The 144,179-nt window shown below is 32.1% G+C and overlaps 2 protein-coding genes across 2 annotated transcripts; one reads left to right on the plus strand and one right to left on the minus strand.

Annotated features, from left to right (window-relative positions):
- Positions 1 to 24,053: 24,053 nt before the first annotated feature.
- Positions 24,054 to 30,986, plus strand: LOC143062550 (uncharacterized). The gene is made up of 2 exons (XM_076234214.1): positions 24,054 to 24,221; positions 28,641 to 30,986. Exons 1-2 carry the CDS (start codon positions 24,157 to 24,159, stop codon positions 30,682 to 30,684), a joined length of 2,109 nt encoding a protein of 702 aa, XP_076090329.1. The 5' UTR covers positions 24,054 to 24,156; the 3' UTR covers positions 30,685 to 30,986.
- Positions 30,987 to 47,524: 16,538 nt separating this feature from the next.
- LOC143064487 (uncharacterized) lies at positions 47,525 to 70,500 on the minus strand. Its single transcript, XM_076237343.1, has 4 exons — positions 70,339 to 70,500; positions 68,009 to 68,210; positions 57,646 to 58,033; positions 47,525 to 48,303 (listed from the first exon to the last, which is right to left on the minus strand). The coding sequence occupies exons 2-4, from the start codon at positions 68,099 to 68,101 to the stop codon at positions 48,251 to 48,253; spliced, it is 534 nt and encodes a 177-aa protein (XP_076093458.1). The 5' UTR covers positions 68,102 to 68,210; positions 70,339 to 70,500; the 3' UTR covers positions 47,525 to 48,250.
- Between the last annotated feature and the right edge of the window lie 73,679 nt (positions 70,501 to 144,179).

Here is a 144,179-nt window from a genome sequence, read left to right on the forward strand (position 1 = left end):
TCCTAAATTGTTCATTTTATTAAATCCGTTAAAATGTCACACTCGCCGTTTTCTGACGTTTTGGCGTATTTGTTAAGTGTCTTATGAAAAGTAATAGGCAGGTGCAGTCTTTTCTACGATGTGAAATTTTATTCAAACGTGAACACTTTTTTTTAAGTGTATGACAAAAAATTGTGTCGAAGTTTTAAAAGAAAATATTGAAAAAAAAACAAACGCGATCTTATTGTTTTTGTCTAGTCAAAATGTCAAAAAACGCCGTTTTTTACATTTTTGTTACAAGTATGATAAGTCATATTATACAGTTTCGGAGGGGGATGATTTGAAATTATAATAGCACAAAAAAATACTATATAACATTAAAATCTACTGTTCAGGGATTTTTTTGAACCCATTTTCGATCACATGTCGGAAGTATTAACGACACAGTCAGCGACTACTTTTGTCTAGTCATAATGTCACACCATGCTTTTTTACTTGTTTTGACGTTACGTTCTGTAAAACTTGACATGTAGTGCCTAACGTCGCAAATTACGGAAGCCTTTACGTGCCATGCTAATTAACTTTTTCCAATTTGATATAACAGATTATGAATTTGATATAATAAATTAGCAATTTGATATAACAGATTATCAATTTGGTATAACAAATTATGAATTCGAAATAACAGATTATCAATTTGATATAACAAATTATCAATTAGAAATAACAAATTGTCAATTTGATATAATTATATATATATATATTATTGTGAAACTACCCCTTTACAACGGGGGCAAGCGCCAGCAGGGTACTGACACCTGCGTCATCAAACATGCACATCATAGTATTTACAAACAAAATTGTATGATTGTAGTAAAAATGATATAAGATAATTGCAAAAGACTTTATAAGTCTTATAAATACATTAACGCTAAAATATCATAATAAATTGGTTATTTCGTAAAAGTACATTACAGTGACAATTTCATATGCATAAATACTTTAAAATCTTTCATCCATAAAAGATTAAAAATTAAAACTAAAAACGTTCACACACAGTTCAAGATATTATACATTGGAAATCTTATCAATTTGAAAAGAACGTTCATTCATTACGTCTACAAGGTATTTTTTAACGATCTTATCTAAACTATTACCTAAGTCTGGAGAATACAAGTAGCCCAGATCACCTATCATGAACTGTATTTGTGATAAGGGTGGCAACTCTGAAAGACAGATATCCATTTTTAAATTCTCGAAACATGCTTGTATGTTAGTACTTGTTCTTTTTCTGATAGCCGAGAAAGAGAATACAAGTAGCCCAGATCACCTATCATGAACTGTATTTGTGATAAGGGTGGCAACTCTGAAAGACAGATATCCATTTTTAAATTCTCGAAACATGCTTGTATGTTAGTACTTGTTCTTTTTCTGATAGCCGAGAAAAAAGGACAATCTAACATAACGTGAAAGATATTCTCAATCGCATTTGAGGAACATAACTGACACTCATTATTTGTTGTCAGATTCATTCGTTGAAGCGTTGCATTTATAGGCAGACAATTTCTTCTTACCAAAACTTTTAGCCTTGTTGAGCGGAAGTCGTCAACATTTGATAGATACGGCTGCTTACGACTAACAACCACAAAGGATTGGTACAAGTTCAGGCTACTCTTTCCTAAAATATTACATAGTTGAGTATTGGTCGTTTCGTTACCATAAAATTTATTAAAGATGTTAACGTTTATGTTTCCATTTGCATAATGGTCAAGACCCGCAGTCTGTAAAATAGTTTCGATATTTTCGATATATTTCCATTCATTACATTTAACAGGTATAATTTCATCTAGGATAATTTTAGACAGTCGATTATTGGGCAGGTTTTTTAATCTAGCGTAGTATGCAATTCTTTGTCTATCCATAAATCTGTTTATTGACTCCCACACAAATTCAGCTAGGAGCGCACATTTAGGAATATTCATTTTTGTGTTTAAGATTATTTTCCCCACTTTATATTGAAAGCTTTCTAGTAATTCTTTACATTTCTGGGATGACGGGAACCATACTGAACATCCATACGTCAGTGATGGTCGAATAGCCGACATCCACAGAGAATGTCCAAAATTTATACGGTTAAAATCCCCATGTTCACCTAAAATACGAATTGCATGATTTATTTTCCGTTGAAAATTTTCTTTCAGGTACTGTTCTATATGGTATGTAGATTTAAGGGATCTTGAAAAATATACGCCTAAATATTTGTATTCATTTAATTCTTCAATGAGATCGTTCCCCAGATACCATTTTTTATCTGAGTCTTTCTTTTTACCTGTAACCAGAACCTTCGACTTGGATGAATTAAACTTTAAGCTCCATTTTGAGACAAATCTATGCGCTATGTTTAAGAGAATTTGTAGCTCTTCTTCAGTGTTTCCTAATAAAACAATGTCATCAGCGAAAAGAAGGCAGTTTATTAATTCAGAAGCGATGTTAATACCTAAATTTGCCCCCTTCAGCATATCGCACAGGTCAGTCATTAAGACGGAAAAAAGTGTAGGAGATAGAACGCATCCTTGTTTAAGACCAAATTCTTGATCGAACCATTCAGACTCGTAATTACCAAAAAGGACTTTATTGCTAACATTCTTATATAATGCCCGGAGGATCTTCCAGCATTTACTCTGGATACCCTTTTTCCATAGGAGATAGAACAGTCCATCCCGCCAAACTTTATCGAAAGCCGATGAAAGATCAAGGAAGGCAAGAAAAGTCTTTTCCTTCCTTGACTTTTTCATCGAACAAATTCCGTGAAGTGTAAATATGTGATCCTCCACCCTCCTATCCTTTCGGAAAGCACCTTGGGTTTCCCCAAGTATCCCTTTATCTTCAATATAGCCCATAATATTACATTCAATTAGCTTACAGTATACCTTATATACATTTGATGTTAGAGTTTCACCTCTGTAGTTACTGAGAGAGTGCGTAGACCCACCTTTGTGTATGGGTATAATGATTCCTTTATGCCATTCATCTGGGATTATTTCTAGGTCTGTAATTTTTGTAAAAATATGCACAAGGGAGTTCAACAGGATGTCCCCACCATATTTAAGGAATTCGTTAGGAATGCCATCAGTACCACAGGCTTTTCCAGATTTGAGACTTTTCAAAGTCTGTGAAATTTTATTTTCGTCGAAAGTAACCGATAGGGGAGAATCTGATATTAATATATTTTCGTCAATATTTGTAATAAGGTTTTTAACATCTTTTTCAAGTTCATCATTTTCATTTTGAAAGGAACCTATGGAGCTAAAATGCTATAACAAATTATGAATTTCTCTACCAATAGTATGATTTAATTATAATAATGAGATTGATTGAAACATTGCGTAACCCAAATTGGCGCATTTATTTGTGTACTGATTCATTGTTTATCTGACGTCCAGCGACAAATATGTTATTGAATGCTTATTCAAAACTTTCTTAACAGGTTTAATATTTCTGAAACCCTCTTCCTCTCCTTTTATCTATTATTTGAGGCAGTTTGGGGGACTAGTTTGAACGTTCTCTATTCAGTACATGGGACCTTGTGTCTTAGAACGAACAATTATAATAGAAAAAGGATCAATTTATATTGCACATTTTCAAATCAGAAAGAATGGATAGTGTGTTTCTAGGGACATAGGAACATGCAAGGATAAAAAATGCTTCCCCTTCCTCAAAATCCTGGCATGCTTCTTTATCAATTTCGATGGGCACATACAAGGATTTATGAAACATCCTTAAGTTCATCCTTGCATTTTTTTTTATATATTTGTTTCAACATTTATTTTGTTTGCACACTTTTTATTAAAAACAAAGACTCATGCGCGAAATCTAGAAGAGAAAACTCATGCACAATCAGTGCAAAAGGGATCTGATATATCAAATTTATAGATTTTTATTTCAAATTATCATAATTTGTTATATCAAATTGATAATCTGTTATATTACAATTTATTTGTTATATCAAATTGAAAAAAATGCATTGCCCTCAAAGACTTCTGTAGCAAATATTTAATCATGCAAAACCATAACTTTTTTTATATATTTTTTTTTGATACAATATCTTTTAAAACAGATTCTTATCGAATCTAATTAAAATTAATATCTATATCTGTTTCGGCGGAGGACATTTTAACGCATTGGTAGGACATTTTAGAGAAAAAAATCTAACGTTTTAGCGCCAAAGTAAAGCCCATTTTAGCCCAAGATTTTAACCCATTCGAGCGAAAATGGAAATTATCAATGCCCATTTTAGAGTAATGCCATGTTATGATTAATGATTAATGATCAATATTTTTTTTTAAATAGAAGCAAGACAGCACAATTTAAAAAATATCATGTCCATTAAAATATAACACTAAAATTTTAAAATCATATTTTAAAAGTCCGTTCTAGCCTTGAACCCCCTGTACAATACTGATCATAAAGTTGCAGTAGGAACTGATTTTTCTCTTTATCTTGTCTAGATTGTGGTGCACATTCGTCTATACATTGTATTTTTATATACGTTGTTGTTTGCAATTTGATGATAGTATCAAGACAAACGTAAATAGCTGAGTGACAACTATAGAACTACTTTTATTTCCATGATGAACCAAAGTGAACATATATATATATATACATACAACTTTAATATGAAGCCAACATAAATTAATGCTCGTGGTTTTAATATTATTCAACTAGGAAAGTTTTCGCTAAAATGGGCTATCGAAAATACAGCTGAACGGATTAATCCTGCGCTAAAATGGGCTCTAATTCTAATGTCTGCGCTAAAACGCCCCCTTGTAGTTTTTGTTGATGAAATTGGCAAATTTGATTAAAATAATTTTATTGTGGTTAATTTTGCATTTGCTTTCAACTGTTGATTCTTTATCATTTAATACTTGCAATGAAACAAACGATTCAACTAATAAATTTTTATTCGGAAATTATCAAAAGCGGACAAAAGAATAAGCCCTTGACACCATTTGCGAGTATGATGGTCTTGTGAAACAATGATAGTCCGTCGGAAGGGGTCGATAAATGACTGTACTTAAAAATATGTGCCGCTTTTTGCATTTCGGTTCTATATGTAGCAAGTCAATCAAACCGCTTATATAAATTATGCTGTATGATTGAGCTGCACGAAATGAAAAAAAGTACGACGTTATTTATACAATGCATGAAAAATAACGTCAAACTAACGTTACCAAAACTAACACCAACACCGTACGCGACGCCCTTACACTTGTAGAACATCTTCTGGATTTGCAGAAAGTAGCATTTGCAATAATAAAACATTAAGTGAAGAATTTGAAAATGCTATGAACATTTGAGCAACTAAAGATAGGGAAGCAAAAGGCACAGGTGTTCTACGAGCTATGATTACTGCTTATGATCTGTACAACACTCGACTGAATGAAGCAAGATATATTCAATCTTAATTAATTAAAAAAAGAGAATACAATCAAGAACAGAAAGCATGGGGCAGGTGTACTTGCTGATCAACAGAGATCATTTTAAATGTAGCTATACGTTTGATAAACATAATCTATGATGTCTTTTTTACATTAGTACATAATTTGCAAACGAAAATTGTGTTTAACATCAGGCAGATCAATCACGGGATACAAATAAACTTATCAAATATACCAGGATTGAAATTTTATATTTGCGCCAGACTCGCGTTTCGTCTACAAGACTCATTAGTGACGCTCGAATATTTGAAAAAAAAAGCCAAATTAAGAACGTAGGTGAAGAGCATTTAGGATTTATGAACTAATATACATTATTTAGGTATAATAAACACTTTAAAAATGTTGAAAAATGAAAATCTGTAATACAAAAGCTTTTTTTAATGTCATGAACATCTATCTCAGGATTTCTGTTTTTTGTATTATATTTGCACATAATTTTACATGCACACATTTACCCCTAAAAGTTATTCTATTCAATCATGACGGAACATGTTGATATCTTAAGTACTGAACTATATACCTTGCCAACAGAGCACAACATTGACGAAAAGTTGCTGACGATTCCAAAGTTAGGTTTCTTTAGATTCTAAAAAGATAACAGGCTCAATCATATCCCGTTGAAGACTGAATAAGTAAATACTCATCTGCATCTTTATATGGTATATTCATCGTTGTTGAAATCTAATATTTTTCCAGGATATATTTCTGCTTACAACAAATTTAACGGACAGATGTATATGGTAATAAGTCCAATAAACCACATAATTACCTTGTTAACATACCAAGCATACAACGAACTTTAGTGTCAATGTTACAAGTTATAAAACGAACGTACAGAAAACGGGCCCATAACATTTTTTTCAACACATGTGCTTTTATAAAACTACATTAATAATCATCAAAATATACCTTCTTCATTTCTCATATATGGAGCATGTCTTTGATCAGCCAGAAAGGAAACAAAAAACACCCCAAGAAGAAAGAAAAGGAACGATTAGCAGTCTCGTGGAGACATTCAAGTCCCCCGGAAGCTTCTGGAATTTAGGGTTTAAAACCCCAAAATATCAACTGAAAATCTTGTGAATATTAAGGTGTAGTCAAAAGCATTTTTGTGCAAGAAAAATTCAGATAATTTTGTGAAAAACAAATTTTCCTCAACGAAACTGTAAAAAACAAGGAGATTCCAGAGGGGTAAAATTTTTCGTCTATTTATTCCTTTCTCGACAGTTAAATTTTCAATATATAAAAGGCTCGGCGAGCCTCGCGTTTTAAATTTGAAAATTTAACGCTCTCGAGTGGATAAATATATATATCTACTGAGACCAGTATGATAAAAATCACATCATTATAAATTGTTTGGAGATTAATTTAAACAATATATCCAGTTAAAGTTGGTTCCCAGGTTAGAGCAAGGTTAGTGCCTTTAAATTAGTTTAACCACGCCAAATTCTGTATGTACATGTCCAAATTCAGGGTCATGTCATTCAATGTACTGATTGTAGTTTGTTGTTGTATATCATATTTGTTTTTCTTTCATTATTTTATACATAATCACGGCCATTAGTTTTTCTCGTTTGAATTGTTGAACATTTGATATTTCGGGACCTTTTCAAATTTTTGTAGCTAACTTAGCGGGTATTAGTTTTACTTATCGTCGAAGGCCGTACGGTGACTATTGTTGTTAATTTCTATATCATTTGGGCTCTTGTAAAGATTTGTTTCGTTGGCAATCGTTACCACAACTACTGATGGCCAGCGGAAAACAACTTAATCAACTAAATCGAAAAAAAATAACAAATGGATATATAGGTGATGGGTCACCCTTGCATTTGGCGATATTAAGCAAACATTGTGTAATTTATGACACATTATTATGCATGATTCTAAGTTTTCTGCCATATTTTTCAGTGAATAAACTAAAAAATGTGTCTTGTTTTATTTCAAAATTCATAGTGTAACAAGTCAGCCTATCTCACCAGTGACTTTTAAGAAAAATCAAGACTCTCGTTTTTTTTGGTTGCAAAGCTGTCAATACTTTTGTCAGTATCAATAGGGCGTCTCCTTGTATGCATAAGTATACATAGCCCCGAAAGTCGTTCTGTTGTCATCGCAGAGCGATTATATATTTTCACCCGGAGCATGACACTGAAACTGCGTTCATTGATTGCAGTGGTCACTGTCATTGTCAAATGAATAAACAAAAAAGTGTAAATGTTTGCAATTGAATACAGGTCAACATTGTACAAATTAAAACTTCTGTAAGTGTACCAGGGATTTGTCCCTTTGCTATAGACCATCTTGCTTTCCACCTTTCAACCTCGATGTTAAAAGTATCATGATCATGGAAGGTCATCAGCAAATGTATGAAAAGTACGGCCAACAACCTAAAAAGAGTAACTTTCCAATTTTGACGGAATCAAATATTGCACTACAAACCTGTTTTCATTTTTTATTAATCTCTTAAGTTTCTGAAGTAGATGGGTAATAAACGAAATGAATAACGCTCATTTTTAATAATCATTTGGTCCGGCAGCTGGAACATTTATTCGATGCTGTTGTCTTGTTGCCCCTAGTGGCATCGAATGTACTAAATCAACACTATTAGCAAAAGTAACGGCACTGTTGATCAGATTTGCGTTTTTTTGCAACATTTCTACAACAACTTTGTTTTCTTCAACAGCTTGAATAAAGTCAAAGTCTTTAGTTTGCAAGATCGCATAATGAGGAGCCAAAGGTTGTAAAATAGCCTCAGCGATATAAGACCAACAAGGAAATCAAATTTAGTTATTGAACATCGCATATTGCTCGAGATCCTCAAGAGAATCACAAACCACAAAGTATGCATGAATAAAGGTGAACAAAGAATCAGACCTACTAGTACCCTGTCTTGAATAAGGTCTTCAACTTCCTTCGTCAACCTATTTCCCCATAACCTTATTTGGGGCAGTACCAAAACATTTTTTGAATGATGTCAAACGCTTCGCTGAATAATTAAAAACGAACGTGATCGCCTGCACGGTGTCCATAAGATTTCGAATGAGTGCTTCCTCACAAACATATGCCCTATGGCCAAAACAAGATTGTGTGCTTTATAGTGCGCATATGAAGCAAGCGACACTCTAGTCTGGACGCCACGATGAACTCCTGACATATTTACAGCACTATCGTATCCTTGTGCTCTCATGTTTGCCATGATAATGCCATATTTCTGAAATATATACTAAAACGCTTCTCCTGTAGTTGTTTTACCTTCCGCAAAACCTAAGATATCTTCGTGATTGAGTTTGTACATCCTATCATTAAATCTAACACAAAATAAAATTTTGTTTTGGTGGAGCAGTCTCGTGCCTCGTCCACGAGAAATGTAACGCATCGGGCAGATCTATATTTGGCTCTTGGATAGCAATATGCTAAATGGTTATTACATATATGTTAAACATATAGATATTCGCAAGTGTCAGTGAGTTTCTCCTTGAAGCACTCAGTAGTGATGCTGCAGACTTTTGGTTCAGGTAATTTGTTCCAGTCTGTTATAGTTTGGCAAAAAAAAAAGAAAATTTGAAACTGACTTTGCTGCATCGAATTTGTCGGTATGCTTGTTCGTGGCTAGCTAGACCTGGCGATTGATTTGCTTTTAATTAGCACGTCAGTATGTGGTATGGCAATTTCGTTGTTTGTAATTCTATGGAACATTTTTAATCGGCTTTTGAGTCTTCTTTCTTGTAGTGTTGTCCAGTGAAGTGTGCTTAGTTCATGCATCATTGTAAATATAATGGAATTTCATGAGACTGTCATCAAAGTGAGAGGTTTAGCGCTTTAAAACCAGGTTTAATCCACCATTTTCTACATTTGAAAATGCCTGTACCAAGTCAGGAATATGGCAGTTCTTGTCCATTCGTTTTTTATGTGTTTGGTCATTTGATTTTGTTGATGTGTATTAAAATAGTATTGGAACTTATGCAGTGCTCCGAGGAACACCTGATGTAACTGTCTGAGGAATGGTTTTCTAGTATAACTGTTTGTGTACGATTAGAAAGGAAATATTTTATCCAGTTTGTAGCTTGTTCAGATACACAAAAAAAAAGTTTATATAGTAAACGGTTGTGTGGTACTTTATCAAAGGCTTTTGCGAAATCCATGATTAGATCGGTTTGTATATACTTTTTTTATTTTTTTTATTTGATGACAGCTGGTGAATTAGTGAATTGATCTGGGATTTGCAAAATCTATTCACCCTGAAGCCGTGTTGCAAGACATGAAGTATGTTGTTTGATTCAAAGTGCTGCTTGCAAGTATGTGCTCTAATAATTTACAGGAAATACATGTTAATTAATTTGGTCTATAGTTTAATACCAGGATGATGTGTGTCTCCTTTTTGAAAACAGGTGTTACGTTTGCATGATTCCAATCAAGAGGTACTTTTCCTGTTTATATTGATTTTGTAAAAATTAGAATGAGTATGTCCGTGTGTTATATTTCCTATTTTGCAAATTCGGAATTTCAAAATATATCTATCCGAATTTGCAAAATAGGAAATATAACATATGTGTTAATGTTGTCTTATAGGACTATTCCAATTATATTATCTGGTCCGGTTGCTTTTTTAGGATTTATATTTTACTTGATTTATAGATGCCTTTTCTGTTGATTTCTATGTTGGCCATTATTGGATGTGTTGATGGACCTTTGTCAGGAATTACTGTATTAGTCGGAGCTGTTAAAGCCTTTTAACTTAGTTGGTATATGGTTTTGGATACTTTCTGTTGTTTTTGATTTGAAGTATTAATTCCACATATTGTCTATATCAAATTTAATTGGTGTTCTTTCCTATGTGGGTATGTTTCTTTCAAATTTTTTCCTAGTCTGTTTTCTTGTAAAGTAAATGAATACATTGTGTGGTGACTGTTTGGCTTTCGAATGGGAAAGGTTAATTTCACTGAAAATAATGTCATAGTCTCCTAGTGGTGGTAATGTTTCTACTCTGTTTACTAGGGATGAATTTGACATGCATAGTAGATCAAGTGTGCGGTCATTTCTTGTTGGTTTGTCCACTACCTGTGTGAGATAGTGATCTTGTAACATATCTAATAGGTGTTGATGAAGAGTGCATATGTTAATGTTTTCTTTTAGCACTATTCAAGTTGTGTTATTTGGTCCTGTTGACGTTTTTGGATTTATATTTTTAATTAATTTATAGATGTCTTCTCTATTGATGTCTATGTTGTCCATTATTGGATGTGTTGATGGACCTTTGTCAGGAATTACTGTATTAGTCTTAGATGTAAAAGCCGAATTAAATTGTTCGTTTAATAGAATTGCTTTTTTTCAAGGGATCTGTGTGTAGTAAACCTTCACTCCTAAGAGGTGCAATACCGGTATTTTTGTTGTCTTGGCCTTTACATATATTAAACGAGTGTATCATGTTGTTTGTTGAATCTCTGATTTTCAGGTTCTTGAAATTCAATGTCAAAAATCATGTTTTCGATATATTTTCAATAGTCATATCTCATTTATTTCTGTAATTGTGTTTTAATTTGTTTGATTTTTTAAGGTGTTTACCGCCATGTTTTTTCTTTTTACATAATTTGTTTTTCTAATTATTATTTTTTCAAATGGTTTTATAACGCTAAACCTGTCATTTGTATTACAGTCCTATTAAGTTCCATTATATTGACAACAATGTGTGAACAAAACAAACAGGCATCATAGGTAAAATAATGTCAAAAATAGTGACACAGCAGTCAAACTGGGTTATAATCTGAAGTAGCAAAAATTAAAGACAAAAATATAAAAAATAAAAATGTACCATAGCACATTAACACAATGTCGAGAAGAATTCTGATCCAATATATTTTGCTTCATTTACCAGAACATCGTAAACATATTAGCAATCTTTGACTAATCATTTATAATGTAAACGCTGTGACAAAAATAATTTTACTCTCAAAAACTACCTGTGCTTATTTAAAAAGGTTTGATGGGATCCATAAGTCTGCGTTTTTTTGTACACCACACACTGCTCTATAATTTCTAACTACAAGTAGTTAATTTTGCTGACAAAATTTCTCTGAGCACTAGTTACTTCTCCAGTTTTTCTTAGAAATTATCTTATTATATCTGTTGTACCTCATGATTTTCTTAAATCAAGCTTGTCAATCTCATGAATCATGAATGGAGCAGGATTTTGTAACATTCTTATCTTTTTCTGTGGTATGTGTTTATTTACAATATATTGAAAAGATGAGATTAAAATTCTTTATATGGTGTATTGACATCATTGTCCTCAAGCATTTTCTTATTAAATTTATTTTGTTCAAGATCTCTAAACCAATTTTTATGATTAAAGTGATTTAAGTTTTTAAAATTTCTGTAAGATCTAAATTGAAGTTAAATTGCTTAAAAACAGTAATGATATTATATATTGTCACTTGTGTACATCACTAACTGCATTATTTAAGTTAACTATATTTTGTGTGTTATGTTTTAAGTAAAGTATTATATAACTATTATACATTATTTAATGGTGTTTAGTCATGTTGCGTGACACAGTTGTCAACTTAAATGTCTTAGTCACATGTGCCGCAGACTGTCTCCAATGGTTGTTAGTAAATCATAGTTCAGTCACCTAGAATTACCATATTATCATATTAACGCACTGATATTATCTCATACAGACATACGGATGTACAAAATAGTTTTTAACCACATGATATGTTATCGTGTGTGCTTAATGAAGACCTACAATCAGCCATTTTTGTATCATTTATAACCACACAAAGATTTGATCGGTTAAAACTTGGGGAGAAACCATATAACTTCATGGCTGGGTTATGGTTTTTTGTTTTAGTCAAAACATTTAACAGTCAGTGTTTCTGTCAATCTCAGCTCGCAAAATCATTTCTCATGTATCCGACTGGACTTCCACCTTGGACTGATCTAGATACCTTCCATTGATGATAGTGATCCATTTAAAAATGCCGATATGGAAAGATATTAACGAATGTGTTTCTAGGCTATGACCAGTAAATCAACCATACGTTCACTCAAATCATCTTTCATCGCACATAATTCATTTCCGATACTACTGATCCTTGAACAAGAGCATATACATTTGGTTTTGTATTTTTTTCTTGTTTGGGGTAGTTGAAATACATAATTTCATCTTAACGTACGGAAATATTTACACCAAGTGTTGTGGTTTGGTCGAAGGAGAGAGAACTAATTGCCTTTATTTTGTCTATTTTGGTGGGTCCCATACCGTACATGAATATTCAACTAAAAGTCTTTCTATTGTTGAATATGCTGCAGCTTTGACAATGTAGGCTAAGATCAACAGTGGTTCAAGAGCTGTGCCTTGAGGTATACCAGAGAGCACTGGTACCTGTTCAAAGACAGCTCCTTCTAGGATAACGCTTTGTGTTCTGTTTTGTAGGAAGGGTCTGATCCACTTTTGTTTGTTTTCGGGTTTAATCAGTAATACTCAAGTTTATGTAGTAATTTTTGAACTCCTTACACATTTTTTTTTGTATATCCGCTATGATTGTATAAGGACTTTTCAATTAATAGTGGAAACTAATAAGGTTTTCTTTTGTGAATTCGGGCTTGAATTAGTCGTTAAGGATGTTCGCTTTGCTCTTGTAATCGCTTTGGAGAAATTCAATCTTGTTCTTCAATGGTGCTACTCCTGTCAATTATCATCCATTACTTTTAATCTAAAAACTAAAAATTCTTAGAGTTGTCCTAAAACTGACTTCTTCAAGGTATTCATTTTTGACTTGTCTGATTTCCAATTGAACTTCCTGTCTTAGTCTCTTGTATTTGTCTTGGTCACTTTTCTTTTTGGTTTTCCTAGATTTATTATGTGCTTTATGTTTTTTGTTGATCATATTTCTTACTGTTGTGTTCATACATTAGTGAGTGTGTCTACTTTGAGTAATTTTTGTTGGTACTTGCTTCCCAATGGGTTTTTTTGATTTCTGATTTGAAACTTTGCCACAAGATTTCTACAGTTCAGCCGCTGGTGTTTTTAAAGGTTGTCTTGGGGGTTATAGGTCTTCCTTTATCATATACTTTTTCCAAAAGAATATCTTCCTTCTTAATGATTTTGGTTTTAAGGGTTTACTTGCCATATAAATAAGGACGATGCCATGGTCGCTGTTTCTCATTGATGTTAAAGGTTTACATCTAAGTTTGAAAGTTGGATGGGAGTCAAACATTAAATACAAAGTGTTTTCTTTGCGTGTTTGGAAGGCTACAATTTGTTCTTATCAATTATCAGATAATGTCTCTAAACCAGCTTGACTGGTTCTTTTGGGGAACTTTATTAGCTCACCTGGCCCGAAGGGCCAAGTGAGCTTTTCTCATCACTTGGCGTCCGTCGTCTGTCGTCCGTCGTCGTCGTTTACTTTTTACATTTTGAACTTCTTCTAGAGAACCACTGAATGGAATGAAATCAAACATGGCATGAATGTTCCTTATGAGGTGCTGACCAAGTGTTGTTACTTTGTAGCCGATCCATCATCCAAGATAGCCGCCAGCGGGGGACTTAGTTTAACATAGGACCCTATGGGAAATGCATACAAATGACTTCTTCTAGAGAACCACTGAATGGAATGAAACCAAACATGGCATGAATGTTCCTTCTGGGTTGCTGACCAAGTGTTGTTACTTTGTAGCCGATCCATCATCCAAGATGGCCGCCAGCGGGGGACTTAGTTTAACATAAGACCCTATGGGAAATGCATACAAACGACTTCTTCTAGAGAACCACTGAATGGAATGAAACCAAACATGGCATGAATGTTCCTTATGAGGTGCTGACCAAGTGTTTTACTTTGTAGCCGATCCATCATCCAAGATGGCCGCCAGCGGGGGACTTAGTTTAACATAGGACCCTATGGGAAATGCATACAAATGACTTCTTCTAGAGAACCACTGAATGGAATGAAACCAATCATGGCATGAATGTTCCTTATGGGTTGCTGGCCAAGTGTTGTTACTTTGTAGCCGATCCATCATCCAAGATGGCCGCCAGCGGGGGACTTAGTTTAACATAGCACCCTATGGGAAATGCATACAAATGACTTCTTCTAGAGAACCACTGAATGGAATGAAACCAAACATGGCATGAATGGTCTTTATGGGTTGCTGACCAAGTGTAATTACTTTGTAGCTGATCCATTATCCAAGATGGCCGCCAGCGGGGGACTTAGTTTAACATAGGACCCTATGGGAAATGCATACAAATGACTTCTTCTAGAGAACCACTGAATGGAATGAAACCAAACATGGCATGAATGTTCCTTATGGGTTGCTGACCAAGTGTTTTTACTTTGTAGCCGATCCATTATCCAAGATGGCCGCCAGCGGGGGACTTAGTTTAACATAGGACCCTATGGGAAATGCATACAAATGACTTCTTCTAGAGAACCACAAAATGGAATGAAACCAAACATGGCATGAATGTTCCTTATGGGTTGCTGACTAAGTATTTTTACTTTGTAGCCGATCCATTATCCAAGATGGCCGCCAGCGGGGGACTTAGTTTAACATAGGACCCTATGGGAAATGCATACAAATGACTTCTTCTAGAGAACCACTGAATGGAATGAAACCAAACATGGCAAGAATGTTCCTTATGGGTTGCTGACCAAGTGTTGTTACTTTGTCGCCGATCCATCATCCAAGATGGCCGCCAGCGGGGGACTTAGTTTAACATAGGACCCTATGGGAAATGCATACAAATGACTTCTTCTAGAGAACCACAGAATGGAATGAAACCAAACATGGCATGAATGTTCCTTATGGGTTGCTGACTAAGTATTTTTACTTTGTAGCCGATCCATTATCCAAGATGGCCGCCAGCGGGGGACTTAGTTTAACATAGGACCCTATGGGAAATGCATACAAATGACTTCTTCTAGAGAACCACTGAATGGAATGAAACCAAACATGGCAAGAATGTTCCTTATGGGTTGCTGACCAAGTGTTGTTACTTTGTAGCCGATCCATCATCCAAGATTGGCCGCCAGCGGGGGACTTAGTTTAACATAAGACCCTATGGGATATGCATACAAATGACTTCTTCTAGAGAACCACAGAATGGAATGAAACCAAACATGGCATGCATGTTCTTTATGAGGTGTTGACCAAGTGTTGTTACCTTGTAGCCGATCCATCACCCAAGATGGCCGCCAGCGGGGAACTTAGTTTAACATAGAGCTCTATGGGAAATGCATACAAATGACTTCTTCTAGAGAACCACTGAATGGAATGAAACCAAACATGGCATGATTGTTCCTTATGGGTTGCTGACCAAGTGTTGTTACTTTGTAGCCGATCCATCATCCAAGATGGCTGCCAGCGGGGGACTTAGTTTAACATAGGACCCTATGGGAAATGCATACAAATGACTTCTTCTAGAGAACCACTGAATGGAATGAAATCAAACATGGCATGAATGTTCCTTATGAGGTGCTGACCAAGTGTTGTTACTTTGTAGCCAATCCATCATCCAAGATGGCCGCCAGCGGGGGGACTTAGTTTAACATAGAACCCTAAGGGAAATGCATACAAATGACTTCTTCTAGAGAACCACTGAATGGAATGAAACCAAATATGGCATGAATGTTCCTTATGAGGTGCTGACCAAGTGTTGTTACTTTGTAGCCGATCCAGCATCCAAGATGGCCGCCAGCGGGGGATTTAGTTTAACATAGGACCCTATGGGATATGCATACAAATGACTTCTTCTAGAGAACCACAGAATGGAATGAAACCAAACATGGCATGCAAGTTCCTTATGAGGTGATGACCAAGTGTTGTTACTTTGTAGCCAATCCATCATCCAAGATGGCCGCCAGCGGGGGGACTTAGTTTAACATAGAACCCTAAGGGAAATGCATACAAATGACTTCTTCTAGAGAACCACTGAATGGAATGAAACCAAATATGGCATGAATGTTCCTTATGAGGTGCTGACCAAGTGTTGTTACTTTGTAGCCGATCCAGCATCCAAGATGGCCGCCAGCGGGGGATTTAGTTTAACATAGGACCTTACGGGAAATTCATACAAATGACTTCTCTAGAGAACCACTGAATGGAATGAAATCAAACATAGCATGAGTAGTCCTTTCCTTAAGAGGTGCTGGCCAAGTGTTGTTACTTTATAGCCAAATTTTATGTTTTTATATTATTTCAAAACCCAAAGTAGAGTCAGGTGAGCGATACAGGCTCTTGAGAGCCTCTAGTTTAGGTAGGTGTCATTTGTGTTAATTGGAGGCGTTAAAATGCACCAATAAACATTTGTTTTTATGCCCCACCTACGATAGTAGAGGGGCATTATGTTTTCTGGTCTGTGCGTCCGTTCGTTCGTCCGTCTGTCCCGCTTCAGGTTAAAGTTTTTGGTCAAGGTAGTTTTTGATGAAGTTGAAGTCCAATCAACTTGAAACTTAGTATACATGTGCCCTATGATATGATCTTTCTAATTTAAATGCCAAATTATAGTTTTGACCCCAATTTTATGGTTCACTGAACATAGAAAATGATAGTACAAATTTCAGGTTAAAGTTTTTGGTCAAGGTAGTTTTTGATAAAGTAGAAGTCCAATCAACTTGAAACTTAGTATACATGTTCCCTTTGATTAGATCATTCTAATTTTAATGCCAAATTAGAGAATTTATTCCAATTTCACGGTCCACTAAACATAGAAAATGATAGTGCGAGTGGGGCATCCGTGTACTGTGGACACATTCTTGTTTCCTTCTAAAGTGATTTTACAAGTTTATAATTCTATCTCTGTGTTTCTTATTATGCTCTTTAATTGTAATGATTGTTTGGCTGCTATCATTACTCCTCTGTGTAGGTCTTTAGGGCTGTCTATACTTTCATATTCTAAGTACACATTTCACTTGATATTATGTTTGAATCTAGCCATGTTTCAGTGTCTACTTTTATGTCTGGATCAGATGACTCTTGCCTCGAGAAGTTAACCCTTTTTCTTAGAAATTGATGTTCAGCAGTCTTATTTGTTTCCTAGGGAATATATTCGTTTTAGCTAGTTTAGGAGTTGATGTCATGATTGGTATATCTGTATTGAATGATGATGTGTTGAAAGATGGTATGGATGAATCAGATATACTGTCTAGCAATAATGGTTTGGTAGATATGTAAAGGGAGGCATGTTTGCTGTCATCACTACTTGGTATGAAGTATACTTTTGTCGAAGAGTTGTTGTGTTTTGAGCAATATGGGCATGTCCATGAGTCTTCGCCCTTGCCTAAATTGCTGAATTCTGTTGTAGACATACCAATGCAATTTATGTGTGCCCATTTGTCCCAGTCGTCATATGCTATAGATTCTAATTTATATTTTTGCTTAACAAATTGTGCATGGAAATCTTGGTCGTCTTGGTCCTTGGTTTGTTTCTATGGCACTTAGTAGGAGTAGAAAGAGTCTTTATGAACTCCTATCTCTGGCAATCGAGTATTTTGACAGAGTCCATTTGATGTGTTGTTTAACTGTTCTTTTTGAGCTGTTGATGTAATCGGGTTACTTAGACCTTCAGTTCAGTATAGATTAACTGCTCCAATGGTGTTGTGTGAGTAAATAGAATCGTGATGAGTATGTTGGTATTTATTGCTAGGATTCACTTTTATCTGAAGTCCCATGTAAGCCGTTATTGTCCAGATAATATGTAAGTATTTAGATTGTATAGTAGAGAATGTTTTTGTTATGAGATTTTGTACTACTGGTACTTACTAGACGAAGGAAGCTCCAGACCGAGTCTTCGTATTCAAGATCCACTTCTGGGTTTGAGTGTTGATGCTTGGTAGTGATATACATTGTAAATTCACCTTGAATTTTACTACTCGTCTTGACTATTCACTGGCACCTCTGTTTTCTAAAGAGGATGAAGATGTTGGGTAGAATAGTGTGCTCAGTTCTTCTTGTTCAACTCTGATTTGTAATAATTCAGAATTCAGGTGTATGTGGAAACATTCAATGTCTAGTAGAATGGTTTTGATGTTAGCTAGACTTAGCAGACTTCCCGTCTATATATCGTTCATTTTGTTAATTGAAAGGTTTACTGATTTGCTCTTTTGGTTTGTAGTTCTATAGTGAATTTTTGTTTTGATATTTGATAGACATAGGAAGATGTGGTGTGAGTGCCATTAGACAAATCTCAACCTGATAACAATTTATAAAAGTAAACCATTATAGGTCAATGTACGGACTTCAACACGGAGCATTGGCTCACACCGAACAACAAGCTACAAAGGGCCCCAAAATTACTAGTGTAAAGCCATTCAAACGGGAAACCAATGGTCTAATCTATATGAAAAACGAGAAACACGTATGAATTACATAAACAAACGACAATTACTGTACATTAAATTCCTGACTTAGAACAGGTGCAAACATTTGCAGCTGGATTAAACGTTTAAATGGTACCAAAACCTTCTCCCTTTTTCTGAAACAATAGTATAACATCACAACATAGAAAAACACACAATAAGTATCAATTGGAAGGCTTAACTCAATCTAAAAACGTAAATTAAGACATTAAGAACGAATAAATTTGATCTGCGATACCTGAATGCAAATACATAGTTAATAAAATATTAGGGACAAACATTCCAGGTCAAAAAGCAATCAAACCAGTCCAAATAAAGCCATGGCAAGACACCACCCCTTAGAAAATAATCACTTTTGAAAAAAACGGTTTTCGTAATATATACAGGTAAATGAAAAATAACTTTGTCGTTTTAGGTATACCAATTCTGTGTATATAAAATTATCAAAAGTGTTAGGAATACCAAGAAAGTTTTGTCATAAATACATAATTTAACACTAGATACATAGGGTGAATATCAACAATAAAACTATACAATTAGAGCTAGCTAGATAAAACTTTCCTGTAGAGATTTCAAGAGAATAATCTTGATGTTCATACAAATATAGTACAAAATATGAAAATTAGTAGATATTCCAAATAATCAAAGCTGTTATATAGACAATATCCATATTAATATAAAATAACAAAAACGCATTACAATTAGTATCAACAGGTCAAATTAACAAGAGAGTACGATTTGAGAGTACTCGCAGTTACTGAAAGCTAGTTAAAAGCCAAAAACAATTAATAATAAAAAATCATGCATGCATCAGAGACTTAAGTCAACTAAAACACATCCCAGGGATTTAGTATTTTAACGTCATGAACAGCCAGAAAAGACATGACCTTTGCAATGTCAAAAATATATGTATCGACAGGTAGTAGGATACTGAGGAGCGACTTCTTAAGAGATAAAAATTAACGTGTGTGTGTCTCTATACATCCCGCCTCAAAAGAAGATACAATTTAGTTATGTTTTAATTTGCTAATGACAAAATCGATATCAGTGCCAATGTAAACTATATTCAGAGATCTAATAACAATATTGTTACGATAACCCTTACTTATAGGTTTGTTTAAAGGTTCGATGAGTTAACACGGATCACATAGTGATTTCCGCGCTTTAAGTACAATATTACCGTAAAATTTTGGATGTGAAATACCATTTTTAATAAGGTATAGCCATATTTACTAATCAAATCTTTGTATCTATGCAAGAATTTAGTAAAATTTTTAAGTAATTTATGGTATTGAAATCCCAGACACAATAATTTCCCAGTAATGCATTGATTACGTTTGTTAAAATCTATGACATCAGGACACACATGGGCAACAATAGGAAATGACAAATCGTCTCTTTTGTTGTAAATTTTAGTATGTAGTTTCCTGTTAGAAATTGAAATGTCTAAATCTAGAAAAGGGCAACTGCTGCTGTTTATGTTAGATTTAGATAAAGTAAGTTCTTTTGTGGATCATCCAGATAACGGTAGGTATTGTTGAATGTATCAACCAAATATAACAATGATGGGTAGTTATAACTGAGTTTGGTCATAAACTGAGATTCATAGCAATATAGAAATAAATCTGCTATTAAAGGGGCACAGTTAATGCCCATAGGAATACCTACTACCTGACGATACACTTTATCGCCGAAACGTACATAAATGTTATCTAGCAGAAAATTTAAAGCTTCAATCATATCCTCACATTTCCAGTAATTGTATCTAGCATACTCTCCTTTTTCGTTAAGAAAAAAGCTTTAAACGATTTACAGCAAATAAAATTACAATTAGATTTTTCGAAAGACCATTTTATCAAATACAAAAACTTTTTCTTTACAAGATTGTTAGGAAGTGTAGTGTACAAAGTAGAAAAATCATAACTGTCAACAGAATCATCTAAATCCTGTTTGGTAAGTTGCATGTACCGGACCAGAGGTAAATTATAACGTATTAATGTCTTTTGATGGGTTTTTCAATTCTATTCCTGATAAGATCTGCTAGAACTTCGGTTATGGCCCCTGATTTGCACAAGGTTTGAAGTGTGAATTCTTTTTCTATGCCCAGACACAACAGTATTGTGCATTTAGGACCTTATTCATAAGCATTAGATTTAAAACGTTTGGCCTCACTATCGCTCGGGCAAAAATTATCACGCATATAATGTCTACCCATATTAAAACTACAATTAAGTATAGCTTGAATCAATTATTACAATAATTATTATTACCCGAAACTAAAGAAAATGCTTTTATTAACCGAAAATGGGCTTCTTGACGATTATGCATTTCATGAAAAGGAATCTGTTAATACATTCGGCCAAACATTTTAATTCTAATGCTTATGAATAAGAATAAGGTCCTAAATGCACAATACTGTTGTGTCTGTGCCCCATTTGAAGGCTAATGCATCAGAACTCTAAAATCAAACAAAGAATGGGTTAACTAAGGAACCCCAAAATAATGACACTTCGAAAACAAATGAGAATAGACAAATACAAAGACAGACACAAGTATAAAAGAGGGACGAAAGATACCAAAGGGACAGCCAAACTCATAAATATAAAACAAACTGACAACGCCCCATCAAAATTAAGGCCAATCAAAACCCATAAAAAACCTCTGCAGCGGATGTTCTGATGACGATATAACTTTTGGCACACCATATTGAAAATATGTTTATCCTAAACAAAAATAACTTTGAAAAGGCATTTGTAAAACTTATTACTGAAAAAAACTTACGCTACACAAAAAGCATAAACATTGAAACGGAAACAGTCAGAAACCGAAATATTTCATGCAATAGAAAAATTAAGCGCAATAAAAGTTAAGAATTAAAACTGCATCTCAGCAATTAAAAGGCTAGAAATAAACAACTATAGGTCACCGTACGGCCTTCAACAATGAACAAAGACCATACTGGATAGTCGGCTATAAACGGTTAAGTTCAGTATTGTTCCTGCTGATTATGCCTTCTTATCGCCAATCCATTTCTACAGCTATGCTGAGAAATATATGCATACCTGCCAACTTTTCAAAATGCCCATAGGAGTTTCTCATGTAAGATGACTCTAATAGTCCTACAAAACCATCTAGGGGGCCTTCAAATGTATTTTAATGTTATTTTTTTTTTGGTTCTTCATAATCTATCAAACCTATAGTCATTGTAAAATTTATTGTTTTGTTTAAATTGTGGACAAAATTACTCTTTCAAAATTTCCATTTGGGAGCCTCCATGGTGGAAATCCCCCGCAAATAGTGACAGTTGGCAGGTATGTATATGGTTTCGAGTCGTTGTAATTGTTTATTCAGTATTGAAAACCAGGAATATAAGCTTTATCGGCTGTGGCAAAGTCATTTGATTGTGAACTATAGAATGCTCGGTGAGGGGTACTTGTTAAATAACAAAATGTATTTACAAATAGACAACTTTCGAGTTCGATGCATTTTCGTCAAAACCTTTGGTTTTAGTGAACGTCACTCGTGCGTTTAGGTGCGTCGTCACTCCCGTTTCCATGTTGAGCGAGTGGTTGAAAAACTATAAAAGCTATATTGCACGAATTTTTCGGCAAATTAAATTCTCATAATTGACAATCTGCACAGCTGTCATTAGGGAATTGTGATTAAGTACCTACTGAACAAACTTTATTTCTAGTTTATCCTGCACAATGACGATCACTAAGACGCTTGATAAACGTTTATAGTGCAGGGATACAGGCGAGCCCCTTTATCTCAAACTCCGAAACAGTGGTGACGTTGCTTCCCTAAACTAACAACCACTGTATGCTAATTTCTTTCTAAGCTTCTATTTTGGGAATTAGGGGTAGCTTTCTTGCTGAAGTCGAATATAACTGTGAACACTGTCTCTGTTGTAAAGAAATGAATGAATATTATTTGTTTTTGTAGCCAGTTTGAAAATAGTTCAAATCCTAAGCTATATTCTTATTTATTAATCCCGAACTGAACCATTTCGGAAAACAAATATGGTTTGGTTAATATTCAATATATGCTTGATCTAAATTTATTTATACCCAGACAACAAACTCTTATTAGGCATTTAGAGTAGAAACAGTTTGAAACCTAAATTAAAATGTATACTTTAAGTTAAATCAGTTTTACTTCCATGCATGGTTAAAACAAATCTCACTTTTTTTCCTTTTATAACTTGTCATTTTGTAAATTAGCCAAAATACAATGAAGTTGTAAATTGGTTATTTTTTTATGGTACCGACAGAGTAAAGCAGAAATGACAGTGTCAATTGAGTATAGCTCAATTCCAGTACGCAATTTAAAAATCATGGTTTTTACAACCGCATGTCCGTTGAATACAGATAATAATTTTAAGAAAACAAATCATTCGTTCCTTTGTTGTCCTTTTTTTTTCTTGCCCTTATAAAAACAAAAGTTTTAGTATCGTCTAATTTGTAATAACGTCGTCATATTTTGTCGCCATAAACGCTCTAAGCCTTTGCCAACTAGACCCTCTAAATTCGCAGATCGACTCGACTCTTTGTTTAAAAAAAGTTGACAGTATTCCCAGATACTTACACTGATTACTCTGATTATTTTTTTCTTCTTTTTATTTCAATTTGTATTTTAATAACGATAAAAACATGCGTTGTTCCAATATTTTACCGATTACATAATATTTTCATTAAAATAGAAACAATTTAAAAAAAAATCCTAATTATGACATAAACGGACTTATCCTTTTTTAATTTTTCTAAAATAGTTCAGTTTCAAAATCTTAAAAACGCCTAACCATTGACGGTATTTATTTTTTCGGTTAAACTCTAATGTCGAATATTTACACTGCTTGTTGCTTTGTATTTCAGAATAAATTAATTAACATATGCGACTTTATTTTTTAAAATAAAATAAACTACTAATGTAAAATATCAATCAGTCTCTACTTTCGATTAACACTTATCTCTATATTTATTATTATTATTATTTAATTAATTACCTTTTACGCAGGTAGCCACAAAAAGACAAATGTATACCGAAAAGACAATAAGCAATTCCAGTATTACGAAAGACTACAACAGCAATTAATATATGCATGAAACCCTGAGGATTAAATATGTTATCCCCGATAGGCATTCTAATTATAAGCCTATTGATTTCCCCCATTTAAATATAAAATATATAAATATACAGTGTACAAACACAGCAATTTCACTCCATGGTTTCAACGTAAATAAATATGAACTGATACACACTGAAAGAAGAAGTATTTTTATGGAAAGCTCCTACAAGAAACATTATCTGCAGAATTGAAGAAAATGGTTTTAAAGAAATCTAAAAATGGAATAAATTCAGGGAATACTCATAGAACATGCAACACGAAGTAAGAACTTTATTGTAAAACTATGCATTTAAATATCGATAAATGCATTATGATATGTTGTTCGGCAAAACCAATCATAGGCGCATTCAATTATAATTCTTCTTTGAAAAAATATGGAATTTACTTCAAGCACTTCAAATAAATTAGGTCACTAGTACTATGAAATTAATGTAATACATTATACATGTATTTTTTTCCTTCCACAAATAATGCTATAGCAGTAAACATTCGTTATCACTATCTTGTTTTTTAGAAAGGATTTGTATAATATTCTTTAATGGGAACGATTTCACAAAATATAAACACATTTTGTGAAGAGAGAAAGACTGGCAGATAGAATATTTGAGGAAACAGCTGTCAGAATAAAAAAAAAGAGAGTTTTTGCGTTTTCTTGCTGCATGTCATCTGTAACATTTTTAGACTCCGGAGCTTACTTAAATGCTGAATGTGAAAGCTGAATATTCATTTTTTTAACATTTCCATTGCAAGCACACTACTTGATAATAGAATGTGCAGTTCATTGAAAGGTGGGCGATCGCAGAAAATCTAGAGCGCCATGTGTATCTTGATTAAACCTGATAAAAGTTTAAATGGGTTTCTACTTACACCTATTTAATAACCTCTCATATATTGACACACACACAAAAAGGGATAATTACATAGAATTATGTTATACCAAATATACTGACGGGCGTAAAAAAATTCAACACTTGACTTATTACAAAAAAAACCAAAACATATTTAACATCAATTTCTTTCATCATTCCATCGCCTTAGTTAAGAATGTTATTTTAAGATAAATCGACTACATCACGTTGAATGTTCAAATCAAATAATATCAAATGAAAACCATTTCCCACTTATTAATGTGTGTATACCTTCGAAGGCCAACAGAAGGACAGAGAAATCGACACGTGTTTTAAATTCCGTTTTGTTCCTGCTGAATATGCCTCTTTATCGCCCATCCAGTCTGTTTTGGGAATTGTGCTTTTTTATACTAGTAAACCTTTAAATGGATTTTTGCAGTGCATTATGTTAAATTGCGGTATTTGTGAACCAGTTTTGTCGTCTTCTGTCACATCTGTCTCTTGGTAAGACGTTGGTGTTGCAGTTGTACATGCTAATGTCGTTACGTTATTCAATTCTATTGACGTCGGGTTGAACTAGGATTGGTGGTGAAATAGAAATCCCGTCTGCCTATATCGATATTGTAAAAAGGGAAATTTATTATATGAATTTGTGTAGCAACAGCACATTGACTTATTCTTGCAACATTCGTATGACCTAATTCAGATTTTAAGTGTGCAGTAACGACTACATATGGAAACTCAAGTGTTTTTTTTTTATTATTAATATAGCTTTTGTATGGATTGATAGTTTACAAAGAAAACCAAACATGTATGGGTTTCAAATACAGGGTAAATAAATTCGTGCAATGTCCATTTGTTTCAGATAATTTAGACATAGATTTTTTCTGGTAAAAAGGATGTATGGTAAACATGAGAAGTAATTATATTAAGATTAATCATGAAATGGTAAAAAGAAAATTAATAAAATGCGTGTTGTGTCACACATTATTTTGGTACTAAATTTTATATTTCAAACTGTCTAACTATATTGATTTCTATTATGTACATTTCGTTTACAGCATGCATATTTAATGTATTCAATACTAAGAATGATCTAGAAAGTCGCTATGAATTTGCATGTCCGAAATATTTGTTTACATCTGAAACGTAAGATTATAAATTTCTATTTGTCAATAACCTTTTAAACTCTAAGCTAATCCAAACATCTTACAAGTTCGTTGTGCAACTTTTATACTGTCATATCAAATACACACATAATTTAATTCACCGATAGATTGATCACCTATCGTAACTCTCTTTGAAAAACGTAATCAATCTGTTATCTAATTTCTGTTGACAAAATGACCATTACAAACTGTGTTTTATACTGCACTCGTTCTATTTGAGCAGTCAAAATGCGTTGACCGTATATTTCTATGTCATATACAGTCACTGACCTGATATCACTTTTCCTCATGAATATTTAAATAGAAATTGTCGAAATTATGTTTAATTATTCATACGACCTCTTCAACCTGTTCTTGTTTTCAATGTAAACAACGACGCGTTTAACGACTCAAACTTGTTTCTTTTGCAATTTTCGGGAAAACATATTTCACTTTTTAATATTTTTTTGTTTGCAACCTATAAATCATTATGTTTTATGTTTATTGTTGATATTTTAGTCTGCAACGAATTCGTTCACCATTGATTGCGGTAATGATGTACATTTCATCGTGTTTTATATTTCTCCGTCTGTGTGATATGAGGCCTTTTTAAAGGGGAATTTTCCCAATATTTAAATAAAAAAAAAAAAAATAACATTAACACAATAAACAACAATTGAAAATGTTTTTTTTTAGATTGCAGTATAAAGACAATAATAGTGCATTGACTTGACATATAAACGATATAAGGATTCGGCCCGAAACGGGGAAAATGCTCGGCACAGACTCGCATTTCCCCGTTTCTAAGCCTCATCCTTATATCGTTGATATGTCAAGTCAATGCACGGCACAGCCTCGCATTTCCCCGTTTCTAAGCCTCATCCTTATATCGTTGATATGTCAAGTCAATGCACTATTATTGTCTATGTAATAGCAACTTTATTTGGTATTTAAAGAAAGATAAATTTGTATATAGGGACTCCGTTTGGATATGCCAACGAGAGCACATGAACTGCGTTCGGATTTTCCATCGCATTCATATACATTGTTTTTGGTTTAAATTAACTAAGTTGTAACACCTATACTTTATATTTGGACTTCATTAAATGAATTTGGACTTGACCAACTTGTTTATGTTTACTGTATTGAACTGCCGACTTGTGTGTGAATAAAGAGCTAGTACCCCGCATTGTGAATCGTTCCCAAAGACGGAATCCCACTCGAAGCCGTTCTGGCAATGTTTATAAGGAAAGTACAAAATCTTTCTTCATAGTTGTATTATTAGAGTCAATCAGTATACTAACCTTGACTGAGTGTTTAAATACATTAGATTTAATCCATAATGAATACACCACAAATCCAATATTTATATATAAATAATGTTAAAGTAGGTTAGGTTTAAAGTATTTTGAAAGTAGTTTTGTTGTCACTTAGATTAAATCATGTGTTCTCGTTGTTCAACTTGTCGTTAAACTAACCATAATTATTTTTGATCAACTTTAACGAGTCGTTTTTACGAGTGGTAAAACATTGACCATGACGTTATGGATGCATTTTCCCTTTTTTTTTAAACACATCATTTTGCAGATAATTTTATGAAGATTTATGACAAAGCAATTTAAGTTTCAGTTGGATAAACAGTTGCATATATAGTCGAAATATCACGGAAGTTCGAGACCGGGTGATATTTTTTAATAAACGAGTTAGATACCTCGTGTTATATTAAAGTATGTGGGTAAATGAGACAAGTGCTTGTGTGTCGAAGCATGAACATAAATAATTTACAGAGACAGAAGTTAAAGATTTCAAAAAAAATCCTATATTTTTTTTTAATTGATGTAAAAACTAATGAAATAAGAGGAATTACCACTTAAGTAGACATCAAACGTAATTAAAATCCGGCCCTAAATTAAGCCTTATGTCATATTTAGGTCTTTGTATAACTGCTTCTTTCTCTCCCATCTATGAGTAAACAAAAAAAAATAAATAAAAAAATCAAGATTTAAATTCAAATCACCAAAACATACACGCTCAGAGAAATCAAGATAGCGAATTCGTGTATGCCCACGAATGAACATAAAAAATTACAAATTTTTATTTGACAATTATCGAAGTAGTGTCTCTGATACAGACCCATAATAATTATTTTGTTGATGCTGTGTTTAATTACAATTTATTTGGTCAAAGTATAGTTTTCAATTTTGTATTTTTCGAGGATCTGTGTGTATAACAGCGGAGCTCCTGTACTACAATGTAAAACTTATAACTAATATTATAAAATAAACGCATTATCACATATCGATATATAGAAAGGGTTCTTAATTTAATTTTGGAATTTTTGTTTCCAGATATCATCGCAAATACAATCGTAATTCAAGCTTGCAATGGAGTTCACCGGACCCCCAAAAGCTCATGTAGTATACTAGAAGACCTCGATATCGTTGCAAATGTGCCATACTCTCTGAATAAAAAAGGAAGATGGAACCTAGTCGACAAGGTGGAGGGATTCATTTCGGCTGACAAGTCTATTGACGAATATCAATCACTTAGAATAATAAGTTCATATGACACGTGTAAGTCAAATCGCACTAAATTCCTCTGTAAATCAAAACCAAAGGAAAAACTGAAAACAACTTATAGTAGAAAGGAAAGATTGATAGATGCTAGGTCTAGTATTACCGAAGAATCAAAAAGATCTTTAACGACAATATGTATCATAGTCATAAATTTATAGGATTAGTGGACGAAACCAATCGCCTAAAATTGAAAAGATTTAATAAACTTAATCAGATCAGACACGATACAAAACTGCACACTCCTGTTGTTCCTAAAATTTATAGATCAGGTAAAAAACATCCCCATAATAATTATACACACTTCAGTTATTATATTGATGCATGTACAATAACAGAAGACAGTGCAGTGGAATTGTCTCCATACACACATACAAGTTCTGTTCATAAACAGTCTTCTTTTATTTTGTGCTATGAAGTAGCTTCTCCCAAGTCTTATAAGTTTAACAAAGACAATAAGAAAAAGAAGGAAATTATAAGAAGCGATCAGAAATCCTTGTTATTAACAAAGGACATTAGTTCTCTTGGCAGGTCAGATCATTCAGGTTTCACAACGGTAATAGATCAACTGACCAGATTGGATCATGTTTTCGTTTTGATACCTAAACAAGAAACACATCCTGTCAATTTAAGAATGCTATTTGGTAGCAATTATATTGAATGTCCTTGCAAACCACGCGCGTTTATAATAAATGTAACACAAAGGCTAGAAAAACATTTGAGGTTATCCGATTGGTGGCGAGATAATGATGTGCAGAAATGGGAAATGTGCTCATGTCTAACATTTTTTAAAGATAAATCTGAAGGATTTCAAACGGAATACCATGACAGATACAAAGTTTGTCTAAATATGGTATCGAAAAATAATGTTGGTAAAATTCTGACATTATTTGACAATTGCCAAGAGAGTATTTCAGAGATAGTGCAAAGAGCAATTAATTATATAGACATGTTATCAGGATCTGATTTTATTGAGAAAGAACACGATTTAAAACAAATATCGAAGGATCAAAACTTCAAAATTCTAAATATGTTTTTAAAAGTTGACGTTAAAACACACTCGATTTCTGCTCAGTCTCTCCTTATGGATATATTTCAATCAACTGTTCCTAAAACTGGAATCATGTTGAATAAAAGTTTCACACTAAGTGACGAATGTGAAATTTGTTTCGATTTAATATCGAAAGAACGAAACCCTGTTACAATGCTTGAGGCATGTAAACATATTTATTGTAACGACTGCTGGACTGAGTATATCAAACATCGAATGCAATTGGCCTCCGTAAACATATCCTGTCCAGGTCATGGATGTCAAGAAATAGTTCCTGATTCAGTCCTCTTGATATTTTCTAACATAACCGACGTCATTTTCCTCAAACGAAGACGACACGAGCTATCTCTGACCTCAAGTGGTCAGACAAAGTGGTGTCCAAACAGAAAATGTAATCAGGTCATCACAGTGGAAAACACAGATGAAGCAACAAGTATTGCATGTCAGTGCGGAATTAAGATTTGTTTCAAATGTTTTAAAAATGCTCATTGGCCGTTGTCTTGCGAGTATTTGCCCTTTTACCAAAAGCGTCTTAAACAAGGACTGTGTTCTAATATTAGCGTACCACAAGTAACAGAGAAAAATGAAAACCAAAAACGGAATTGTCCGGAATGCAATATTTTAATTGAAAAGCAAGGATTTGGAATTTATATGACATGTATTTGTGGAACCGTGTTTTGCTGGGGCTGCTCAAGAACATACCCAAATCACACTTTTTCCAAACATTGTACTGAAAACCCAAAGAATGACACCGGTAATTCAAAATTCTATTCTAAATATGTCGTATTTAATCAAAACCGCTCTCTGAACAAGGAAAACTTTTCATATTTGAAAATGGCACTGTCTCATCGTAGCGTTTCAAAGGATCGTCAAAATCAATTGAAAATCAAATCCAATGTTCGACAAATTCTGAACCAAAGTAAAAATATACCACAGAAAAGATGCTCTTTATACTTGAATATGATACCACGATTCGAAGTATCAGATGACCAAACTATTTCTTCTCGAAAGCAAAAAGTAGAAGAAAAAATTGCTGGTGCATTGTGGGAATTGTTCAATGTGTTTACAGATTTCCACCACATTGCTGAATATAGTTTTATTTGACTCGAAGAGTTGAGTCGGTGCTCCTTACATAAACCTATTCTTCACGTACCTACGCACATTAATCAGCTGAGTTTGTTTGCTGAAAACATAGCTCTCCTGGTTCGAACGTCTGATGATTTAAGCGACTATCGTTTATTAATAGAGTCATTACTGACGCTTGAAAAACAATGTCAGAATGAAATGAGACAATTTATACAGGTTATAAATAAACTTAAATAGTTTAAAAATTGCTTGGTTACTTGTGATTCCTGTCAAACACACCCGACATTTCCTAGAAAAGCGTTCACTGAATGTTCTAACTTTTTTGTGGGATATCTTAAAATTATCTTTTTATTTCTACAATTTGTTTTATTAAACCGTGTGCACACCTTTTATTTTTATCTTGAAGAACAAAACGAGTTTAAAATATGAAGGCTCTGTCCATAGGTTATAGTTAACAATCAATTGCAAATTGAATCTTGATTGCGCATGCATTCTTTGATTGCTTGTTTGTAATGTGTTATTTAAGATGTAAAATATTATAATTGATTTAAGTGATTTTTATTCGTTAAGTAAACATTCTTGGTAAAAAGGACCATTCTAATGCACATGTTTGACAATCAGAGATAAACATTGCAGTGTCGGATTATAACTGTTTTACACTATGTGACACCGCTTTAAAATTAACCAAAACAACACCAAATCTGAATTAAGAAACTGAATGGGTCTATCAATGCCCATGCTACGTCAATCTTTAAAGACCCAAATGTTGCAAAACACTTATCCTACCTTCATGACAAATATGCTGTTGTCCGCGCAGATAAAGCCCCAAACAACATCGTGTTTGTGTGTAAAACTTATAACATTAACTGCTTGCTTGATAAACGAATTAGGTATTGACATTTCACTTAGAAACTCAACATATACCCTCACGACACTTACCAAGAGGAAATCCTGGATAATCATAGGCATGTTCAATGTTTCTTTGGAATTTCAATCAAAGATGAAGAACTGGATCTGCCATCACTATATTGGATACCTAAACTACATAAGTGTCCCTACAAACAACGGTGCTCCACGAAACCTTTTTCTAAATTATTAACATATATTTTATCAACAATCAAAGACGGGCTTCATAGTTATTGTAAACTGCCTATTCTAGAGGTGGCGCGAATCAGATGTGGATACTTAAAATTCCAAAGATCTTTTAGAGTACATACTATCTAACTCTCTTTCATCTTGTAATAGCATTAAAACATTTGACTTTTCTACACTTTACACAAGTATTCCACATTCCAAACTAATAGACAAATTGAAAGAGTTGGTATTGCTTTGTTTCATAAAAAAGAATGCCTAACGTAGATACAAGTATCTTGTCTTAGGGAGGAATAAATCCTACTTTGTAAAAAATCACTCTGATTCAAAAACAAAAAAATCTCTGAAACTGACATTATCAAGATGCTTGATGTCTTGATTGACAACATATTTGTTACGTTTGGAGGACGTGTTTTTCAAAAAACTGTCGGCATTCCAATGGGAACAAATTGTGTCCCTCTTCTTGCCGACTCGTTTCTTTATTATTATGAGGCCTACTTCACACAGGAAATTCGTAGGAAGAAGATAAGAAGTTAGCTATATCCTTTAACTCTTGTTCCTTTTGTTTTCTAGTCTCTGGTGTTAGCTTTTGATTTGTTAAGTTGAGATTATCCTGGTAAGCGTATGCCCACGTCTCCGACCTTACCTGATATCAAGTTACTAGATTTTTATATGTTGCATTTTTTAAATTTAAATGCTTTATTTTCTTATCATGTTTTGCTTTTGTTTGTAGTTCTTCGTTCGCAGAGGTACAATTAGTGCGTATATGCCTGTTTCCGCGCCCGATTCATATCCAGTTTCCTTTTCGTTCCTAACTCGCTTATTATAAGCTGCCCCTTTTTAAAGATTTATTTTTTATCTGTATTTATTTTCTTGTCTCTTGTGTAAGTACCGGTTTCGATGAGTTAAAATAACCCCGTCAGTGCATCTGTATCAGTTTCTGTTCATTATAGCTTTTTATGCTTCGCATCTTTTTAATGCTATCTTTTCTTTTTCTTCTATGATGTAAGTTCTTGGTTCGTAGGGGCGAAATTATACTCATAGCCCGCATGTACCTGTTTCCGTGCTCGAATGATACCCTGTTACGTATTTAATTAAAGAGAGTAACTCATAACTGGATAAAACCAATTTTCAATAAGGCTCTCTACATATATGTTAACAATATGAATAAAACATAAGTAATCTACTATTACACACATGTATACAATAGAAGTATATAAAGTTATATAACAACAACAAGAAAAACACCTATGGTATACATTGTGGCTTAACTTGTAAATTTCACACTTTTAAAAATATAATGACTTGTCAGAGTATTTGAATGGAGATATTCTTTTTGATTTTTTAATTTCACTGGACAGTGAATCTGGATCACTAAAAAAAACTTGATTTGTATAATTCTGTATTTGATTTAGGGACAATGAAATTATCTGATGATGAAAGTCGAGTATTGTACGATTGTTTTAAAAGGGTACAATGTATAAAATCAAATAAAGAATAAATAAGCAGCGAATGAGTATAGGGTATCAATCGGGCACGTAAAACCTATAACTAGTAGCAGATTCAAGAAAAGCTTTAAAAGTGGACAACAAAAGATGTTTTTTCACTAAATAATTCAAAATTTGGTGACTATGTGGAACGCATCTATCCCATCGAGCTAGAGATAAAGCATACTACAGGTACAGTTGAGTCGGCATCATATCTTGACTTACACCTAGAAATTGACAATGAGGGTCGGTTGAAAACAAAACTTTACGACAAAAGAGATGATTTCAGCTTTCCAATTATGAACTTTCCATTTCTTAGTAGCAACTTTTCAGCAGCACCTGCATACGGGGTATATATCTCCCAATTGATACGATATTCCCGTGCTTGCATTTCCTATCATGATTTTCTTGATAGAGGGTTGCTGCTCACAAAGAAGCTATTAAACCAAGATTCCAAATGGTGAAGTTGAAATCATCCCTTTATAAATTTTACGGACGTCATCACGAGTTGGTTGACCGTTATGGAATAACCGTTTCACAAATGATATCGGATATGTTCCTTACATCGTAACTACAATCCCCTTCCCTTTCATGAATGTGACCTACCGAAATAGACTATTTACCGGATTTGTTATCACATAAGCAGCACGACGGGTGCCACATGTGGAGCAGGATCTGCTTACCCTTCCGGAGCACCTGAGATCACTCCTAGTTTTTTGGTGGGGTTCGTGTTGTTTATTCTTTAGTTTTCTATGTTGTGTCATGTGTGCTGTTGTTTGTTTGTCTTTTTCATTTTAAGCCGTGGCGTTGTCAGTTTGTTTTAGATTTATGAGTTTGAATGTCCCTTTGGTATCTTTCGTCCCTCTTTTAAAAGTATGAATGGAACAAGTAGCAAAAATATAACTGATTATCAGTCGAGCGCCGAGACGACGGACATACGCAGGAAAACTCCACGAGTCAAGAACTAACCGCGAAGACATTCACTGGAAATGTGAACCAGTCTTATCAGCAAGAAGGGGTTAATGGCAGCGGAAGTAAATCTAATTGTGATCAATTAATTTTTATTCATTTACCTTGAAGGAATTGACTGTCCCCTTCTCAAGGAAACAGTTATTATATATATATATAGTGAATATCTTTATCAGTTATTGTAAAATTTCCATTCAAAATACATGAATGACAATTCTTAAAAATCCTTTATGCTTTCTATTTGTTTGGCAAGGTATATAAGTAATGTTTTGAAAAACCAAACTCGCATGTTTGTCTATCACAATCTTGATTATTTTATTTTAAGTTACTCCCCTTTGACCTATAATAGTCTTTGTTAAGCTTCTGCATAAAGAAATACATACACCAAATGAGGAATATGACAGTTTTTCCCTTTTGTTTGATCTAATTGAGTTTTTTTATTTTGACATTTCTTAAAGGAATTACAGTTTTTGGATTTCCCTTGACAATTTCACCTCACCAAACCCACTAGAAAAAGAGCATATATGAGAAAAGAAAGCATTGAAAAGATGCAACGTCTAAAAATCAAATATCGTACAACTAAGTAGCGTATATGTAACAAGGAATCAGTAGTGTACGGCGGGGAGAACATACGTCATAACAGGGATATTTCAACTTCACGAACCTGGAATTAGAGACAAAAAAAAAAGAAAGCATTTAAAAGGGGACAATGTATGAAATCGAATAAAGAATAAATAAGCAGCGAATGAGTACAGGGTATTCATTGGGCACGTAGAACCCATAGCTAGTAGCAGATTCAAGAAAAGCTTTAAAAGGGGACAACATTAAAAGTGAGTATGAATGGCAAAAGTTTCAAATAAATTACAGGTTATTAGTCGACCGCCGAGACGACGGACATACGCAGGAAAACTCCACGAGCCAAGAACTAACCGCGAAGACATTTACTGGAAATGTGAACCAGTGTTATCAGCAAGAAGGGGTTAATGACAGCGGAAATAAATCTAATTGTTATTAATTGACTTTTATTCATCTATCTTGAAGGAATTGACTTCCCCCTTCTCAAGCAAACAAGTTATTAGTGAATATATTTTATAGTTAATGTAAAATTTCCATCCAAAATACATGTATGGTAATTCTTAAAAATCCCTAATGCTTTTCGTTTTTTGGCAGGGTATATAAGTAATGTTTTGAAAAACCAAACACACATGTTTGTCTATTACAATCTTATTTTTTTTTTATTTTAAGTTACTTCCCTTTGACCAATGATTGTCGCGCGTTTTAAAGCTTCTGCATAAAGAAATACATACACCAAATCAGGAATATGACAGTGTTTTCCTTTCGTTTGATGTGAATGAGCTTTTTATTTTGACATTTCTTGAGGGAATTACAGTTTATGGATTTTCCTTGAAAATCTGTATTTTAGTTAAAAATAATTCACACCTAACAAAACAACCAATTCAATCGATTATTTATACCAACAATGATTTTTTCAGGCATTGACAAGAACTGGTTTTACCTGACATTGGATGATTGGGGAGATTCATTATCTACAAGAAGTTTTTATTTAACAAATCTATCCTTTTTTTTATCCCTTTTCTAGTTCTAATGTCAGTTTGGACAAATTATTACCAGTATAAAAAAACCATATTACCGTGAAAATTGAATTTTGGAGTAGGCCTAAAGTGAAGGTAGGGTTAGTAGAGAACATACCACACAGCCCTTTGTTTTGACCTTCGAATAAAACAGAAGTGTTTATCAACTTTCCATTCTAGAGTTTAAAAAAAAAACTAAACTACATATAAATATAATAAAAAGTAAAATAAAAAAAATACTAAACTCCGAGTAAAATTCTATCGGAAAGTCCCTAATCACATGGCAAAATCAATGACAAAACCCCATCAAACGAATGGACAACAACTATCATATTCATGACTTGGTACAGGCATTTTCAAATGTAGAAAACGGTGGATTGAACATGGTTTTTATAGCGCTAAACCTCTTACTTGTACGACAGTCTCACAGTTTTAGCAGCAAAGAGCGTTCCTACAGTAAATTGCATTCTTTATATAAACAGACATGCAACCTAAAGCAGTATATTTTCAAATATTAACAGCAGAAAATGAATGATGCCTAAAACTTATAAATCATTTGAAATATACGGACAAAGTCAGTGACCAAAATAAATAACTGACTTTTATAGGTAAACGAAAATCAGAACACATTAAAATAGTAACAAGGCCTTCGACGAGCACGTGAATGCCGACAGACCTAAATTTCGATTAAATTGTAGAAAAAATATTTTTGAACCCGAAAATGAACTCTTGCAGAACATTGCTTCGATTTGAGATTTTTTAGGACGAAATAATACCGAATTTGAAAATGTTGATGGTTAATTAAAGAAACTTCATAGTCAGATTGAAACGCTATATAAGAACCAGGCATTATACAATATTCACGGTAAAGTAAGATCTGCTTACCCTTCCGGAGCATCTTATATCCTCCACAGTTTTTGGTGGGGTGCGTGTAGCTTTCAATTTTATGGTCATTTTTATAAATTTTCTGTTTACAAAACTTTGAATTTTTCGAAAGACTAAGTTTTTTTTATCCCAGGAACAGATTACTTTAGCTGTATTTGGCACAACTGTTTGGAAATTTTGGGTCCTCAATGTTCTTTGTACTTGTTTGGCTGTCTTGAGTCTTATGTACACGAAACGCGCGCCTGGCGTATTATAATCCTGGTACCTTTGATAACTAGCTTACTCTTTCATTTTCTATGTTGTGTTTGTGTACTATGTTTAATCTGTATGAATTTTTCTTTTTTTAGCCATTGCGTTGTTTTCTTTCGATTTATTAGCTTGAATGTCCCTCTGGTATCTTTTTTTCCCCTTATTTTATCAAGGGAGCTTCGGATGGAAAGACGGACAGGAAACCCCTTCCACTTTGTTTAGATAATAAAAACCATTTCAAACGGACATGACGACTTTTCTAACACGTCTATTATCAGTGCCATTCATACAATAAAGTAGTGGTGTTTAAGATTTCAGTAAACGTAACCTATGATAGCTTTAAGGTGGTACCCGACACCTTCACTAAAATTAATTTGGCTCGTTTAATTTACATAAAAAGTATTTACTTCGACCCTTTGACAAAAATATAAAAATATAAATAAATTTGAACCAACCATTTTATCTAAAAATTAAACTGGTTATATAGCAGTTTGACGAACACTTATTTTTATCATTGAGAAGCTTAATATTTACTTCACTACGCAACATAATTAAAACGTTGAGCTGATTTTACAGAGATATCTCCCTGTAGTGTTAGGTACCACCTTAACAGGTATTATCGCACCGCGGGTAAATTATCAAGCTGTGATTGGTTTAACGCAGTCACGTGGTGACCCCCTATGAGACCGTACGGGTTAAGTAAATTTCATAGGGTGTTCATGACGCGTTAATTGTGACATCATATACTGATGCTGTTGTGTTTCATTGTTTCTTTTTTTTCAACAAAACGCATAAGAAAAGTCCAGAGTGCGATAAACTCGGTATACGGTTAACTACTGGCCCCCTTCGAACCATAGAGGGTAAATAAAATCCATATGGAATTCGGCCTCCGGCCTCACCCCCTATGGATTTTACTTACCCTCTATGGATCCATAAGGGGTCAGTAGCGAACCATATAACTTATAATGTATTAATTGTGATGTTCAAAAATTAATAGAAATGAGAAATCAATTGGCATTTTCTCAAGCTACAGGTAGGGAAAAAATGACACATTTGTTATGAATTATACAGAAAAAAACAGCATTATGTGATTAGAAACTAAACTAAATGATAGAATTGAAAAATATAATACCAGAAAATAGCTTTTAGAAAATGCTTTCAGAATATCTAAAAAAAGATAGGGTCACCGTACGTTTTTACGGCTAAAATATAGAATAGCAAAATTTATGTAGATTCCTTCAGAAAATGCACTATATAGAGTTATCTCCCCTTAAAATTGCAATTCAAAAATAAGCGTCGATAATAAAAAGTTAATATTTTATGAGTTAAAATCTTTTAAATTTAATTATTTTGTTCTTTTGAATTAACATTCCCATTAGTTATTTGCATTCTTCATCTATGTTTTGCTAGATTGAAATTCTGGACATAAGGTTCTTTGTTATTTACAATCCAAGATGGCGAAAGACACACATAAAGGCGTATTAAATTATAAGCCTGGTACCTTTGATAACTTTATCCCTTAAGCTTTATTTGGCAAAACCTTTAGGAATTTCTGTTCCTAAATGGTCTTATATTTAGCACTTTATTTTTCCCTTCAAGCGACTTTTGTATAGACGAAGCGCGTCTGGCGTATAGAATTAAAAGCTTGGTATCTTTGATGCGTCTTTTTTTGAATAATTAATGGATTTTGTTACGAATTACATAAACTTCTATTAATATCTTTCATAAATTAAATACTTAGTTGGGAAATAGCGTTGTACATGTAGAAACAATATTACAAACGGGTTATCACATCCTTGTTCTCATGATTATGTTTTCGAAAGAGCCGTCAAATTAAGATGCGAGCCATGTAAATTTATTTAGACACTAAATTTGAACTTTTGACTTTTTGTAAGATATTTTTTTGTACTGCCTGTCGATCTCATCCAACAAGCCCCTTCAAATTTATTTTATCAATGTGTTCCTATGTTGTTCTGCTATGCTTCTATCACATGGAATGGTAGAGAATTGAACACTCGCAAACATATATAACTTGGACACATTTTATACGTATCAGTTCTTAATCAGGGACTGTAATTTAATGGTTTTCTTTTGTTTCTATCTGTCATTTCTTATGTTATTTTTTTTTTTTTATCTTTTGAATTGTTTTACATTCTCATGTCGGGGCTTATAACTTATTATATGATATGCAATTTTAAACACGAAATTATTTATATGAGCAAGGTAAGAAAGCAATGTAGTCTGCATTATAAAAAATGCAGACAGAACAATCTTGCAAAGTGTCAGTTAGATAACTTTGATAAAGCTGTGGTGCCAGTTCTTCTTTATGCCTCAGAAATTTTGGGTTTTGGAAATTTTGATTTATTGGAACGTATTCACCATAGATTCTGTAATATGATTCTACATCTAAAACAAAGCACAAATTTCATTGTTTATGCTTAGCCTAGCAGATATCCAAAGGCAAAAGTTAGTATGATAAATTTTTTGGGCAGATAATTAAATGATAAAGAAAGTAAAATATCTTATTTGCTATGTACACTTTTAAAATATGAAAATAGATATGAAAACAAGGGGCTTGTTTATATAAAAATAATATTCTAGACAGGTGTGGAATGTCAAACATATTGAATATGCAATTTGCTGATATATGCGTATCAAAAAGTGTTTAACAAAAATTGCAAGACAAATAAAATCAGTCATGTTTGTCAGATATAGATGCTTCACCAAAAGCATTTTTAGTCAGAAATCAAGTTTGGGAAATGTCAAATAACCATTTGAATACATTATGCAAAATTAGATGTGGCAGTCACCGATTGCCGGTTGAGACGGGAAGATGGCAGGGTTTTGCAAGATACAATAGAGTATGCCATCTTTACGACTCAACTGGCATTGGTGACGAATACCACTACATTATAGTCAAATAGTGACTTTAATTGTTACTTAAATCCACGTTATTTGATTAGTGGTAGATAATTGCCTTATTGGCAATTACATTGAAATTGCATATTTTTACATTATAAAGTACAAAACCTTAGGATCCTGATTTGTTATGACGACCAGAGAAGTTTAATTTTAGCCTCATAAACGATGTGTTATTTTCAAATGTATATTTGAGCGTCTTTAAATTTTATATCTATATTAGCGCAAGTCTCAATTATTGGTCATTAAAACGAATTTGCAGTCTAATGGTACTGAAAAAGTCTGCATATGAGGCAGAAGAAGCCTTTCTGTTGTTTCTTGAATTTCTAGTTCTGGGGGATGTATTAAAGAACCTGATCAGAAAAGTTTGGATTGTAAATGTAAAGAACATAATTAATATATCTAAATGTGAAGTTAAATGATCTGTCTTCTTTGTTTTTCTTGTTTTTGACAAGTGTATGAAAAAATTCCGACTCATATGAAAATAAGAAGCGGTCGACAAGGAGAGGCGCTCAGTAGGTTTCAATAAAAATGCCGATAAGTTTTTGAAAAATCTACCTCTGAATTCAAAACAAATATATTTTCTATAAGAATGTTCATCATACTGATCACTTATTCCTCTGTGTAACATATACTACTTATTTGTTCACTATTAACAAAATATGCCGTATGGTATCATAAAGATATAAATTCATAGCGTATGTTACCATTTGTATGTTGAAAAGCATGGTGGATTATTTGTTTAGACGATTTTTCAATTTCTTATTGGGAGCGGTGTTATACAGGTTTGATAAAACTAATATGTGATGGTGTTATGTCGTAAAACATATTTTTACTCTGTTAATAATTGATCATGATAGCGGGTTTTTTTTTTGGTCAATGTTATTCTCTTTTTCTTCAGGGTAATCCTCATATCAAAATGACGGCAAGCCAAACAATTATTCATATCCTTTTCTTTCACTCTACTTTGTAACTGGTATTGCTTTGGCTCCGCCCAACGGTGTACACAAAAATGTATCACTTGGAGATTGTCTGTTTGCAAGTATTTTCGGTGACGTCTAATATTGATTCGTTTGAAAAGTAAACTTACAGCAAGATTCCATACATGCTAATTGGTCCAAACTTCAACTCTTATTATTGGTCTGCAACTTCGCAATGCTTTGGCATTCCAAATATTAATATATATTCCTGCGACAATAATGACTTATGTGGTGAAAAAAACATCACTTCTAGCGTATTAAAATTAAAATAATGATGGGATTCCCTTTGGTGAGTTTTGTTTTGCAAATATACAATGGTTAACATCAGAATGATGATTTAAATTCTGTGATTTTTTTCTTATTCATTTGTATGTAATGCACACAAGATAACGTTTTTATCAATCATAATTGTATATTTCTGCACTGTTTGCAATCTGTTTAAAGGCACTACAGTTACTTGATTTCAACAACTTCCATCATTCTTTGGTGCGTTACTACAAAGTGTAGTGTCAGTGTAAAGTGTTCGGTAATTGCAAATTCAAACAGTTTAATATTTACTTTATGTAGTCTTTATTGTTATTGAATTGATTGAGATAAATAGGGTATGGTTTTTAAAGAAAACTACTTAAACATCATCACATATTGAAAAATCTAGATTTAAATGTCTTACTTATTTAATCAAACATCCTGTAATTGATTAGGATCAAGTGTTGATCTGTTGACCTATTTATTCCAATTTTCTTGGTTTATCGTGTTGGTGAATGCTTGTCACATTGCCGTGTACCCATATAATTTCTTTCACAATTCAAGATGCGACTTACATAAAAGTACTTTTTTTCACCAAAAACAGTTTCGAAACAGTATATGATTATGAGAGAACACATATATTTTGTTTTATTTGTGTTGGCTTACAGTTTAATTCAGATCATGTTCATAGTGCTAGTAACTTTCAAGTTAATACATTTTAAAAGTACATAATGAATTTAATTTCCGATGTTTTAAATGCCCTTTTGCCTTCGTTTAACCTTTTACCAATCTAATTAAAAACCGATCTCTCATCGCTTCCGTTTTCTAATATGTCGCGTGGGAGATCTAACGAAACCCGCTTTGAGGTCACATGTTAGTAAACTAGAAGTTATGAATTTATAATGATATGCAAATCAGTTGACGACCTATCAATAAGCCAATCAAAAAAGTTTATGAATTTTTTTGACTGACAATTTCTTCGTAAATAAAATGAGTTACATTCCTTTACCTCACGAAAAACTTTCAAGATTGTGGAAGACTCATTTTCATTGGTCGAACAAGACACACCTACATGTGACCCCAAAGCTGGTTTCGTTAGATCTCCCACGCGACATATCAGAAAAAGGGAGCGATGAGAGATTGGTTTTTAATTAAATTGACCTTTTACCTGCATCATATATGACATTTGTTGGTAATCAACGAGTACCATTCCCAGTTTACTCGAGATGTTTTCCTATAAACAGAGTTTTAGCCTACCACCTTTTGTGTACTAGTATTTGATTTGATATTAGTTTTGTTCCGCAGAATTATAAGTCAAAACGTTGCTTTCTCATTCGTGCAAATTAATATGGATTCTATCTTCTATTACTTTGTGAATTAGTGATTAAGCGATTGCATATATTTAGATGAATAGAAATTTATGAAGGGGGCACGAAATCTATTTATTTTCATTTGAGATTCGAAAAAAACAGTGCTACACATCAATAATTTATATTTGCATGTGTCTTTTGATTTTCCTCATGTATCAATTTAAATATTTATAAGGTAAAACCTAAGATTAAGCTGTTTATTTTCATGGAGTTAAGGTTAAAGATGTTTTCTCAAATAAGGATTCATTATTTACTTGTATTTCAATAATTTTCTTTAATGATTCATTTGAAATTTTTCTTTTAAACGATTAGAATGATAAAAAGCTGTGTAATTATCAAACAACTTGATACCGGTACATATATGAGGTTAAAGCATGTTATGTTTGGAAACATACTTGTAATTCTGAGAGTCATTACACTTATTACTTTTCATTACTACCATGTCAAAAAACTCAATGCACGCCTTCTGTTTTAATAAAATGCTTATTCCTAAATTTGAATTTCACGTTTCATATGGCTTGCATTCATGGTATATTGTCAGTGAAACTACTGAGCATCGGGTAAGGCATTTTACAAATAAACATAGAACAAAACCGCTGAATGGAAACAGTCAATCCTTGGATGTTTTTACATTTTAAGAATTCTTCAATGGATAATTGTAACAAAAGCTAATTTGATAATCAATACATTTCGTGAAATCATTACATGTTATAAGGACATGTCTTTCGTTTTTATCCCACGCTGAGATTTTCGTAGAGTTCAATTATAATATACATTTTTTCATAGTATAATGATTCATATTATAACAAATATATATACAGGGCACCAATATCGTTTTCTAAAAATCTTTTAGGTTTAAAATGACACATTCGAAAATTATTGAAAAAAAAGATGAATTACTATTTCACATCACCGTGAACACATCAAAAATCATTGACAAATTGGAATACATTTTTAATTTTTCCAGAAAAACATGATTTTCCATATGAAAAGAATAGTTAGTTATTATGGTTTTTTCATTGTGCATTTTATATAAATATATATTTAGCTTCGATGATAAACCTCCGACACCGTTATGTAGTATCGCAAAGTTTGGATTTATATATTGTATTAAACGATGATGAAAATGGTGTTATCAAACATTCATTTTCATTGCAAGAGAAACTCCCTAAACAGAACCAATCCAACAAAACCTATACCAACTTTACCATTATTGTAAGTGTTTTTTTTTTTATATGTTTCTATATTTCTTAAAAACTGTTATATATTATGACTGTCGTGGTTATGATTTATAATTTTAAGTGGGAATCAATAAAAAATCTGGTTTGTATGATGACTTTATTAACAGCCATTGTGTTGATGCCACTGCTGGTGGAGGTTTCTCTGCGAGGGTATCACCAATCTAGTACTCAGCACTTCTGTGTTGACATGTACTATCCCTGATATGGTCAGTATTAAAAACTGTTTAAAAACTTTAAATTTTCGAAACACTACAGGATTAACTATCACAGGAATACATAACCTTAGATTAGTTGGCAAAATATTTTAGAAGGGGGACGAAAGATACCAGAAGGACAGTCAAACTCATAATTTGAAAATATACTGACAACGCCAAGGCTAAAAATGAAAAAGACAAACAATAGTACACATAACACAACATATTAAACTAAAGAATAAGAAACACGAACCCCACCACTTCTTGCGTACAAAATTACAAAATAGTTTAATCATTTCTCCGCAATGTTCGGTTGATTTCAGAAGTTTTATAACACACATAGCTAGATAATACAATTACTTGTCTAATTACTACTACAATTAAATATAAAATAGTATTATAATTTTCACTGTTATTAGTATAAGTTAGATAAGTCATACAAATCTAATCTTGAATTTCATCCAAATTCTTTTTTAAGTTTTGGAACACGTTTTAGAAATTTAAATGGGACGTCACTTTGGGCGTTGCATTGACTATGGCTAACAGGGCTATGATTTTGTTATGCATTCGTTTTTAGTCTATAACTAGTCACCATTTTAGTTTAATCATGAATATCTATTATACAGTCATTTTATAATTTTCACTGTTAGCAAAACTATGTATTATTCTTGATAATAATGATGTTTTTGTCCCAGCCAGATTGATGTTTTTGTCCCAGGCGGATAACCCTGGTTTCAAAAATTTTTGGAACTTTTGGTCCTCGGCGATCTTCAACTTTGTAGTTGTTATGGCTTTCAAACTTTTAACATCTGAGCATAGTTTTGTGTAAAACGTAGCGCGCGTCTGGCGTATAAAATATTTTTTAACCTGTTACCTTTTGATGGCTATATTATTCGTTTGTTTGTCCTATATTTTCTCCCATTTATCTGTTTATTTATTGTAACCCTGTTGTATAATTCTGTCATTTTAATGTTATAATTAATTAAAGCCGGAGGTTTGGCATGCCACAAAACCATGTTCAGCCCACCATTTTTTTCATAAAATGCCCTGTACCAAGTCAGGAAAATGGCCATTGTTACATTATAGTTCGTTTCTGTGTGTGTTACATCTCTGTTGTGTCGTAGATCTCTTATATTTAAGTTGTTACCCAAATTTGGTTTTTTTCTATCGATTTATGTATTTTGAACAGAGGTATGTTACTGTTGCCTTTATTTATCATTTCAGAAGCAAGTTAATATTGTATATCATTGTCACTATTTCTTTTTTAAATTGGATATTTTTAACAACCTCGATTAGTATGATTATCGTACATACGAGGTTAATTTTTGGATTCACTTTCAACAGGTACGCTAGCGACAGTAAAATCCAGAAAACTAATAAATATAAAGGGTTAAAGCTGAGGGTATAAATAGAACAGACAAGAACGTCCGATATGAACATTGCCTGAAAGAGTTGCAATTTTAACTGAAATACAATTAAAATAGTTTAATGAACTGAAAATTTAAAGATGTAAGGAAATCATTTGAATCTTGCCGAAACTATACTTCATGATCAGTGGAAACCGAAAAGAGTTAATAACAAAAATTGTTATAGAAAAAATTAATGCATTGTACGATAATCATGAGTTAACCTTTGGTTTCTGGAACAAGCTTTATCACCTTAAGCTAGAGACATATTTCCTCAAATTGATTGTTATAAATCATGTTAGTACCGAAGTACTGACTATTGAGCTGTAATACTTTCGGCACTGATAGTCCACCAGTAGCGATATTTACCCTGTACTGTTATAAATGGAAATAACACTTTTAAATTCCATTCGTCCGAATAAAGGAAATAATAGAATACCGCATGGCAAATGTCATAAATCGATTAAGCGAAAACAAATCCGGGACATACACCAATACCGAGGCAAACACATTAACTATAAGTAAACAAAGGAATAACAGAACTCAGAACAAACACTGCTACAAACACCAACATACTACACAAGTGCATAGAAACGGACTATTTGATAACAAATGACATATATCTGACTTGGTAAAGGACATTTTAAGAAAATGTGTGGGTTGAACCTGGTTTAATGGCTAGTCAAACCTCCCTCTTATATGGCAATGTTAAAAATACCACTAAAATGACAACATTACGTTACAGTCAATGAGTCATATAGTACAAATAAAAGCAAGAACACTCAGGACAGAGAAATACATAATATAACAGTACACTACAATATGCAAACCATTGAATGATTAAGGACAAATTTTGATTTATTTACGACAGTACATCAGTACACTACAATATAATTAAGAAGTCCGTATAATGTGAAAATGCACGAGTATGTATCAACTAGAATATGTACTCCATACGATGGGGCAGAGGGTATGTTCCTGTTGAGAAATAGGAAATTGATAGTCGGGAAGTTAAAATCGTCCCGTTTGTCATGATTAATGACTTTCAAACAGCGGTATACTATTGTTGCTTTTATTTTTTATATTTTTTAGAGTGAAGTCGACCATCTGTGTCAATGTTGAGGAATGGATAAATATATGAAGCAGTCCTTCAGTAGTAGCCTTAATTTCAAGTTTACTGGGATATATGAGATGTAAGTACTGACTGAAATTAGGGTTGTTCAGTGATAGGACATCATTAATATATCTGAAAGTAAAATTAAAAAATTTCGCAAGGCACTTTTTCTTTTTGTCTTTTTGCAGGTTCTGAATGAATTCTGCTTCATACTAGAACAAAACCAAATCGTCAGTAGGGTTGCACAATTAGTACAAATAGGAATACCGTCTGTCTGTTTAAATATCAATCTCAACAAATATGGTGCCGAACAAAAAGCCTAGCATCTTGATAATATCATCTTCAGTATATATTCTGATAGAATCAGCATGCACGCATTTCAACTGTATCGTCAAATGTAAGAAGACCGCAAGCGATAGGAATTATGGTGTCACTGCTGGTGGAGTTTTTATTCCCCGATGGTATCAGCAGCCCAGTTGTCAGCACCTCTGAGTTGACATGAGTTATCGTTGATAGGGTCATAGTTATAAATAAACTGTTTACAAAACTTTGCTTTTTTGAAAAACTAAGGCTTTTTACCCCAGGAATAGATTACCTGAGCAGGATTTGGCAAAACTTTTAGGAATGTTTGGTCCTCAATGCTCTTCAACTTCGTACTTTATTAAGCATTTTATTTTTTTTATTCGAATGTCACTGATTAGTCTTTTGTAGACGAAACGCGCGTCTGGCGTAAATACAAAATTTCAATCCTGGTATCTATGATGAGTTCATTTATCGTTTTCAGTTTTTTGTATCAATTTAAATATATGTGTTATCACTGCATATGCATTTGAATCTCTGACGATGTCACTTACTGTGGATTTGAGTTTCATGAATTCAGAATACAGGCTTATTCGAGTTCAACATTCAGGCACGACATGTAAACTGTTGATCTTACAGAAGTGTACCCAGTCAAAAAAAGTGCTACATGAAGGTAACTTGGAATTATTATAAAGCAAAAAATATAATACTTGACGCAAGTAATCTGGAGGAAACAACAACAAAAACCCTAATAGCTGATCGACATAAACCGATTTAATTACAGGGATCACATGGCTTTTAAATACACAGTTAATGCAAGTTAATTCAATTAATTTTATTTGTATTGAATGACAAGAAATAAGTGTAAGAACATTGATAAAAGGCTCACTTGTTTAAGATAAATATAAATAAGTATTGCCTTCTGTATTTATTTTTGTTGTATATCAGTACATTTTGTTCAGCGACATTCGCAAATTATCTTAACTAGTAGTCAGTAATAAGTCAAAATGGCGATATTTACAGGAGATGAATTTAATATTTACATATGCCAAGGGTTGTCTGAAGATTCTAAACTCTAAGGCTGAAAAAAGTTAAACATGTTTTTCTCTCATGAAATCAAAGACTACTGGCATTCAAACGTTCCAAATAAATGCACGACCGGCTTATGTTCAAGCAAATTTTAGTTTCTGTCAGACAATTATTGTCAAATATCAAACATTCATTTTTCAGTTTGTGATCTTCTTATCTTCCAGACAAAACTTTTACATTTGTCAGACTAGATGTTAGACAGAAATTTCAAACTCAAGAAGACTGGCATTTAAAGTGTAGACGCCAAACAACTCTTAAATACTTGCATTATTTGTATGATATGTAGTTAATAAAAAATGTTAAAGGAAAATAGGGAATAAATGTAATTTATTATTATAAATATGTCATTTTAGCTGAAATGGGTAAAAATCGTAACAAGAATGTTTCTTTATAAAGAATTGTATTAATTCAGGTCTGTTTGATCACTATCCTGAATCATGTCTATTCTTTATCATCCTCGGAGTGCATGGAATCGGTAGTGTTGTCTCTTATCCATCATCAAATCTGTAAAATAAATATCAAAATGAATTAAACTTACTGTTACATTAAAATAAGAATAACCGTAAACATTTTGAAAATTCAATTTAGATATAATGTAGTCTAGCAGATCTAAATTTGAAATGGATGAATAGAAAAGAAAACCAAGGACATGAAATATCAAATACAAAGTATTTGTAAAGACAATATGTCATCTCAGGACATCACAAACTCAGCATATTAGTAATAACTGATTTGAGCCCTCATAGATATTGCATTAATTTGAATAATTATAGAGCAAGCTTTGTGTTTCTTTAATTGTTAAGAAACACAGCTGCTATCATTCTTTAGAGTAGATACGATTCGACAATCTAAAGAAAATTTCCCGTTAGTACATTTTATTATTTTAAACAAACGTGTTTTATAGTCTCTCATAAATCTTTATAAAGTGGCGCTAGCTGTTAACTTATGTTTACTATACTGTATATGTTATATATATATTCACTAATATTCAAACGAAGCAAGGATGCCTTCTATTATATTATCTATTACAAACAAAATTTGAAAGCAAAGCTTCATTTTGAAAAAAAAAAAAAAAACTTATATGTTTCCAATTAATCGCATAGGAAAGACTCTTGTTCTGTTACCTTGATCTTATATACCCAGTAAAGGATACTCCCTAACTTGGGTTTTCCATGCATCCTGTCTGTATTACTAATTAATTACTTAGTGTTATTTCCCCAGGAGGAAAATTCCAGTTAAGTTACCGTTACTTAACACGAAAAGCGATACATCCAATAATTGGTCTCATTCTAATACGGTAATAATAATTAACGTTTGTCTAACTTTACTTCAGAGGTTTCGTATGGCAACATTTAATTTCTTAATTAATAGACCATTTGCAGAATACCTATGGGAAATTGTGCAAAATACCTGCTCCTAAAATAGCATGCCGACATCTCCTCTATAAACGTTAGTTCTGTAGTAAATACAGAAAACATTAAGTAAACATATGTCAACACGGAAAGGAAATGAATTTACATGAAATTACAATTAAAAAAATAATATTGATGATCAAGACTATTTAAATTTTAAATTGTCTTGTTTCATTGGATAATAAATCAACAGGAGGCAGTCTTGTGTGAAAATGTTAAGTATCCTAAGATAACAAACCATCCCGTATGTAGCGAGTACCATGAACGGAGTTACATCGATTTCCCACGGACAGTATGTTCAATTTTCAAAATAGAATATAAAAGCATTCAAAGGGTAAACACGCAATGGTTTCTTTATGTAATGTAATGGAAGGAAATGCATTTTTTTTCGATCGACAGGAATCCATTTTTATCCTTAATTATGTCACCCGATCGACAATGTCGGGTGACATATTGCTTTTCCTCTGTTTCTTTTTCCCTAATTTTATTATTTTTCTTCCACCTAATTTTGTCCGCCCGCTTTCTGGGAACCAAAGGAACCAATCTAAATGATAGTTCACTATAACAAGGAACCCTGAATTTCGAGTTGCAGTGCAACTTTGGAACTAAAAAATGGCTGCCGTTACCATGGAAACAGAACAAATGTGAAAAAATCCATTTTTTTTGGTTTTAATTAATTATTTGGATATTCTTAAACTCAGAATCATTATATTTTGATACAATGTAGGTGCCCACTATATACTGGTTTTGGAGGATTTTGGCAATCATTGGAACTACTATGTTGCCATAAAAACTACACCAAAAATTTCAAAAATATTAAAATGCTCCAAATTTAACGAAACTTTACAGTAACGATGAGCAACATTGGTAGATGTGGAATTTGGCGTTAGAATTTCAAAAATGTCTGCCGTTACCATGGAAACAATGCAAAACAGGTCAAAATGGTTCAAAAACCTTAAAGTGGCATTTACTTTCTTAAAATGGTAGGTCAAATTCATTGAAACTTTGATGTTATGGTCCCTCCCATGTACCAATGTGGTATATGCCATTAGCTTTTGGGAATAGTCTCTGTTGCCATAGGAACCATCAAAAATTTCTAAAATTTCTAAATGCTCAAAATTTTATGAAACTTTATATGATTGTAGACTGGCAAGTCTCGATGAGACTTTTGACGATGGAATTTCCAAAAAGGCCACCGTTGTCATGGAAACTGCAAAAATGTCAAAAATTTTCAAAATGCTTTGAACTTAATGAAACTTGATATTATTGTTAACTGGCATGTATAGATGAGACTTATGACTTTGAAAATTTCAAAATGGCTGCCGTTGCCATGGAAACGACAGAAATGAAGTTTGTTTTAAAATGTTCTAAATGAACTAAAAATTTTACAGAAAGATGTATAGCCATGTATATTTGTGCATTCAATTTTAAACATTTTTTTAAATTGCTGCCGCTTAGTGGCAATAATGGGAAGGGTGACATCCGCTATTGCTTGCAATGGCAATTCTAGTTTTAGTTTATTCTTCTTCAAGTAGTTCAGAAGACAAAAAAGAGGGACGAAAGATACCGTCAAACTCATAAATCGAAAATAAACTGACAACGCCATGGCTAAAAATGAAAAGGACAAACAGACAAACAATTGCACACATGACACGACATAGAAAACTAAAGAATAAACAACACGAACCCCACCAAAACCTAGGTGATCTCAGGTGCTCCGGAAGGGTGAGCAGATATTCAATTCTCTATTATATAAACCCCATAAAGAATCTCATATCTGTAAGTTTCTAGAGAAATAGTCCTGCAAATACTTTCCTGTACTATTCGTATGATACTATGATAATGAAATTAGATGTAGTGATCTAAAAATGGGGTCTTCTTCTTTTTATATAAGTTGGATCGTAATTTCATACAATGTACTGTGGTCTAAAAACCACGACAAATGACGAACCAAAAACTACATTCCCTTGTTTCTCCTAAGAGTATCGGTATGAAAAATTGTGATAACGTCAGTGATTTTTTACGGTGCAATGTTAACTAATATATTCTCAATGAAATCAAGAAATTTATGAATTATTTTTTTCGATGAAAAGATGTCAATTTCAGAAAGCATTTCTATATATCTTACAAAATTTAAAAAAAAAGATTTTTTGCATCTTATTTGATTTGAGGTGAGCTAATTTCATTTTAAAAGATTTTGGTAAAGTTTGAAAGCAGTTCATTAGCTGTTGTGTGAAATTTTTTACTTGTTCTCCTTCGAAACAATAATGGAACGAAATATGGACTCTACGTCAATACAACAATATAGCAAAAACAAACCACACAAAAATAAATCTTAAAGTCAACAAACAGTCTTCAACAAACAAACAATTGTCTATACAGTATGCCAAGGAGAGGTGTGAATAAATTTAACCGATACTTTTAACAGAAAATTCCTTAAATGTATGTTTCAGTGATATACAATAATCGACCTTTCTAACTAATGTACAATACCGTGTATTAAATGTATTTACTTGTTTGCAATTATGAATTAGCATTTCAAAGTCTTTCATGTCGCTAATAAGCAACTTAAGTGTTCAGTTGTTTATCCTTATTAAGTAATGAAATACGATTGATGGCTACAATTGGAGAATAAAAGATTAACTTTGGATAAGCTACTCCTTCGATGGACACAAAAGGAAAAAAGACTGTCAAACAAGACAGAATGAATTGACGAACGTTGTGAACTCTTTCTCAGGATCTAAACTTGAATGTCACGTTAATAAACATTTCAATGAGTTAAATCGTTAAATATATTGGGCGTGAACATCGGCTGTTGATGTAGCGTAATCTTAATGTTGATTTCTGATTCCCGGAAAACTGTTCGGAATGTATAATCACTCTTGCATTGTAAAGAGATAACTCGAAGATCAAACAGTGATTGTCATCAAACGATCCCAGAGAGGTGTCGACTTGTTTAATGCAAATGGTATATACTTATTGTAGAGTCGTGGGAGAACAGGAATTACAATCACAATAAAATGTTCATGTATAGGTGCAAATATCAATTTTCTTTGATTTACTTTACATCTGTAAAACACGGAATTTTATTTAATATTGCTTGTTTTTACAAGTCATTTAAATCATTTGACTTTTTATTATGAGTTTAGCCACACCTGAGATCAATATTTCAAACAGCAGCAACACTACTGATTAACAATAAAACGAAATAAAACGGACAATAAATTGAACAAACAACCAAAGGAGTAATATGATTATTAAAATGCAATTGCGTGTTTCAATATTGTTCAGTGCGCGATTTATAAAAAAACAAATGTGAATAATTATTTAACTACATCACTTTTCTGTTACTGATATTAAAATTTAAATACATTTTGTATAAACTCCGATACAAAAGTAAAATTTACGCTGGAAAATTCTTGCGTTTTAGTAAGTACACGGTCTACTTATTTGTTTTCTCTATTTTAGATTCTTTGAAGTTGACTCCGTTTCCATACTTGAAACTCAATATACTTTTGTGGTCGATTTCTAACGACGAAAACTAGTTTTATCAATTTTTGACCCACAATGAATGTCACTTAATCTATTTCCTTTCTTCATTTTAGAAATTATATTATTCATTTTGATAAAAGTTGATATTTTAGTTGATCTCATAAATAATTAAAAAGTTTGATATGATTGCCAATGAACCGCTAACAATCTGTGTCCAAATAACGTCGAGTAACTATGGACCACCAAGCGGACTTCAATAAGGAGCGAAACCCATACCGTATGGTCGTCTATGAAAGACACCGACATGCCAAAATGTGAAACAAGTTTAATACTTTGATCTTGAAGACTATCGGTACTTTTTCTTGGGTAAGAATATCCATCGTCTTTTTTTTTTTTTTTGTCATTATATGGACAAAATATATATAAAAAAAAGGTATATACAAAATGTATGTGTGTGTGTGTTTGTGGTCTTAATGTCTTTACAGATCAATATAACTTGAACATTGTTTTTATCCAGCGTCACTTCATTTATATAGTTACTGTATGGTAACGTGTTTGAATTGCGTTTGTTATATATCATATAATATGCGTGTTCAAAGATCTGAGGCTGGTCTTTGTTCAGCAGATCCCCTTTCTATGCATTCTGAACTGAATGAGAGGAAATTCCTATTGACGAACACGATAAGAAAAAGATCAATTATACTGATGCGAACTATTATTTTTGAGGATAACGTGATCATTAAATTGTTAAAATATCTGGTTAATTAAGAAATTTAACAAGAACTTTTATGGTAGGAAGGAAATGAGCTTCAACGTATAGAGTTGACATGAAACTATGAGCACACAGTTCTTCCTTTCTAAAGTAAGGCTCCTTTCAATGATTTTGATAATTATCAATTTTCAGTAATTTGCTATATATATATATATATATATATAGAAAAAAATCGACAAACAAATTTAACTGACTAAAGTGCATAGGGAACTTGAGTGTGCATAGTAACATTACAATATATATAACATGTGGTGTGAGTGCCGATTAGACAACTGTCCATCCACGTCACAATGTGTTAAAGTACAGCCTTTAACACGGAGCTTTGACTCGTACATATCAGCAAGCTATAAAATCACATAAATAACTAGTGTAAAACCATTTATACAGGAAAAGCAACGGTCTACTCTATATAAAATAAATATGGTAATAATACAGGAAACACCTAAAATTTCTCTTTTGTTCCTTTTGTTTTTTTGTGTGTGAAATGATAGCATTAAACGCTACTTGTAGCCTTGTTTTTTTTTAGTTGATATGATTTTTAATGATACCATTACCAGTAGTTAGAAACTTATAGCTTGATAGCGTCTGTGCAGAGAACGTACCGCACATTTAAGAAATAATTGATGCAAGCTATACGTTATTGTAGTTTTAACATTGGTAGACATTATATTCGTTATTATGTTTGCCCGAGCGATAGTGAAGGCTAAAATAACACGAATATAATGCCTACCCATGTTAAAACTACAATAAAGTAAACAGCTGGCACTGTGATTTTTCAGAGGCAGGAGTTTTTGAACAGCCAGCACGAACGGTTGTCGTATCTAGGTCAAATATTTCAATTTCGGAATGCAACACATTTACAGTCGTAATAAATGAATAAGTAACATCATGTGCATCATTTAAGAGTTTGAAGTGTTTTAAGTTAATGAAATAAATTAAATGCATGCCAATTTGATAAAAATAAATTATTCTGCAGTAGTCGATATACGCATGTGCCAAAAAAAATATTGGATTTAGAGCATAGGTTTATTCAAAAAGCGAAAGAAGCACGTCATATTAGAATCTCTCATAAAGAACTTTATTAATTTACGCATCTTTTCTTTGAATTAGCCCAACAATTATGAACTGTTAAGCTGTGAAAATTTTACGGAATAAAATAACTTTCAAAATCAAAGGAACAATATTCTAATGAAATTCAAAACCTTTCAAAATAAATTATACGCCTATTTCTCATCAGTTCAAATCTATTTTATAACTAATCGTTGCTTAACTACTTTATTTTTTTCATTTATTCATAATAATTCTTCCCACTACTTGAACTGAAACATAACAGGTACGTTCATTCAAATGTTCTCTTGCGTCTTGTTATTAAAGAAGGAATTATTAGAAAATAATGTTTTTCGTAGTCAGCTTAGCTTGACAAATAGTTTCATACTTTTGTGGTAAAGATATATAATTCCATATCATTAGCTGCCTTTAGACTTAACAGTGGGATTCAACTTCACTTATCCAATTATATAAAATTATCTGACGCCATTTGAGAAAACTGCGAAAATCTGAATGGTTGAAATTTTCCTCTTCATTGTCTGTCACTTTGTAATATTTCGCGTCACAAAGTGCGGACGGAAAACGACAACGGCGTTAATTTTCCTCTCAGATCGAACCTCCCTGAAGACACTGGTGTCATACAAACGTCCATAATGCGCTTTACATTGACAAAGTTTCTTTAATCAGTAGTAATATCCATTTGTGAAGGGTTTAATTTGTATTGCAACAAATGGAGAAAGCCATTAATTCCTAATAGGAGATGATAGAAACTGTCTTTAACAAAAATATCGACATCAGTTGGAGATATGACTCTTACTCTATTTGTGGATTTACAGGTCGATCTTAAAGCTTCTCACGACGACATCTTTATTTTATTCTTCGTCACTGTAGATTACGATCCCATCCTTCAAGACGTAATCTTTATTTTATTCAAAGTCTGTTGTAGAGCAAAGGTTGTGTCTTTAGACAAATCTATTTTTTACTTCTTGGCTATTTGTTGATTAAATGTGGTTATATCACTTTCACAAATAGATCTTTATATTATTGTTCTTGATTAAAACGGAATGAAACGTAGGTATTGCGATAGACAGTTTCATCTTGAGGTCATTTTTCATTTGTGTATCTCATACTTAATATCTTTCTGTCATTGTGATGTTGATAACGATATTGGACCCATGTGAATGGATGTAAAGCTTTTAGCATTTGTCACTTTTAACGTTGATAAGAATCAGTTATTTCTATAAACCAGGTTGATAAATCGTAAATAAAAGATAACCACGATTTATTATGTAACAATTATAATAGATCATTTCATACGAGGAAACTGGTCTTTTTCAAAAATCGTCGCCAAAATAAGTACATGTCTGTTTAGTTCACACATCATTGTAAATATAACGGAATTTGATGAGACTGTCTTCAAAGTAAGAGGTTTAGCGCTATAAAACCAGGTTTAATCCACCATTTTCTACATTTGAAAATGCCTGTACCAAGTCAGGAATATGACAGTTCTTGTCCATTCGTTTTTGATGTGTTTTGTTATTTGATTTTTTGCCCTGTGGTTATGGACTTTCTGACTAGATTTTCCTCTAAGTTCAGTATTTTTGTGATTTACTTTTTGCTTATCTTTGACCTGGAGTAATCAGCAAATTGCATTTAAAATTGGGAAGGTACGTATGACTATAAATTCATTTATCTGTTTCTGCTAGAAGACATCAGTACAAATTAAAACAATAACTAACAGAGATTCTCAGATATTGTCACAGGCATCACCAAAGGGATTTGTAAGAGAAATTGATGAACAAAATGAACAAAGCAAAACGTATCAAAACAAAAGTACGTGAAGACCTTTGCATTTTAAATATGCATAGCTCTATTAGCTTGAATTACTCTCACGCATAAACATATGGAAACATATTGTACATTCCTTAGTTATGCACTATTCTGTTTATTCCTTTTTGCATGTCAGACTTACACTCACAAGTCGCACCGACGTAAGACTTTAATCATACATAAGTTGGAAATCACTAATTTTGCATTTAACCTGTTTGGTAGGATATCGGCGAATTCGGCAATAAATAGATCCAAAATTTGACAATACTTAAACGCATTGTGCAGTATTAAACTTGCAGAGAGGTTATAATTTTGTACCATGTAGAACAGCAATAAAAGGTGTGTTCCGAATGGCTTTTCTTGTGAGTCAGCGTTGTGTAGCAAACTCCCTCTCGAGACTTTTTTGTTAATTCTAACGTTTCTTATGGACTTATACCCAAATGTCCTTTTATTTTTTTGAAAATGTCCGTTGATTCTTTAATCTTTTATAAGCATTTTAGTCATTTTATATTAATGTATTTAAAAGGTATAAAATAAAACTTTTGTTATTTTTAAATTTACAATAAAAAAGGTAAAACTATCATGCTGTACATGACATTCATGGTTTACATCCCATGCAACGCCGGTCTTTGCTAATATATCTCTACAAACGAATGTATTTGCCACATATGAATTGAAATAAACACTAGATATAAATTTAATGCATCCGTAGCCCTTATCTGGATATACCTTGATTTAGAACGTCCAAACTAAAAAATGGGAAGCCAATGATGTATAAATACTGGAAACCTCAGGAGCTATATGACAAAAAGAACTTATTTGTTTTCTCGTTTGAATTGTTTTACATTGTCTTATCGGGGCCTTTTATAGCTGACTATGCGGTATGGGCTTTGCTCATTGTTGAAGGCCGTACGGTGACCTATAGTTGTTAATGTCTGTGTCATTTTGGTCTTTTGTGGATAGTTGTCTCATTGGCAATCATACCACATCTTCTTTTTTATATTGTATACGGGAATTGGATCCTATAAATTTATCTGTATCAAAATACCTTTCAAAAGAGTGGCAAAAGATACGAGAGGAACATTTAAACTCACAGATAAAAATGAAATGACAACGCAATGGCTAAAAAAGAAAAAGACAAACATAAAAAACAATACATGTAGTACACAAGGCACACACAAGAAATCTAATTAAGACCAAGCAATACAAACCCAACCAAAAACTGGGGGTGATCTCAGGTGCTCCGGAACGGTAAACAGATTGCAACTTATTACTATTTTATGTATTACTTACCTCTAGCTTTAGCATTAGACATCTTCATTGAGTGGCCTATTACTCTTCTTATAAGTGATTCATATCGTGGATCTGGTAAAGTAAGTAGAGAAATCATTCTTTTGTCTCGGGACTGCAGGGAACTTGAAGGGATATCCCCAATGCTTTCTTCGTTGAAAAGATCGCTATCACCAGAACTAATGTATTCACCTTTTGGAATTCTTTTACCACGCAGGGCAAAATAAGGACTTTGTCGTAACTGCCTTGGGAAAAGTGAAGTACGACCTTTATACGGTACCGACAGAAGTGAATTTTGACTTTCAATGTCATTTAAAGTCCTGTAATTAGTCCGTTTAGATCTCCCGTCGGCTATAATATCAAGATCATCTATTCTACCACTATCTTCTCCCTGTAAATAAATAAATGGATAACTTATGATTCAGAAGGCTTAGCGTTAATTTAACTAATGTCTAACGAAAAGATTACTTACTCTTGCGAGAAGTGAATTAACAGAATTCAAAAGTAGAGCAACAATATTTGCATACTGGAATAGGGTTGCTTATAAGGAAAGACGGATTGCCTCCCTTCTTTCAAATGTTGTACAAAACTAATACAGTTTACGCCCTCTACTTTTCTCCTTAAAAACTTGGAACCATCAGCATGACATTTGATTTGCAAAATGATTCGTTGTTGCATATCTGGTTTAATTTCCGTTCTCTCTATAACAGAACGTTCCGACACAACAGTGGTTATATATAGTCAACTTGATTATCTAGTCTACATCTTAAATTTTAATACTCAAAAATCAAATTGAAAAATTGGACAAAACTGTAAAAAGAAAAGCATGGCTTTAAGTATTACAGCATACAGCAAGAAAAACATGCTTCCTCATGTGTTCCCAGATGGGGAAACGGCAAATGTGAGAAATACTGGCTTTTTTATGTTTTCCAAACTGGAATAGATTTATGTATTCCAATATTGAGTAAATATACAATGCAATTATTTTACGATGCATCAATCGTTGCGCAAAACCCCTAAAAGATGTCATGAAAGAAAGTTTTGTTGAGGACATTTCAATATGAATGCACAAAACATGGTCCATTTTAATAGAAGGATGAATAATTATCAAATGCTCCCTATATATATGTGATTACATGATATATATACTGTTATTTCTCATTATTTTCTATTACATAAAAGCGACCTAAACGATTTAAAATAAATATATTTACTCCCTCTATCTATCTATATTTCTATTTTGATACTTTTTATATAAAAATATCAATACAAAAAGAATAGTTTAATAAATTGATATAAACTTTTCTTGTTTTATAAAGAGTTTCGAGTGTAAAAATTAAACTGTTATATTTTAAAAAGAGTTCATGGTATTTGATAAATTCTAGTAATTTCGAAATTGAAGTGGAGTCTAAACATTATCCATTTAGATCTATTCAGATATTCAGATATATTGGTATCATAAACTTAGACTACCACTTTAAGTTAGAAATAACCCAATACCTACTAAATTAAAGGGAAATTATCAACTTATTTAAGCATTAACAAATCAAACATACTTCAGAAGCTTCAAACATATTCTGGATTAAACTATAAAAATGTCAATGAAATCTATTTATTTTAGATATTTTTGTAAAACCCAGTCAGCTAATGTGCATTTTCATACGAGTACTTTACAATTTTAGCGTTAATAAAACACCACTCTTTTCACAAATATACACTCATTTTTACATCAGCATGTATTATGATGAGCAATGTTTAAATACGGAACAAAAGCAATATTACATCCTTGCTTTCATATTATTAACAGAATAAAGGAAGAACAATGCAATTGTGTGTTGAAAACAGGATTTTAAAGAAAACGGTAAATTAGTAGGCAGCACAAAAGTACCCTTACACCCACTTAATCGAGGTAATCACATACAATTGAAGTATTCATCAAAATTAATTTTACACTTTTAGAAAAAAGAATAAGAACAGAGAACAGCAGACAGAAAAGTGATATTGCACGGTTATATCAGTTGATATACTTCTTTTAGTTCGCTATATCTTCGTAACTATCGCATACAAAGGACATTATTGTATTTAGTATTATTTATACATATATTACACTCCTCTACTTTTCATTTCGAGTGTTTCTGGTTCAGATAAAACATAAATATGCATTGAACATGGAAGATGCATCCGATTTTTGTTGATTTTACATTGATGAATACTTTGTAGATACAAGTAATACTTCTGGTAAGCTGTGAGACTATCATCCAAATGGTATTAAAAATGTGGGTTAGATTCAATTTTCACATTCAAGTACTATTTATATATGTAAGAACGAGTTTTCCCAACCAAACGAGGGTAAAATTATATACACACAAACAGTATAAAGTAAACACACAGATATTATTTTAATGCTTATATTCTGCCATTATTTGATTATTGTTGCAATATATGGGGAAGCTGTTGTGAAAGTGGAATAAATAAACTTAATAAGTTATTAAAGAAATCTGCTAGGGTTATAGTAGAAGCTGACATAATGACATCATCCAGTTTATTGTTTAATAGTTTACGCTGGTTAAATGTGGAAAACGCATTCAATACCAAAAGGCAATACTTGTATTTAAATCATTAAATGGTATGGTTCCTAACTATTTACAAGAAAATTTTCATTTTACTGATAATCAAAATTATAACTTACGTTCAGCTAATGAAAAACTATTAAATCTTCCAAAACCAAAAACAAATTTTTTAAAGAAAACATTAACATATTCAGGTTCTCAAATATGGAACAGTTTACCAAATGAAATAAAAATGAGTAATACACTTGTATCTTTTAAAACAAAATGTTACAAATTTTTCATCAATTGTGCAAATTAATATGCTTTTTCATTATTATTTAAATACAATTGTATATTGTGTATAATATAACTTTATAATACTCTATGTACTTATAAATATGTTATTATTATTTTGAGGACTCTCAGGAAGATTAGTTTTAACTAATGGGATCATCCTCTTGAAATAAAGATTATTTATTTATTTATTTTATTTATTATGCAAAACATGTTTAACCGCGTCTTATTCATCTTGGAAAACATAACGTCGAGAATAAAACGGAAACCACTGGCACAATATAACAAATAAAGACATCTAGAAGTCAATACGTGCTAAACAAAAGAATAAAGTATTTGAATTCATTATACAGAATCCCTATATGCACTTGTCAAACCCTAAAGCAAGGCAAAATCATCAAACACAATCAAGAATACTGTGATTTTATAGACTGGTCAAATTATAAACTGCTCCGAGTCTAGATATGTTGATACGTTTAACAAACATATTCAAAACATATTTTTTGAGAAAAAGGAATATAAAATCTTTATTCCTGTAATTGGGGGCTCGTCAAAATGACTAAATCTCCTAACATTAAGATGACCACTGGTCTATCGATGCATGCATCCTAACGAGTGGATTACATGTCACGAGCAAACGCCATATTGAATATTACCCCAAGCTTAATTCAGAAAATACAAATGAAAATAAAAATTAGATTTCAAAAATGAACATGTCTGTTTAAGTGTTTCATGAGTGTTTCTCGTTTCTGGTTTTTATAAAGATTACACCGTTATGTTTTTCCCGTTTGAATGGTTTTACACTAGTAATTTTTGGGGCCCTTTATACCGTTATGTTTTTCCCGTTTGAATGGTTTTACACTAGTAATTTTTGGGGCCCTTTATACCATTATGTTTTTCACGTTTGAATGGTTTTACACTAGTAATTTTTGGGGCCCTTTATAGCTTGCTGTTCGGTGTGAGCTAAGGCTCCGTGTTGAAGGCCGTATCTTGACCTATAACGGTGTACTTTTGTAGATTGTTACTTGGATGGAGTCTCATTGGCACCCATACCACATCCTCCTTTATCTATAAGAAAACTGATATAAACCAGTCCAAATCCAAAAACAAATCATGATAGCTTCGTAAACACACCAGTGTATCTTTCCATGGAGTTGTATTTATGAAGTAAGTAGGGAGTATATTTTTCTGGATTTTTAAGTCACCGTTTCAGGTCACTAGTTTTACTCAGTTTATTCATTCGCTTCTTAACATTAAGTAACAATTACAATATAATGGAATTATACTGCCTCGTATTCAAACACATTAACGCGTCAATGCATGGTCACATATACATTCACTATTTTCAATACATATTTCATTTTGATTTTCGAATTAGTTTACTATAATCCACTCAAGTAAATTTTTACGTTTTAAATTCGTTGACGTAAGTCTCTTGTGGTTGATGCACATATGTACAAGGAAACAAGACATAGAAAATCGAACGAAATAGAATGTTATTCACTGCAGTGATTTTATTATTTGTTTTTATTCTTCGTCATCTAAGGCACATTGAATTCCAATTAAAATGTCTGTAAAACATTTTTTCTAGCAAGCTGGCTAATATGAAGAGTTTAGTAAGATTAGACAAAAAAGGATTTCTTTAAATGAATCAGAAATAACGCACTTCAAAGTAAAAATAATTAAGTTTTCGACCACAATACATTATTATGTCCATTAACTAAAATTTGAAAATAGAAACTTCTTAGAAATATAGTCATGCTTTAAGTTGTATAAAATAAGGAAAAATTATATAAAAAGCCAATAAAGGACTTAAAGACATGTTTTTGTGGTCTTTGCACCGGATTTCCCTCTAAGAAACAAAACAAACTAAGCAAGAGCACGTAGCATGACGATTAATGACTCATCTACGGTAGATCTATATCGGCGAGCATCTACAGACATGAAATTTTCTTATTTTTTCCCATTTTTCAAACGTAATTTCTAAACAAGACCCGTCATTCTACTCCCAAAATATATCTTAATGAATTAGGACAAAAACTATTATGTTTTCCAATAATAGTCACGTATAAATAACAGTAACTGTCGTTTTTCACGGAAACCTGGTCATCGACCACAATATCAATTAGGGTACATAGCTAAAAATTAAAGTAATTTGACATTTCCGGGATATTTTAGTCATTTTTGTTGATTCTTCAGTTAGATAATCCGAACTAAGCAACAGTAGAGTCATCTATAGAAAAGATTATCTTTAAAAAAAAGCAACAGTAGGGTCATCTATAGAAAAGATTATCTTAAAAAAAACACACATTACAGAAGACGACAGACTATCGAATTCATGTTATGTCAGACGCTCACATGACCTTAGAAGGCTAAGAAAAAAAGTGATACATAATGGTTGGTTGATGTTAAATAAAGTATTATGGAAATGCATTTGCAGTTAAAACAAGTTTGAAAATACCAAGAGTTTAAATCAGCAAATCCATAAAAGACACACAATTTCGTATGTCACAACAAAAGAAAAGAACAATAGACTGATTTATGAAATGCTGCTTTTCAGTAATAACTATGAGTTGAAGAGTACATCACGAAGAAGAAAAAAATCGAAATAAGTACAGCTAACGTTATGAGAGACACAGAAAATAGTGATTAAATATTTAGTCATGACAGAAAAAGAACATTTAAATATTCATATATTTGAAATACTATTTCAGCAACAGTAATTTATTATAAATATTCTTCTACAAAACACATCATTGTCCATATCATGGAATTGTATGCAACTATCATATAAGTGAGAGGTTTAGCTAGATATAAAACTAGGTTTAATCTTCCATGTTTTACTTAAGAAAATGCTTGACCAAGTCATGCATAGGACAGTTGTTCATCCGTTTTGTGTATTTGAGCTTTTGATTTTGCATTTGAAAAGGAATTTTCCGTTTTGAATTTTCCTCAGAGTTCAGTATTTTTGTGATTCCCCCCCCCCCCTCCCCAATTGATCACAATGCAATAGCATTGTCACATGTATATTAAAATACTTATCTTTTCCTCTGCTACTCGTTATTGCATAATTCAGAACGCAACAAGACACTTATTTGCCGTGCTGTCAAAATAAACAATTTGACTTCCTTTTTTTGGTTGATAACTAAATTATTTGTGTATTTAGAGTGGTCTTTTTAATTCTATTTCAGTTTTCCCTTAGCCTGCATGTTATTAACCAGAAAAGATATTTTAAAGTTAAACGCATAACAACCAGTGATGATTGTGAACTATTTCGAAGCCTCTCAAACGAAGTCTTTCAAAGAAATTTCCATAACTACATACCCCTATGGACTCACTCCTACATATTTATAATTTTTTTCTTAAAAATGTCAAAATAAAACGTAGGATTATATAGGTACGGGGATCTCAAACATTTTCAAAACATGTGTACATTCTAAAATTCCGGGGTGTTGGGATCACCATTTGGGCTCATCGTATATCATTCAACTCATCATCTTGGTTGACGACAATAATATATAGTTTTTGCTGTGAGATCTCAAACTAACTAAAGATAACTTTAACATTTTAAATGGCAGTGCTTAGATACAATCCATGTAACCATTCAATCCATAAAATGTTTAGACGTTTAATTTTAGGTATGCCTGCATGACCAAAACGAAGTCCAACCAGAGTCTCCTCAAATCGACACCAACTATGAATAGTTCATAGATTTAAACAAATTTATGTTTTTTTTTTGTGATAGTTTTTCGCTATACTATTTATTGTAAATAAATTCACGAAAAATCCTCTTAGTGCTAATTGGATAAAATTTTAAAAATAGAAAAGCAAAATAGAAAAATAAACTTTTATTCCTTTATCACATTCACACTACTTCAGCACTGACACAATCTAAATAACATTTATTTAGTTATTGAATTGTGGATAAGAAACCATTATGATTAGTCGATTGACGACAACCGTCCTAGGTTGATCCGAAATCCTACTTAAGTTCCAATTAAAAAAGTTTCACTTTCAATTGGATTTATAACGGAAAAATCGAAAAAAAAAAAAAAAAATACTTTGGTTCTCTAGAAGGGCGTTTCAAGATTTACTTTTGGGACGCTTACACTGGAAAGTCTGCGAGCGAAGGACGTATAACTAGTTGAACACTTTATGACCTATATGCTAAGACTCTATATACATGGACAGTATATCTGAACAAGAATATGAATATAACCAAACAAAAAATCGTCGTTCAGTAACCTTCTGTCATTTTCATATACGTTTTAGCTAATGAAATAATATTCCGTGTACTTTTACTCAATATCTTTCTTTAATTAAAAAAAATGATGAATAACGTAAAATATGACGGGACATTGGGTATATAATATTTAGCATTTGATAAAACTTCTGAAAGAATTTGGTGTGGTATAACACAATGAAATAATTATAGAGTTGAATTAGTAGCTTTATGAGACAAATGTCTTATATGAATAATTTATGATATCAATACAATGTAGATTCGTTTATATCTAAGTCTCTCTATTATAGATGCATATTGATTCAAAGAATCGTAACAGGTCAACAGTAATATCATAGCGTCTTTAAACTGTCGTGAATGCCGTACAATTTACCTATTTACAACAACAAGCGTCTTTAAACTGTCGAGAATGCCGTACCATTTACCTATTTACAACACGATCATGCATATTTAGGACGAAAACACGTTTTCTGTAAAGCAATTGAAATAGTCAGAAAATTTGGTCGACCTGAAAAAGGGCAAGAAATCATCAATTGTCGTTAGTTTTTGCACTGACATACTATGAAGCGTTTAACTTCGATAAAGAATCCCCATTTTGATTGGACGTGGCTGCGTATTTGCAAATCCCACACAACCAAAAGAAGACCATAATTCTATAATCCACTAAAACATTGTGTTCCTTCAAAATCACAAAGCCTTATAATTAAGTGTCTGTTGGGTTCATTTCAGCTTACTTTTTAATCGTCTTGTTGTAGATGCCGTAGATGTTATACAGGTCAGCGTACGGTCTTCAACAGTAAGCAATACCAATACCTTTTATTATACTTTACGTTAAAATGTCATATTTTGATTGACTTATACGAGGGTGTCAATTAACTCTATCACATGGCTGAGCGGGTGGCATTTTTTTTAATGTTGCCCACTTGTCATTCATAAGGACTTATCACGATCTTTTCAAGAAATGATATCAGGATATGGTGTTTTAGTTGTTAGTTGCTATAGTCAGATGAGAAGCCATCACTCAACAAGGTTCAATTTTAGAAAAAAAAACATGTCCACGGGTCTGCGTATCAGTCCTCTCCGCTTGCCTAAGGCGATGACGTAGACTTTTTTACGAACAAATGCTAACTTGAAACACTATTCTGTGATTCAACTATCTTGTTTACATAAACTAAATTATCCTAAATGAAAGGCCAGGCTTACTGCTTCGAAAATGATTGGACGTTATCCTCTTATCCTCAGCCTTGTTACATTTGGATACTTATGAGTTAAATTGCTGCTATTATTTTTTTTTGTCAAAATGATGCGGATGCTTGAGCATCCAACCATGCATGCAAGCTACTCCACTGGTCTGATAGTGTGATAATTTTCTTTCTAAATCTGAGTATTTGTCTTTATAATTACACATTGCTAAGTGGTGGCGATGCTTTTACAATTTTCTGTATAAAACATGAAATTCGAGTGTTGGCGTTAGTTACCGACTGCATATCATAAATAGAGAATATATATAGCTTTTCAATATCACACCCTAATCAACCCGAGGCACCATTATAATCCCCAAAACTCTCAGGTTTCTAGGGATTACATTGTTAAGAGGGTTGATTTGGTGATATTAAAAAAGGCAACATCATAAACATTCAATTATATACTTCAAACAGATTGGTTTTTTTTCTGTTGAATTTGATATCGATATCACAACAGAAGGCTTAAACAGAACGAATCAATGCCATTTATTGTATTACACATAAAATTAACTACTTCTCAGTATATAATCAAGGTTTTAGCCATCATTTACTATCCAACTTATCATTGGGTTTTACTATAATAGTATGTAGCAATTTGTCAAGTAGATAAATTAGAGTTGTCTATATAAAAAGTAAAATCACTAAAATACTGAACTTGGAGGAAAATTCAAAACGGGGAGTCCCTAATCAAATGGCAAAATCAAAAAGCTCAAACACATCAAACTGGCGAATGGACAACAACTGTCACACCAGGATATATATATATATATATATATACATGTAATTGTATGAAGATTTTTTATATTACATATATGTGCAACGACAACAGTCGTGATCACAAACATATTTATTATGTTTTAATTATTGCTAAAAAATAAACTGAAAATTGCTCGTATTGCATCATTTGTTCTTCTTGTATAGGTTCATCATACGTTTTACTTTTTGTTCTTTTTAGTTTTATCTGTTCTTCAATGTTTGAATTGGGTTTTGGATTTCAAATATTTTGGCTTCGATACACACTTAAGGGATAATAAATGGTGAAGTGAAATTGGTACCATGTATGTTACACATCACAAAGAAATTAGATCTGACTACTGGGGAGATAACATTTCTAATTATCGTTAATTTACAGTCCTCTTTACTTTTGAACTATTAAATTTAAAGTAATATATCTTTTAATTTCAAAAATGCTAAAAAATGCTACATTAATTTCGGTGCTTTGTGTATTTAATTATTGTTATGATACTTGTTTTGTGCCTAATACCGATCTATTGAGTTAAGTTAATTGCAACTGATTTTTACAGTCTGTAATTTTGTTGTGTTGTTTCACCACTGTCCCAGGCAAGGGGAGGATTAACACATTATGTATGTGTCTGTCCAAAATTAGGACCCTTTATTTCAGTGGTTGCCGTTGTTTCGAGTCTGTCATATTTGTTTATTTTGTAAATTGTTTTGTTACAAATTAGACCATTAGTTTTCTAATTTGAATACTTTCGCATTTTTCATGTCGGGACTGTCTATAACGAACTATGCGGTAAGTATTTTTTTCTCTCAATATTAAAAGCCGAACGGTTGCCCATAATTGCTTATATTCAATTCATTTGGAACTCTGGTGGATAGCTGTCTTGTTGACAAACATGCTTATTTTTATATAGACAAAGCTGAAATTTTGAGGAAAAACACAGTAAGAGTGAAATGTAAAAGCCCATATGAAATTTTGCACATTTTACCTAGGTATATAACTTGATACAATTAGTCCAAAAAGTCTACCTGTTTTTTATATCATGACTATTAATAAAAGCTTTAGAAGTACATTCGTAAAGTCTTCCGGTTGTTAAATCATTTGAGTTCACAGTGGAATCTGAAAAAAAAACTTTTACATAGAAACAAAAATGACATATTTTCTTTAAGTATCTGTTATTATACTCCCTTAATTGTGTATCAATTATTTGTATGTATCATAATCTTATTAATCTAAATTGTGTGAATATATGTACTATACATATATAAATTATATAAGTATTACGTGTACTTACCTGATCGGATGAAAACAGATCTTTTGATGATACTTGACAAACAAGAACTATGATGAATGTCAATAGTAAAGTACACGTGTCCTTTATTTGCATTATAATTCCACAGGCAGAACAAATATACAACAGAATCAACCAAAATACGATGACGTTTGTTACACACACCAACAATTTATTCTGCTAAGCTTTCTTCTCATAAATAACACTGTTAAGAAAGAAAAAAATGATTAAATTCAGTATGAAAATGGGGAAAGTGTCCAAGAGACAACACCACTACCTAAGAGCAGAAAACAGACGAAGGCCACCAATGACAACACATACTTTGAAAATTAAATTAAAGCATTACAAAATATCATGCTTTTTTCATTTTAGATGAAGTTAAATAATTTCAATTCTATATATACTCTACATATAAATAATTGAAGGACTTTTGCCTAAACATTTTTTTCATCAAGTTATTTTCAAAATTACTTGTATTTTGTCGACTTTTAAATGGCTGTAACATGTTTCCTTTACTGAAGGTAAATCGTATAAAATTTCCAAGAGAATTTGTAACACAACTGCGAAATGCTTGATCTTTTTTTTTGCACTCTAAATTAAAAATTTCATGGCGTTTTATAACTTATTTAATATGTCTCATGGGAATACCGAAAGAGTACACATATTAAAAAATAACACCAACTTATTGAAGTATTAAATAAGTGAATGTTCATCAACCGATCACAATATACCCCAGAGTAGTGCGCGTATGCTCAATATTGTAGAAAGTTTAATTTTGTTGTTGGTTTCTCTCACAATATATCTGTTTCCTATATTGATCATCTATTTATATATCATGTATGCTTATGATTGATTACGATTTAGTTTATAAATTTTCACTCAGATATGATTTAAAAAGATAGACATATTATATATTGAATTCCAAATATGGAAGATAGTATGAAATTTAATAGTTGCCATGAATATTTCCAATAATTTAAAAATGAATATCTATCACATCCTTGAAATATTAAACCCCGCTCTTATCATTGAATTGAAGGGGTTTATATAGTACTAGATGCTCGTACATATGGTGAATGTTTATTAAAAAAGACCAACAGTTTAACTTTTCTACATCATTTTTTTGTCTCTGGTTTGAATGGAAAGTCGTATTGCCAATAGCTTTAGATACAGTGTTCTCTTTTGCCTGGGAGTTCGTTAAGCCTACAGCTTTAGATTAACTGGTATCCCATTTCTAAAGTATGATTTTGCACCTGTCTTTTTTGTCTTTAATTTGTCCCGTTTATGAATCATTGTTTTCTGATCTTTTTGGATTAGAACCGACTATCGGTGGATGATACACATGGTTTATGTTGAAACGTTTAGATAAAGGACTGTAATATTTGAAAAGTAAAAATGAAGATAAAGTATTTCATATCTCCAAAAAAACATCCAATTCGCCAAATAGAAATTGTGTTGTAGCTCAATAGATTGGTAGTTTGTGTCTTAAGTCTTTTTTTTAAGGTGGTTGTTTTACCCCATTCCATGGAGACATTGTCACAATCATTTCATTCATTAGAATAAGCTCTAAATACAATTCCAATAAAACAAATTTTATACAGAACGCATTCATTACAAAAAGAAGAAAAAAAAGAGAATTTAAGGAAAAGAAATATATGATAATGCAAGCTACATCTTAATGATCTTTGAATTATTAATAAGAAATTTAAAAAGTTTTACCAGAACAGTCGATAATTTGGTAAAAGTATTTTATAGTATTAATATCAAATTCAAATCCTTCCATGAAAAAGAGTATATCGGAAACCCTACAATTTACAATCTATTGATAATTAAGTCTATAATTATAAAACACATTTAACTATTGTTCTTCATAACAAGAAACTTGTTATAATAGTTATTTGTCCACTTAGTACAATCTGTATAACTGAAAAAAAAAAATCCTACTTTTCCTACAGCCGCCTTACCTTTCTGAAACGAGATCCAGATACAAACTCAAACTATGTAATTTTCGAAAGATCAAACCACAACTTTCGACTGTTCTATAACCTAATTTAGTATGGGAAATATTATTACAAAGTAAATGTGAATTTATAATACCCACTTTATAAATTTAGAAAAAGTTTAGAAGTACTCCTCTTAAAAAAGTTTGGAAAGACAGAACCAAAATACAAGAAATGGCAATTACTTTTTATTTTCAACTCTAAAATGATGATGTACACAAATTCTATAATTTATATAATTTGAAGTGGACAAAGTGATTAAGAAAAAAGTATATATCTAAAATGTTATTTTTTTTTAGTTGTAATAATAAATATAAAATTAGAAGAATTTACCCGTTCACAGTTATCAAAATTCCATTATTGTCCTTCGAAATATTCCTATCCTCTTCTAACTCCAAAAAGTTTCTTAAATAAATTTTCAAATAATGATTATAACATATTATAGAGCCTTCATTAACAATTCGCCAACCTGTCGTGGGTTGAAAGACAAATATTGCTTTCCAATGTACTCGTTTTACAACCCGAAAACCCGATATGATTGGATAGTAATATAAGTCATAAATATTCATGATATAGGCTATCAGTGACATCAATCACCACAAATCATCGTCATGTCGATGCTTGTGAAACTGATTGATTTTTTTCTTATTCCAGTAAATGGTCTGATGTCGGAATTGGGAGTTGACAATCCTGTCGCTATCAAATCTATTCAAGTGTTTCAAATATAAATGCAGTTTTCACGAGATAATTCAATTATGCATAATAATGTAAAATTACCCAGTTATTAACTATCTTTAATACGTCTATTTATAACAATATTCTATGTATCATTATATATAATTCGCTAAACATCTTTATGAGAAACTTGTGCATGGGGGTTTGAGAGGGCGATGAAAATTTAAAAATTAAAATCGACTGAGGTCAATGACAAGAATCTTATTTCTATATCAATATCATGTATTTCATTTAAATTCATTTTTTTAGATCACATTTGTTTATTGAAATATGCATTGTATCAGCTTACTTTTGAAACACAGTACACCATTATTGAATAATTACTTAAATTTCAATGTTGCAATGAGACAGTATCTAAAAGACCTTCTAAGATTAGGTCATTTATTACTATTAAAGAAATGTATTTTTCACTTGATTTTTGATACAGGAAAAATATAACAGATCATATAACGCAAGTGTTTTACTTGGTGTAAATGTATAGATACAATTTCTGCATATTAAGGTCTGTTTTTCACTTTCTAAATACCGTTTGTAAATTAGTAAACTTACCAAAGTGTTCAATTGATAACTTCTCAATAGATGTTCTACCATACACACTTTTCAACTAATATAACTTTGAAAATGTTTGTACCATTAAGTCTAATAAGTAGTTTAAAATCGCTTTTTTCCTATTTCAAGTTTTACACTAAAAGATTAAAGCAACCGTGTTTTATTTCTGTTATTCTAGTCACGCTAAAATATGTTGCATACTATAGAATGATAGAAGAATGGCACATTCCTACTTGTATCTGACACCCATAACTAGGGTTTCTTAAAGCACACTTTAAGTAAACTCCTTTAGTTCTATGATTTATTAAACAGCTCGAACATACCTTATTATATATACAATGTACCTGTATTTTTTACAGAACACCATAAACAGTAAAGGGACACATTTTTATTAGAATGCAACTAATGTCAAATTCAAGCCATTTCCTTCCTTTTAAGATTATTCTAGTTTATTTCCGCATGATTTTATTTCTTTAAAAATTAACCAAGTATATTGATTACTTAGAAAAACAAAAACGGTTGTATGTGTTTCAATTTAAAATACACTTATGAATGTAAAGGTAAATTATAAGCTTTCGAACAAGTTGAAAATGGAAATTCTTTTTTATAAATATATTCTAAAATTTCACAGTCAAATGACACATACCACAAATAATTTCAAACATGCTCATTATTCCAAGACGTTAACACGACTCTCATTAGGAGCCGGATGCATGCGACTTTGAATGTGACCTCGGTAGGAATTGCGCATGTGCTCCGCTTTTGTTGACTGATTTATATATATATGGAAGAGAAAGGTTAAAATAAAAATGTTTATACGGTGCAGTTGTTTACATAGGCTAGATATTGACAATAAGGAAACAACATAAAGTAAATATAAAAATGTATGTATTCAATACTGACCTTGTAAAGTGATAGGTTTGACTGATAAACGAATAAGGAAAAAAGAAAGGAGCATAATTTCATGGCATTGTTAAAAGAGAAAAAGTATTGGTAATGTAAAAGGAGATTTTTTTTATGTAAATTAAGGACTTTTACTCTGACAATATGTTATGGAGCTGTTAAACTATATTGACACTCGGACTTTGTCATCAGTAAATATAAACTAAACAGGTCGTTATATAACGTATTGATCTAGCGAAGAGTTAATGACTGCTGAATATATTATTTATAAAACAAAACTTCCATATTTTATGCAGTCTTATTTATATAAGAAAAAAATACTTCTACAGGCACTCAAAGTACTTTAATTTGAGACCATAAATGTGTATTTTACCATTTGATTTGACAGCTTATTTCGAAATACATAAAAAAGAAACAAGGAAATTAGTATTTAGATAAGTGCTCTATATTAAACTTCAAAGTTTTAGGATTTTCCTTGAATATAACAAACAAGACTTGCCGTGTAAGTAGATGTCAGTTATAAATCTTGTGCTTATTTCTAAGCCCGTCAAAGGAAAACTTATGCATGCTAGAGGGCAGTTATGGTGTCATTGTCCATTTCATATGTCATTTAGACAAGACAATGGGAAATGAAAAGGTTTCTTATAAAAGCTGCTAAACTTAGAAGACAAATCTGGCATAGAACTGATAATTGTTATGCGTGTGTGTTAGTGAACGCAGGTCTATCTTAACGTCGAAGTTTGTAATAATCTTTAATGTATTTCTATTCTTGATAACAGATTCACAAAGAGTTAAAAAAAAAAGATATCAAAACATTTCTCCAAGATGAAATAGAATTTATACTAAAAGAATTGTGGATAAGGCATTTAAAGAAACCTAATGATCTCAAGTTAGATTCTTAAAATACAACTTTAATACATGTTGTTGCTGTAGTAAACTGATACTGAGTTATTCGAAAAAAATGTTCCTTATCAGCTACTGCGACGATTTATTTTTTCAAAAAGTTGTTCAACTTTGCAGATTTTTTCTTGGTTAAATATTATTAATTTCGATTATAATTTGTGTAAGTTAGCAAAAGTATTTTACAATAACTTCGTGTTCACATAGCAATTCAGGAGTATAGAAGACAAGACATTGATAGAGGATCTCTCATGCTAACTATACCAATCGAGATGAGCTTTAAAAATATAAAGAAATAAGGTTAACAATATAGTCCCGTTTGTACTGACTTCTCATTATAAATTTGACCAGTTTTCACACTTTCACCACGAATGTTGGAAAGAAATAAACAAAAGTAACATCTTAAACTAACTAAGGTCTTCCCCGATCCAGCCGTATTGGTTTTTCGTTAAAACAAAATCCCTAAAGACGTACTGGTGAGAGCTTATTTATCCTCTGAATCAGACTCTTGCAAAGGTAGTGGACCAGAAGATGTTAAACAAAAATTAAAGTCTTACGAAAAAAAGTTATCGCTAGTTGTGTTTAAGCTTTTGATTTGGTCATTTGATAAGAAATTTTAATTTCGTTTTGAATTTTCCTTGGGTTCGGTATATTCGTTATTATACTTTATAAAAAGGAGATGTGATAAACAGTATGTTGTTGAGCCAAAACAGACATTTCACAAACGTATAAATGGATATAGTAAAGATTTTAGATGTAAGCCTCTCTCTTTTTTCTATTTCGCTGACATTTGAGATCCAATGAACACAATAACGCAGATATCAATCGCCTGACTATTATTATCATTCACCTCAACAGTTTGGTAAAGGGACCAGAGAATCACAATATTCGATAGAACTATCTTTGTCATCACATTGGATCAATGAAAAAGTATAGTACAAAGATAACGCGCGTCTGGTTTATTAAATAATAAGCCTGGAACCTTAGATAACTAATTACACCACAGGGTAATTAGTTATAACTTAGATAACTAATTACACCACTGTTGATGCACGTTTCGTACACCAAGGGTATCAACATCCCAGTAGTCAGCTCATCAGTGTTGACATGAATATCAATTGTATGGTCATTTTTATAAATTTACTGTTTACAAATGTATGAATTATTCGAAATACTTAAGATTTTCTTATTCCAGGTAGATTACTTAAGCTGTATTAGGCACAACGTGGAATTTTGGGTCCTCAATGCTCTACAACTTTGTACTTGTTTGTCTTTCTTAACTTTTTTGATCTGAGTGTCACGGATGAATCTTATAAAGACGAAACGCGCGTTTAGCGTATTAAATTATAAACCTTGTACAATTTACACCTGAGGTTTGATGCCACTGTTGGTAGACGTTTCGTCCACCGATGGTACCAACAGCCCGGTAGTAGCACTTCGATGTTGACATGAATATCAATTATATGGTTATTTTTATAAATTTATTGTTTGCAAAAGTATGAATTATTCGGAATACTAAGGATTTTCTTATCCAAGGCATAGATTACCGTAGCCGTTTATGGCACATCTTTGTTATTATTTTGTCTTTCTTAATTATTTTGATCTGAGCGTCATTGATGAGTCTTATGAAGACGAAACGCGCGTCTGGCGTATTAAATTATAAGCCTAGTACCTTTGATAACTAATTATAAATTTTTTGAAATATTTCCACCTCAGGAAATACACCTTATTTCTATTTGGAAATCAGTCCCACTTGACCCAATAATCTGTCCCGCTTGAACTTATGACATCAACCAACAATCACTTTTCTGTTGTGGCGTCATTTATTTTCTATTATGACGTCAAATTTTATGAGAACCTTTGTGATGTCCAGTAATGACAACCAAATAGCAATAAAAGAGTGACGAAAGATACCAAAGGGACAGTCAAACTCAGAAATCTAAAACAAACTGACAACGCCATGGCTAAAAATTAAAAAGACAAACAGACAAACAATAGTACACATGCCACAACATAGAAAACTAAAGAATAAACAACACGAACCCCACCAAAAACTAGGGGTGATCTCAGGTGCTCCGGAAGGGTAAGCAGATCCTTCTCCACATGTGGCACCCGTCGTGTTGCTTATGTGATAACACATCCGGTAAATAGTCTAATTCGGTAGGTCACATTCATGAAAGGGAAGGGGATTGTAGTTACGATGTAAGGAACATATCCGATATCATAAGGTGTAAAGATTACCTTAGCTGTATTTGGCAAAACTTTAGGAATTTTTGGTCCTCAATGGTCGTCATTTTTGTACTTAATTTGGCTTTGATTTTAACATTTTTTTATTTGAGCGTCACTGGTGAGTGTTTTCTAGACGAAACGCGGGTCTAACGTAAGTACAAAATATCAATCCTAGTATCTATGAAGAGTTTATTTGACACCTTTCCGTTTCAATTTTCATTGTATCCTTTTTAAATATATATGTACGTTAGATGGAAATAGAAAAAAATTATGACCGGAAAATCTGACCCTTTTCGACTATTGAGTACAAATTTGATATCTTTCACCTCTCTTTTATGATACGTGTAAAAAATCATTTTTGCAAATGATAATGAAAACATTCAGATGAACTGATGAAGGTATTGAAATGGTCAATATTGATAACCCTATGCAAAACTTGTCGATTTTCAGTTCATTGCAATGACTCTTTATAATTCCTGTAAGAATGTAAACATTGAATCTTGTAAATATGTGTTTTTATCATATTTCAGTAATCTACAATCGACATTTTTTCCGAGACATTTCCGTTTCCAAATTAACACAGTTTTGTGCATGTCAGAAACTTATATGCATACTTGAGAATCGACAGATGAATATTTCTGGGAACAAAATATACTGTTTGAAATAAAGAGTGACAAAGTATATATAGCAAATTCAATAACCTGTCAATCATCTCCCTTCTAGTTTCGACTGTTATAGACGTCTAAAAAGTTTTCGTCTCTAATGGTTAAATTTGTCCTAGAATAGTTAACATTGACATTTCTATCTGATTCTGACACTTTTTTCCCAAGTTGTTATATATGCCAAGGTGTTAATTTGTATATATATTATTATGTAATTTTACAGGCACTTGTCTCTGAAAAATAATCTAAATATACCTTTACTTGTTAATTTATTTTATATATATATTTCGTTTTGAGACAAGTGAGTGTTCTCAATATTCAGAATTGGGACTTTTGACGTCAACTTAAAGACAGTTGTATATGACGAAAGACGTATGCATAGATCTTTTAAAATATTATAATATCTGAAGGCGTCTGATAAATATTACTTGTTGTCATAATTCATTATACTTTTCATGTGTTTACAGTTTACAGTTCATTTTGAACTGTTATTTTTTTGTCATAGATATTTTGCAATATCCCTTCTATCCATTATATTGTTGTTTATTTCTTTATATTATATTAAACTTAATGAAAGAAATGCATATTACACAATACCCAAAAACTAACGGCAAAAAGGTTTGTAATGTTTAGAAAATCTGTCAGATCCAGTTAAGAATTCAAGGTTTTAAAATATTTATGATTAAAATCTAAAATGTTCTTCTATTATGTAATGATCGTTAGCATGATATCATTTTGATATAAAACAATCCAAGCGACACGTATATGTTTGTCAAAATTGATAAAGCCGAAAGTTGATTTGTTGGTGACTGTTATCAAAACTGAATATCCAAAAAGACTTGTTCTTAATGTTTAATAAGGTCAAATCAAACCATGGGATAAATTTGATATACATAGCTTTTTTGTTCTTTATACGAAAGCTGTCTATTCTACTTATAGTTTAATCCAAAGTTGATGTAAGTATCACTTTACCATTGAAACAAATACTATCATGCGATACATTATTCATGTGTTGACGTTCTACAATTAATTATCTTTTTAAATTCTATTCTAACTTAGTTCAAAACTTATATGTTCACATCGTTTTTTTTTATATAAATAAGGCCGTTAGTTTTCTCGTTTGAATTGTTTTACATTGTCATATCGGGGCCTTTTATAGCTGACTATGGAGTATGGGCTTTGCTCATTGTTGAAGGCCGCACGGTGACCTATAGTTGTTAATGTCTGTGTCATTTTGATCTCTTGTGGACAGTAGTCTCATTGGCAATCATACCACATCTTCTTTTTTATATATATTAAAAGCTATCTACAATTACCTCTTTTACCGGTGTTCATTCTCAGTATAAGTTGTATGGCATGCACTATGAAAGGATATTAATATGAAATGATATTAATGGGGATATTTACATTATTTAGTGCATTTTTAAAATACTTTTTGAGTCCATTTTCTCCCATACGAAGAGTCAGCATTAACAGTTAACCATTAACAGTTTCTAATGTGTACCTTACAGTAAGTCAAATAAAAACATTAAATATTTTAAAGCTTTATTTTTGTAAATCACACTTTTGAAAACAATAACTAAATACTCTGTCCATGCGTTTGTCAGGTATTTCACATCCAATTTTTTATGGAAATATTCATTATAAAGCACAAAGGTGTCAGTATTCACCTCAAAAACTAACAAAACCTTTGAATAGACTTATTAAGAAGGGATATAGTTACGATACTGTTGTCAGGTCATTAAAGATTGCATATTTTGGCGTTAATATTGATTCACTTATAGGGTTTTTGCATCGGAACTAAACACATTTATTCAAAAACCAGTTGTTGGCATGACACGGGTTATGTTCTTCTCATATATGTTATGATGGTATGATACTAAACCCCTAACGGGAAGGATTGTGCCTGATGTTCATATGATGAAATTATAATCTTTCAGTCAGTTTAATTGAAGTCTGGAGCTGGCATGTCAGTTAACTGCTAGAAGTCTGTTGTTATTTATGTATTATTGTCATTTTGTTTATTTTCTTTGGTTACATCTTCTGACATCAGACTCGGACTTCTCTTGGACTGAATTTAAATGTGCGTATTGTTATGCGTTTACTTTTCTACATTGGCTAGAGGTATAGGGGGAGGGTTGAGATCTCACAAACATGTTTAACCCCGCCGCATTTTTGCGCCTGTCCCAAGTCAGGAGCCTCTGGCCTTTGTTAGTCTTGTATTATTTTAATTTTAGTCTCTTGTGTACAATTTGGAAATTAGTATGTCGTTCATTATCACTGCACTAGTATATATTTGTGTAGGGGCCAGCTGAAGGACGCTTCCGGGTGCGGGAATTTCTCGCTACATTGAAGACCTGTTGGTGACCTTCTGCTGTTGTTTTTTTCTATGGTCGGGTTGTTGTCTCTTTGGCACATTCCCCATTTCCATTCTCAATTTTATGTTTGTTGGTATACACGCGGTATCTTTACGGGTGGCATGTTTTCATTAAAAAAGGGGATGTAATACAATACCCTGAGTTTCTAGAAATATTACAGTTATGTCTAACATAAAAGTTACTCGAATACCTCGTATCATTAATCAAGCTTAGACATATACCTACGATGAGGGACAATTAACATGTTAGATAACGAGAGAAATTGACTATCCAACACGAAAACTTACAAATAACTGACAATCAAACGACTGGATTTTGAGAAAACTACGATCTTTATTTGCAATTACATAGGTCATTTGTTTACCAATACTACTAGTGTAGAAATAACCTATAAATGTACTATAAACATATAATTTAATAAGTTTTATAATTCTGTTGTTTGATGGTGCCAATTGATACAGAGACAATACTCGTTTAAATAAGACCAATTAATGATTAATCTATCGTTTATATCAGGAAATTCAATTAAACAGGTTTAAAATCTGCTCTGTATAGTACGTTGACGTATTTCCTTACTAATCTCTATGGATGATCTCCACTTATGCAAACAAAACGCGTGAATCAAAAAGTGGGACATAAATAGCAATTTCCGCTTCCATTTTGAGGCTTTTTAAATAAATAAAACAACTCAACGTCTTGTAAAATGTGAACAATAAACTAATTATATAATATTGTTAATTTCCATAACACGAGAGTCTAGAATGACAATCACCGAAAACGCTCGTGACCAAACGTTTGAATAGAATAACCTCTAAGATTAAAATCCAGCATGAACGAAGAACATGCTACATTGAGGGTGATAACCTTTGGGACTGTAGGAAGCAATCTAGCTAAACAGTAAATGATAACATCTTGGACTTGTCTCCAAGGACCAACACTCTGGGACTATTGTTCATCAGGACCAAAGCTCTGACTACATGTAGGATGGTACCATCATGGACTGTAGTCAACATGGACCGAAGCTCTAGCTACATGGCGGTAGGTTTCTTCTAATAATGTAGGCCTTCAGGACTGAAACACTGGCTTCATGGATGATGGCAACAGTCAGGTCAAAAGCACTGGCAACATGGCGAACGGTAAAATCTGTAGCTGTATTCCAGCAGACTAATTATTGGCTAAAAGACGGATGGTAATCTCCGGAACTGTAAATTTCCATGACTGAATCACTGACTCAACAGTAGATGGTTACCTACGGATCTGGCGTCTACCGGAGAGGAATCACTGATTCAATGCGGGAAGTAACCTCTGGAACTGTAGGACACAATCACATAAACAGTGGTACATTGGAGATATCCTCTTGGATAGTTGTTAATAGGATCTAAGCTATGGCTACATAGCGGGTTGTACCCTCTGGTATTGTAGTCTAGCAAGTCCGAATCGCTAGATTATATTATCACAATTCAAAGTTAACTGAAATTGTATGATCACAATTGTTTCAAACAGATAATCAAATAATCACAATAAAAAATTATGTATTTTATATAAAATTACATTTTAAAAATGCTGGATACTCATCACATAAAAAAACCGAATACTTATTTTATCGTAATAACAAAAAAAAAAAAACAACAACAACAACAACAAAAAAAAAAAAAAAAAAAACCGAATACCTATTCTATCACAATTAAAAAACATACTTATTCTATCACAATAAAAAAAAAACCCGGATACTTGTTCTATCATAATTAAACCTAAATGATAATATATCATAACTATTAAAACTAAAGGATGATTGAAACTAATGTACAACTATATTTCTCTAACTCTTTGGCAATTAAACCCTGTCTTGACCTATTGTTTAAAACAAATAAATCAGCGTAATTGCCAATGAATTGGCTAAGTTAAAATGCCATCATCTACATGTATCAGACGATTTAAAAAAAATAATTCTGGAATTTGATGCGACTGTCATACAAGTGAGAGGTTTAGCGCTGTAAAACCAGGTTCAATCCACCATTTTCTACATAAGAAAATGCTTTAACCAAGTTAGGAATATAACAGTTGTTGTCAATTCGTTTGATGTTTTTTTATCTCTTGATTTTGCCATTCGATTAGGGACTTTCCATCTTGACTTTTCTCCGGAGTCCATTATTTTTGTGATTTTTTTTTTCTCTTACTGTATAACCTATAGGTTACATAATAAATGTTATATCCTTTTTAAGTCTCTGCAATAATCTAAACTTGTGCTAACAGGTGTAAACAAAATTGATATATTATATTGTATGACGTAAATTTCCAAATTGTGGATAGCACTCCTTTTATCAACAATAAAAAAATATTTGATAATCATTAGGGAAACAGATCATAACATATTTAATCATGGCATATTGGATTTGTCTAATCTTTATAGTAAAATTATCGAATTTAAAACTAGTTTAATTTTCGAATTTAAAACAAGTTTAATTTTCGAATTTAAAACAAGTTTAATTTTCGAATTTAAAACAAGTTAAATTTTCCGATTGTATAAATTTGACAATTCAGTGTTAGAAATCTATATTAAAGCAATTGAAACCAACGGACACGTCAACTAATAGCTAATTATATCATAATGCTTAATAATAAACGGATACAAATCATTCAAACTTTCAATTAATATACTATCACAATAAAAACTATCAGATGATTACAAAATGTCAAACATATACTCAAAAATCCTTAAGAATAAAGGCAACAGTAGTATACCACTGTTCAAAATTCATTAATCGATAGAGAAAAAACAAATCCGGGTTACAAACTAAAACTGAGGGAAACGTATCAAATATAAGAGAACTACGACACAATAGAGACACAACACCGAAATGTAAAACACACAGAAACGACTTATAATGTAACAATGGCCATTTTCCTGACTTGGTACAGGCATTTTATGTAAAAATGGTTGGTTGAACCTGGTTTTGTGGCATGCTAAACCTTCCGCTTTAATGGCATTGTTAATTATAGCATTAAAATGACAATATTACGCGAAAGGGCTACAATAAATAAATTAGAGAAAATATAAGACAGAGAAACAAACGAAAAATAGCCATCAAAAGGTAACAGGTTAAAAAATATTTTTAAACGCCAGACGCTCGCTACATCCACACAAAACAAACTAGGCTCAGATAATAAAAAGTTTGAAAGCCGTAACAACTACAAAGTTAAAGATCGCCGAGGATCAAAAGTTTCAAAAAGTTGTGATGCCAGGGTTACCCGCCTGGGACAAAAAACATCATTATTATCAAGAAAATACATAGTTTTGCAAACTGTAAATTTTATAAAATGACTATATAATAGATATACATGATTAAACTGAAGTGGTGACTAGCTAAAGAATAAAAACGAATACATGACAATCACAGCCGTGTTAGCCATAGTCATTGCAACGCCCACAGTGACGTGACGTAGTTTTGCAAACTGTAAATTTTATAAAATGACTATATAATAGATATACATGATTAAACTGAAGTGGTGACTAGCTAAAGAATAAAAACGAATACATGACAATCACAGCCGTGTTAGCCATAGTCATTGCAACGCCCACAGTGACGTGACGTCACATTTAAATTTCTAAAACATGTTCCGAAAATCAAGAAAGAATTTGGATGAAATTCAAGATTAGATTTGTATGACTTATATCATCTAACTTATATTAATAACAGTGAAAGTTATAATACTAATTAATATTTAATTGTAGTAAGTAGTAATTAGATAATTAATTGTATTCTCTAGCTTTGTCGGTGTTTCTTCTGATCAAACTGTCTATCAAATATATCATGTAAATTTCGTTGATCCAAAATTAAATCTACCAAATGAACTGGATGAGTAGTTATCCCCAACACAACACACGAGTACAATAGGAAAAATTACGATTTACAACTACAAACGTTAAGACATTTGACAAAATCCGATGACAACAACAAACACAACATCAAAACCCAATAAATTAATTTGGAATAATTTGGGATGAAAAAGTACCATGCCACGTCTTAAAGCAATACGAATTCACACTCAGCAAAACAGTCACATTCGGGAATAAGTCACGTTCGGTAATAAAATGATCAGACGACGTAATGACAAACCACAATCTAACACGTGGCAAACATGTCCATAGTTAGTTTGGACAAAGATACATCGTATGGATCAACCTAAGAATCCTATATCTTTCATCTTTTCTCTGTGTTCTTTTCTTCAAAAGAATGACTGATACATATGATGTTTAAAGCCAGTCAAAATAAGAAAGAAATAGTCGTGGTTATTGATTAAAACAGTCGACTGTCAACTTTAAACAAATCAAATTACTAATGTTATCCTGACCAAGAAATGCAGTGTTTACTAACCCGTTTCGTCTTTTGTTTGACATTCTTGACATCATGATATATAATGGGAAAACTACGAAAATGTAATTTATATGTCTGCAAAACAAATAATTCTGTGGAACTTATAGTTTACACAGTAAATGTAATATCCTTTTAAAGTCTTAAACATACCGATAAGTCTCTGACATTGTCACGGAGTCACACCAAAAGACGTTGGCATAAGTAAAATTCATAAAGATTCATGCTTTTCGTTATTGACGCGATTAGATTTATGTGAACTAGCACAGACTGTAAATGTTTCTCACTAATGAAAGCGATAGTCCTGTTATAATAATCCCGTGGTATGTATATATGCATAACAAGGACAAGGGTAAGTTCAATTAAATGATGGACATCCTGAAAATATGTTTTGTCCATCAATTTGATTAAATTGAGTGTAAAATTTGAACACAATGAACCTTCGACTGACCATCGTTTTATTTTAAGTAATATCTTATAATTACCATTTTGCAGCACGGTGTTTTAATGTTTCCGATCACTGTATATTGCTGTTTTCTACATCAAAGATTAGTTTTTGAGTAGATGGTATTTTTGTACATCTTTGTAAACTTTGGTTACGAAATGATTTAACATCTGTCATTCTCAAACTTCATAAAGATGAACCTCTAACAGTCTACAGTCAAGATAAACAAATATTATGTAAGTAACGCTTCTCATAATTTTAGAAAGTGTATACTTTTATATTTTGTACATTGTTATTTAAGAATTGAATGCTTATTTTTGTAACTTCATTGGGGTGTAAAAGCGTTGACCGAAGTACATTTTGTACTAAAAATGTGCGCACGTTCAACGCTTTTACAACCCTACTAAGTTACAAAAAGAAGCATTCAATACTTATAATTACATTTTATTAGCAATGATCCTGAAAACACGAATTTTATTATTGTTTTCTTTAATTCACCTGTGCACTTTATTGTGGGACCACGTGTTATCATGAATGAAAAGTTTTATTGAGCAATGCAATTGCTTACGGAATAACACGTGGTGTGCAGTTAGCCAATCAGAATAAAGTATCATAATGAAACATACATTTAATGTAATTGTTCTGCATTAATCGTACATAAAAATAATCAGGTCATTCTTGTATTTTAGCGATATAATAAATCCGCATATGATTAAAATAAAGCTTAATGCATTGAATGTTTGGAATAAATTCTTCAATTTCGTGATTTTGCAGCAAATTTACAAAATGCATTCTATAATCAAATCACAAGCAAAGGCTATTTTAAAGCATCTATATTGTAATTCACAATTATTCGATTTAGCAAACATTTTTTAAAATTTCAAGCGTTATTTTAAAAGTTATAAATTTCAGAAAACACCTCTAATTGTTTTGTTTTTTGTAAGTTAAAACATTATGCAATTTTAATGAACTTGAAATAATTATCTGGTGTTTCGTTGTTAAAAACAGAAACACCTGTGTCTTAAATTCAAAATGAAAAAAGTATGTCCAATCTTGATTAACTTATTTATTGTTCAGTCATAAACCTCATATACACTGTTCAAAATATCATACATGCAACTATCAGCTTTCAATTGACCGTCCTAATGACAAACTTAGTCTATTAAATACTGTTTTCTTCTTACTTATAATGGCATTTCCACAGTATGAAACAATCATAGCTATGGAGACCTAATGACAACATTTCATCAAGATTCCGAATGCTATATCTCTAGGGAGAGTAAGACGATATTACAGTGTAAGCTCCTTATTTCCTCTTGAAGGAAAACAAGTTTAGTTCCACCCTAGTAAAAACAAGTGTGGGATCAAAATCTATTTGTTAAATATTTTAAATTACGGATTCTCTTGTTTTCCCTACGTCATCATTGTGATTGTGCATATCTTTTACATAAAACAAATATTGAATACTTGTTAGAAGTATATCATTTTAAATGCACGTTTGTTTATAATATTATATGAATTGCTGTGTTTATTTTTACATGTTGTATACGAACGGTTACAATAACATACTTCAAATTTTTGGGTTTTAGTGGGGAAACGCATTTCGAACGTAGGAACTTTATTATATCCATGTGGTATTCAGTGTCAGGAGAAACCGAAAAAATAGTCAAGGAAACAATGCTGATAATTTAGTAACTCAGTGAAGTGCCAACTTTGGCCATGTCCATATGTGCTTGGTTAGTATAAACCATGGTGTTTCTGATACGGTATATAAGTAAAATGTACAGGAAATTAACAGGAAATAACAATATCAATAAAAGATCATGACAGCATAGTAGTGCTTTTTCCTGGGCTTGCGATTCCCTCGCGATAAAACGTCTTAATACATTAACCCTGTGTTTGTTTAACCACATCAACTATTCCAGGACAATTAGGTACGATAAATGCAGTTTCCAGTGCACAAGTTTCATAAGTGGCACTCAATCAAAAATGTTTGAAGTAAAACTCAAAAGTCAAGTTGAAGAGCATTGAGAATAATCTGAATTGATAAATCAAACATAACCTTTTAAGAACATTTCCCATCTCTTAGTATCCCAAAAGTACATAGAATGATTTAAGGGACTCTCATCTATACTATCAAACGAGAAGACCTCAAGTTGTGTGTCGCCTCTCCTCCTTCCACAATAAATTTATCATTATGCCTTTGTGTGCTTTAGGTAAAAATGAGAATGGAAATGGGGAATGTGCCAAAGAGACAACAACCCGACCATAGAGCAGACAACAGCAGAAGGTCTCCAGCAGGTCTTCAATGCAACGAGAAATTCTCGCACCCTGAGGTGTCCTTCAGCTGGCCCCTAAACAAATATATACTGGTTTAGTGATAATGAACACCATACTAAACTCCAAATTGTACACAAGAAACTAAAAGTTGAAATGATACAAGACTAACAAAAGCCAGAGGCTCCTGACTTGGGACAGGCGCAAAAATGCGGCGGGGTTAAACATGTTTGTGAGATCTCAACCCTCCCCCTATACCTCTAGCCAATGCAGAAAAGTAAATAGTCGTATTTGTCATCCTCGCTTATGATCATTCCGTTTGTGTTATTTTAGGAAAAAAACGATAATAAAGGCGTCCGGATATTGTTTCCGTCATCGGTTGAACTTTAAAGTAATAAACTAGACTTCCGTTTAGGACGGTTTAAAATTAAACATTGTTTTCAAAGATCTTTCATTGGTGCTTGTGGGACAGGACATGATTTTTTTTTGGCCTTATCTGTTTACTATGAACATACATATACTATAAATAAAGTGTACATTGTATTTGCTATTTACTATCAATTCCAAGTTTACCATCAACGGCGGTCATATATTACATGCTTAACTTTTACGTTCTTTTTGGCTACTTATTATATATTTATTTGATCCAACTTATTGTGTACTATACATACATTACCTTTTTTCTCTCTTTTGGGGCTTTTTGTTTGTTATCTATAACAACCACACTTGCATTAAAATGCATAAGATATTCATTAAAAAAATATTATAGATGCTTTATCTACATATTCTTTAAGAACTTAAATAGTTCTCATTAATCATTTTTTTTGTCTCATTGTTTGTATTATAGTGAACATTTTTGAATGTTGTAATGTTTATGCCCTATGGGCTCATAATTGGAAAATAAAATATCTTCTTCTTCTCCTTGTATTATATAGAGATTATGATATATATGCGTGTTCACAGTATATGGAAAACTAATAGAAAATAATAAAAAAAAATAATAACTAATTTGGAAAAAAGGGAGAGGGCTAAAATAAATTGCTCTGCCACCAAGTACCTTTGACTTTTGATACATTTCCTGAAAATCTCCAGTCATAAAATCTTTTACTAAAATTCACCCTACAACAGTTTACATACTTCAAACAAAGCTCTAAATGCCCGCGATTTCGCGGATGTGTTCTAGTATTGATTAATTTAATTATTTAAATACGACATTCCAGAATCTGAGTATCCTAATATTATATTCATTTTAAGAGGTTGCTGCTTAAAAGATTTTTTAAACCAAGGATACATAATGGTAACATTGAAACCATCATTTGATTGAACTTTATGTGATATCTGTGTCGCAAACGCTCTTTTTCTCGATGAAACTATCCACCGATGTATCTTTTCATCCCATCGAACTTAAATAAATGACACGACATAAACTTTTAAATCTACTTCATTTCTTGACTTAAATATAAAAAATGACAATGATCGTCCGTTGAAAACTAAAGAACACATCCAGAGTGAGACCCTCCGACTTCTGGGTGGCAACATTAAAGTTATACCTGCATCTGAAGTATATGGTTCTAAGAATACGATTCCTATTATGATTTTTTTATAGAGGTTTTATGCTTACAAAAACAGCTGAACCAAGGCTTCAGAGTTGAAGTCAAATCTTCGAAAGTTTAACAGACGCTATTTTTTTTTGCTTAATCATTATGTAATATCAGAGTCACATATGACCTTTTGATTTTCTTTCATTGCTTTTCGTCTTAGTATTGTGTTTTGATTTTTTACAAATGTCCATACGAGAAGGAATTTTGATTGTTCACTTGATACCTTATTTCCTTTTTGTGAATAAGTTAATAATTATGTGAAATAGTAAAACTTTCAGTCATATCTGAAAAGAACTTTATGCTTCATGGTAGTTTAAATGCAAAAGTGTCCGGTAACTTGTGCCATGATTGGTGAAATGTAAAAGATACAACGTAGTAAAGTTGACAGTAAATGTTAAAGTAATCGTTGAATTAAAAAAGCATTTGTTTTATTTATAGCAGCCTGTCTTATCATTTTCCTTTCAATTGTTCAAATAAGTGTTGCAGAAAGACAAGGTGAAAATGACTTTATCAATAAAGTGACAATAAAATAATACAGTAATGTATAAGCTCAGAACAATATGTATTGTTTATAGTTTGAATGAAAAGTAAAAACACAAAAATACCGAACTCCGAGGAAAATTCAAAAGGAAAATCCAAAATCAAAAGGCAAAATCAAAAGTCCAAACACATCAAACGAATGGATAACAACTGTCATATTCCTGACTTGGTACAGGCATTTTCTAATGTAGAAAATGGTGGATTGAACCTGGTTTTATAGCTAGCTAAACCTCTCACTTGTATGACAGTCGCATCAAATTCCATTACATTGTCAACGATGTATGAACAAAACAAACATACTCAAAGAGTAAAAATGTCAAAAATAGGGGTACAGCAGTCATTATTGTGTTATCATCTTAATATCACTATAAAAACAACAAATGTAACGAAGAATCACAAAAAGGCATACATCAAAATTAACATACTCATTTTGCTTTTCTTGTACCACTTAATTTATGTATATAAAGTCTACCCGTCAAGGAAAGAAGGTTTTCATTGCTGGTGTAAAAATGCGCGTTTGAAATTCGTACAGGTAGACATAAAAATAATTTTGTCGTTAAAAGTATGAACAAAACAAACATACTTGCATCACTATAAAAACAACAAATGTAACGAAGAATCACAAAAAGGCATACATCAAGTTTAACATACTCATTTTGCTTTTCTTGTACCACTTAATTTATGTATATAAAGTCTACCCGTAAAGGAAAGAAGGTTTTCATTGCTGGTGTAAAAATGCGCGTTTGAAATTCGTACAGGTAGACATAAAAATAATTTTGTCGTTAAAAGTTTGAACAAAACAAACATACTTGCATCACTATAAAAACAACAAATGTAACGAAGAAGCACAAAAAGGCATACATCAAATTTAATATACTCATTTTGCTTTTCTTATACCACTTAATTTATCTATATAAAGTCTACCCGGAAAGAATAGAAGGTTTTCATTGCTGGTGTAAAATTGCGCGTTTGAAATTCGCACAGGTAGACATAAAAATAAATTTGTCGTTCAAATTATGAAGGTATACATACATGCATAGTCAAGTTGATATAACAAACAACAGACTCAACAGTAAATGTAATAAAAATAAATAAATAAGGTGTGGTTCAAAGTATGATGGGATACATACGTACAGTATCACGTCAAATGTATAAAATAAAAAACAGACTTAACAGAAGTTTAAAGTATTTTAATGAATAATTTTATCATTCATAGTATGTAAAAATCCATAAGTAAGAGTAATTTAAGTAAATGAAATAATTTTGTCGTTCAAAGCATGATGTTTTTATATAACCACAGAGTCAATTCAAAAGAATATCTCAAAAAAGTACAAGCAATATTAATAAAGACTAATAAAATAACACTATAACGCGTTATTAAGATGATAACCAACGTCAGTACGCAAAATCTATACTTCAAGACCATCTTGTATTATTTGTGAAGTTGATACGGAATATTTATCAACAAGTTCTGGGTATCTTCCGATGAACTTTTTTAGAAAAAGGACGAGACGTTCTTTGACATACCCCTGGTTCATCAACTTTCTGCTCAGACACTGGTGACGTTGTACAAAGTCTGAATAGGAGCTGCAAGCTCTTGAATACCTAATAAGTTGGGAAATGTATATTCCATATGCAGGTGAAGTTGGTATATTACTACTAAGGTGGGGGAAATTGATAATTTCAAAATTAAAATCGTCTCGTTTGTCATAGATTCTGGTACTGAGATGACTGTGTATGTCAAATTCGAGGTATAAGTCTAAAAATGAGGCGGAGGAAGCCGTGTCTGTGGTCTCTTTAATTTCTAGTCCTGGTGGGTATATTAATGGAACCCAATCAGAAAAGTTCGGATTGTTAATGGAAAGAACATCATCAATATATCTGAAAGTGAAATTAAATAACCTGGCTTCTTTGATCTTCTTGTTTTTAACAAGTGTCTGAAGGAACTCCGATTCATATGAAAATAAGAAGAGATCGGCAAGGAGAGGCGCACAATTCGTTCCCATAGGAATGCCGACAATTTGTTGAAAAAGTCTACCTCCAAATTCAACAAATATATTGTCAATAAGAAACTCTAGCATACTGATCACTTGTTCCTCTGTGTAGTATGTTTTACCCTTTTGTTCCTTATTAACAAAATATGCCTTATGGTATCCCAACGTGATAAATTTATAGCGTATGCTACCATTTTTATGATGAAAAGCATTGTGGATAATTTCTTTTAGACGATTTTTCAATTTCACATGGGGAATGGTTGTATACAAGGTTGAAAAATCAAAAGTTTTAATAGAACTAATTTCAGAAAAAGATCGAGATTTAAAATTCTCCAGAAGTTCTTTAGAGTTTTTAAGAATCCACATATGATTAATACCACTGCGTGAGTAAACAGTTTCACAGTATATCTGAAGTCCCTCTTTAACTGCTGACAGAATTTTAGTCAATCTAATGGACAATTCTTTAGTAGAACAAGCAGATGAGCCAGCAATGTATCGTTGTTTGTACGGAATTTTGTGAAGTTTAGGTATCCAATACAAACAAGGTAAGTCCTCCGATTTGTTGTTCAATGTAATGTTCATAGAAGCCGTGAAGGACTTATGATTCGCTAAAATCTCATCCTTGTCAAATGATATGTTTTTGTATGTGGGATTACCTGAGTGCTCATTTATTCCTAATTCTTTTATAAGACATTCGTAGTAATGTGATTTACATACAAAGACAATATTATTTGAAGCTTTGTCCGCAGGAACAACAACATACTTATCCTGAAGAGATGATAGACATTTTACAGCCTCTTTGTCACTAAAAATGGACTTGGGTCGATCATTCACACAGTTCTTCAACTTATGAATGCGACGTTTTATCAGAGACCTGATTGTTTTGACCCATTCTGACAATGTGTCCAGTTGAACTTCTTCTCGTTTAGCCCATGCTCTGGCATATTTCTCAATGGAATCCATAATTATTTTGAAGTTATGGTTCCAATTGATGTGTTGGGGTTCTCTAAACTTGGGACCACGAGAAATCACCTTTCGGAGATTTTCATGTTGAATTATGTTTAGATCCCCAGTAATAACATGGCCAGAGGGACTGTAATTGTAAGGCGAATGGGAACAGTCACATGTCAGAGGGTTTTTTAGGTATTGTTCTAAATCAAGGTTCTGTAATGCTTGTTTATAGTTAAATATTTTGGGTGCAATGGTTTTGGTGTAACTGTAGGATACAATAGGAACAGACTGATTTTGAAAATAAATAGGAATTTTTGATGTTACCTCCTTGTGATGTAGAACGTTGCTGATGTTGATTGCATCAATTCCTCTATTGGTAAAGTGAACAGGGAGGAATTTCCTCTTTTCCTCATGTAAAGGTTCCGATCTTACTGGTTTAAAGAGACGGAAAAGAGCTACATCACAAATTATACTGACAAGTCTGTATATTGGAGAAAATGTATTGGTGCCTCCTTTGTCAAGTGCATAATCTCTCAAACATTTTAGAAAATTAACCGGCAGTGAAAAAAGAATAGTTCTAATGTAATGTAACCCTAACGGATGATGTAGATGAGAAAGAAGGTCATCAAAGCTTCCAGAGGCCGATCTCGATTTGGAAGACTTTTTTACATTAGGCCGGTTGTAACGTTTTTGTCCATGACTACGTTGGTTTCGTAAAGTAGAATTAAATAAACTCATTACATTAACATCACTGCAGGCTGGACTTGACAAATTTCCTACTCCTTTAACATTGTCATTGCAACCATATGGCATTGCAGTACCTAGTTCCCTTATCCAGAAATTTTCTCTATCTTTTCGGAAGGGAGTACTAAGTACTGGACTATTTGTGTGGTGATAAATTTTCTCTATGATGCGTACTTTCATAGATAACGAAGGATCATGGTCCGGTTGATTAAAATGGTTATAAAGAACCCTGAATTGGGGATCTTTATTATCAGACCGGTGTTGATTCATCCTTTTACGTAAAGTTTGTCGAGTTTCTCCAACATAGAGTAGTCCACACAAAGTACATTCGATTCCGTACACTACATTGTCCGTGGAACAGTCCAGAGGTTCGAAAGATTTAGTATAATAAGTTTTTCCTGTTAAGTTACTGGTGAAATCAGGAGTCGTGATTAACATATCACATGTCTTACATGTGCTCCTTTTTCCTTTTTTGTGTCTACAAGAAGAAATGCTAGGTGTTGATTCACTTGTAGCAGGCGTATTCAAACAGTCGAAAATATTAACGGAACATGGCTTTAATTTATGAAAAGTATCTGAATTTTTAAAGTAGTAATTACCTTCTGGCTGAACGTATGTCAAATCAGGGGTATCCCGGAGGATATTCCGTGGAACACACAAATCAAATGCTACAGTGTTCCGTGCAGCAAAAGAGGACCTTGGTAACCCGGGCGACGTCCCAGCCGGTTTGTTCTTAGTATTTTTTGTATTCATCATGCATAAAGCTACCAAGTTAATAATGCCCTCGGGGAATAATCCACCAGCAGTAAAGTTTCTTCTAGGAAGAAACTTGACATCGACTTGGTTGTAGTAAAAAGTAAAAACACAAAAATACCGAACTCCGAGGAAAATTCAAAAGGAAAATCCAAAATCAAAAGGCAAAATCAAAAGTCCAAACACATCAAACGAATGGATAACAACTGTCATATTCCTGACTTGGTACAGGCATTTTCTAATGTAGAAAATGGTGGATTGAACCTGGTTTTATAGCTAGCTAAACCTCTCACTTGTATGACAGTCGCATCAAATTCCATTACATTGTCAACGATGTATGAACAAAACAAACATACTCAAAGAGTAAAAATGTCAAAAATAGGGGTACAGCAGTCATTATTGTGTTATCATCTTAATATCACTATAAAAACAACAAATGTAACGAAGAATCACAAAAAGGCATACATCAAAATTAACATACTCATTTTGCTTTTCTTGTACCACTTAATTTATGTATATAAAGTCTACCCGTCAAGGAAAGAAGGTTTTCATTGCTGGTGTAAAAATGCGCGTTTGAAATTCGTACAGGTAGACATAAAAATAATTTTGTCGTTAAAAGTATGAACAAAACAAACATACTTGCATCACTATAAAAACAACAAATGTAACGAAGAATCACAAAAAGGCATACATCAAGTTTAACATACTCATTTTGCTTTTCTTGTACCACTTAATTTATGTATATAAAGTCTACCCGTAAAGGAAAGAAGGTTTTCATTGCTGGTGTAAAAATGCGCGTTTGAAATTCGTACAGGTAGACATAAAAATAATTTTGTCGTTAAAAGTTTGAACAAAACAAACATACTTGCATCACTATAAAAACAACAAATGTAACGAAGAAGCACAAAAAGGCATACATCAAATTTAATATACTCATTTTGCTTTTCTTATACCACTTAATTTATCTATATAAAGTCTACCCGGAAAGAATAGAAGGTTTTCATTGCTGGTGTAAAATTGCGCGTTTGAAATTCGCACAGGTAGACATAAAAATAAATTTGTCGTTCAAATTATGAAGGTATACATACATGCATAGTCAAGTTGATATAACAAACAACAGACTCAACAGTAAATGTAATAAAAATAAATAAATAAGGTGTGGTTCAAAGTATGATGGGATACATACGTACAGTATCACGTCAAATGTATAAAATAAAAAACAGACTTAACAGAAGTTTAAAGTATTTTAATGAATAATTTTATCATTCATAGTATGTAAAAATCCATAAGTAAGAGTAATTTAAGTAAATGAAATAATTTTGTCGTTCAAAGCATGATGTTTTTATATAACCACAGAGTCAATTCAAAAGAATATCTCAAAAAAGTACAAGCAATATTAATAAAGACTAATAAAATAACACTATAACGCGTTATTAAGATGATAACCAACGTCAGTACGCAAAATCTATACTTCAAGACCATCTTGTATTATTTGTGAAGTTGATACGGAATATTTATCAACAAGTTCTGGGTATCTTCCGATGAACTTTTTTAGAAAAAGGACGAGACGTTCTTTGACATACCCCTGGTTCATCAACTTTCTGCTCAGACACTGGTGACGTTGTACAAAGTCTGAATAGGAGCTGCAAGCTCTTGAATACCTAATAAGTTGGGAAATGTATATTCCATATGCAGGTGAAGTTGGTATATTACTACTAAGGTGGGGGAAATTGATAATTTCAAAATTAAAATCGTCTCGTTTGTCATAGATTCTGGTACTGAGATGACTGTGTATGTCAAATTCGAGGTATAAGTCTAAAAATGAGGCGGAGGAAGCCGTGTCTGTGGTCTCTTTAATTTCTAGTCCTGGTGGGTATATTAATGGAACCCAATCAGAAAAGTTCGGATTGTTAATGGAAAGAACATCATCAATATATCTGAAAGTGAAATTAAATAACCTGGCTTCTTTGATCTTCTTGTTTTTAACAAGTGTCTGAAGGAACTCCGATTCATATGAAAATAAGAAGAGATCGGCAAGGAGAGGCGCACAATTCGTTCCCATAGGAATGCCGACAATTTGTTGAAAAAGTCTACCTCCAAATTCAACAAATATATTGTCAATAAGAAACTCTAGCATACTGATCACTTGTTCCTCTGTGTAGTATGTTTTACCCTTTTGTTCCTTATTAACAAAATATGCCTTATGGTATCCCAACGTGATAAATTTATAGCGTATGCTACCATTTTTATGATGAAAAGCATTGTGGATAATTTCTTTTAGACGATTTTTCAATTTCACATGGGGAATGGTTGTATACAAGGTTGAAAAATCAAAAGTTTTAATAGAACTAATTTCAGAAAAAGATCGAGATTTAAAATTCTCCAGAAGTTCTTTAGAGTTTTTAAGAATCCACATATGATTAATACCACTGCGTGAGTAAACAGTTTCACAGTATATCTGAAGTCCCTCTTTAACTGCTGACAGAATTTTAGTCAATCTAATGGACAATTCTTTAGTAGAACAAGCAGATGAGCCAGCAATGTATCGTTGTTTGTACGGAATTTTGTGAAGTTTAGGTATCCAATACAAACAAGGTAAGTCCTCCGATTTGTTGTTCAATGTAATGTTCATAGAAGCCGTGAAGGACTTATGATTCGCTAAAATCTCATCCTTGTCAAATGATATGTTTTTGTATGTGGGATTACCTGAGTGCTCATTTATTCCTAATTCTTTTATAAGACATTCGTAGTAATGTGATTTACATACAAAGACAATATTATTTGAAGCTTTGTCCGCAGGAACAACAACATACTTATCCTGAAGAGATGATAGACATTTTACAGCCTCTTTGTCACTAAAAATGGACTTGGGTCGATCATTCACACAGTTCTTCAACTTATGAATGCGACGTTTTATCAGAGACCTGATTGTTTTGACCCATTCTGACAATGTGTCCAGTTGAACTTCTTCTCGTTTAGCCCATGCTCTGGCATATTTCTCAATGGAATCCATAATTATTTTGAAGTTATGGTTCCAATTGATGTGTTGGGGTTCTCTAAACTTGGGACCACGAGAAATCACCTTTCGGAGATTTTCATGTTGAATTATGTTTAGATCCCCAGTAATAACATGGCCAGAGGGACTGTAATTGTAAGGCGAATGGGAACAGTCACATGTCAGAGGGTTTTTTAGGTATTGTTCTAAATCAAGGTTCTGTAATGCTTGTTTATAGTTAAATATTTTGGGTGCAATGGTTTTGGTGTAACTGTAGGATACAATAGGAACAGACTGATTTTGAAAATAAATAGGAATTTTTGATGTTACCTCCTTGTGATGTAGAACGTTGCTGATGTTGATTGCATCAATTCCTCTATTGGTAAAGTGAACAGGGAGGAATTTCCTCTTTTCCTCATGTAAAGGTTCCGATCTTACTGGTTTAAAGAGACGGAAAAGAGCTACATCACAAATTATACTGACAAGTCTGTATATTGGAGAAAATGTATTGGTGCCTCCTTTGTCAAGTGCATAATCTCTCAAACATTTTAGAAAATTAACCGGCAGTGAAAAAAGAATAGTTCTAATGTAATGTAACCCTAACGGATGATGTAGATGAGAAAGAAGGTCATCAAAGCTTCCAGAGGCCGATCTCGATTTGGAAGACTTTTTTACATTAGGCCGGTTGTAACGTTTTTGTCCATGACTACGTTGGTTTCGTAAAGTAGAATTAAATAAACTCATTACATTAACATCACTGCAGGCTGGACTTGACAAATTTCCTACTCCTTTAACATTGTCATTGCAACCATATGGCATTGCAGTACCTAGTTCCCTTATCCAGAAATTTTCTCTATCTTTTCGGAAGGGAGTACTAAGTACTGGACTATTTGTGTGGTGATAAATTTTCTCTATGATGCGTACTTTCATAGATAACGAAGGATCATGGTCCGGTTGATTAAAATGGTTATAAAGAACCCTGAATTGGGGATCTTTATTATCAGACCGGTGTTGATTCATCCTTTTACGTAAAGTTTGTCGAGTTTCTCCAACATAGAGTAGTCCACACAAAGTACATTCGATTCCGTACACTACATTGTCCGTGGAACAGTCCAGAGGTTCGAAAGATTTAGTATAATAAGTTTTTCCTGTTAAGTTACTGGTGAAATCAGGAGTCGTGATTAACATATCACATGTCTTACATGTGCTCCTTTTTCCTTTTTTGTGTCTACAAGAAGAAATGCTAGGTGTTGATTCACTTGTAGCAGGCGTATTCAAACAGTCGAAAATATTAACGGAACATGGCTTTAATTTATGAAAAGTATCTGAATTTTTAAAGTAGTAATTACCTTCTGGCTGAACGTATGTCAAATCAGGGGTATCCCGGAGGATATTCCGTGGAACACACAAATCAAATGCTACAGTGTTCCGTGCAGCAAAAGAGGACCTTGGTAACCCGGGCGACGTCCCAGCCGGTTTGTTCTTAGTATTTTTTGTATTCATCATGCATAAAGCTACCAAGTTAATAATGCCCTCGGGGAATAATCCACCAGCAGTAAAGTTTCTTCTAGGAAGAAACTTGACATCGACTTGGTTGTAGTAAAAAGTAAAAACACAAAAATACCGAACTCCGAGGAAAATTCAAAAGGAAAATCCAAAATCAAAAGGCAAAATCAAAAGTCCAAACACATCAAACGAATGGATAACAACTGTCATATTCCTGACTTGGTACAGGCATTTTCTAATGTAGAAAATGGTGGATTGAACCTGGTTTTATAGCTAGCTAAACCTCTCACTTGTATGACAGTCGCATCAAATTCCATTACATTGTCAACGATGTATGAACAAAACAAACATACTCAAAGAGTAAAAATGTCAAAAATAGGGGTACAGCAGTCATTATTGTGTTATCATCTTAATATCACTATAAAAACAACAAATGTAACGAAGAATCACAAAAAGGCATACATCAAAATTAACATACTCATTTTGCTTTTCTTGTACCACTTAATTTATGTATATAAAGTCTACCCGTCAAGGAAAGAAGGTTTTCATTGCTGGTGTAAAAATGCGCGTTTGAAATTCGTACAGGTAGACATAAAAATAATTTTGTCGTTAAAAGTATGAACAAAACAAACATACTTGCATCACTATAAAAACAACAAATGTAACGAAGAATCACAAAAAGGCATACATCAAGTTTAACATACTCATTTTGCTTTTCTTGTACCACTTAATTTATGTATATAAAGTCTACCCGTAAAGGAAAGAAGGTTTTCATTGCTGGTGTAAAAATGCGCGTTTGAAATTCGTACAGGTAGACATAAAAATAATTTTGTCGTTAAAAGTTTGAACAAAACAAACATACTTGCATCACTATAAAAACAACAAATGTAACGAAGAAGCACAAAAAGGCATACATCAAATTTAATATACTCATTTTGCTTTTCTTATACCACTTAATTTATCTATATAAAGTCTACCCGGAAAGAATAGAAGGTTTTCATTGCTGGTGTAAAATTGCGCGTTTGAAATTCGCACAGGTAGACATAAAAATAAATTTGTCGTTCAAATTATGAAGGTATACATACATGCATAGTCAAGTTGATATAACAAACAACAGACTCAACAGTAAATGTAATAAAAATAAATAAATAAGGTGTGGTTCAAAGTATGATGGGATACATACGTACAGTATCACGTCAAATGTATAAAATAAAAAACAGACTTAACAGAAGTTTAAAGTATTTTAATGAATAATTTTATCATTCATAGTATGTAAAAATCCATAAGTAAGAGTAATTTAAGTAAATGAAATAATTTTGTCGTTCAAAGCATGATGTTTTTATATAACCACAGAGTCAATTCAAAAGAATATCTCAAAAAAGTACAAGCAATATTAATAAAGACTAATAAAATAACACTATAACGCGTTATTAAGATGATAACCAACGTCAGTACGCAAAATCTATACTTCAAGACCATCTTGTATTATTTGTGAAGTTGATACGGAATATTTATCAACAAGTTCTGGGTATCTTCCGATGAACTTTTTTAGAAAAAGGACGAGACGTTCTTTGACATACCCCTGGTTCATCAACTTTCTGCTCAGACACTGGTGACGTTGTACAAAGTCTGAATAGGAGCTGCAAGCTCTTGAATACCTAATAAGTTGGGAAATGTATATTCCATATGCAGGTGAAGTTGGTATATTACTACTAAGGTGGGGGAAATTGATAATTTCAAAATTAAAATCGTCTCGTTTGTCATAGATTCTGGTACTGAGATGACTGTGTATGTCAAATTCGAGGTATAAGTCTAAAAATGAGGCGGAGGAAGCCGTGTCTGTGGTCTCTTTAATTTCTAGTCCTGGTGGGTATATTAATGGAACCCAATCAGAAAAGTTCGGATTGTTAATGGAAAGAACATCATCAATATATCTGAAAGTGAAATTAAATAACCTGGCTTCTTTGATCTTCTTGTTTTTAACAAGTGTCTGAAGGAACTCCGATTCATATGAAAATAAGAAGAGATCGGCAAGGAGAGGCGCACAATTCGTTCCCATAGGAATGCCGACAATTTGTTGAAAAAGTCTACCTCCAAATTCAACAAATATATTGTCAATAAGAAACTCTAGCATACTGATCACTTGTTCCTCTGTGTAGTATGTTTTACCCTTTTGTTCCTTATTAACAAAATATGCCTTATGGTATCCCAACGTGATAAATTTATAGCGTATGCTACCATTTTTATGATGAAAAGCATTGTGGATAATTTCTTTTAGACGATTTTTCAATTTCACATGGGGAATGGTTGTATACAAGGTTGAAAAATCAAAAGTTTTAATAGAACTAATTTCAGAAAAAGATCGAGATTTAAAATTCTCCAGAAGTTCTTTAAAATCATTATTTGATGGCAAAATCGGAAGCTCAGACACATCAAACGAATGGAAAACAAATGTCATATTCCTGACTCTGTACAGGCATTTCCTTCTGTAGAAGTGGTGGATTTTACCTGTTTGATAGCTAGCAAACCCTTTCACATGAATAACAGTCGCATAGAATTTCATAGTATTGACAACAATGCGTGAGCAAGACAAACAGACGTAATTGATAAAAATTTCAACTTTTGGGGTACATCAGTCAACATTGTATTATAATCTTAATTGCTGTTTCCGATTCTGCAAATAGAACAATGATCGATCTTGTTATAAATCAATGCAAAAGTGTAGATGGTGTTACTCAATGTCTTTTCATAACTTACGAAGTTTTGCTGCCAATTTGTAGAATCTGTGCTGGTATTTGGGCTTGCAAGAACTGTTTTTTCTTATTAATGGCATACATAATAAAGCTTGTAGATGTTTTGCTTTGAATAGGTAAATATAACTCGAACGTGCAGTTGCGGGTGATATGGATATAATACCCATTTAATTAAACGTTGGTAGCGTTGAATTAGACGACTTTTGTATGGAAAGATAGTATGAGTTGAAAACACCGGTGCATTTGAAATTTGAAATTTTAAGTAAGAAAAAATGTTCTAAATACATGTGTAACATTTCAGTTGTTAATATTTTTATGTCTAAAACTTTCAGTAATTTGTTGATCAATGGCAATTCGGTAATCAGAAAGCTTTCTCTGGAAAAGAGAAGCAACACGCTTCGATCATTATATATTTTCAGAAAAATTTGGAAACTGATGCATTTTTTAAAATAAAAATTCGATTTATACAAAGGAGTTCTTTTTGCCATGAAGTCGATGTGGAAAAGCATCGTTAAGAATCGAAAGAAGTAAGTCAAATTTACATTCAGAAAATCGAGTCTGTGATATTTGAAAATAAACTCATCATAGATATCAGGATTGAAAATTTATATTGTTGATCCTTATTCTTATAAATCTCAGCTGGGATTTGTGTGTTGCGGAAAACAAATATAATGTATTTTACACTCGATAATTGGATGATTATAACTCTGAACATTTGTTATTGTTTTATAAGAATCTTTTGATGCAATTATATAAATCATATTAAAAAAAATCCTACAAACTTTTAGGAATGGAAACGTAAAGACGTGTAGTGATTATTTTGAAATTGTTCTGTATACAATTGAAACATTAAAAACAATGAATAATTATTTTCTTGAAGCAATCAGTGATGGCGACCAGAGGTGGGACACTTATATCTTTGAACTTGTTTGTGTATTCTGGCTTATAACAATTAGGAAAACTGAGCTTAAGAGCAATTAATCTAGTGTAGTACTATCATTGAGTGTTTTCTGTATCAACCATGACATTTCAACATTAAGACCTGGTTTTTTTTTTTTTTATCGTAACTTATCTTTATATCACTTGCAAATAACACATTAAAGACGAACAGTTCAAATCGTTGAATTGCATATTGCATAACAGTCTAATGACAAAATATAAAAATTAAGTTGATGTTATAAGATGTGTGTTACAGCAATACACTAGAGAACAGACATCAACAGACTTATCCATTAATGTAGTTTGTATCGAGAAAGCTATCTTAATTTAGAGTATTGACTAGATAATTACTGCTAAGGATGATACAAATTGATATTTAGTCAAAGATAATTGGACAGTGACAAGGGGTTATAACTCCGGGCAATCTTTTATGAACAGAATACAAAACATTCTGATCCTGAGGGTCTTTACGAGAGAAAAAGTACTGACAAAGTTTCTTGTGGACAGTTGTCTCATCATACCACCTCTTCTTTTTTATATTGTTCAACCCAATTCAAAGATGTATGTATCAAGAGTAAAAACAAACCTGAATCACCAATTGTGTTATCATTCTAGATGAACATTTCCTATAAATGACCCAAGTAAAGATAGAAATGTACCTAACAATACTATGAATAAATCAAGATCAAAATGTAGTCCCTATCAACAAGAAAAACTGGTATTGTATGTTAGAGAAAAATTGCCTAATGTAGTATATCATAATTTATTTTATATGAAAATCATATTTCATGTCAAATGGAAGTCTCTGGAAATTTTGGATTGTAAAATGGAAGAACAATTAAAGTCTAGATATTTAATTAAGTCAGCATATTTCGATCATGGAATGCAAATTACTAAAACAAAAAGTTTCCTCTGAATTTACTGAATTTTAACTTTAATTACTAATACTTTTTACCAAAATCGAATATAAATGATAGATTTCAATTGTTTTGAACTAAATATTTCAAGAGGGTGGTGACAACTCAAAAATTGTATAATAGATATAATTAATACATGATATTGTTTAATTTTCTGTTAAAGCTGAAAAACGACCATATTTTTTTTCTTATTACCGTCTTTTCATATTTCATTTTAAAATTCGATCATTAAGTTTACCTTCTATTCACCTAATGATGTTTTACTCTGAAGAACCCATACACAAATTGTAATTTTTCATAACCTGTAGCATAGAAACAAGCTCAGGGACCAACGTTTATCATTTCATAATAAAAACTTTATAAATACAATGATTAACGCCTGGTTTGTAAAGAAATTTTAAGCATAACTTTATTTCATTGTGATATGTAGAAAATAAAGATGACATATACCTAAATGCAAGACGTTGATCAATAGCAATGACTTTAACATTCCTTCGTTTACTTTACTCATTACAATAGATCAATACCATATGAGATTTGAATGTTGACGAACAATGTATCAATTTCGCACATTATTATATCGAGATAATAACAAAGTTCACTTATGCTTTTTACATAGTGAAAACTGATCTTCGGCGCTTAATATTATTAAGCTATAAAAGATAAAAGTTAAAACCAATTTAATGTAATTTGATGTATACATATTAGCTCCATATTGAAGACCGTACTTTGACCTATAATCGATTTTCTTTTATAAATTGTGACTTGGATGGAGAGTTATCTCATTGGCACTCATACCACATCTTCCTATATCTATTATAACATCTATTTGAAAAGTAGCTGGCTATGTACAGTTTTTCTTAATTGATTTTTGTAGGATATTCTTCTATGTTTGTTTCATAGAGGAATCTCGACAGTTGTTGCCTATGTTGATATCCTACTGATTGAAGAAGAACGACATTGGTTTATAATTTTGTTGTGTTGCTATTTTGCTGCCGTACATCACATCTTTACTTTTATTTCTTTGTCAGCATGTCAAGGTAGAATAAAAACATACATATTAAAATTCAATGTTATTATATATATTTTCATATAGAGATAAATGTAGTTTTTCAATCTACTTTTTTACTGAATTGAATAACATATATATTTTTCTGTGGGTCTTTTGTTATTTGACTTATAGGGACAGAAGTGTGTAGTACTTCTTTTTTCTTTGCTTCTGTTCGTGAAATGGCAAATTACTCAATCCGAATCATATGACCTTTCATACATTTTATTTTTGCCAAATTCTCTAATAAGAATATTGATGAGCCCGTTGTATCTTAATGTTTGTATTTTGTCGGTAAATGAGAATTTAATTGTTTAGACAATAATAGAGTTACCGACATCCAGTAAAACTTAACGTTTAAACAGTGCTGATTGGATGCCTTGAATGTAGTAAGTTATGAACATTACCTCAGTGTTAAATGTTTCACTGGTGTTTAGAGATGAAGAACAGCAATGCAGACGCCGTTTCCATTCTTTTGTTTTGTCAAGTCCTTGTTGGGTTGGGATGATGTGTCATGAATTAATAACAAAGTATCCATTTTACATCTCATATCTCGACAGAGAATAGGGTATACAAAACAATACAGAGTATATCTTGCAAAGATAACGTAATATGTTTCGTTTGCATATCTGTAAATATAGGAATAACGATATTCACCTGATTTTGTTGAATACTTTGAAACACAAAGAATAGTATTGAGTTTATTTCTCAAATTGTTAAATTGTGAATTAAAACACAAAATAAACCCACTTAATGTTTGAAATTCAATATTATATTTAAGAAAGATAGAAACTTAAAAGTGAAAATATGGATCACTTGATTATCAAATAAATCCGCCGTCTTTTCTTTTACTTTCAGATGTTTAGATTTTGCTTGATTTACTTATCTGTGTCCGTAGTCTGTCCACCTGCTATTGTTTTATATGCAGAAATAAATCTCATCGCATTTCAGAAAAGTCAGGTCATGAGTTAGAGACGTTTAACGTATTTAAAATTTCATATGTTCAACAATAATTAAGTTTGTTTCCTACTCCTTTTTGCGCTCACTCTCTTAAAAAAAAAGGTTAGATATTTTATCTCACAATTGAATATTTATTACATCAATACTGTAAAAGCTGACGAGAAAGATACAAAAACTGAAACTCTATAGTCGAAAACAAATTGACAATGGTATGGCAAAAACGAAAACAACGAAAAGACTAACAGTACACATTACACAAGACAGAATACCAAAGACTAAATAAAAGGAACCCCAATAAAAAATAGGGTTGCTCTGGAAGGACAGGCAAACCCTACTCGACATGTGTCATCCGTTGAGTTGGTCATGTACTCACCCGGTGATAAGTCCAAATCAGTAGGTCACATTTGAGGAAAAGACGACAGGATTGTGGTTACATTATTTGGAACATATCCGTCGTCAGCTGTGAAACAGATTATCCATAACGGCTGAATAACTCGTGACATAGACCATATAATTTTCAAAGAGATGATTTCAACATAACTACTTGCAACTTATCAAAGATGTCATAGCTTTTACTGCAGCTGTCATAGCTTAGACTGCTGTTATCATAGCTTAGACTGCTGTTATCATAGCTTAGACTGCTGTTATCAAAGCTTAGACTGCTGTTATCATAGCTTAGACTGCAGCTATCATAGCTTAGACTGCTGTTATCAAAGATGTAATAGCTTTCAGTTATCATCAATTTTGATTCTTATTATTGCTAACAGACACAATCAGTTATTTGTAACTCGGTATAGACATGCAGTTACGACTATCATTTGACGACAAAGTTAATGCGAAATTAAGAAACCGTCAACATATGTACACATTAGATTTGGAAGATTAGAATTAAGTTTTTTTCCCCATTCAAAAGTTGCACAAAAATTAACTTAATATATATTTAAAACAAGAATGTGTCCATAGTACATGGATGCCCCATTCGCACTATCATTGTCTATGTTCAGTGGACCGTGAAATTGGGGTCAAACTTATAATTTGGAATTATAATTACAAAGATCATATCATAGGGAACATGTGTACTAAGTTTAAAGTTGATGTAACTTTAACTTTATCAAAAACTACCTTTGCCAAAAACTTTAACCTGAACTTTGCACTATCATTTTCTATGTTCAGTGGACTATAAAATTGGGGTCAAAACTATAATTTGGCATTAAAATTAGAAAGATCATATCATGGGGAACATGTGTACTAAGTTTCAAGTTGATTGGACTTCAACTTCTTCAAAATCTACCTTGACCAAAAACTTTAACCTGAAGCGAACGGACGCACAGACGGACGGACGAACGAACGAACGGAGGCACAGACCAGAAAACATAATGCCCCTCTACTATCGTAGGTGGGGCATAACAAACGAATCTGAAGCGGAATCAGTGTATTGTTAACAGTTAGTTCTAGGAGTAGATGTATACTTATTAAAAGCTGAAATGTTAGTAGGTTTAACTGACAAAGACAAATAATATTCCAAACTACATATCAGAGACCATGAAATGAATTCGAAATTTATAATAGAAAAGAAGGTTTGTCTGAAAATAATAATGAACAAAAGATGAAGTAGTGAATTGTTCAGCTATTCAATGTTATTTATCTTGACCAGTATAATGCGAATGATCAATAGAAATCTGGCAGGTGGTTTGAAGATGCCATTTCTGAGTTTCATTATAATTAGTCCGACCGATGTTTGTTAATTAAAAATATAGAATTACCTTCATTCAAGCCATTGTAAATATTTGATGACTTATTGATTTGATAATTCAGTTAGTATTTAACGGAACATTAATTATCAAGTAAATATTACAAATTTAAACGACCATTTGAAGAACTGAACATTTCTCATTCTGCGCCTTTGTAAAGATTGATGTCAATTAATTAACAGTTAAGTTCTGAAATCTCAAGCGTGTAAGTGCATCTCATTCGACACAACTTTCACCGACTCCTGAAAAAATTAAAAGGGAAATTAGTCTAAAGACATTATATTCCACAGTACAAAAATACAAAATAAAGACAGCTTGCACTTTTAAATTGAAACCTATACTCCAACTATGCAGATATTGAATCTTGTGTAATTACATGTACATACAAATGTTCCCTTCAACAGCTTAATGCTATATAGTTATCAAAGGTACCAGGATAATAAGTTGATAACCCAGACGCGCTTTTCGTCCACATAAGACTCATCAGGGATGCTCAGATAAAAATAATTAGAGAATCAAACAAGTAAAACATTAAAGAGCAATATTGAGTACCTAAAGTTCCAAAAAATTGCACCAAATACGGCAAAGGCTATCTATGCCTGGGAATAGAAAACAACTCAAGCTTTTGAAAACCGTTGATTTGTAATAATGACCATTAAAATTGATATTCATGTCAACACCGAAATGCTGACTACTGGGCTGGTGATACACTCGGGGACACAACATCTATCAGCAGAGGCATCGACCCATTGGTGTAAATAGTTGTCAACGGTACTAGGCTTATAATGATATACCCCAGGCAATATAATTGATATTCATTTCAACACCGAAGTGCTGACTACTGGGCTGAGGATACCCTCGGCGACGAAACGTCCACCAGCAGAGGCATTGATCAAGTGGTGTAAATAGTTGTCAACCGAAACAGGTTTATAATGAGATACCCCAGACGCGAATTCTGTATTTTTATTATTTAACTTTTTGATCACACCAATATTCTGAAAAGTGATGATCTATGACAACGAAACCATGCATCAAATGCGCGAACATTGTTTCTGATTTAAAACAAAAGTTATAAACAATGTACAATGACTATGGAGTACTCTTAACTTCATTTCACAAAAATAAATTATGATAAAGGTGACACATATCTTGACTTGCATTTCATGCATTATGGTCAAATTGAATTGAATAGGCTTTGTCACAGATGTTAAAAAGAGGCATTTATCTTTGTTTCGTTGGACTTTATCTTAAAATCTAAAAATATATTTATCACTATTATAAGAAATATATGAAATTTGATAGTCCATATTGACATCAGATGTCAGACATTATTAACCAACACAAGCATTTAACCTTCAATTTGTATGACAGATCCTATGCATAGTCATGATTTGTTGAGGCAATTTAATCTAATGCACACTGCGCAGCAAAATATGAAGAAAGAAAACATCATGTTTTATCATTTAAATATTACGGTTACTGTTCAAGATTACATGTTGAACTCAACACTTTAAAATAAGATATAAATGTTTGAGTATTTCACATTTTAACTATGTTTGACATTGATTAAATAGGTCTTGGTATTTCCCATTCTAATGATTAAAACGGATGCACTTGATATATGTAATTGTCATCCCAAATTAATTTTGCAAGGAAAATGCCATGCAATTTTCAAATGGATGCTAGATGATAACAACAACTTATTTGTCAAATGCATCTGCTGTTGATGCAATATTTGATGCATGATGGTGACAGAAGTAAACACGAGTTAGTTATTTATCTCGCCATCGGTTAAAATGTCACCTGCTAATTTCGGGAAAATCTGTAACTGACGTTTGAAAAGTTTAATTACATTTTACCGTTTTGGTTATGCCCACAAAACAAAGAACATAAAAGTTAATGTTCAAATGGAACTTTATTTCTATGGAGGAAAGTCTTTTCCCATTCTCATATTTGTTTTTGAAATTGTATGATTTATTTTAAAAGATTGTAAAAGATATACAAAAAATTACCAAAATCTTAAGGAAGTTAGTAACCTTTTAAACCACTCGATTTTCAAGTTGTTTTCATAAACGGAAATGGTAAATATTTCCCAATTAAGTATTCCGAATTCACGTTGAACCAACTATGAGTACATTTAAGTCTTTTGTTGAAAATCATATCAATAGATTTAAAATCCGAAATTAGTATCAATTTTAATCTATTCTTAAAATATTTTTATTTTCAACTGTGCAACAGTTAAAAAATACTGAAAAGCATATCTGTATATATTTTCACCAATTTTTGTTAATCTCATTTTGAAAAAAATAAGAAGGATTTTCAATTTACCATAAACATTCTCACTATAGAAGATGGACAAAAGATACAAGAGGGAAGTCAAACTCATAGATTGAAGTATTATTGAAATTGTCTTAAAAGAATAAAAATACAATCTATAAGAAGAAATTGAATAATGACCTCTATTAATGTTGTTTTTCCTTAATTTTCAAGACATATTGAAATTTTTAAATGATTCATTGTAGAGGATTTTAAATGAAAATTTAATGCAGTGAGTCCAAAAGTCATAAACTGTCTACCGAATTCTTTTACGTTTATATGCTGTGTTCCATTTTTAAGGTCTTTCCTCTCCGTGAGGAAAGACCTTATTGTTTTTCTAATGTTTTTTTTTTTTTTTTTTCTTTTTCTTTTTCTTTTTTTTTCTTCCAACATTTTTTTGACAGGGCCTCCTCCCCTTTCTGTTGAAGTTATCAAGACCAAATATGGACCATCGATAGACCTCATCATGAACTTTTACCAGATGAACTTTTGTAGGATTTCATCATCCCCTTTAGAAGTTATCTCCCTTTTATTGATTTTTTTCAACATGGCCCCCCTTTATTGTTTTAAAAGATATCATGACCTTTTATGGACCATAGGTAGATATCATGATGTATTACCATATAAGGCTGCATAGGATTTCATCATCCCCTTTGAGAGTTATATCCCCTTATAGCAATTTTTTATATTTGCATTTTTCTCAAAAAGTATTAGAGATAGAATGTGTTTGAAAATGACAGCATGTACAAGAATAGATGGCAATGTTTATAAACATAAACAATTAATTTGTTACTTACCCTTATAAGGAGTTATTTCCCTTTAAACATTATAAATAATTTTTGAAAAATTCTATTTTCAGAACCGGAAGTTATAGAGACCTTGAACCTTCACCAATAATCTTTAATTCATGTGACCTTCAATATGCACCCAAGGTCAAAGGTCACCGAGTGCAAAAAAAATTTACGCTGCAAATTCAAGCTTACATATTAGAAAAACGATAAGACTTTGCTGCATACATACAGCGTGTAAATTGTTCCTCTCGACGAGCTCTACATTTTATACAATAAGCCCAAAAAATGTCCAACCATCTGTTTAAAAGTTACAACGGGATGATTCTTAAAAGTATAGTATTGTGTGTATATCTTTTTAAATGTAACCTACTATAAACTGCAAAGATGATCAGTAATTCAAGACCTTCAATTTGAGGTCAATGTCAGGTCATGATGAAATTTCACCTTGACCTTCACAGTATACTATGACCTTGACCTTGTGATATTTGAAAGGTCAAGTGGTCCTGAGTTGAATGGTGCTAGTCCCATGTCTCTACGACTTCCGGTTCTTAAGTTTGGTATTGCATCATATATTTGATGATTAATTGTGACCTTGGTGAACTTTAAAATTGTCCCAATTCTTTTTCTATAATGTTGTCCTTCAACTGTAGATTATTTATCATTTAACAGATTTGAGATATCTATTGTCGTTCTAGAGATAATGCAGTTTGAAGTTTTGCGAGCGGAGGCATGTATTTCTGAATCAACAAGAGCGTATCTCTGAAAATGTTTTAGAAATTGAAGAAGTTAACATAGTTATATGTTTGACCAAATACCAAAAACATTCCATGGAAAAAAACGCCAAAAATTCAATTTGAAATTTTCAAGTTTTGCATTGACTTTGTAAGTTTCATAACTTCTATTTATATAGTTGATATTGCATCATTTTTTGCACTTTATCAAATGGGGTCATCTGATATATCAAATTGAAGGTCTTAATAAACTCTACTTAAAAATGAAAATTTTGAACCCCCTTTTCATCCCAGGAGGACGGGTGGGGTCATTTAGTGCAAACATTCAAATTTCTCAGATGGTAAGGTTGTCGCATATCAAATGAAAGAACATAAAGCGTACATTTCAAATTTAAAATTGACGTCTCCCAAAAATGGGTTGGATGGGGTCATTGAGTGCAAAAAAATAAATTTTCTTTTAAGATAGGGTTGTTGTATATTAAATGAAAGGTCATGATGTGTACATTGGAAATATCAAATCCCGACCTCCAAAAATTAGTTGGATAGGGTTATTAAGTGCAAAAATCAAACTTTCTAGAACATAGAGTTGTTGCATATCAAATGAAAGCTCATCTACTCTATGTTATTTATATCATAATTCTAATCTCAAAAATGTAGGCGGATGAGGTCATTAAGTGTAAAAAGCGAAAAGTTTCAGAAGGTATGCTTGTCGTATATCAAACGAAAGGTCATACAAAGTACATTACGAAAACATCACTTTTACAGGAAAGACCTTTCAATTGTTTTACAAACAATTGAGATACTAGTTTTTTTTATTGTAGTTAATAAGCTAGTGACACCAGTTTAAAGGGTAGAAGATAAGTTAGATAAATAACTAGAAGCCAAGTGGAAACGATATTTGAATAGCGGTTTCTGCATTTGTAAAGTTTTTAAAGCTACCGTATAACGGGTTATTTTCGAGGGATGTTAATTTTGGCTTATTTTCGCGGATACAACAAAATCGCTAAAATAGATTCCGCCAATTTAAAAGTGCACATGCAAAAGTATAAATAAAAACATTGAATCCGCCAAAGTAATAACCGCCAAAATATTTCGTAAACCTTATTCAATGAAATTCGCGAAATCTTACACCTGCGATAATAACGCGCTATACGGTAGGTCGACAATTCATATTGGTTCATTTAGAAAATGTGTGTAAACATATATCGTAGTCTCCCAACTTACTAATCCTTCATAAGTGTCAAACACGTCTTCAATGCTTATCAATTCATAGAATCCCTCCACAATGACTGTTACAATCTTATGCACTTAGATATTTGAACGTTGGTAAACTACTGCTCTTATAAACCATGGAGTGGACTCGTTATTTAAACTTAACCATTAGCAATTGAATGAAATAATCCTTTCAACCTGTTGATATTCTCCCTGCATGACAGAAAAAATATATTGTTTGTAAATCTTGAAATTAATCACATGTATAATTTTGTCATATTTTCAAAAGAGAATTAAAGTTTATGACAGAGTTTGCACTGGTTACAGAAGAAACATAACTACCTTCCACCAAAGAATACTTTTTCCTTAACTCTGATTTTTCTAGGTTCTTTACTTTGTCTCTTTAATCTTTTGGATGGTATTTTTTTTTTGTCGATCGGATGGATCAAGCGATTTCTAACTGATTTGTGCAATTGGTTCTACGATAACATTGGTCTACCATTTACCCAAGCAAAGAGGTGAGAGCTCATTTAAATATATAACCCGCCACTTTCTGTATACAAACTCGTAATATATACCAGGATTAGCCAGTCAAGTAAACACTTCCAGTAGTAGGATTAAAATTTGTACGCCATGTTAGACTGAAAGAGCAAAGACTGGTCGGCTAGGAGCTACAATTATGCGTCCAAGTACGATGACAGGTTTTTCTGTGGACTGTTAATTTTTTTAGCTACCACGTGTCTTAAGATAACTGACATAATCTTTCAGATAAAAAAAAGTTGGACAGATTGTCTCCCAAATTACGTAATACCTCTACTCGAAAAGCGGATGTAATACAAAACATAGTTAGACGCTGGGTATTTTTAACTGCGTTCCTTAATTATTGCAGGTTGTAGTTTTATTTGATGTTTGGTCAAAAATATATATGCATTTTAGTATTATTTTTTTGTTTTTGTGTAAAAATCAAAATTACCTTTCAATGAAAAAAATGCCATATTTGCAGATTCAATGGCTGAATATGAACCTTATTTGAATAAATTGATGCTTTGATGTACAATTAGTTTTCACAATAGGATAATCAAGGGAAATAAGACAGATTTGATATGTCCTGGGATAATTGTAAAATGACTTTATTAATAAATGAATAGGCATTGAGCACATAAAGATTTTTATTTTTGTCTGTTGGTTAATTCTGATGACATTAGTATTACAAACAATTAGGTTCGTTGTTTTGCAAAGTGGAACTCAATATTTCTGAGAAAAATAGTTATTACATTTTGGCATCGATAAACTACTGTCGCCCTTATCTAACACAAAAAAAGTAGGTAAAGACCTGTTTTGAGGTTTGTTGATTGTTTGTTAGTTATTACGATATTGTTAATTCCTTGAATAAAAGAGGTCAAGATTCAGGTTGAAATTTCAGAAAGTGCTCAACTTTTATCAAACGACGGTTAACTATGCAGTTTTTCATATTTTTAGGCAAAAGTAATTTTTAAGCTTCAATATGCACTGGCTAAAACTTCCTGTAACACGTTGACAAAAATTCAACAAGGTATTTTTTTGTAGTAATTTAAAAAGAGAAGCGAAAGATACAAATTCAAAATTAGTAACATGCAATTACTTTTGATGTATTTGTTAAATACATATACCTGGTATATATATATCTTTAGATTAGATATCAGGTCAACAGTAAATGAACCAATCAAGCAACTTATTACATTGACTATCATATAAAATACATGTGCTGCTACCTTGAAATCGTAGTAGAATTCTGTGTAGATAAAACATCTTTGGGACTAGAAAATAGGCCGGTATTACATTTGGTCGGTTTGTCGAGGTTTTCGAATAATCTCAAAGTTAATTTTTCAAGTTATTATAAATACATTTAATGTATTACGTTCATTGTGTCGGGATTATTATTTCCACTTTCATTTAACTTCACTACAAGGAATTTATTCCATTCGTTTAAATCAAAATATTTGAACAAAGTGATTGCTTAGCTTAGTGTTAACTGCTGCAGTGATTTCAGTAGTTGTATTGTATTCTAATAAACAAAGAAAGTACAAATATATGCATTTTTTTAAAATAATGAGTGTATATTTTGTTGGTGTTAACGTCATAGTTACATTGTTAAATATGTTGCACAGAATACACTTCGCTTTAGAAGGAAAACACTCATTACAGCTATTAAAAAAGCCAGAGGAACAGCATAATTTAGAGAAAAGAATACAAAGGAAAATGAAACATATATAGAGTAATGTAAACGACTAGCATATAAATAACAGTCTACAAAATAGTAGAACATGTAGGACAGCATTAATCCATATCATCATGCATATAGACACATGCAGGACAGCGTTAGTCTATATGGACACATGCAGGACAGTGTTAGTCTTTCTGGACACATGCAGGACAGCATTAGTCTATATGGACACATGCAGGACAGCGTTAGTTTATATGGACACATTCAGGACAGCGTTAGTCTATATGGACACATGCAGGACAGTGTTAGTCTATATGGACACATGCAGGACAGCGTTAGTCTATATGGACACATGCAGGACAGTGTTAGTCTTTCTGGACACATGCAGGACAGCATTAGTCTATATGGACACATGCAGGACAGCGTTAGTCTATATGGACACATTCAGGACAGCGTTAGTCTATATGGACACATGCAGGACAGCGTTAGTCTATATGGACACATGCAGGACAGCGTTAGTCTATATGGACACATGCAGGACAGCGTTAGTCTATATGGACACATGCAGGACAGCGTTAGTCTACATGGACACATGCAGGACAGCGTTAGTCTACATGGACACATGCAGGACAACATTAGTCTATATGGACACATGCAGGACAGGCATTAGTCTATATGGACACATGCAGGACAGCGTTAATCTATATGGACACATGCAGGACAGCATTAATCTATATAGACAAGTGTAAAACCTAAATTTCTCTACTGTTAATGCGAAGATTAATTGATAACATTAAACCTTTGTTACTTGCAGTGAGTTTGTGGTTCAGTTTTTATCTATTGAACCGTTATTGTATAGTTAAGTGTTACCAGGTTTGTACTAACATGAACCACACGACAGGTGCCACAAGCAGGAACAGGATATGTTTACCCTCCAAAAACACCTGCTTAGTCTTCAGTTTTCTACTTTTTTATTTTGTGGAAGTATTATTGGTCTGATTGTCTTCTTTTGTAACCATGGCGTTGTCAGTTTCTTTTCGACTTATGAGTTTAAGTTTCCCTTTGGTATCTTTCGCCTCTATGCGTTCCTTAATCGAAATTACCCTTTGTAACTTCACTGCATCTCTTTATAAATGTAACACTCATGTACTAAGCACAAACCTATAGATTTGATAATAGGATCCTCATAAAATAAAATTGAAATGAAATCAGCTGTTCCAAAAGAAGCCGGTGTTTTAGTGGTCGTCGTTAGTTGTTGCTGTAATATCTATTAGTTTTTATTGTTTTTTTTGCATAAAAAATAATTTATTATATGGAATGTTTTAGATTTTGTCATGATACGGCCTTATATGGCTGACTATACAATATGAGTTTTGCTCATTATTGAAGGCCATACCTTACCCTACAGTTGCTGAAATCCCGTCAATTTGTACTCTGTTTGATAGTTACATAGTACAAACGCTATTTAAATTAATGTCATACAGAAAAGAAAATCATCAAACGGAAGTAAGAATAATTGAAACAACAATTATTCAGAAATGACCTGCATCTTGTCTTTTAACTGAAATTCACACAAACAGACCACTAAGACAACCCAAGTCAGCTACCTTCCGGCATGTATTTTTGTCAACTCACACTTAAGCAGAGGCTACACAATCAAAGACATTTCGTGACAAGTCGTTACTATCTCTTAAGGAGTCATAGTTGGTCTAGGTTTTACATAGTAATAGAAGGTACACTTTATATTTCCGAAAATTTTGTATTGTAAAACTCATCTGGCTTTACTTAAAGTCAAAGCGCTTATAAAACATTTTTTTTTATTAATAATCTGACAATGTACGTATACTGAATATGTTAATCCATCTTAAAAGTACAAAATTGTATTTAATAATGTATATGTCAATGACATTTTATGTTTATTTGCAGCAGTTATACCGAGTCCGGAGAATGATGAGTTGTAATAAAGACAATTGTAGTATAGGAATGTCACAACAACATAAACATCTATCATTGCCGATCCGCAAATCTGATTCAACTAAGTATATAAATCACTTTCTCATTATATACGATAGAATCATACTGCAACAGTATTATTTTATGAAACAAATCTACAAGTAATCTAAATCTCCTATGTCTGTAATAACTTAGTTGAAATGTCGCAGAATGTTGCAAGCCTGTTTAAAAACTAAATAAAACGAAACGATTCATGTATTTTAAGTGGAAATAAAAAACAAAATGTTTAATCTTTGAATCTTGGAACTATTTGCAGTCTTTTTTCTAAGATTGAATTTTATCACGGCAACAATTAACAAATAACAAGTAAACCAAATTTAATCTGAAACACTCATTTTGATCTGAACAGCCCTTAATTATATATAAAGTGATGAAGAGAATGTATACAAAATTAAAAAGACTAATTAAACCCTTGTGTAAGTGAAGTACTTGTCAAATAATAAGTATAAAAAAAAAGATGTGGTATGATCGACAATGAGACAACTCTCAAACAAGACCAAATGACACAGAAATTAACAACTATAAGTAACCGTACGGCGCCTTCAACAATGAGCAAAGCCCATATCGAATAGTCAGCTATAAAAGGCCCCGAATTGATATATTTCCGTAAATATCTTATACACATGTTGTGCTGCTGATAACTTCATTAAAATAACCTGCACTTGTGCTGTCTTATTATTACAATAGTACTCTGTTTATAATCATGCGTATTTACAGAAACATTTCGCCCTGTGTTTATAACTCTTCTAACATAAGGACACAATGTCATTGATGGCAAATTGATGAGCGGATAGAAGCCAATCAATTAGCTTTTTCTTCATCCAAAAAGCGTGTTTTTTTATATATTTATCCACACTTGCAAGTGTGTAATAAGCAAGCTGTTGCAATATTAACATTGCATTGAATACAATATTAGATCGATACAAAAGTGATTAGGCCCTAAGTTCAAATACACCTAGTCAGTGTTTCACTTATAGCATAAAAGTAAAATCACAAAAATACTGAACTCCGAGGAAAATTCAAAATAGGATAGTCCCTAACCAAATGTCAAAATCAAAAGCTCAAACACATCAAACGAAATAATAACAACTATCATATCCCTGACTTGGTACAGGCATTTCATTATGAAGAAAATGGTGGATTAAACCTTGTTTTAAAGCTACCGTAACCTCTCACTTGTATGAAAGTCGCATCAATTACATTATACTGACAGCGATGTGGGAACAAAACAAACAGACATAATAGGTAAAAATGTCAAAAATAGGGGTACAGCAGTCAACATTGTGTTATAATCAAAATCACCATAACACAAACAAATATGTAACAAACAAGCACAAAATGGCACAAAGACCAACCACACCAGCAAAAATTAAAGACAAGAATACCCAAAATACCATTATAGAAAAAGTACATTAGCAAAAATAAAAGACAAAAAATACGAGAATTATCATAGAACAATAACACAATGGCGGAATGTACAAGTACCGAGCCAGGTCAAATGGATATCAATAAAAACAGACTACACAGTAAAATTAATATTCATAAAAACAACTAAAAGAAAACAGTATAACAAGTTATTAAGATGATAAACAACGTCAGTGCCAAGAATATATACTGCAAGACCTTCGTGTATTATTTGTGAAGTTGATACGGAATATTTATAAAAAAAGGTCTTGGTACCTTCCGATAAAGTATTTCTTGGAGAAATAAGTTTGAGTAGGAGCTGCAATCTCTTGAATATCGATTAAGTTTGGAAATGTGTATCCCATATGCAGGTGATGTTGGTATACTTCTACTTAAATGGGAGAAATTGATAATTTCAAAATCAAAATCGTCTATAATAATATGATTTATAGATAATTTATAAATAATTTATCATAGGATATAGACATGTTTGGTCGATCTGAACATATGTTTGTGTGGATTTTATCTGTGTCAAATGCTATTAACAAATATAGTAAGTAGTGGCGTTACTTGATTGATGCATTTTAACGTCCTCGGCTTATTCTAGGGTTGAAAGCAGTACATGTTTAACTTTTATGGTAACTTGGAAAACGGAGAAAATGTGGATAGTTTTGTTAAAAAGGAAAAAATGTACTAGTATATCAAATTCATATCTTTCTTCAGTCAATTTGATTTTTAATATCTACAGGTTCATAAAGTCTCAAACAAAATATCTATTACACTAGTTCGGTACTGCTAAGTACGAATGAAGTAGTAAATGTATGTTGAATATTTTACAACCGGTATTAATGTATGTATACAAATATTTATAAAGTACAACAAGATTACCATAATTACTCAGTATTAACTAGACAAAGTTCGTTTTCCAGTATGTCACCTTCACAAGTAACAACTCCAGGGAAAACAAATGGAAGAGTGATCCGTCATAGTATTAGTCAATTGAGAAATTTATCAGAAATTATTGAATTATTTCATATGGACGATACTTTTAATTGATGAGACAACCGCCCAGGATAAACTATATATCAAACATAAGAACAAGGAACTGGGACTAACAGACAACTATTGATCGCAAGATTGAGATACAGTTGTACCTTTAGCTAGGAATATGAAATATATGCATTTCTTCCTATAGTTAGGATGAAGTATATAGCTGTATGACGAGTTTTAACCATTCAGTTTTGTACAGACACAGGCGGTATCAGTTTTCAACTATATTGAAGATGTATCAAGCTGCATTTTCTTTGTCATTCAAACATAAATAATATCGTAGCTGGTGAAAATAAACTCATCGTAGATACCAGGACTAAATTTGGTATATACACCAGACGCGCGTTTCGTCTACAAAACACTCATCAGTGATGCTCGAATCCAAAAAAGTAAAAGCCAAATAAAGTACGAAGTTGAAGAGCATTGAGGACCAAAACTCCTAAAAAATCTCCAAATCCAGCTAAGGTAAACTATGACTTAGGTAGAAAAGCCTTAGTATTTCAAAAAATTCTAAATTCTAAATGATAATTCATGTCAGCACAAAAAGTGCTGACTACTGGGCTGGTGATACCCTTGGGGAAATAAATCTCCACCAGCAGTGGCATCGACCCAGTGGTTGTAAATAAACTCATCATAGATACCAGGACTAAATTTTGTATATACGCCAGACGCGCGTTTCGTATACAAAAGACTCATCAAAAGATGTACATTTCGAAAGAAAAGTTCTATGCAGCGTGCATATCTTATAATGTTTAAACGTTAATACACGAACAAAAAGTTTAGGCAAAAAAAGAAAGACATTGAAAATTCAGAAAGGTTTTGCAAAATTTAGGTAATGCTATCTACTCCATAGTATTTCAAACAATTCAAAGTTTTGTTGACAGTTGATATTATTGTTCGTAAATTACGCTGACTATTCATAAGCTAGCTATGTATTTGATATCTCCTTGTTTTTATACAAATGTAAAAAGAAAAAGAATTTTAAATATGCGATATCTTTTATAATGAATGACTTTCAGAATATGAAAATGTACCGACACTCGACAAAGTTCTGAGAAATTGGAAAAGACCCCGAAATTATTTTCAAAATGCAATTGTATATATTTTTTCATTCTTTACACACCCAATCTATGAACAATATATTTAAAAGAACAATTGCTCTGTGAATTTTGTTTTTATCGGTACTATCACCGATTTTTTTAAGTTCAACATTCATAAATTGTGAGTACCAGGAACCAGTTATTAAAGTACTAGTATTTTCTTTTTTGTTCGACGTTTTTTATTTATGTGCTTCGTGCCGCATTTGATGACTTTTAAGCGTGGTATCTTTGATATATAAGTAACTGTATTTACTATTAGATTGTTACTTTGTATACTTTGTCTGTTAGTTTGATTGCTAATGTTCAAATTCCATGATGTCAAATTAGAGGGAAACATGACGGTTCGAGGATACGATGATTGAAACATAACTGTCGTCATCTGTAACAAAAATATTCTATGACAGTAAACCAACTTGTGGTGCCCCTGGTTCAATGATATGTAGATACATTCCCTATAAAAGGCCACCGGCATGAAAAAATGTAAATGGTTGTCAAAGGTACCAGAATAATAATTTAGTACGCCAGACGCGCGTTTCGTCTATACAAAACTCATCAGTGACGCTCAGATCAAAAAAGTTATAAAGCCAAACAAGTACCAAGTTGAAGAGCATTGAGGAAACAATTCAAACTCTAAAACATTATATGAAATTATGACAGAAACCTGACTTGGGAAAGCACACGAGAATATGCAACAGGTTTGTATGTGCTCAACCCCATAACCTTGGTGTAACAGCATAACAGTAGAACATACTGTAAAATATGTAAAAACTTATCAGTTCGACACGATGAAACCTTAAGACTCAAACACAGCCTATATGAAAATGTTCAAGTGAATTAACGTTACTCCTCATTCCCAGTAAAAAACAACCATAAAGGAATTTTCTAAAAAGAAATTATTTAAGTAGATTATAGACTGAATCTAAGTCGCAGTCAAACCGTTAATTTGGATGGAATTGAAGTTTGTTTATCCTTTGATCTGTACAAGGTTTGATTTGTTGCTTGTATATTTTATGAATTTGCATGCGATACAATGACATTATCCCGTCATAATTAATTCGTTCATAATTTTTTCGTTACTACTGAGTACACTATTGCAAATTGAATACTACATAAAGCCCAAGTTATGTCATAAGTTCTCGTTTGTTGAAAAGATAACTAGTCTGTGTACCCTGAACGGATATCACTAAAACAATATATGATTTAGGTCAACAGAAAGTTTCAAAATCTATGGGGCTGAACAGAGTGATTCCTATCCATTTTTAACCGAATGCTTCCAAAAGTCTGAAACAAAATAAATCTGAAATCAAGTCAATATATATATAATTCATGTATTTATTATTTGTTATGTTTTTTTCATTTGATTTTATAGACCCCAAAAAAATATGCCTGTAAACCATGATTTTCCCCTAACAACCGGGTTGTTATAGCACAATGATAAATCAATAAACTTTGAATTTGTGTATACAATAAAAAAATATAATAAACCAACACGCCACGTAATGATGCGTTCAAAACGAAACATGCGTATCGACTGTTGGTCCTCGAGAATATCACCAGCCCAGTAGCCAGTACTTGAGGACTGCCATGAAAATACGGATAGAGGTTGCACTTTGTAAAAACAGCTGTTTATCAAACCACGCCTCTTTTGGGGAGTAACACCTAAAACTGCTTTTTTGTCACCACGGCATAAAAAATACAAGCTAGAAATACAAAACTAACAATAGTGTGTTCTATCCTGAATATGTACTAAATATTCCAAATTGCTAGAAACAGTAGAATAATTTAGGAAATTTGAGGCCCTAGAGGCAAAAACATAGAAAATTGCCTTCCCCCTGTGTCATGAAACAGATAATTTAACTTGTAAATGCTATGATTTTATGATTTTTCAGTTCTTAATATAGAAAACAATAACTATGCTTGGAAGTTATGCAAAAATCTGATGTTAGCACTAAATTGTGTCAGATGTATAGTTACAGATGATACTGTTGTGACAAGAATTCTAAATTGACCATTTGAGGCAGAAAATGTGAACTTTAATTGACAAATAGGCATACCGTGAGATGTGGACTGGAGACAGAAGCAGGATTGGATATTTTATATAATCTTGAATGTTGTAATGATTGACTGCTAAACATAGCATTTATAGTATTCTGATATGCTTTCAATATGTTATCAAAACAGTTTTAAACAGGTTCTAGGCATTTTATATCAGAAAATATGCAAATAGGGTAAGCTGGCAATAATTAAAGTCTTGTGTTCAAATTCTTTTAAAAATTGAAACAAGGTAGGAGTATAAAATGTTCAGTAAAAAATAACTTAGAGTATACATATTGATTTCTTTCAGGCTATAATTCTGATAAATGAGTATTAATGTGAAAAAACTGATTTTAGAGAATAATGTTTGTATAGTAAGTTATTGAAATTTGCTTTGCTGTTGCAAAATGTTTTAAATATTTTCAAAAGGGAACATATCTTCTTTTCATCTCTGATCCCTTTTCTGGATTTGGCTATATTTTTTTTCATTTTTTGTTTTACAGCACTTCTTATTTTTGATTAGGTTTCGATATTGAAATGATTTTGTACCTAGTATCGCTGAAAGAACAAAACTATCGAAATGCGCATACGGTGCTGAAAAATTGTTACCGTTAATGTTTTTCATATAAAAATAAGAAATCAAATGACAGAGAAATTAACACCTACATGTCACCATATGGCCTACAACAATGAATTAAGCATGACAGAAATAATAAATAAATACACAATAAATGCACTGGAAGTAATCGGTCCTTGAAATATTTATTATGTAATGGGTATTGAACGAATTCTGAAAGTTCAACAAATAACCTCTATTGTGTTCCCCTCCCCGACAACAAACATTGTAATTTCTCACAGATAAGTATATGCGTGTAACTGAGCTATGCAAAAATGTTACATTGTTATCCCTGTTACTATCATGTGGTTACATCAGAACACGTGTTTTACACGAATTTGTCAGGAATATGTCAGTTATTATCCATTCGGTTGATGTGTTTGAGCTTTTGATGTTGCCATTTGATTATGGACATTTCTTTTTGAATTTTCCTCGGAGTTCGTTTTATATGTGATTTTACTTCTTACTTTAAAATGAATGCAAACATTATGCAAATTTGTATATTTTTGGTTAAGAATCAAAACTGTTATAGTGATTTGAGGAGATGATTGATAATTAGATCCCTTTCAAAGAAAAATTCACACCACTAATGATAAACAAATATAATATTTGAAACCTTTTTCTTTAAGTTTTTTTAAATTATTAAACGGAACATACAGTGTGACCTTCTTTTGTATTAGAGGTTTCTCAACCGAAAATTGACCTAACTTGACGTAAATTGCCGTAACGAGAAAAGAGGGTGCCTTCATTTATTCAATATTTTTGGGATATTGTCTTTGATCTTCTTTCCTTTGATACGTCTTTTACATAAATCTATAATACTAAAATTACGAAGTCCAATTTGTCAGCCGTCATCGGGTAAAAACGACAAATCAAAGAATCCAGCTCTATATATAACTAATATAGTACAAAGGTGTAGATTAAAAATTACACCACTCCAAACCCTTTTGTTTTCAGCATAATTAATATTGCCAATAATTAACAAGTTCCGGGTCGAATCCGATACCGATACAAATAGTATATTCAGCTATTACCTTATCTATACGATCCGCATTTGACAGGCGCACCATCAAACGGTGTATTTAGGATTTTGATATATACACGGGTCATAATCAAAGGACTGACACTACTAAATTCAATCATTGTCAAATTGTTCCCTATTGTAGTTTTATTCAGCAATCAGCAAGACTTTTTAAGATAACTAATATAGGACAATGCTGTTGATTAAAAAATACTCCATTCCTGGATAGCCAGGACCTTTTGTTTTCCAAATAATTAATATTTCCAATAATTGATAAGTTCCAGGTCGACGGGTTCAAACAGAAAGATTTGAAAGCAGAGACAACTGTGTATCTTATAATCGACATGACTTATCAGATGACAATACCAATTACTAAAATAAGGCTTAGGCATAGTTATATACTTTAATTCAGTCACGGACCCGCGATATCACGGGTGTGTACTTGTAATATATATATTTTGGATTTTGTAAAACCAAATTGACTTGAAATATATAATATATGATTTATAATTTACCGTTTAATCAAAACAGTTGACAATCTAATTGATCAATGAATTAAGGCGAAGAATATAAAATATTTAGACCCAGGACAACAATCGTACAAGAGATTTTGATAAACAAAACAATATCATTTCGAAATTTTTAGTACGTATATATAGGAAAAAGGGTAAAATATAGAATTTTTAAATGAAAGGGGATAGGAATCTTTTTAAATCTTATCAAGGATCAGATCAAGGAGGTTTTTTTGCAAATATGAGGTAAAACTAATGTAAGCGTGAGCGCCCATAATTTTAATTTTGAAAAAAAAATCAGATCTGGCGTAACTTAGTCACCCCAACTCTAAAATCCAAATGATCACTCCTTGACTTAAAATGTTCATAACTGATTTATACTCTTGCTAAACTGACAAAATCTATAAGATAACTAAAGGGAAACATTGAAATAAATATTTGAAAAAAACAACAACCAAAAACAGTAAACACTTCAAAAAGATGTTCTGTAATGTATATAGGTTTTTTTATTTGTTTGTTTTATTTTCATGGCAGTTCCTGTTCTCCTTGTGTATGTTTTATAATCGTACACATTTTTGTATATATAATTTTTTTGCTTTTTTATGTTTTCGTGGATTTTTTATGGGATCCTGTATAAGTTTTCTTTGTTTTTTTTTTCTCATTTTTCTTAAGGAATGGTATTTAAAGAAAATGTAGCCTAAATTCACGGACCGTTAAACATCCAACAATCAATTAAATAAAATGCAAACCAGGGGTTGAAGTCATCAACTTTGTTCAGTGCTCGGAGCACAAAATTCATGCTCGAAACATGAAATCTAGCATTTTGATTGGTTGATTTTAGAGTATGAGTACAAAAAACAGACTCGAAAGTTTTATGACTTCAAGGCCAGACGCGCCAATTGTTTTCAACAACATTATAAACTGCCAATATTCTTTTTAAATGGATAAGGGAGATAAATCGAACGCATATATTCGACATGTAAGCAAACGAAACTCAACGTAAGAATACGTATCATTCAACAACAGAAAATAAATTGGAACACCGATGTTTTACCACAAAAATAAAATGCAAGGTTGCAAAAAGACTATGCAATTGTTAACTGTTGCCTTTCAACACACTGCAATATCGGTGGACATGTATCATGGATTTTATTATAACAAAATTACTGCTTCATAATGATACGTTCGTAGAGTTTCGTTCGTTCGTAAGATGTTGAGAAACCTCTATTATGACTTTTACCTAACGGATAAGGGAATAATCCATAACCGTCTCAAAAAATAAATAAGATTATTTCACAGTAGTAAATTGTAACCGATATACAAGGAATATAACACAGTATTACACATGATAAATGATGCAATATGTATAATCATGCTTCAGAAATTACTCTGCTTAAGTGTCTTGTAAATCACAATGTCAAAGAAATGACGAATTTCACTTTCACAAAGTCACAATTTTATTAATTAAAGTAGAACTGAAAATGATAAATTTATCAACACTGTATTGACTCATTTAATAAATAAAACCATAATGAAATTTTGCGGTTTCAAAGTCGTTGAACCTTATTGAACCAATAAAATCAGAACTTAAAAAAAGCAATTTAACAAAAAGACATTTTGGTTATTATTTAGAAAATAGGTCAGAAAAATTTCCAAACAAAATTAAAATGCTATTTAGAGCTATATAAGTATGTGGCAACTCAAAACATACTGTATCAATGTAGTTCCAATCACTTAGTATTTCTTATTTGACGAATAGAATGGCCTACTGAAAAGGCGCTAAAATGTTGGCGCCAATTTCTCCTAAAATAAGCTATTTCTAGTCTTACTTAAAACTTACATTATCCCAAGTTTGTGTGTGTACGTGCACTTTTAACAACATTATATAAGTTTTAGCCATATTGTGTTCATTATTAAAAAAAGATTTAAACACTTTCTGGGGTATTTTTTGTAAAGTGAAAAACACACAATACCAAGATACACGAATTTGTATATGAATGGCAAAACACACATTACCACGATAAATGTATTATTATATGAAAGGCAAAACACAACAGAAATTCAAAGAAAGAAATGTAATATGACTGATAATGAGACAAATACACACCAGAGACAAATACACACCAGAGACAAATACACACACACCAGAGACAAATACACACCAGAGACAAATACACACGAGAGACAAACATTTTTAAAGAACATATTTCTAATTCTTTAGTATAAAATCCGCCAAAGTCATAATCTACAAAATTGAAAATCTTTAGACATCTTTTGGCATTTCAAATTGATTTAGTTTTCTGAAATACGCCAGTTCATTGTCAAAACTTTAAAGAACTCACATATAGCTGTCAAACTGAGAATGTTGGTAAACATAGGGAATTTTTGTTAATGACTAAGTGTGAAATATATTTGTAATGTATTGTATTTATAATAAGTAATCATAATTCATATATATATATATATATATATATATATAAATATAGATTTACTGCATAATCTCCCTGGTTAAACAGTAGCTAATTTACAGGGATACCCGGCTGAATGCTTTGAGTCGAGTAATTTGTTAAACAGCAGAGAAATGTGCAATAAAAGATTTATCGTTTAAAAAACAAAAGAAATATATTTAGGGCAAATTGTCACCGTCTCTTAAGTTGACTAGCTTTATGGATTCATGCAGATATAAAGATATAATTTCTTAGTGCATAATTAAGACTCTTAGATATTAAAATCCACTAGCTCTATTCCAACTTTTGTATAATGACGCCATCAATGACAAAATATAAAAATAATTGGTATTACCTCTTACATTTGTACTATAAGACCACTACAGTTGAAGGACATCTCAAGATTTTTATATTTAGGAGTGACAGTGATCAACTATGCTTCGGCATGAACTCAGCTGTAAACATGGGCTCAGTTAGTTCAAAATTAATTTTGAATTCAAGTGATCAGTTTAATAGTTCACTTAGATTTTTTGTGTCATTTCAATAATATTGATGATGGTGAAAAGAATTAGAAACCAGTGGGTAAGAATGAGACATCACAGAAATTAACAACGATTGTAATCTATATGCAAATTTTACAGTATAAAGCTGACAATGAAAACCTTAACAAGGATATTAAAACCATTAAAGATATCTTCAATTCAATTTGAAAAGACTATCACTCAGTTGTGTTTTCTGTACTTTAACTGAACAAAGATTACCTTAATGCGTATTAAATTCTTTAACAATTACTTGTATAATGTAAAAAGGAGAATAAAAATTTATAAGGTGGATGATATGATAAAAATACAACTCACAATGATTATATTATAAACTACTACAAGCTCTAACTGTTAAACTTGACATATATTTATAATTGACATTTCTTCATGATTCTTAGTTGTTTTAAATTTGCTATTCGTTACATAGTGTCCCCTTATAATATCTTATGTGTTTGTCTGATTCACAGTTAGGTACGTCTTAATCTCTGGAAAAACACCATGTATAATACAATTAGTTTAGTACCAGTATATATTTGAATTCTTTAGAGAAAAGTGTATATACTCAGCTTTAAGAATCATCAGGCTTTGACAGTCAAATTGTGTGCATTTTTTTTAACTATGACAAAAAAAAACCTTCATGATTTGATATAAATGCAATGCTCACATCCGAATGCAACAGATACTCTTTTTAATCATATTACTTATTCTATATCAACAGACAGAAACAATTGTTTTCCACGTTTTTTATAACTGTAAATGAATATACTATGTTTTAAGAAAATTTTGAATACAATATTAAAATAAAATCTACCTATTAATATTGGCGAAGAGAACTTCATAGTAATTGCCAATTCTCATTTTGATGAGAAATTGTTATGCCTAGTTCAAACCTAGGTAACTGATCGAATCATAAGTATGCTATTTGCAACTAATTGGTGAAAAATCTAAATTATTTAAAGTCGGTCAAAAAATATATCGTTTGTCTTCTTTTTTATATAAATAAATAATTTTCGGAAGACAGATCAACTTGATTTATTTAAATGTAAATGTTACAGAATATAAGATCACGTTTTCAACTTCTGTGTTAATGCAAAAGAAATAAGCATTTCAATCATAGAAAAAAGTCATTAAACTGACTAAAATGATAGTTACACAAGTGTTTGGTAGGATCTGATAGTTACAAAATGTATTATAGCTTCTTCAATTTTTTTTTATTATCTCCATCTTGACCTTTTGGAATTTTTAAATAAGCGCATTCAATTACACACACATTAATAAATTAACGTACATAACGCAGTGTTGGTACTCTTAAAAATGTGTCGTAATTTTATTTCTTTTATACTTTTTAACTATTTACAAAGATTGTTTTGCATATTTCACAATAAGTTCAATTGAAACAATAGTGTATGTTATAAAAAATTTTGCTACATAAAAATCTACATGATTCCCCTTGTCTTCATTATCTCATATGTGGATTTAATTTCCAAAACTCCTCTTTTACACAGCTACAAATGGTTGAATATCTTGAATCTGTAATATGCAGTGAATTAGAATGAGAATTTGATTTAGTATTTATATAGCTATATAGATTATTAATATTGAAATGTTGTAGATCTTACAAAAAAATATTGATCTGCTTGCAATCGACAAATAATAGTAGTTAAATGTGCGTTTTTCTGTAAAAACAAAAAGTCTCAGTTGGAAGTCCGAATTTCAAACACACCATATATAGTATATGTATAGTAATAAGTAAACGTAACGATACAAAAACCTTGTGATTCGACTTCAAAATAGTGATTTTTATATCAATGGATCATAACTTTTTGTACAAAATTAAGTAGTTTGTTTTTACAAATATGAAAGAGAAGACAAATTAAATTAATCATTTCATTGAAATACAACAAAATATTTTAAATACATGGAATACATCAATTAAAGAGCATATGTTGACCTCAGCGTTACCTCATGCCTTTGAACCAAAAGATCGAACATGAAACAATCAGACAGATAATTGACAATGCCCCATCAGTGTGCTTTTTCACTTTATATTAGATGTCTATAAAATAAGATGAAATAAAGAAATGACTGGGTAATATCAATAAGTTTTATAAGACTGTATTACAACTTTCCTTTGGCAAACTTGACTTTCGCGTTCAACTTTTGTTTTAAATCTCATTTGACCATTAGCTCTCAAAAACTTATTGTTGGACTTTTTTAAATTTAGTCTCGACTGCACCTTATGAATGATCATTCTGAAATTCTAAAAATGAGCATGTTTTTTTTATACATTCTATGAATACAAACGTGGTATTTGCCAATGCTTGAAATAGTGGTATTACAATCCAGAATCAACAGAATTTGCTATGAGAGAGTGGTATTGATTGGTCTGATGACATTAAAACTATGATCCATTAAATCGCTGTTTGTAACGCGAGATTCAATTGGATTATTACAGCGTGTTTAACACAGACATAAATATCACTTTAAATGCTTGTTCTGAACTGAATATGTGTGTTTTTGGAGAAATACTGATAAAAGGACAGTAATCTGCAACAGTTCAAAGCAAATGAATTAAAAGGATAAATTGAAGTGTTTTTATGTGTTTAAACGATCGATGTCGAGATTTTATATTATTAAGAACTGCTTCTTTATTTTACTTAAATAATGTTTGCATCGCAAACTTTCGTTTTATCACTTGCTTTGTAACATCTATCCCCCAGGGTACCATCTACACATATACATGCCAATTGTTAACATTACATCGTTTTATAATATACTCAATTATAAAACAATAACTTACACTTAGCTTTACGCTATCCTTGGTATGTTTTTTACATTTTCTAAAATTTTAAACCGTTTTATGTCTTTTTTTGACTGGCTACAACTTTTAAAAAGTAATTAAACTACTAAAGAATATTTCAATAACTTGTAGAACTTCACCTAATCATTTCTTAAGATAATATAGGATACAGTTTTTTTTTTAATTCTCAAGGATAAATATTTATCCTAATACTTGTCAACCTTACCCTGCATGATTAAAAACCTCAGATAAAATCAAAAACCTGAAGCATTGTATTTTTCTGGTCTGGTCTGGTTTTTGTTGCTTTTGTTATTTTCATGTTTAGTTATGACGTTTTTCTATCGAATGTCCGTGTTACCCTTTTGTTTTCTGGTCTGTTTACATGTTTTGTTACGTTATGACTGTCCGTGTTAATATTGTTTTTTTTCTGTCTGTTTACTTGTTATATTACTTTATGTCACGTCAATGTCTGCTGTTTGTGTTCACATTGTGTGTTCTGTTCTTCTTACTTGTTTTTTTACGTTCTGACGATTCTAATGATTTCACATTGTCATATCGGGGCCTTTTATAGCTGACTATGCGGTATTGGCTTTGCTTATTGTTGAAGGCCGTATGATGACCCATAGTTGTTAATGTCTGTGTCATTTTGGTCTCTTGTGGACAGTTGTCTCATTGGCAATCATACCACATATTCTTTTTTAGATGTCCGTGTTCTCTGGTCTGTTACATGTCATACATTTTGATGTATATGAGTTTATCGGCTGTCTGTTTGGGCATTTTTTTGTGTTTTATTGTTGGTTATGTTTTGATTTTGAATTTCATTTGTCTTTGTATCTTTTTAGACATATTTCATTGGCATGGATGGTTATGTCGGTCTTTTTATATTGGTGGAATATTTATGTTGTTAGACATATGTTTTCGTCTCTTATTTTTTTTTTTATAATTTCCGTTTTTTCTGATTGTTTTGTTGTTATATGTATAGAATTCTCTAGTTCAGTTATAACATGGTAGAAAACTTTATCTTTGGTACAAAATGTATTTCAAACTCTTTCAGAAGTATCATTAAAACAATCCTTTACAGATAAGCGTCCGTTGCATAATTTTATGAATTGAAGCGAGTCAAGCAGATATGCTTTTCCTTCACTAAAACAATAGCTGCATTACAAAACACCATATGCAATCAAACTTGATTGACTTCCATCCACTTTCTCCTCTATTACCGTTATATGATCTGGTTTATCTAATTTATCAAAAGCGATCATCATATTTGATAAATATAAATACAATGAGTGCAAATAAGACAACTCTCCATCAAAATCACGACTCGTATTAAGTATACCATAATATTTCAAAATACGGCCTTCAACGCAGATCCCTGGCTCACACCAAACAGCAAGCTATAAAGCGCTCTAAAATGGCGCATGTAAAACATTTTAAACAGGATAACCAACGGTCTAATCTATATTGAAAAATGAGAAACGAAAAACACTTATTAACCACCTCAACAAACGTCAACCACGGGTCCCCGAGGGTATCACCTGCCCAGTAGTCAGCACTTCGGTGTTGACATGAATATTAATTATGTGGTCATTTTGATAAATTTCCTTTTGACAAAACTTTAAGTTTTTGGAAAAACTAAGAATTTTCTTATCCCAGGAATATATTACCTTAGTCGTATTTGGCACAAATTCTTTGAATTTTGGGTCATCAATGCTTTTTGTACTTGTTTTGCTTTATAACTATTTTGATCTGAGCGTCACTGATAAGACTTATGTAGACGAAACGTGCGTCTGGCGTAATAAATAATAAACTTTGATAACTATTAGCACAGGTGCAAACCATTGCATCAGGCATAAAGCATCCTTTCCTGATATAATACAACATTAAACCATAGAAAGACACACTATAAAATATCAATTTGAAACTTTTTTATAGGTATGTTTTTTTAAACATTTTTTTAATCTTAACGTTACTTTGTAGATGAAATATATATTTCTGAATCGCGCTCTTCTTTTCTTGTGAGGAAAACAATCAACAAAGTCATATATGTTTCGACTGAGTTTTTTCTGTACCAGTATACATTGTATATAATAATAAAAATATTTCAAAAATAAAGTGAAATATGCAAAATGGGTATCATCAAAATTCTTGCATTTCTAGCTTAATTTTACGTCATTTGGTCTCATTGGCAATCCTACAACATTTTCTTATTTTTACATTCAAAATAAACGTGACCGTTGCCTTCTGGAGAAATTATTCATTAAAATTCATTCACCGCTCGGAAAAAAAACTAAACACATCTTATAATTGCATTATTTTTAGTATTTTCCCGAAAAAGGCATTATTTTATGATTTCTAAGGAGATTAATTTCATGTTTTAATTCCAGTACATTATTCCATTAAAATGATATAATTGATTTTGTTTATGAGCCTGAAGACAGGCCTTTTTATCAACACCACGTTTACTTTATACCATTAGCCACCAACTGATTACGAGAGATCGTGCAGAATAATGGCTTTAATACATGAACAATTAAGTAATATTACTATAGGTTGTTGTTACATTGTCTACCTTACCTTGTAGGAACGTACAGAAAACTATACTCTAATAAATGGTAGATAACATTGATCCTTCCATGTTTATAGGACTTATATACAAAATGTTTTTTCTTAACACCCTCTACAACCTAACAAGATATATTCAATTTGAGATCAGAAAAAAGCCCGATCTGATATTAAACAAGATTATGATACAACCATAGACTTTTATAAACTTTCGTGATCTGTATTATTGTATTATAAATTGTGATAGAACATGCGCTGTGGTATCATATGATGAAAATAAGGGAAAAAAGTTGTTGGTAAAGAATTTGAAGGAAAAAAACAGATATATAGTTCTTTGTATGTATCTGAAGTAACCAGTAATTTCGTAATAGATAAAGACGGTTTTGTTTTATTCGACACAAGCTATTTACATCCATTTGAAAGCTTTTGATTGCCTACTTCTGGCTTGGTGATCTACGCAAAAGAGGATATACTTTATGGTAAAACACGTTTCTAAGTGTCATTATCCATTACAAAACATCGCAAACGAATAAAATATAAAATTATTATTCTTTAATTCTCAGAATTTAATACACTTTCGTGCATTTCTCAGCTTTTAGTCTAATTGTTTTTAACATTAACAGGGATATTCGATAGATTAATTGCAATTTATCCATGATATATTCCTCAGATACCATCTTTAAAAGACTGTATGTTGACACAAAAATAAAGCAATTTGTCTCTGATTCGGGAAATTAATCAAAACTATGTTTACTGACATTAATAATCAAACGTTATTACATCACAATCTCTGTTTAGCATTCTACAAGTTATTCTTAAACATGAAACTATACACATTATCTTGTTAATAAATTTATTTTAACGAATTGAAAGTTTACTTTTGACTCCTTAAAGATGAATTGTAAATACGGATTTGGCCTTTATCACAACTGATGTAGATTTCGTGCATTATTTTTTATAATGATCTTTATTTAAACATTTCACATTGCCAATACCAATATGAATACATATGCCACGTAACGTTGTGACATTTCTTCATTCAGGTAGACCAAGCGTTTCATCTACACAAAATACATACAGAGACGCCAAACTAAATAAACCCACACTATATGAATTTGATATAAAAATAACAAGATGTGGTATTTTCCCAATAAGACAACTCTCCACCAGAGACCAAAAGACAGAAGTTTAAACATATAGAGCACACCGTGCGGCCTTCAACAATAAGTAAAACCCATACCACATAGTCAGCTATAAAGAAAAGCCATGAAATGATAAATGTAAAACAATACAAACGAGAGAACTAAATCGTGTATTATACCATGGAAGTATCAAATATAATACTTTGAAATGAAAGTCGTAAAACGTAAAATCACAAAAATACTGAACTCCGAGGAAAATTTAAGACGGAAAGTCCCTATTGAAATGTCAAAATCAAAAACTTTAACACATCAAACGAATGAATATCAACTGTCATATTCTTGACTTGACTTGAAATAAAACTTTAAATAAAATCACGAAAGATATTAAGCTGTGGTCATTAGATTCTATTTATCATATAAAACGTAAATTATTATAGCTTGATAAATTCAAATTGATTAAAAGAGGGGAGAAAGATCTCAAAGGGTCATTCAACTCAAAAGCCGAAAACGAACTAACAACGTTTTTTTTAAACCGAAAAAGGCTTCAAGACGAACAATACTATACAAAACACAACACAGAAAACTACAGACTTACCAACACGAACTCAATTAAAAACCAGGATTGATATCATGTTCTTGAAAAGGGGAAGTAGATCCCGCTCAAATTGTGACACCCGTCGTGTTGTTCATGTTAGTACAAACCCGGTGATAAGTCTGATTTGCTAGGTCAAATTCGGAGAAACGGAAGACGGAATTGTGAATACCACGCTTGGAACATATTCGCCGTCATCTGTTAAGCCGATATTCAATATCGGTCAACCAAACCCATGATGGCGTCCGTAAATCTTTCGTAGGTGTAATTTTAACTTCTCTTGTAAGAACTTTCGGGTAAATAGCTTGATATTGAGCAGCAACTCTTTATCTAGGAAATAATTATAGGATACGTAGGCCCTGACAAATCGTATCAATTGGGACATATAACTTCCATATGCAGTCACTGCTAAATAGATAGGGATAGTTCAGTATTATGAAATCATCTCTTTTGTCATAAAGTAATATCGAGACGTAAGCCAAAGATATAAGGTAGAATTAAAACAACATTTGGCGCACATTTCAGATGCAAATAATATGTTCAAAAGTTTATCTTATTCATCAAAATATGAAATTATGCATATTGGTTTCGAGGTACCAAATGTAGTTTTTATCAAACAAAGTTTCTATACAATGTGTCAACCCCTAATCAATCGCCCCAGTTTTAGGAAAAGAAGTGACTAAATTTGAAGGCGATAATCGTTTTTTATGTAAAATATGTTTGGGTCTTTAGAACTTGATTTTGTATTGTTTTTCCATCTACTTTTTACGTTCGTAAAACAACAAACAATCGGCATTCCAATGAAAAACAACTGTGCTTCTCTTCTTGTCAACTGTTTTCTTTATTGATATGAGGCTGACTTTATACAGGAGCTACTTGGTATAAACGATACATTTTTTGGGGCTCCAGATGCGCATTTCGACAATTAATGTCTCTTCGATGAAACTGCAGGTCAAACTACTTGAAAATCTAAAGCTTATTAAAAAGATGAGGACCTATAACCAAAAAAGGACAAACAGGTATAGCCAAAGCCGAGTTAAAAATCACTTCTTTGCACTAGGGAGATATATTACTTAATCTAAAATAATTTCTAACATTTTGTAAAAGAAAATTTTAATTACACAAAATCCGTATTTTCATTTCAGTACCTTGTGGTAGTAATGACAAAGACGGTGCTATCTCTTCTGCACCAGATGCGCTTATTGATAATCAAGACTCTTCAGTGAAACTCAAATATTTGAAAATCCAAAGCTTATCAAAACGATGAAGAGTTATAAACCATAAATGACCACAAATTAGCCAAAGCCGGGCAAGGAATTAAAGCTTTGCATGAGGGAGATATATTCCTGGAATTAAAATGATTTTATTTGATTTTTTTAACAGCAAATTTAAATAACATAACTTCCGTAGTTTCATGCTTGTAGTGCCCAAGTACTGGCTACTGGACTGGAAATACCTTCTGGGACTATCAGGCCACCAGGAGAGGAATCTAACCAGTGGTAGTAATAACATAAACTGTACCATTTTTTGCACCAAGCTAGCTATCATTAGCATTAACTTCAAGTCCGCAATATACATGATGTCCTCTCACTAAATAATTCATAGTTTGGTTACTATATTGAACGCATATATCTAATCGAAGTTGAAATACAGGATAAAACAGACACAGTTAAGTCTGCATCATATCTTGACATATATCTATCAATTGACCAAGACGGTCGGTTGAGAACATAAATTTATTACAAAGACAATAACAATCAAAACCAAGGAGTAAACAAAGACTCACAAAACCAAAGGACATTTACATCAACAGTTATAAATAATAATTGAGAAACAAAAAACCGGGAGTGAAATCAGGTGCTCCGGAAGGGTAAGCATTTCCTGCACCGTATACGGCACCCGTCGTGTTATTTCTTTGTTCAATTCGGTAATGATGGAAGGTTATTATGACTGAGGAAGAATATTAGATATGATTTCTTACACACTTTTGTTATAATAGCCAATCAGCTCATGATGGCGACCGTAAAATTTCTTTAGTGATGACCTTAATTTGATTGATTCATAGTTATCAAAGGTATCAAGATTATAATTTAGTACGCCAGACTCATCCACATAAATCGCATAGCCCTGTCTTAGCAACTTTTGAGAAAGAAGTATTCCTCGTTCAACAAAATCAACGTACTTTGAGCTAGCTCTAGAGTAACGTGACAATTGAGACACATATACTCCATAAGCTGGTGCCGCTGAGATGTTGCTACACAGAAATGGAAAGTCGACTATAGGAAAATTAAAATCATCGCGTTTGTCATAAATTTTGGTATTCAACGAACCATCAGTAGTCATTTCGAGAAAAAGGTCTAAATATGAAGCAGATTTATCTGTGTCGGTAGTATCTTTAATTTCAAGTTCACTTGGATATATTAAGTGTAAGTGATCACTGAATCTATTATTATTAAGAGACAGTACATCATCAATATACCGCAAGTTGAAATTAAAAGACTGCTAATTTCTTTTCTCCTTTCTGTTTTAGCCCTTGGATAAATTCTGCTTCATAGAAATATAAAAACAAATCTGCAAGTAGAGGAGCGCAATTGGTACCATTGGGGTTCCAATAGTCTGTTGGAAGACCAAACCTCCAAATTCAACAAATATGTTGTAAATTAAAAAGTCTAGCATGGCAGTGATATCCTCGTCGGTATATATTTTTCCTTGACTCTGTATGATTTTTCACAAAGTAAGCTGAATTCCAGCCCAAAACTAGATATTTAAAACGTCTAGTGCCCTTTTTGTTAAAGTAACATAAGCTGACGAGTTCTTTCAGTCGACTTTGAGTTTAGTATGTGGAATGGTGGTATAAAGATTTGCAAAATCGAAGGTTTAATGTTGGCACAATGTACAAAAGAGATGAGTTTAGCTTCCCAATTGTGAAATTTCCATTTCTATGTAGCAACAATTCTGAAGCGCCTTCATGCGGAGTAAATACCTACTTCCCGGATGATACGATATTCCAGAGCTTAAATTTGCTATCATAATTCCTTGATATAGACTTCTGCTTACAAGGAAGCTTTTGAAATCATCAAATTTCACGAGTGTGTTGTCCTTATAGATATCTATTTAGTTTAAACATATTTTATTTGCTTAAATATGCAAAAGGGTTATGACACAAGTTAATCAAAATTATATAGTCTTCTTCCATGTTTCACAGATGACATATAACATAAAAATAAGAAGATGTGACGGATAACATAAAAATAAGACTATGTGGTACAACCGGGTATTGTTTTTTTTTAAACAACCAACGATAGTGTGTTTCCGTTATTACTATTACGAGAACGGATTGTATACATTTCTACGTCTAACGATTAAATATCATAGATAAATACGTCAACACACAAGTATTAAATACAGTACTTTCGTGTATTTGCTTCCTAAATGTAATTTACGGATGTAAACCATGGTAATTTTGATATAAATCAAGTTCGTGTCTTACTATTCATGTCTTAATCTTGCTAACTGGTTCTCTTAATTGATTATCAGATTTTTTACGAAGCTTGTTTGAAAAGTGGTATTGAAATTTCTGAAACTCGTGTATACACCATCTTGATCCCAGTGTGAGTTTGTCATCGTTGATATTAGAATTCCTCTACTCTGTAAAAGACACATCCCGTAATCTGATCAAACATACCCTGCCATTATATCCATGACAGAACATAATATCCAATAACAAATAAAATCGTACATCGAATGACAAAAGTCTGAAAAATAAACGGAACGAAACCAAGCGTGACCTTAAGATAAACATATACGGCTATGTAAGAATCACATTATATGTGATTCAAATCTGTTTATACAAAGCCCTTAATGATTTCAGATAAATGATAGAGGGTATGAAAGAGCATGACATTTAACATCTGGAGAAATCATTTCCAATTTAGACTAATTTTATACTGTTTGTCCTAGCAACGAAATTGTGAAAGATTTTCAACTATATGTTGAATTTTGCATGAAAAAAAAATTGTAATTATTAACGAGAAAGTTAGGGACGACATCAAAAGTTCAATGTAGGATAAAAAACTTATTCACATAGTTTTTTTTCGCTGACCCCCCTACCCCCTTCTTGACTTAATTTGGGAAAAATTGATTTACCTATATGGATATATGTAAAATCGATTTTAGATTAACAAAACTTGCAGCAATGTTACCCCCCCCCCCCCCCAAAAAAAAAAAAAAACTATTGATTTAAGTTTTTTATCCTTCATCGATCTTTTGATGTCGTCCCCTAGCACAAATATCCTCAATAACAAATCATTTATTTCAAATAATCTATTACAAAAATACAATTGTTAAACATGTAAACACCCTTAGGTCGGAAGCATTATATTATTGCCGTGTGTGTCAAACGTTTTATTGACCAAAACAATTTTCTTCTGTTTTGTTTTAGTCTAACAATTTTTCGTTGAAGATCAGAGACCAAATTAAATACAATGATGAAATGAAGTAAAAAGGTCCCCAATGAGGCATTCACCTATTGACAACACCAATATAGCATAATCAGCTATAAAAAGACCGACACGAACAGAGTGAAAAAAGGAAGAAAGACATGTTTGATGATGAAAATAGACGATAAACAAAAATCAAACACCAAACACCACAGCCATTTAATTACAGGCTTCTGACTTTGGTCAGCACATTATGAATGTGAAAGTGCTAAACAAGTTGATGAGTGCTAAACTATTTTTACGCTGGGATAGTGGTGTAACAGTAAGACATACGAATAATTGTAAAAGTAAGTTCAAAAGAACTGGACTTATATGAGCCACAAAAACAACGGAAAATATGAATTGATAATACAAAGATAAAACAAAGAATACGTTCATTGAAATCGACAACGTCACTACAGACACGAGCATATGGAACATGTTGAAAAATATACAGACCATATGAAGTACCAAAGGAGCATCACGATCCAAGAAAGGAAAATTGAATATAGGAAACGAAAAATAGACATTGCTGATGTATATGTTACATTGATTGACATTGGCAGCTATTCATGTTCATCAATTTAACTCACATTCTCATATTCTATTTATAACATTCAAAACATTTATCCAAATTGTAAAAGGTTTTAGATAAACAATTTTAAATGTGGTGGTACGATAATATATTTCAGTATTCTTGAGTATTTAAGTCTAGACGCAATCTAAATATCTATCGATGTGACCCCTGAAGACTGTCGGTGGTCATATAACCAGATATAAACATAAATTTACATATACATAGATAGCGTACTCATGCAATTAGATTTTTCCAGGTCTGATTTTACATTTTAACGTTGCGTCGTTTGTTTTCTCTTATTTTTGAGTGTAAATTCACATTGTGATAAGACGTGTCACGGTACTTGTCTATCCCAAATTCATGTATTTGGTTTTGATGTTATATTTGTTATTCTCGTGTGATTTTGTCTGTTGCTTGGTCCGTTTCTGTGTGTGTTACATTGTAGTGTTGTGTCGTTGTTCTACTCTTATATTTAATGCGTTTCCCTCAGTTTTAGTTTGTTACCCCGATTTTGTTTTTTGTCCATGGATTTATGAGTTTGAACATTGGTATACTACTGTTGCCTTTATTTATATTATAGGTTATAGATATATGTTAATCATCATTTTCACCTGTATATTAGAATGAGTTTTTTGTGGATCGAATCTGTCAATCAAATAGTTGTTGACGTTTCGTCCCCGAGGGTATCACCAGCCCAGTAGTCAGTATTTCGGTGTTGACATGAATATCAATTACATGGTCATTTTTATAATTTTTTGTTACAAAACTTTGATTTTTTCGAAAAACTAAAGATTTTCTAATCCCAGGAATAGATTACCTTAGCCGTATTTGGCAAAACGTTTTGGAATTTTAGGTCCTCAATGCTCTTCAATTTTGTACTTGTTTGGCTTTACAACTATTTTGATATGAGCGTCACTGATGAGTCTTATGTAGACGAATATCGCGTCCGGCGTATAAAATTATAATCCTGGCACCTTTGATAACTATTTACCTTTGTTTCACTTTCAATGGTGACATTCTTTTTCTTTAAATTACTGAAAACAACTTATTCATGCGTAATCAATCTAACGCTAAGTGGTACAAGCATTAGCCTTTCAGAAAGGGCTAGTCGACTCTTAGCTGATGAAAATGGAAAGTGCTCTCGCTTTGTAGATTTATTCATTTACTAGAATAGCCACGTGCATCAATCAACAAATTTTACTACACACGTGAGGTCACACGTTATGAAGTAGTATATATCGTTTAACGTTGTTGTTTACGAAACTCCAGAAGATTCGACTATTTATAGATAAAAGTTACCTGTGTACCAATATCATGAATATGCATGATTAATGACCAGGCAAAATCTAATTGCTAAAATAGAGAGGACAAATCCGATACTCTACGGGATTGAAGGACATTTACTAGGTTTGGATTGTCCTAACCAATCAATAAACTTTGATTTTTCACGTCTCGTAATATCTTCCAATCAGGTAGCAAGAAAAATTCACGCACTGACTGTCCATCGTTCAATTCTTAATATCGACTCCTAGGAGTCGATAATAATTGAAAGTCACATGAATACGGGTCCAATGAGGTCGAATTTTTGCTTGCAAGTTTATAATTTATCATCGATGTTTCTTAGCTTATTTCAGCAAATCAAATCAAGTTGGCTGCTAAAACGAAGTATTATTTCACTATTTCATTTTCATTAATGATTGAAAACAAAGACCTATTTTAAGTATTTTTTCATATCTCGTAGCTTATTCCAATTAAATGGACGCTCCCTTTTGGTACATTTGCGGAGTATGATAAGATGAGTCGTGATTACTTAAAGCAAAAATATTATCTAGGTAACTGTACTTAATAAAAGAAAATTTTTTTTTTTTATCTTTTTTTTTTATTTGTTAGTCCATTCAAGATTGTGAAAAGTGTATCTGTATTTGACAGGAACCACGACTGTTTATATCGATTACGTCAATATATGATGTCAAAATACCATTTATATATCCCCTAAGGAAATGTGGGAGTTTTCATTACTAGAAATATAATTATGAACGTTTAACTTTAATGAAATGCGTTAATTGGATATTTACTGGTATTATATTATTGGATTGTAGTTTGCCTGTTTCCTTTTTTATCCATGGTGTTGTCTGATCTTTCTTCTATTTAATCATTTTGCTGTATGTTCTTTATCTTTTTATTGGTGATGTTGACTGTTCTTTTTCACTTTTATATATGGTGTTGTTTATTCATGGGATTTTCATTTTTTTTTTATGGCATTATCTGTTCTTTTTATCTTCTCTTTTAATCTCGGTAGTTGCTTGTCATTTTGCTTCTATCCATTGTGTTCTTTTTCCGAGCGTCTGTCTTTTCTTTGTCCTTTTTGTCCAAGCGCTTGTATATATTTTTTTTCCTTTTTATTCATGGTACTGTCTGTTTTTTTAATTCTTTTTCACTTATGGTGTTGTTTATTTTTGTCCATTTTATACATAGTGTTATCTGTTCTTTTTTATTCATGGTATTTTCAGTTCTTTGTTCTTTTTATCCATGTGTTGTCTGGTATTTTGTTATGAGTGATGTTTTTTGTTTTATTTATGGTGTTGTTTGTTTCTTTTTTCCTTCATGGTGTTTTCTGGTCTTTTTTCCTTTTATCCATGGTTGTAGCAGCTCTTTTTTTGTCGTTGTGTTTTATTTTCTTTGTCCTTTTTATCCATGGTGCTGTCTGTTCTTTATCCATATGTATTAGTACCACTGCAGAGAGATTACTACTTCTTGGGTGGTAATACCTACGGCGGCCTACGTTTAAACTCCATAAAAAGGTGCTATAAAAATATTTTTACATCTATATAGGACAGACAATCATGAGAAAAAATAAATAATTCCTGTTGTGAGAGTTGTAATCTCGTCTTCAAACTCTCACAGTTATATATAACATCTCGATTGGTGTCATTTATAATCAGGAAAATGACAGTTGTTGTCCATGTGTTTTATATGTTTAATAATTTGATTTTGGCATTGATTAGGGACTTTCCGTTTTGAATTTTCCTCGGAGTTCAGTTTTTTTGTTATTTTACTTTTTATCACACTAAATCAATGTAAAGTGACTATGTTAGACGTATTTTTCTCATTGGAATAAATCAACCTATACAAATTATTTCACCAAACCCATCATTGAAATGTTTATGTATTCTAAACAATATATGAGTATAGCAGCTCTTACATAATGGTTACAAACTAATGATTGATTCAGTAGCAAAGTGCGAGTATATTGCTAGAAGGATTGCCTAACATAGGTAAATGAATTATTTTATGGCACCAAAAAGCAATTTTAAAATAAGTAACCATTCTGTTGGCTATTTTGAACCGCTATCGATTACTAAAAGATATCCACGAATCAATTGTACGACAAATTGCGAATCGGCAAGTATGTTGAAATTGTTATATCGACGAAAATAAAAATAGAACTCAATCCACAAAAAAAAATTATTCCATATTCCAGAAATTTTAATAGAGTGTGAACACGTTATCTAAATACATGTAAGTTACTTTACTGTTGAGGTTTTTCTTTTTTTCTTCTTTTTGCAGTGATTAGTAAAAATATTTGTTAGCATGCCAATATTGTTATTACAAAAAGAAAAGTGTTTCATTAAATTTACATCAATGCTCTCTGCTCTCGTAGGAAATGTTTGGTCATTTAGGTGAGCAGCATTCCTGGTATTTTATGTCACCATTTCAATTAGATTAAACAGTGAAAACTTGCATTATCAGTTTTTGTATTTCCCTATAGAATGTAATGTTTTGATCATATTACATGGACCGACAATAATGAATAAAACTATTCCAGCCTTTATTTAAAGTGATTAAAATTTTGCAACAAACTAGTAATAAAGATTTAGATCTGAAATATTTTATATCATTTTAACATTGCATGATGTTTACACAAATTGTTTTGATTACAGAAAATAGGATGTTTTTTTGTGATTACATATATAATGTCATATTCAAATGATATTTACCAGAACTTTGAATATAAAGAAGATTTTTACTGAAAAAAAACGTCAATTAAACTGCATATGACGACACAAATAATAAATCAAAAGAAATAAAGTTTCCAACATACTAGTAGAAGTGCTTAATTCTGGGCTTGTGATAACCTCTAGGAGGAAACCTCCCCAAGCAGTATTGTAAATAGTTTTACTCATCATAGATATCAGTCTTAAAATTGAGTACGCCAGACGCGCGTTTCCACTACAAAGGACTCATCAGTGACGCTCATTTAATAAACAGTTAAAAAGCCTGAATATTGTATGAAGTTGATGAGTGTTGTGGACCCAAAATTCCAAAATTACAACACAGTAATTTAAATTCAGGTTGACATCTTCTAATATTTCGAAAAATTCAAATTTTAACGGATAATTTATAACCCTAACCATATAAATGGCAATTCATGTCAACACAGAAATACTGAAATCATGGATGGTGGTATCCACGGGGTGGAAACCTTTATTAATAGTGGCATTGGCTCAAAAATTGTAAATAAAATTATCATAGATACCAAGCTTAAATGTTATACGTCAGACGCGCGAATCGTCCGCATTTGACTAATCATTGACGACTTCATCAAAAACGTTAAAAAGAACAAATATTGTAGAAAGTTCAAGAGAATTGAGGACCCAAAATTCCAGCTAAGGCATTCTATTCCTATTATTCCTTAATATTTCGACAAATTCAATGTGGTTTTGTTAACAACTAATTGAAAATTATGCCTATATCAATGATAGATTATGTGTAAACAGAAGTTCGGACTACTGAGTTGGAAAAAACTCAACCAGCAATCACATTGACCCAGCTGTTGTAAATCAGTATAAACTCATCATAGATACAAAGCTTGATATTCTGTACGTAAGATTTGCGTTTTGTCTTCAAAAGACTAATCAATGACGATCAAATAAAAATGTTTAAAAGATCTAATATTGTACAATATTGAGCATTGGGGACCTAAATTTCCGAAAGGTTTTCAAAATACCATACAAAATTGTAGTCGAAAACCAAATATGATTGGTTACTTGAAGTATCCTTATATTGAACTATCGATATATATTTGGGTGTGTTTCAATGAGAAAATGTAAATTTCATTTCTTATTTGTAAATTGATTTATTGCGTTGGTTCACTTAATAAGTAAAATGTATACGTATCACGTACTCATTACGTCATATATGTTGCCTCTAAACAGATTTCAGTTACAGGTAGGTTTGTCAGCCTTATTTTTAAAAGAAATTGGTTATGAAACGAAGGATTTCAGATTTCATATGATTAAGTGTTAGGTATAAATATGTGTAACAGTTTCAAAACAAATCAAACATTTGGAATATCATGGTTGGTCAAAATACCAACCCCCACTTAATAAAATTGACACAGGTGTTTTTTCCAATTGTAAACTTTCTGTTTCTGTGTAGCAACTTTCTAACAGCGCCTTTACGTAGTGCATGCATATGTAATTAATATGATACGTATAAAAAACAGTGACAAAACAAAAACAAAAATCACATGGTTATTTGTGTCGTGCGCGTTTGGTGCTGCCACAAATGTTCGAAATTTTTACTTTGAAATAAACTATTACTTTTATCGATTGAATTGATATAACTTAATTCCTTACATAAATCAACCCAATGAAACATTTAGCAAAGAGTAAATTTGACTTTGATTGGTGACGTCATCATAACTCAAATATTCATATTATAGGGCGCCTAGATACACTCAAACACATCCGTAATGTTATCTGACTTTGATTGGTGACGCCATCATAACTCAAACATTCATGTTATAGGGCGCCTAGATACACTCAAACACATCCGTAATGTTATCTGACTTTTCCAATGCTTGTCACTTCATCTTTTAATGCATGAACATATTCACTTTTAATGAATGTCAACAGGAATGGGGGAGAATTCATTACTTAAGAGTACAAAAAAACCCTCGTGAGAATAAAGTCTATTTATACAAATGGAATTGATGAAACTAGAGATAGGTCATTTACATTGAATAGTTAATTAGTTAAATGAAGTATATATCATCCTTATCAACAAACTATGACCAACTGTATTTCATTTCAGCTCACTTTGGGAATTTATGTTAAAGGCAGGTATTATTGAAAGTATGATGGGAAGTTGATAAGAACATCACGTGGTTATGAGTTGGAAGTACCTGATGACATAATTACTGTAAAATTGTGAAGATTCGGATGTGTCGTAAATAACTAAATCCATGTAGATATTTATGCATGAATAAAACGTAGCATTTTGTTTCGATATTCCTGAACAGTGTATAGACGATGGTATTGGGTAATTTTCTTATTGACTTTTATGCGGATAAATAAAATAGATTTAATTGTCCAATTTCTACGAGTATTTTTGACCTCATATTATTTCAATTTAAATGAACAGTTATTATACTGGCTTATTACATGACATTTAATTTGCTATTAGTTTCTTTATTTGTAGAGCTCTGGAGTGTTAATTTTAGTTATCACATTGCATCGTAGCTTGTTTGGTTAAAATGAAATATAGGACAATAGCTATAGTAAATTTGCTTAAATAAACCATTATGACGCGGACAATTACATAAAATTCTACGTTCTAAAATTCATGTTTATAAATAACTGAAACGTCATATTTTTTTCTTAACTTACTTGGGATAATTTCATAGACTCTTAATGCACATCCGATAAACATGCATCAACATTAAAACAAGAATGTTGTTAAATATCTGACCTTCGGGAACTGATGATGTAACACTGCAGTGTCTGATTTATATTAATTGAATAATTTCCTAACTATTTTATATTAATTCCTGAAACTGTAAAGTTAAAGAGTGCTTTAAAATGCTGTTTAATGCACGTTTGATTCAATATTGCATAATTTACTAGGTATTGTAAAATCATGCGAGGATATGTGCTTTTACTAAATAAGAAAAACATATATTTTTGTTTTCTCTTAATCGGTTTAGGACATCTGAACACCGATATACTACGGTTGTCTTATTTACAAAGGATATATAAATGAAACTTTGGTAAACTTATAGTGTCCTTTTAATCATTTAGAAAAAAAAATACATTCAAGTTTGTCCATTAATATCGTCCGTTT

The sequence above is a fragment of the Mytilus galloprovincialis genome, chromosome 2 (assembly GCF_965363235.1).
Source record: "Mytilus galloprovincialis chromosome 2, xbMytGall1.hap1.1, whole genome shotgun sequence".
Classification (NCBI taxonomy): Eukaryota; Metazoa; Mollusca; class Bivalvia; order Mytilida; family Mytilidae; genus Mytilus; species Mytilus galloprovincialis.

Coding starts and splice junctions, on each gene's coding strand:
- LOC143062550 (XM_076234214.1), top strand. CDS start 24,157: ATGGTTTTAAAGAAATCTAAAAATGGAATAAATTCAGGGAATACTCAT. Junction 24,222..28,640: donor CATAGAACATGCAACACGAA/GTAAGAACTTTA, acceptor GTATTACCGAAG/AATCAAAAAGATCTTTAACG.
- LOC143064487 (XM_076237343.1), bottom strand. CDS start 68,101: ATGCAAATAAAGGACACGTGTACTTTACTATTGACATTCATCATAGTT. Junction 58,034..68,008: donor ATCTGTTTTCATCCGATCAG/GTAAGTACACGT, acceptor ATTTATTTACAG/GGAGAAGATAGTGGTAGAAT. Junction 48,304..57,645: donor GTCTAATGCTAAAGCTAGAG/GTAAGTAATACA, acceptor TTTATTTTACAG/ATTTGATGATGGATAAGAGA.